The sequence below is a fragment of the Mustela lutreola genome, chromosome 1 (assembly GCF_030435805.1).
Source record: "Mustela lutreola isolate mMusLut2 chromosome 1, mMusLut2.pri, whole genome shotgun sequence".
In the NCBI taxonomy this organism is placed as follows: Eukaryota; Metazoa; Chordata; class Mammalia; order Carnivora; family Mustelidae; genus Mustela; species Mustela lutreola.
Window position 1 is genome coordinate 235,888,355 of NC_081290.1, and position 144,179 is coordinate 236,032,533.

The 144,179-nt window shown below is 39.0% G+C and overlaps 5 protein-coding genes and 4 pseudogenes across 5 annotated transcripts in view; 7 read left to right on the forward strand and 2 right to left on the reverse strand.

Annotated features, from left to right (window-relative positions):
• The window catches only part of LOC131836729 (olfactory receptor 52N4-like), a 966-nt gene extending 830 nt beyond the window's left edge, over window positions 1-136 (forward strand). The window contains exon 1 of the mRNA XM_059182469.1: window positions 1-136. This exon is cut by the window's left edge and continues 830 nt beyond it. Coding sequence (XP_059038452.1) covers window positions 1-136 — 136 coding nt within the window.
• Window positions 137-8,975: 8,839 nt separating this feature from the next.
• Window positions 8,976-9,959, forward strand: LOC131836782 (olfactory receptor 56B1-like). The gene has a single exon (XM_059182598.1). It carries the CDS (start codon window positions 8,976-8,978, stop codon window positions 9,957-9,959), a length of 984 nt encoding a protein of 327 aa, XP_059038581.1.
• A 12,671-nt stretch (window positions 9,960-22,630) lies between these two features.
• On the forward strand, window positions 22,631-23,599 carry LOC131821517 (olfactory receptor 52N4-like; annotated as a pseudogene).
• Window positions 23,600-32,989: 9,390 nt separating this feature from the next.
• On the forward strand, window positions 32,990-42,648 carry LOC131821526 (olfactory receptor 56B1-like). The gene is made up of 2 exons (XM_059157683.1): window positions 32,990-32,998; window positions 41,677-42,648. Exons 1-2 carry the CDS (start codon window positions 32,990-32,992, stop codon window positions 42,646-42,648), a joined length of 981 nt encoding a protein of 326 aa, XP_059013666.1.
• An 18,018-nt stretch (window positions 42,649-60,666) lies between these two features.
• LOC131821531 (olfactory receptor 52E8-like) lies at window positions 60,667-61,602 on the reverse strand (annotated as a pseudogene).
• A 3,155-nt stretch (window positions 61,603-64,757) lies between these two features.
• Window positions 64,758-65,707, forward strand: LOC131821536 (olfactory receptor 52E4-like). Its single transcript, XM_059157708.1, is given in 2 exon segments — window positions 64,758-65,580; window positions 65,583-65,707. Coding segments are annotated over 2 exon segments (933 nt in total). The 5' UTR covers window positions 64,758-64,772.
• Window positions 65,708-71,885: 6,178 nt separating this feature from the next.
• On the forward strand, window positions 71,886-72,836 carry LOC131821543 (olfactory receptor 52E8). Its single transcript, XM_059157722.1, has one exon. It carries the CDS (start codon window positions 71,892-71,894, stop codon window positions 72,834-72,836), a length of 945 nt encoding a protein of 314 aa, XP_059013705.1. The 5' UTR covers window positions 71,886-71,891.
• Window positions 72,837-102,420: 29,584 nt separating this feature from the next.
• On the reverse strand, window positions 102,421-109,415 carry LOC131836815 (histo-blood group ABO system transferase 2-like; annotated as a pseudogene).
• A 19,993-nt stretch (window positions 109,416-129,408) lies between these two features.
• On the forward strand, window positions 129,409-130,358 carry LOC131821548 (olfactory receptor 52N4-like; annotated as a pseudogene).
• Window positions 130,359-144,179: the final 13,821 nt, after the last annotated feature.

The window sequence follows — 144,179 nt, forward strand, 5'->3', positions numbered from 1 at the left end:
CATTGTGGCCAATATTTATCTGCTCTTGCCTCCCACTGTGAACCCTATTGTCTATGGGGTGAAAACCAAGCAGATACGAGACTGTGTCATAAGGATCACTTCAGGTTCTAAGGATGTCAAGTCCCAGAGCAAATGAAAGGGATTTTTGCCTGGGTTGGGATGTGAAGTAAAAGAATGCTTCTCGGGCGCCTGGGTGGCTCAGTGGGTTAAGCCGCTGCCTTTGGCTCAGGTCATGATCTCAGGGTCCTGGGATCGAGTCCCGCATCGGGCTCTCTGCTCGGCAGGGAGCCTGCTTCCCTCTCTCTCTCTCTCTGCCTGCCTCTCCATCTACTTGTGATTTCTCTCTGTCAAATAAATAAATAAAATCTTTAAAAAATAATAAATAAAAATAAAAAAAATAAATAAAAGAATGCTTCTCTTTGTCTGTTTAGGCAGAAAAATTTCCAAGAATAGGTATATGCTTTTTCCAGGTAAGCATGATGAGTAGTTCATTCCCATTAAATTTTCTGCAGAATACCAATGTAATTTTTCATGCCACATCTCCCTCCATATGAGTTTTTTACCTCCAGGTTTTCTGTGTAACTTTATCTCCAGGACTCAATAATATTAGGTTCCAAGAGAGAAAAATATTAATGAGAAGCTGGGATAATTATCTAGAAAATTGAATCAAGTGAAGCTAATTATTTGGGGTTAGATGACCCAAATCATTTTTTTTTTTTTACTGTAAGTGGAATTTCTAAATTGATAACTGTATTTAACTCTGGAAAAATTATATTACATATTCTCATTATTCATAAAAATCCTGTTTTCTTAGAAATTTTTAAAAGATGAAACTAGAAAGTCTTCTGTGTGTGAGGTGTAAGCCTCTGGGGTCTTATGAGAACTTTGGTGACCTTATACCTGACCAAGTCTGTCCTAGCATGAGACATTTAGGCAATTGCTTCCTTCCCAACTGGTGGGTTGCCTTTTGTCTTCAAGGTGGCTTTCAAAGAATGTGCAGTTTGGAAGGAGCTATGAATAGCAGTTATGAGACTTATGAAATATATTAATGACAATTATTAATGACTACTACAAAATACAATAAATGTATTTCTACAAGTACAGGGCTATGGAGAGCAATAGTTACTTTTCTTCTTTTGAACTGAGAATTGAACTAAGAATTGCTTGAGTATTTTCTGTATAATATCTTTCTAAATTAACATTAAGTAAGAAGCTACAAATAGTGATGGTTTTTACAGCATTGTCACAGATAGCATAATGAAGACTGCAAAGTTGATTTTTCCTGACCAACTTCTAAGAATAACTTTTCTCTCATGTTGGTAATTTATGCTCATTAATTTCTGTTTTGTTGAAATTTCTGTTTTGTTGAAATGTAACCTCAAGTGTTTTTTATTTTATAAAGGCATAAAACAAATAAGTGTTCATCACAAAATCACTCTCTTTTCACATTATATTTCTATGTATCTTGATAACAGAATTTCTTTAAAGGCTACCAGTATTCATTATCCCTACTTATACATCTTGAAATAATTCTTACCCATTTCTTGTTTTCTTCAGAATATATTTCATTGTTTCATCGAAATTGCTTTTGTCCCTTTCACAAATGACTTCATATTACTAAAGCCAATGGTCCTTCTCTATGCCTACCTTGGCCTATCTCTCAAAAATATTCAATATAATGGATTAGTCCCTTTGTATAGAAACCCTCTCTTTTCTTTCTTTCTTTTTTTTTTTTTTAAATTAACATATAATGCATGATTTGTCCCAGATGTACAGGTCTGTGAATCACCTGGCTTACAAGTTTCACAGCACTCACCATAGCACATACCCTCCCCAATGTCCATAACCCAGCCACCCTATCTCTACCCCACCCCTACCCCACCCCCCAGCAACCCTCAGTTTGTTTCACAAGATTAAGAGTATCTTATGGTTTGTCTCCCTTCTGATCCCATCTTGTTTCATTTTTTTCCTTACCTACCCCTTTACAACTCTGTGCCCTGCCTCTCAAATTCCTCACATCAGAGAGATCATATGATAATTGTCTTTCTCTGAGTAACTTATTTCACTCAGCTTAATACCCTCTAGTTCCATCCACATCATTGCAAATGGCAAGATTTTGTTTCTTTCGATGGCTGTGTAGTATTCCATTGTGTATATGTATGTATACACCCCACATCTTCTTTATCCATTCTTCTGTTGATGGACATCTAGGTTCTTTCCACAGTTTGGCTATTGTGGACATTGCTGCTATAAACATTCAGGTGCATGTGCCCCTTCAGATCAGTTCAGATCACTACATTTGTATTTTTAGGGTAAATACCCAGTAATGCGATTGCTGGGTAGTGAAACCCTCTCTTTTCTTGAATTCTGGAACACATCACACATTCTAAGTCATTCTTCATTCTCACTGAATGTTCCTTATAGTTCCATTTGCTTTCCCATTTCTTCTGAATTTCTTTATACAGGCATATCCCTGGGATCAACTCTCTTTTTGCACTCATTCTCTAGGCATTCCAGTACACATAGACATAAATGCCATTATATGCTAATAACTGCCAGGTTTATTAATTCAGCAATAGACTCATGGAAGCTCAGGTGCAAGTTCAAAGTGAAGAAAACTTCATGATACCTTTTTCTTAATGACATTCTCTCATTTCTAGGTCCTTTTCTTGTTTTGCCTTTTGTTTTCATCTTATTTCACTTTTGATCTTCAGGCCATTGACATTTCTCCATATGTCTGTCAAATATTCTTAAACATCTGACTATGAAGTCATTCACAAATGTTTATTTTAGAAACTTATATCCATTTTATTGCAGTAAAATAGTATGTTACTTACTTTTTACTCAATTATTTTTTTAAAAATGTATTTTTAAAAAATACATATGTTTCATTTCTTGCTTTTGATTATTTTATGAACTTTATAAACTTTCCTAGCATGCAATCAAGACTATTTTCTTAATCATTCCTTGATTGTAAATATCTAAGTTTTTTCACTCTCTGTCACCACAGATATATGATAAACATCTTTACTAACATGTACATATACACACATGCAGGCCTTTATGGAACTGGGGATATTTTATTCAGAATATATACTGTGGCATGAGTTTGCAGAGTCATAATCTCTGCACACTACATTTAATGAAGCAGCCTTAGACTGCTGGTCAACTTTCAATACAAATAATGGAAGCCAAAAGACAATGAAATGATATTTTTGAAGTGCTTAAAAAACACTTGCAACTTAGAATCTTGGTCTCATGAAGGAAGGGAAAACTGAAGGGAGGAAAATCAGAAGGGGAGACAAACCACAGGACTATGGACTCTGGGAAACAATCTGAGGGTTTCTGAGGGGAGCAGAGTGGGGGGATGGTTTAGCCCAGTGATGGATATAAAGGAGGGCACATGTTGCAATGAGCACTGTTATATGCAAATAAGGAATCATTGAACACTACATCAAAAACTAATGAAATACGGCATGGTGACTAACATAACATAGTAAAAAAAAAAAAAAAAGGAGATAAAATAAATACCTATTCACATAAACAAATGCTGAGAGGTAATACTCAAGTAAGTATGTTATTCAGAATATAGAATAATGATTACCTGATGGAAGCTCAGAATGAAATATAGGAATGCATAACAAAACTAACATTGAAGAAAAATACAGTGGTAATAATAACACCTATTTTATTGGTCAAAAATGGCAAGAGGAACAAAGGAAAGAACAGATGGGACATGGTAAAAAAGACAATACAAACATGGCAAACATGGCAAAACATGGCAAAAATTACATTAATGTAATTTGACTAAGCAATTCAGTGAAAGAAAATGACATGAAAAATAAAATATCCTTAGAAATTATATTATTTTACTGCCTGCCTCTCTACCTACTTGTGATCTGTCTGTTAAATAAATTAAAAAAAAATAAAAAAGAAACTATATTATTTTAGAAGATATTACATATATATTATGTATATATGAACATATACATTATATATAAATACATGAATATAAATGTGTGTTTATATATACACATCTATATATTATATATTATATATTATATATTATATACTATATATGTATACATATGTACATACGTATATATGTATATATACACACACTATAAGAAAAAGCTTGTGTGGCTGTAAACAGCAAAGTAGATTTTAACACAATAAATATTAGGAGTAATAAAATGTAAAATTTCATAATGATTACAATGGCAATCCATCAGGAAAAAATACCTAACTTTGTACATGGTTAATATCATTATAGAAGTATACACACATAAACATACTCACAAAAGATGTGGATAGAATTAGAAGGGGAAATTGATAAATCCACAATGAAATCATAGTTGGATATTTTAACACAACCTCTCAGCAACTAAAGAGCAGAGAATTAGCAAAATATAAATAGTATAGACTATCTGAACATAAGCAACTGACTGACATGCACAGTAAACAACATCCACCAGCTTTAAATATAGTTTTATTTCTTAGACTAATATGAAACATTTACCAAAGTGAACAAGAAGAGGATGTCAAGAGCAAATTTACCCATACATCTGAAAACGTAGATGACATAGGCCCCTATTAAAAACACTGCAAGCAATCTAAGAAGGAATGTAAAGTTATAGTGGTCATAGATCTATTAAGAAAATGAATTAGTTATCTAAAATCTCCAGAAAGGAACACTGCACTGTTGATGGAAATGCAAATTGGTAGAGTCACTGACAAGCAGTATGAAGGTTCCTTGAAGAATTAAAAATATAAGAATACCATATGATTCAATAATTATGCTATTGGGTATTCATGCAAAGAAAGTGAAAACACAAATTGTAAAAGATATGATGCACCACTATGTTTACTGCAGTATTATTTATAATAGTCAAGATAGGGAAGCAACCTCAGTATGCATCTATAGACAAATGAATAAGGAAATGAAGAAGGTGTCACACACACACACACACTAGAATATAACTCAGCCATAAAGAAAAATGAGATTTGCCATTTGTGACAACATGGATGGACTTAGAGGGTATCATGAAATAAATCAGAAAAAGAAAAACAAGTCAGAAAAAGAAAAACATATACCATACGATTTGTCTTATATGTGGAATCTAAAAAATGAAACAAATGAATAAACAAATAAAAAACAGAATCAGATCTATAAATACAAGGACAAACTGATAGTTGCCAGAGGGGAGGGGAGTGGGTGGCTGGGTGAAATAGATGAAGGGAAGTGGGAGGTACAGGCCTCCAGTTTCGGAATGAGTAAGTGATGGGGATAGAAGGTACAGCTTAAGGAACAGAGTCAAGGGTATTGTAGTGGCATTGTACAATGACACAGAGCAGCTACACTTGTCCTGAGCATAGCATAATGTATAGACTTGTTGAATCACTATATTGTATACCTGAAGCTAGTGTAACATTTTCTGTAAACTCTACTCAAAGGGGAAGAAAAAAAAATTAAAGAAAAAAAAATTAAAAATAATAAAAGAATTATTCTTTGGTCATAGAAATGATCAATTTTACCTCTACCACAGCTTCTAAATCTATTCGCTTTGCTTCATCTCCACGGCCCCATCCTAGTTCAACACCCAGTCATTGCTCCTTTGGATTACTGCTATTCACTTGATCTACTTATATTTATTTTTGCCATATATAATCTGGTCTTGTCATTGCTGCAAGGTCTTAATTCTCCTTAAAGCTTCAGTGGTCCTTTTTGATTTTAGCATAAATTTGCTTATAAGTCTCTGGCCTCTGTTATGAGCTCAACAGCTCTATATCACATCATATCTCATTTTCTAGCACAGTTTAGGGCTTCAGCCATACTTATCCTTCTCTATTACCTTGAATTTAACATGATCCTCTCATTTCAGAATCTTAAAGTTCTTGGAATCCTTCCCCTTCCCCTCATCCACATCAATCAAACAAACACCCTAGTTAAGACCTACTCTAAGTATCCTCAGTACAAACTGGTGCTTCTTCTGTAAATCCTTCTCTGACATCAAGACTAACTTAATTCCGTTTATTATGCTATCATAACTCTGGGTACTTTTGAATTAAAGCACTTCTCCCACTTCAAAGAAGTTGAAGTTAAAAGAAATGTTAGATTCTTTGTTTAGTATTTTATTCCCCTGTCCAAATTAGATCACAGTTTCCATGTAAACATGGACCATGACAGTTTATAGATCATTCTCTGCCTACCATATTTTGTAAACACAGAAGAACACCATACATAGTGAATAAATACTTTCTCCTCTAAGTTTTTTTTTAAAGCATGACATCATAACCATAGATTTTAGAATCCCTTGAAATGTTGTAGTCAAGAACAATCCAAACACTAATAAAGCTGCCCACTTTTTATAGGACCATTATGGTTTCATAAATGAATGTATTTTTCTGTTTATATGTGATTTCAGGTATTATTGATAGGAAACATATCTATGAATTAATCTCCTCCCCTAACCTATTGGGATTTAATATCCTAGGATTTCTCCTCTCTCTATGGGCTGTTCTCTCCTCATGTCTCTCAGGGAAGTCTGTTATCCTTAGATCCCTGAGCTATTTACTACTCCCCATAAATTCCAGAGCTCATAATTTTTATGCCATCTATCAGCTGAGAACACATCCTCAGCTCATGTGTAAAGCTTTTTTTTTCAGTGTTATGTCTTTTTTTCCAGATAGGAAACCCCTGCCATTGCCAGGACCTCAGACTGTGAGTCTCTGCTCATAACCACTTAAGTACTGAAACCTTGGCTTCATCACATTGATTAATCCCAGATGTGATGATTAATCAATGTGATGATTAATGGTTCATCCTTAATCTTTTCTTATGTTTTCTTGGCAGTATCCTGCATAAGGGATGGACTCTTTCCCCTATCCTGGCAGGAAATAGAGGCTTAGAGAAACTTTTCAAGGGGGTGAGGGCTAAAATGAGAGAATATAAGGTTATATGGTGCTCTAGAAGTGATTTCATCTATAAAACAGCTACTAGGTTATTTTCAGGGAGAATATATTAACTGTTTTCCATTGCAGGATCACATGCCATGTCCTGCTAATCTCTAACTGCTAAAAAAAAAAAAAAAAAAAAAAAAAAATTAAAACACAGTTTCCTTTCTGGGACTTAATTGGTTTGCACTAATATCAGTCAGGGGAAAACATCAAAGATACAAGGCTGTGTCTTTAATAGGAAGATGTGTAATTATAAATGAGTATTTGGCAAAAGTACCAGGCTTCATATAGTCCAGTGGGTCACACACTTCCAAGCTCTCAAGATGGAGCTAGGAAGCTGAAATCCTCAGAATTCTGACCTAATAGTCCAAAGTCAAACCAGCTTCATCTCCAAGCTTTTTGTATCTGTTTTGTCACAATTTGCTATGAATTCATTTAGATGACTTTAGTGTTCATCAAATTACATTACCATTGAAGAAGAATGATTTGCTCCATGATTAGGCAGTGCATGTTTATTCAAACATAGAGGTAGCAAGAAATTTCTGGAAAAAACATTTATCCAATTGTGAACAGGAATCATCTTTTGCTGATGATAACATGAGAGTATTTTGATCTTTTTTGGATACGTTTTCCTATATTTAAAAGTAATTATATCAAAAATAAATCCAGGGTGTGTGTGAGTTATATATATATATACATATATATATGTATATATATATAATGAATCACTAAATTCTACTTCTGAAGCCAAAATTACAGTTATGTTAACTAACTATAATTTAAATAAAACTTTAAAAGAAGGAATAAATCCAAACTGCTGCATGTGCTACAAAGGAATATAAACTTTATTTGAATGTAAGTGTGAGGGTATGGATTATTTTAAGAAACAGAATACCAATTTTAGGACAATCAGATTGCTGACAAGAGGAAAGAATCACAGAGAAAGGCAAATAAATATGACCATGTAAGGCTTCAGAAGCAGGGCTCAAGGAAGGGCTGCCTGAGTGAAGTAGAAGGGAGGAAGCAACAGGACAAGGAAACAGTTGTTTACCAATAGGAAAGGTTTGTTTGTTAGTTCCCAGTTTTGCTAATTGGCTCCTGAACAGAACAAAAAGTACACGAAAAACAATAAAAGAGTCTAACAAAAGATGAGGCTAGTTTTGAACGTGAATCAAAACATACAGTGACAGTGTCTTCAATATTAGGCACAAGTAATTCTTGTTCATTAATTAGAATCAAAATCATCTTATTACTTGTGCCTAAATCATATATTTATACGCCTTTATAGAGTCTCTAAGACTAAACCAAAAAAATTTTTTCTATGATTTTTTCTATCATGTGACTCCTGAAATCGACAAATTTGGCCCTGAACATTTTGCTTTCCAAGCTATTCTTTTGAAATCTTCTCCAAAGTCCATAGAAGGTAGGACATAAAAGAAGTTATTCCTCTTCCAATATGTACCATATGTATGTTTGTATATTATTAGAGTCTATGATATAGCATTTTTGGAGGCTATATAAAATATTAGTGGACATCTATAGCAACTGGGGATGGTGCAGCTATAAAATGTAATCTTCCATAATTCTACATTAAAAAAATCTCCTTGTTGTTAATAAAACCTTGAAGCACAATTGTGATAAAAAAGAAGAAGATCATCCACTTGATTCCACAATATTTCTGAAGAGATGATGAAAGTTTAAAAAACAAGAACGACAAAAATCACATATATGTGATGATCCCAAATTGAGCTGGCTGAGAACAATGCAAATAGGGATTTGAGATCCATGCTGAATCCTTCATGAATAGTCAACAATGATAATTGCTCCTTGGAATTTTAATGTCTACCAAAGTCCTAGAACATCATTGTCATTTACTTTAAAAGGCTATAGGGAATGGACTACAAAATGCATTTTGTTACAGCACCAAACTATGGAGACAGTTTAAAAACAATGTTTGATGATAATTCTGCTCAAAGAAAGCAACCTTGAAAACCATTTACTTTTTCTCTTAGGAAAAGATGTCTGCATCTCTGAAAGGCTCTAATAGCTCCAAATTCCAGGTCTCTGAGTTCATCCTGATGGGATTCCCAGGCATTCATAGCTGGCAACACTGGCTCTCCTTCCCATTGGCAATACTCTACCTCTCTGCAATCGGTGCTAACATCCTCATCCTCATCACCATTTGCCAGGACCCTGCCCTTCAGCAGCCTATGTACTATTTTCTAAGCATTCTGTCTGTGGTGGACATGGGCCTGGCCACCACCATCATGCCCAAGATCTTGGCCATCTTCTGGTTTGATGCCAAGGTCATCAGCCTCCCTGAGTGCTTTGCTCAGATTTATGCCATTCACTGCTTTGTTGGCATGGAGTCTGGTATCTTCCTCTGTATGGCTTTTGACAGATATGTAGCAATTTGTCATCCTCTTCGCTACCCATCAATTGTCACCAATGCCTTAATCTTAAAAGCTACGGTGTTCATGGTACTTAGAAATGGCTTGTTTGTCATTCCGGTGCCTGTGCTTGCAGCCCAGCGTAATTATTGCTCCAGGAATGAGATTGAGCATTGCCTGTGCTCTAACCTTGGGGTCACTAGCCTGGCTTGTGATGACAGGAGGCCAAACAGCATCTGCCAGTTGATTCTGGCATGGATTGGAATGGGGACTGACCTGGGTCTCATAATATTGTCATACACTTTGATTCTGCGCTCTGTACTTAGACTGAACTCGGCTGAAGCTGCATCCAAAGCTCTGAGCACTTGTAGCTCCCATCTGATCCTTATTCTCTTCTTCTACACAGTTGTTGTTGTGGTTTCAGTAACTCACCTGGCAGAACCCAAAGCTCCTTTGATTCCAGTTTTACTCAATGTGCTGCACAACATCATCCCCCCTTCCCTCAACCCTATAGTTTATGCACTTAGGACTAAAGAACTCAGGGCAAGCTTCCAAAAGGTGTTTTGTTTGAGCCTAGAAAAGAACACAAGGCACAAAAGACCTTCTGCATGATACACAGGAACCTTGACTTCTTCTAAAATGGATAGTAGAACTTCAAATATGATGGGGAAAGTAAATGCCTTTGGGATGTCTTTTTCACTTTGTAAAAGCACCTAAAAACATTATAAAACATTCTGAAAAAGAATAAATGAATGAAAATGAATAAATGAGTAAAATGAATAAATGAATAAAAACCATTCACGGGGCACTTGGGTGGCTCTGTTGGTTAAGCGTCTGCCTTCAGCTCCAGTCATGATCACAGGGTCCTCAGATTGAGCCCTGCATTGGGCTCCTTGCTCATCGGGAGCTTCCTTCTCCTTCTCCTCCCTGCTCTTGCTCTCTCTCACTATCTCTGTCTCTCAAATAAATAAAATCTTCAAAAAATAATTCACAGTAGATCCAAAATATTCTCAAGAGCTAAATATATATATGAGAAAATGAAGGACTTCCTACCAAACTAATCAAATGGAATAAAAAGTAGAATTTATGATTTGTATCTCCCATCTGAAATAAAAAGTATATAGTAATACACACATCCAAGGAAATAAGTGAGTGGGATGTGAGTTACAGATCATGGTTGTTTATTGATAGTTGTAACTTGGGACCAATGTCTATCTGCCTGAACAAGTGTCTTTCCAATAACGTGCATGCAGAGGCAGGAATAGAAAATATTTCAGATCAGCAAAGCCAAATCAACCTATGATGGAGCTCCGGATTGAATAAGGAAAGATGACCAAACTTGGATAAACAGAATGTGACAGGATCAAATACATAAGTAGGTAGGTAAGAGGGGAGAGAAGACAAAGAGAGGGAAAAGAGAATAAGACAGAGACTGAGATAGAAAGGAAGAAAGAGAGAGAAACAGAGGCACAGAAGGATTTATCTTCCACTCTATTTAGATCTCTAGGTCTGCTCTCTGCCCTTTCTGCACCATCTGCACCCTGGAGCTCATTCATATAATGTGCAACCCAGGATCCTTTGTTTTCTAACAGCTGGTGAGGTTGTGCCAAGAGTTTGGGTTTTTTATTCTTCTCCTAGCCTCTGAAGCACTTGCCAGGCTTCTCACCAGTGATAGCTACAGCTTGTATAGTTTATCAAAGAACATTTTTAAAGGTTGTTTTTTTTTCTTTAAAATTTTTTATTTTTTTCAAAATTTCATTTATTTATTTATTTATTTTTTGAGAGAGAGAGAGAGAGAAAGCATGTGAGCAGAGTGGAGAAGCAGAGGAAGAGGTAGAGAGAGTAGGGACACACCCAGTGGGTAGCCCATTGCTATCTCACATCCCTGGCATTATGTCCTGAGCCAATATCAAGAGTCAGACACATAACTGATTGAGAACCAAGTGGAATCCGAGAAAATTTTTAAAGAATATTCTCTCCCCTTCAGGACAAGGCAGTGATCAAGTCATTGCATTGGTCTCCAGGAATCAAACTGCTATTATTTTTTTCAACATCCATTTTTGTTTCCTTAACCTCCCCTACAACTCAGTTAATGGCAACTTCATGAAATTCTCCTCAGATTCACATTTGTGTGTGCCTTTGGTTTCTTACCAGGATCCTGACTGACTCACAAGCTTTACCTACAGAACCATTTCTCCTGTGGGGAGGGTGAGTGGGTGGGATGCAGATTCGTAATGGACAGAAATAAAGAAGTCTGTAGACCAGGATGCAGATGCAGGATATTTATCCCAGGGAAAATATTGCCCTGAAAATGTTCTTGTCTTTTCCAAGATGAAGAGCAGAAATAAGATCTACCCTAATAGCGTGAATTTCCTTATGATCTAGGCTAGTTTCCCCTGAGTTCATGATTAGAGAATTTCATTCAATAGTTGGCATATTCTCTTGATTATCTCTGGAAAAATGAGGATTAATTTGGGATATAGGCCTACCACATGCTAACAGCTCTATTGCACACTGTATGCTTTCATTCATCTTCCAGTTATATAAGGTATACAAGATGGTAAATTTTATCAGTTCTCAGGTATAATGAAAATAATGTGAAGGATCTCCCTTATTAATCTGGCTTCCTGCACAAACTTGAATTCATTTATTTTCATTTAAAGGCTGATAAAGAAAAAAATACCCAATGTCCTATGGACTCAAAACTATTTTCTTTAATGATGAGTATTTCAGGACAAGATAACAAGATATATAGATATATATATATATATATATATATATATACATACATATATATATGTATACATATATGAAATATATTATTTATTGTATATTCCATAGTGTATATATATGAAAGATATAAGAAGATGCTGTTTCTATTAAATAAAAATGACCATGATAAAGATGATGTTCAGTGAAACAAAACAGAAATGACATGTTATTTCAGCAGAGATCACCTGAATATTACAGTTGAACAGAATGGAAAATTCACAAATTTATTCAAGAACCACCAGTTGGAAGTTTCCAGACAGAAATGAAGAGAAAAAACTATGAGAAGAGGTAAGAAGGGAAGACCATGGATTTCCAAAATAAGCCATTCTGCTCTGTCACTGTAAGGAAAACCACAACAGATGCCAAGATTCGGAGGGCAGAAGTTCTCTGGGTCTACTGGTCACACTACGCTTGGGCCAGATCAGGTCCCCTGTGACAGTCCACGCTGAGCAGCTCTGAAAGCGGTGTTTAGCTGGCTTATCTTCAGAGAAGTTGTCCATGTCTGGTGGCATTTTAGCATCATAGATGTTCTTCAAATGGATGGTATGGCTCCCACTGGCATATCTCTTTTTTTTAATTTTTAAAATTTTTTTAAATTTCTTTTCAGTGTTCCAGAATTCATTGTTTATGCACCACACCCAGTGTTCCATGCACTATGTGCCCACCATTATACCCACCACCAGGCTCACCCAACCTCCCACCTCCCTTCCCTCCAAATCCTCAGTTTGTTTCTCAGAGTCCACAGTCTCTCATGGTTCATCTCCTCCTCCAGTTTCCCCCAACTCCCTTCTCTCCATCTCCACATGTCTTCTGTGTTATTCCTTATGCTCCAAAAATAAGTGAAACCATATGAGAATTTACTCTCTCTGCTTGACTTATTTCACTCAGCATAATCTCCTCCAGTCCCATCCATGCTGATACAAAAGTTGGGTATTCATCCTTTCTGATGGAGGCATAATACTTCATAGTATATATGGACCATATCTTCTTCTTCTTCTTCTTTTATTTCTTTTTACTGTTCCAGAATTAATTGTTTATGCACCACACCCAGTGCCCCATGCAATACATGCCCACCATAATACCCACCACCAGGCTCACCCAACCTCCCACCCCTCTCCCCCTCCAAAACCATCAGTTTCTCAGAGTCCACAGTCTCTTATGGTTCATCTCCCCTTCTGATTTCCCCCAAATTCACTTTTCTTTTACTTGTCCTAATGTCCTCCATGTTATTCCTCATGCTCCACAAGTAAGTGAAACCATATGATAATTGACTCTCTCTGCTTGACTTATTTTACTCAGCATAATCTCCTCCAGTCCCATCCATGCTGATACAAAAGTTGGGTATTCATCTTTTCTGATGGAGGCATAATATTCCATTGTATATATGGACCATATATTATTTATCTATCCATCTTTTGAAGGGCATCTTGGCTCTTTCCACAGTTTGGTGATTGTGGCCATTGCTGCTATGAACATTGGGGTACAGATGACCCTCCTTTTCACTACATCTGTACCTTTGGGGTAAATACCCAGTAGTGCAATTGCAGGGTCATAGGGAAGCTCTATTTTTAATTTCTTAAGGAATCTCCACACTGTTTTCCAAAATGGCTGCACCAACTTGCATTCCCACCAACAGTGTAAGAGGGTTCCCCTTTCTCCACATCCTCTCCAACTCTTGTTGTTTCCTGTCTTGTTGATTTTGGCCATTCTAACTGGTGGTATCCCAGTGTGGTTTTGATTTGAATCTCCCTGATGGCTAATGATGATGAACATTTTTTCATGTGTCTGCTAGCCATTTGCATGTCTTCTTTAGAGAATGGTCTGTTCATGTCTTCTCCCCTTCTTTGATGTGATTACCTGTCTTGTGGGTGTTGATTTTGAGGAGTTATTTACAGATTTATAGATCTTGGATATCAGCCCTTTGTCTGTTCTATCATTTGTGAATATCTTCTCCCGTTCCGTGGGTTGCCTCTTTGTTTTGTTGACTGTTTTCTTTGCTGTGCAGAAGCTTTTGATCTTGAAGAAGTCCCAAAAGTTCATTTTTGCTTTTGTTGCTTTGGAGACATATCTTGAAAGAAGTTGCTGTGGCCAGTGTCAAATAGGTTACTGCCTATGTTCTCCTCTAGGATTCTGATGGATTCCTTCCTCACCTTGAGGTCTTTTCCATTTAGAGTTTACCTTTGTGTATGGTGTACACATGGTCAAGTTTCATTCTTCTACACATAGGTGTCCAATTTTCCCAGCACCATTTATTAAAGAGACTGTCTTTTTCCCACTGTATATTTTTTTCCTGCTTTGTCAAAGATTATTTGACCATAAAGTTGATAGTCCATATCTATGCTCTCTACTATGTTCCACTGGTCTATGATCCATTTTTGTGCCAGTCCCATGCTGTCTTGGTGATCACAGCTTTGTCACAATTTTTTATGTAGCTGTAAGAAGCCTAAACTTTTCATGACTTTATTTTTTAGATTGCCATTAATAGTCACCATTTTCCTCCCTTAAACCTAATCTTTTTTTTTAATTAATTTCTTTTCAGCGTAACAAAATTTATTGTTTATGCACCACACCCAGTCCTCCATGGCAAACCTAAGCTTTTAAACCAAGGGCCATGCATCCATATTTATTACCGTAGCTTGGTGACTAGAAGGTTGTCCTTAAACAGTAATCAAATGAAGAGATGAAATAAAAGAAGAAACTAGAAAATGAATCAGTGTGTAAATCAAAGAAATTCTCTGCTGAAGAGCTTTTGATCTATTTCTCCCCAGGGCAGTGGGAAAAAAGGAAATATAAATCTCTGATAAATATTAATTTCTAGTTTTAATTAAAAATAACAGGTTTTCACTTTCATTCTCTACCTTCCTGTACATACATGTTAACACACAAACACTCACGTGAGATTTTTCACTTATTTATATATCCATATTTGGGCACTAAGAATGGAAATTTCTTGCTTTTTTTCCTCCTCCAAGTTGAGGTTATTGGAATCCCTACACCAACCCCTGTGGAGAGTTTCCAGTACTCTGGAATATTCTCTTGGGGCACATGACACAATTTTTCTTTTAAAGGCTCAGTGCAATAATACAGATATCAGGGAAGTTTTGGAGGTTGGCTCTGCACATACACATTTACTCTTGGATTGAGATTTTCCTTGAATGAGATCCTAAATACTTGGACCAGACTGCATTCAGCTTACTCTTTTGCTATCCAGGAAGTAAGGTATTAAAGATGTATAGAGATGTACAAAAGAGGGGATAGTGGCAGAATTTCCTTTTTCTTTCTCTTTTTGATAGACAGTAAGATAGAGTGGAGAGGAGCTTTGAGTATGTATCAATTACTTATTATTTTTTCCAGAAATAAAGCTTTGATTTAATTCACACAACTTGAAGGGAGAAGTATTCTGTGGGATTGGGTGTTCTCCTTAAATGTGAGTTTTCAAATATGGCATTAAAATTCAGCATTATGTTATTATGATTATGATCATCTGTATTATTTCTCTAACTGGGAATCCTTATTCAGTAGTGGAGGAAGTTAGAAATGAATCATTCCCATGACAAGGAAAAATGAGAGAATAGTTAGAAAATTGTTCTCCACCATTAGATCAATGACCAGATTCTTCTTGCTTCTTTTCTGTCCTCCCCGGTGGTCCTCCAAATCATTGTGTAATTGTCCTTGATTATTTTCCATAGATACTGAGCCGAGACTTTATTTCCTTGACTTTGGGTAGCAAAAACAACATGGAGAAAACAATACTCATATGAAAAGAAAAATATAGATGTAAAGAATTGAAGATGGTCTAATGCAAAAACATGTTTCCTTATATGTAACAGTGAAGAATGAGGAGAGAGCAGATAATATCAAAATTGTATTTTATTAGCCTGGTGCTTGTCATGTGTTAATATTACTATTCCAGTAACCTTGTCTACATCCTAGCATAGTATAAATCAAACTTATTTGTAAAAGAAATTGAATTCTGATGCATCAAAATTATTTTAAACCTGTTTTGAAAAAGAAAACTGCTTAAGTTTGTGGCTAACATGTTGATCTTTAACTTAGATCTTGGAGAGTTTTGCAAATACTTTTAAAAAAAAAAAACCTTCAAAAAAGTGCACTTGTAATCCCAGAAAAATATTTTCAGTTTTTAATTTGGAAGTACTTAATTTTTTTCTTAATTTCTCTCCCCGCTTCTTTACATGGATATAGTGTTAAAATGCAATAGAGCTAAGGAAACATACTTGGATAAAAAAAAAATACTATCTTTTTCTCAAAACCAAGTAGTTCTTTCCATGCAGAAATCAAGACACAGAACTAATACTGTCCACTCTGGTTATGAAACTCTAAGTCCCAATTTGTGATATTGTATTGTACACCTGCTATTTACAATACAAATGTATAAACCAGTGACTAAATACCACAGTTCAGAGAGACTGTTCAATGCATGAAAGAGAAAAGAAAAGAATAGTGATCCTTATTGACTAGCTTATGTTAAATTATAACAACTTATTAAATGTTATACAAAATTTTTATTACAACTGTAATTGTGTATGCATATATATTGTTTGAAATTTATATTTCTCTTAATGATATATATGTAATAAAGCTCAGAAAATATAATGTTAACTATAAATATAAATTGTGAATTCAACAAATCTAAAGATAAAAGCTTTTTGGCAATTCTGGCCTTCAAAAAGAAACCCATTTTTATATTGCAAAGGTCATGTCTTATACTTTTATACAAAAGAAAATTAACATGCTACTTGAAATTCCAAAGCTAAAAAATTTAAATTTCAAATAAACACTTCATTTAAATAAATAGAAAATTGCAAGACAATTTAACAAGCTGCCATATGGTTTAAATGTGAATCTGAGAAGTCCATTTCAATCCTCATTAATGCAGACTTTCCCTTTGTATTAATAAAGTGAGAAAGTGAATTTAATTGTTTTTATGGCTTGGAGTATAAAGAAAGCTTATGAAACCTGGAAACGAAACAATCTGATGCAAAATGGTTTACTTACACACTATCATGATTTTTATTTCCCCATAGTGATTTTGACCTAAGTGTTTTACTGTGAGTTCTCTTTTTCTGATATTAATATATTCTCCCTAATTCTTTGGTATCCTGTTTACCTTAAAAATGTATGGACATTGGGGAGGGTATGTGATTTGGTGAGTGCTGTGAAGTGTGTAAACCTGGTGATTCACAGACCTGGGGATAAAAATATATGTATATAAAAAATATATGTTTATAAAAAATAAAAAATAAAAAAAAAAAAAAAAATGTGTGTGTGTGTGTGTGCACATGCACACCTGTGTGTATGTACAGTTTTTAAACATTTGTGTATGTTTTTCATTCTGATATACTCTTTTGTACTGCATATATAATTTAAAAATAATTTGAATTATGTTTAAATTAATGGATATTTTATATAATTTATATTTACTGAAAAAAATATATTTGTTTCACCTTTGTCATCTTATTTTTTCTTTCCATTTTCATTGTATTTTCTTTGTTTTCCTCCTCTATCATGGTAACTCTTTATCTTTCCTAATAGTCTTAGAGTTGTCCTGTATTTTTCCTGTAGTAGTTTCTTTTATGTGTTCCGAGTAATAATATATAGGTTACAATTTACTAATTTATAAAATTCGTGTATAAAATATTATTTATTTGTTCATCAATTTATCCGTGTTATTTATTTAAAATATTACTATCTTTTATGTACCAGATGGTTTGCTAGACACTGGAGAGATAACTGTAAATATAAACTGCCCTTAATATCAATAGTTTCAATGAAATTGGAGAATTTCCACATTTAAATAGATTTTTATAGTATTGTGAAATAGATAAAATGACATAATAATTCTCCAAACAAAACAATTCTTTACCTCTAAACATGGTTATTTGTCACTATTATCATATCTAAGGGACATTTGGGTCTTCCCTTGAAGAATGAATAATGAGCTCTATTTGAGGGCGGCCTCAGAGAGGAACAATAAAAGGACAGAGGATTTTTTATTCCAGAACCAAGAATATCAGTCAGATGTGAGTAGGAAACAGAAATAACAGGAGAGAACACTGTCTCTTCCATTCTCATCCTTCAGAATCCTATTCATGCTTCAGGTCTAAGAGCCCTTGGTCTTTTCTCCTAGAAGGTTCTCCTGAGACTAGGCTGGACTCATAGGTATTTCTATGATACCCAATATAACTCTACCATTACAATGACACAAGAAGAGGTCCTTGAAAGGCATGCTTATGTCCATGTTCAACCCGTGTTTCCTTGCTATTCCAAATCAAGTTACCTTTTGACAAAGCTGATTGTCTTTTGGTATCATATGTGATACAGAATTACCATGTGACTATTTTCCCTATTTGATGATGATGATGTTAAGAGAGTCATTTTTTTTTTTTTTAATGGAGGAGAGAATTAATATTTCCTTTGAAGGAACACAGAAGAAAATTTACTTAGTGGAAAATTCAATTGCTTTTCGTGATGTTAACTTTTGTAAACTCCCAAATTGCTGTCAGTCTGAAAAGAACATACAAATATAGGTATAGAGCACTTAAAATGTGGTAGCATATTTTACCATGCTATCTCCTTCATTTTCTCAACAATATGTTTTCTTTTGTTCTTGATGCATTTTAATAGACAATTTTCACAATTGCATCTTGAGAAATTCTCAAACCTGAAACTTATATGCCTCATGACTGTATATAAAAAAAAGAATATTCACAGCACTTCAAAAGACCTCTCTACATATGCTTCCTTCCAGTTTCCACTCTCTCCCACCTAGGGAGAACACTCTCCTGTTGCTAACAGCACAGATTAGTTTGATCCATTTTTGTATTTTATATAAATGGTATCAAATATGACATACTATTTGGTGTCTGGTTTTTAAATTAAACAATGTGAGATTTATCCATATTGTGCATGCAGTTATAGATTGTATTCTCATTGTTATCTAGAATTTCATTGTGGGATGAAACCAGATTTTATTTACCAATTCTAATATTAATGGACATTTATGTATTTTATGGGGTTTGAAAACTAATATATTACAAGCATGTTGCAATAAACATTCTCGCTGATATGTTCTGGTAAAAATAGGTGCACGTTTTTGTTAGGAATGGAACTCATGGCCATGTACATATTCATCATTACAAGATAAGCCCCAAATAATTCAACTCTATAATCATACCAGCAGTTGTTCCATATTTTTGCCAATACTTGGTATTTCTAGTCTTTTTCATTTGAGTTATTTAGTTTGATTTACACTGCTATGTCATGAGAGATGTAATTTCCTTTTACTTTCCTAATGACTAGAAAAGTTGGTGCGTCCTTACATGTTTATTGGTATTTTTTTTTGTTCTTCTTTGGTGACATGTATAAGTAATCAGTCCCTTCCCACCTTTTTATTGTTATAGAGGGAGTATTTCATATATTTGATATGAAATTTTTGTTGACTATATGCTTTGCAAATATTCTCTCTTCATCTGTGGCTTGTCTTTTTACTTTTAGCAGTGTCTTTCAAATAAAACTTAACTGTAGCATTTATTCCTTTTTGTTTTTTTAATTTTTTTTAATAAACATGTATTTTTATCCCCAGGGGTACAGGTCTGTGAATCGCCAACATGCATTTATTCCTTTTTAATGAGTAGCAATTTTTGTGTTCTGTTTTCAAATCTTTGCCTACTCCAAATACCAAAGAAGATGTGTGTTTTGTATTGCATATTTAGCTCCAATATTTTTCTAAGACTGCTTTTGTGTTTTACACGATTTAGGGAACAAGGTGTTTCTTTTCTCTCCCCACATACATCTATTGAGTCAGGAATAATTATTGAAAGTGTCTTTTTTTTTTTTTTTTTTTAAGTGCGCTCTATCTTGATCTGGGGCTTGAACTCATTTCCCTGAGATCAAGAGTCACAAACTCTGCAAACTAAGCTAGCCAGGACCCCTGGAAATGCCATTTTTGTTCATAATCTGTTTCTTTTGTCATAAATTAAATGTCTTCATGTGTATTTCAGTATTTGGTTTCTGAACTCTATCTCTTGTGATAGTATTTTTATCTGTATTAAAAGGGATAAGTAATCTATTTTTTAAAGGGAGTTACATAAATTGTCTACATGTGTACATTTAGGAATTACAAAGATGAGGTTAAAATTCATATATTTCACCAACACACTACTTTTATTGTACTGACCTGATCTTGGAGACACTAAAAGAGCAAAGACACCTCAAGGATATTAAGTAAATTACAAAAATTAACTCTAGGGTCTGAATTCTCTGAATTCTCTCAATTTCTAATAAATTGAGGGAATTTCTAGCATATTAGTTGACAAATTTCTATGTAAAGTGATAGGCACTTTTCCTAGTTTCTGGTCATTGTAGGATAACTGGGAAGGTGGTTAATGGAAACCAACTGGGTTGTTTGGGAAACGTGGCCAGAGTTCCTTTCCTTTCAGGAAGCAGAAATCTTCCATAAATTACTTGTTGTTGAAGTTCACTAAATAAATGATTACCTGCCATTGTAATCAGCTTCCATCTCACATTGATTCCTATTTAGCTTACCTGTTGAGCTCACACTACAGTATCTCAAAGTTTTCCACATCCTTTTTCTGACCTCTCTTATGGGGATAGGCTGGGTGGTGGAGAGTCTTCTCACGAGGGGCAAGATGAGGCTTCTGACTTTCTCACAGCTTAGTAAGTCTTCCAAGCACCACAGAGTTTACTCCTGCACCTCCACATTCTTGTGAATTCTTTGTTATTTACTGTCCATTATCAAGGAATTCCCTATTTGATAACTACAGGAGTCTTTATGAGCTAGCTCCTGGGCAAATGTCCAGTTTATTGTTTGTTCCCTTCATACCGATGCATTCTCAGACACTTGATTGTTTCTATTTCTTTTTGTTTAATTGCTTGTTTTTGTTTTGATTCCTATACTTTAACATATTGACTTTTTCCCTCTGGAATTCCATTTATGAATATATCTCTCTTACACCTTGTCTTCTTTCAAACTGGATAGCAAATAACTTCTCTTCATCATGGTCCTTTCCGACAATCACTAATGCCTCCTCCAAACACTCTCAAGGTGCACATCCATTTTACTAATGTAGTGCTTATTTCAGACCTTGCACATACTTCTATTACACTTTTTCTTATGTTTCTTGTGATTATTTGTGTGCCCTTTGATCTCTCTATTAAACTCTGAATTCTCTAAAGGATGAAACTGGGTCTGTTTCCCCATATCATCCCATTGAAAGTGCTCAGTAAATAATTATGAGAAAGGAAGAGATTAATGAAAGCATGAGATGCCATTTATCTACCCTCAACATTTAGTTAATTTGAAAATTAAGTTTAGTTGTTAGTACAGAATTTGGGATTAATTAATTTTTCTCTTGAAAAAAAATGAATTTGGTGTGTGGCTAGAAATATTTTAATTTTCATTTATATTAGCTCCCACTAGAACCCAAGTAAAACGAGTCCATTGTTAATGTTAGGGAAAAATGTAAACCAAATGAAAAGAACAGATGAGTATAATAAAAAGCGGGGATGTCAACATCTTACTGAATCATAAATATTACTGGAGTAACTAGCATAACTGAGGAAAAATGTATCCTTGCCTTTAATAATAATATGAAGGTACGATTTGTTTCGTTTACTTGTTTTCTGTTTTGCCACAGATACCAGATAATCTCAGAGGGCAACGTGTGAAGGAAAACAGGAAGGCTGGTAGAAAGAAGGAGAGAAATGATTTGTTACCATTGGTAGATTCAGTATGTGAAGCAACATAGGTTTAATTGGAAGTTTATTCTGAATATAAATGTAACAAAGCAACATAGGTTTAATTGGAAGTTTATTCTGAATATAAATGTAAAGCATCCCTATAAATGCATATAGACCAGGTAAAGGAAAAAAATTAGGTGTCTTGAAAGAGAGGAGTGAATTAAACATTTTACTGACTTGAGAGACTCTAAGCTCCATCAGGGAATAAATGATTTTACATTTACAAATGCCTCAAAGAGTACCTTGGTAATATAAAATTATTATTGGCCATCAGTTAACAATAAGAATATAAAATAAACATATCTGTTGGGTCATTGGTGATGTAATCAAAAAAGTCTTTTTGAGACAACATCTAGGGAGACACATACAGTTATTAATAGGTAGGTAAGTAAGGTATTCTAACCAAAATCCCTAGGAGAAGTCATAACAGTGTTATACTTGATTAGAAATCTGTGAGGATCAGAATCTTAAAAATACGATCAGTATCTGTGGTGAGAACTTGGATTGCTTAATAAGAATTTGTTAGACAACTAGATACTTTAATTAACAAATGACAATATACAAAATAAAAAATACCCTAATCCCTGACTCAGAAAATTTGGTTGATCATTAAAATGCACTATGGAAATTTAAGACATGGGTGTGAGAGGAGGACAGTATCCATAAAGTATATTTTTTCTTCTCTTTTTCTTACTCTAGAAAACACACATGAATTCTAGGCCTAATTGATCATGCTAATAATATTGAATAAAACAAACTGGACCCCGGCCTCATTCATTCTTAGTGGAGTCCCAGGACTGGAAGATATACACATGTGAATTTCCTTCCCATTCTGCTCCATGTATATGGTGGCCATGGTAGGGAATTGTGGGCTGCTCTACCTCATCCACTATGAGGATACATTGCACAGACCCATGTATTACTTTTTAGCCTTGCTTTCCCTAACTGATATTGCCATGTGCTCTAGTACAATTCCTAAAGCTCTCTGCATCTTCTGGTTTCATCTCAAGGAAATCAGCTTTGGTGAATGTCTGGTCCAGATGTTCTTCATCCACACCTTCACAGGAATGGATTCTGGGGTGCTCATGCTTATGGCCCTAGACCGTTATGTGGCTATCTGCTACCCACTGCATTATTCTACTATCCTCACCAATCCTGTCATTGCAAAAGTCGGACTTGCTACTTTCCTGAGAGCAGTGTTGCTCATCATTCCCTTCACTGTCCTCACCAAGAAACTGCCCTACTGCAGAGGGAATATAATCCCCCACACTTACTGTGACCACATGTCTGTAGCCAAATTATCCTGTGGCAATGTCAAGGTCAATGCCATCTATGGTCTGACGGTTGCCCTCCTGATTGGGGGCTTTGACATCCTTTGCATCACAGTCTCCTACACCATGATCATCCGGGCAGTGCTCAGCCTCTCTTCAGCAGATGCTCGACAGAAGGCCTTCAGCACCTGCACTGCCCACATCTGTACAATTGTTTTCTCCTACAGTCTAGCCTTTTTCTCCTTCTTTTCCCACCGCTTTGGGGGCCACACAATCCCTCCATCTTGCCACATCATTGTGGCCAATATTTATCTGCTCTTGCCTCCCACTATGAACCCTATTGTGTATGGGGTGAAAACCAAACAGATACGAGACTGTGTCATAAGGATTCTTTCAGGTTCTAAGGACATCAAACCCCAAGGTGTATGAAGAAGACATTAAAAAAAAAAAAAAAAGGACATTTCCATTACAGAAAGGGGATTGTGTTTATGCAAGAGGTGTAAAATATTTCAGGAAACACTATTTTGGCATGAGTGATGCATTTCTAAATGCATGTCTTGAGAATCTCAACAGGCCTGCCAACCAATATTTCTATGAATTGTTTTCCTTCTCAGTCCTGTGAGAAGGAATATATATCTTTGAACAAACCCTAATTAGCCCACTTTCCCTAAAAAATAAAGTGAGAGTTTCCTGTTTCCAAATAGCTATTATAATTCCTACATTGAGAGCCAGTTGTTTCTTTCCTCTGGAAAATATGTGCTATATACTTTTAATCACTACTAAAATATGCTTTTTCAATGACTTCTTCCTAAAAGAGAAGCTATAAATTATTTTATGCATGAAGTCTTTAATGTAATGACTTTTAAGTCTCTGGGTATCTGAGAGAATTTGGCTGAATAGGTGTCTCCTAGCCATGATACACCCATGTTTTCACTACTGACTAATCTGATATCCAGTCTATTTCAAGAGGACCTTTGAATGCAGACAATCTGGGGGTTCAGGTAGGTAGATCTCTTAACATAATGTAGCACACAGTATAATGTTTTATAAGCAGTATGAGAGGGGATCAAAATCAGCTTGTTTCCTCTTATCTGCAATTGTGAATCTAATAAATAAAATTAAATATCTCTTTCTAATATTTAAAATTATTTTAAATTAAAGAATACATGAAAGACTGGAGGAAATAGTATCTTTATATTAATGTCTAACGACTGAAGCCAATTTTGTAAGGAATATCAAATAAATTAATTAAATTGTTATTCTTCTATTGTTCTATCCAACCTAAAAGATAGCTTTGTCCAGTTTAAACTACACCAAATTGCATTTAGTTATTTAATTCATAATTCTTTACAATCTCACATTTTAAAATTTTACAAAACAACACCATCCTCTAATATATATAACCACCTTCCACTTTTTACACTAGTTCTCTGTTCACCTTGACGTCAAAACTTCTAGACTAAGTGTTGGTTCATAAACTGACTTTTGTACATAGAGTGTAAGCAGAAAGAGAAGAGAGAATCAGTACACTCTGGTCTGGTAAGTGACAGTTTTAATAAGCAAGGAAACATACATACAAGACAGGTAGATGCAAGATAAAAAGCTCTTTGCACCAGCCTGCCAGAATCTTAAGAGTTTACATAGAGGTCTTAACTGAGTTCAGTCACACATATCATCCAGATGGTCTCAGCAGCATATTATTCTATAATAAGATCATATCCTTAAGGTAGATTGCAGTGTGAGGAAGATAAGTGGGATGCACAGTCCAAGGACAGGGGAGAGCATGAAGAGCCTACAATTGCTTGGGTCCAGTGCTCAGGTCAACCTAGGGTCATGCCCTCTTGAGGACCTATTTGAAGTCAAGTTGTCATCATCTTTCTCTTTACTTTCTCAACTTGAAATCGTCCTCCCCCAATGGGTCTTTTTGTCATCACATCCATCACATGAATTTGCTTTTGTCCATTTCACCAGTGGCTTCCATGTTAACAGATTAAATAGGCCTATTTCTTGGCTCATATAATTCTCTCAGGAATAGCAAATCCCGTTCTGTATCCCTGATAACTTGAAAAATTTTCATTATTTTACTTCAGAAGCATTACACATTTTATGATTTTCATCACTTCTGCTGAATAGGAAGACAGACAAATGGTCAAGAAGTATGAAAAGATGCTCAACATCACTAATCATTGGAGAATGCAAATGAAAACCACAATGAGATATCATTTCTCATCTTGATAGGATAGCAACCATAAGATCAGTTAAACAAAGAGTTTTTGGTGAGGATGTAGAAAACTTAGAACCCATGTCCACTACCAGTGGGAAGGAAAAAATGTGTAGCCACTATGAAAAATAGCATCGAGTTTCCTCAAGAAATTAAAAATAGAATTACCATCTAATCCAGAAATCCCATATCTGAGTGTTTACCTAAAAGAGCTGAAAATAAGATCTCAATGGCATATATGTACTCTCAGGTTTATTGCAGCACTATTCACAATATCCAAAATATAGAAGTAACCTAAAGGTCCATGGATGGATAGATAAAGAAATATAGTATATACACACAAGGCAATATTATTCAGGTATAAAAAAAGTAAACTGTCATATGCTACATTATGGATAGCCCTTGAGGATATTATGCATAGTGAAATAAGTCAGTCACACAAGAACAAATGTTGTTATGATCCCATTTAAATGAGGTATTTTAATGTACTTAGGCTCATAGAAGTAGAAGATGGAATGGTAATTCCCTTTAGATATTATAATAATATGTGTATTATTTTTAACAAAACTATACATTGCCAATTAAATTTTTTCTAAAATATCCAACTAAATGAAGGGACATACAATATTCATGGATGAAGAGATATGAGTTATCCCCCCCATTGGCACACAGGTGTGTTGCAATTCTTACAAAAATCCTGGCAAATTTTTTTTTTGATATAGACAAAATTATTCTAAAATTTATTTAGAACATCAAAGGAATGACAATAGCTGAAACATTTGAAAACACATACTGAAATGAGCAAGGAGTCTTTGCAATATCTAGACTTACATAGCTCCAATAATCAAGACTGTGGTATTGGTAGAGGACAGGTACATAGAACAATGGAAAAGAAATGAAAACCTAGGAATAAACCCCCACATAGATGTCCAAATTATTTTTGACACACAAACAAAAGAAATTCAATAAAGGAAACGCAGCCTTTCAACGAAGTCTGCTGGAAGAGTTGGATGTTGATAGGCAAAACTAAGAACACTGTAGACCTAAATCAAGATGGTTGATTGTACCTTACACACAAATGAACTCAAAAGAATCGAAAGTGGAAATGTAGTGATCCAAAGGGACACATGCACCCGAATGTTTATAGCAGCAATGTCCACAATAGCCAAACTATGGAAAGAACCTAGATGTCCATCAACAGATGAATGGATCAAGAAGATGTGGTATATATACACAATGGAGTACTATGCAGCCATCAAAAGAAATGAAATCTTGCCATTTGCAACAACATGGATGGAACTAGAGCGTATCATGCTTAGCGAAATAAGTCAAGCAGAGAAAGACAACTATCATATGATCTCCCTGATATGAGGAAGTGGTGATGCAACATGGAGGCTTAAGTGGGTAGAAGAAGAATAAATGAAACAAGATGGGATTGGGAGGGAGACAAACCATAAATGACTCTTAATCTCACAAAACAAACTGAGGGTTGCCGGGGGGAGGGGGTTTGGGAGAAGGGGGTGGGATTATGGACATTGGGGAGGGTATGTGATTTAGTGAGTGCTGTGAAGTGTGTAAACCTGGTGATTCACAGACCTGTACCCCTGGGGATAAAAATATATGTTTATAAAAAATAAAAAATTTAAAAAAAAAAAAAAAAAAAAGAATCGAAAGTGAAGGTAGATGAAAATTTGAAGCTGTAAAACATTTCAAAAAGCAATGGGATAAGTCTTCAAGATCCAGAATTAAGCAGAGTTCTTAGACTTGATGCCAAAGCATAATGCAAAAAGAAAAAAAAAAAGTGAAAATTATACTGTATCAATTTTTAAAAATTTTTTTCTGCTAAACACCTTATTAAGAGGATGAAAAGACAAGATACAGAATGGGAAAAATAATTTCAAGACCTAACCAACACACATATACAATTACTCACACATAAACACACACAAACACACACATACTCTCAAAGGTAAAAAAATCTAATTTGAAAATAGATAAAAATATAAGCAGACATGTCATTGATAAAGACATAGAAATGGCTAATAGAAAACATAAAAAAATACTATATGATATCCCTCATATGTGGAATTTAAGAATCAAAAGAGATGAACATAGCAAAAGTGAAGGGAAATTAAGGTAAAAAACAGAGGGTGGCAAACTATAAGAGATCCTCAACTATAGGGAACAAACTGTAGGTTGTTGCAGGGGAGGTGAGTGGAGGATGGGGTAACTGGGTGATGGTCATCAAGGAGTGCATTTGATGTAATTAGCACTGCATATTATATGCAACTGATGAATCACTAAATTCTACTATTGAAACTAATAATACACAATATGTTTACTATTTTAATTTAAATATATTTTTAAAAAACATTCAGCATCATTAGCCATACACAAATAAAAATTAAAACTGAGATAGAATGTCACTAAAAAACCATGACACAGGATAAAATAAAACCTACTAACAACATGAGATTCTGGCAAGAATATGGAGAAATTAAATCATTAATACATTACTGGTAGGACTATAAAATGGGATAGCCACTCTGGAAAATATTTTGGCAGTTGCTTAAAAAAACAGTACTGCAATTATCATGCAATTTAGCAGTTACACTTCTGGGCATTTCATCCAGAGAAATACTTGTGTTCACACAAAAACCAGTGAATTGTGAGTGACGTAAGTGAAAATGGCAAAATAACAATATTAAGAAGTTTGTCCCTAATAAAAGCAATGGATAAACTAAAAACAAAATAAAACAGACAAAAGCACAGTCAAAAACAATTTTCTTACCTTCCTGATACTAATTAAAAGTTGGCAGCAATTAGGAGAATGCTAAATCAGAAAAAAATATAGTTGAGCTACTGTATAAAACAGTATGAAGTTTCCTCAAAAATTAGAAACAAAAATTCCATATGATCCAATAATTCCATTTGTGGGTATTTACCCAGTGAAAACAAAAACACTGATTGGAATGCTGTATGCACCCTTCTATTTATTGCAGCATTGTTTTTTTTTAAGATTTTATTTATTTGACAGAGTTCACAAGTAGGCAGAGCCAGGCAGAGAGAGAGAGGGGGAAGCAGGCTTCCTGCTGAGCAGAGAGACTGATGTGGGGCTCGATCCCAGGACCCTGAGATCATGACCTGAGCTGAAGGCAGAGGCTTAACCCATCCAGGTGCCCCAATATTGCAGCATTATTTATGGCGCCAAACTATGGAAACAACCTAACTCTCAATTGACGGATAAATGGATATGGAAAATGTGGTGTGTTTGGGTGTGTGTGTGTGTGTATACACACATGAAAATATGCAGCCATAAAAAAGGATGAGATTGTGCCATTTGAGACAATATGGTTGGATTTAGAGGGAATTATTCTAAGTGAAATAAGTTAGATTGAGAAAAACGAATACATATGACTTCATTTAAGTGTGGAATTTTAGAAAAACAAAACAAAGAATTAACAAACAAAGAATTAACAAGCAGAATCAGACGCATACAGAAAACAAACTGATAGTTACCAGAGGGCAAGAAGGTGGCAGATGGGCTAAATGGGTGAAGGAGGGTGGGAGATATAGGCTTAAAGTTATTGAATGAAGAAGTTATGGGAATAAATGGTACAACATAAGGAATGCAGTTTATATACACTGCATATAAACTCTACTTCAATTACATATTTTTCATTAAGATCTGGGGCGCTTGGGTGGGTCCATGGTTGTGTGTCTGTCTCTTGATCTCAGCTTATCTCACGGTCGTGAGTTAAAGTCCCATGTTGGGCAAACAAACAAACAAACCAAGATCTTAGTGTGTGTAAGCATAGGTGTAGAAGCACAAGGTATTAGCCCTATTGTTAACTCAATGAACCTGCACTGAGTATGTGTCTTTCAAGTAACATCTCCATTGGTTGAGGTATGTTTCATAAACTTACGTGTAGAAGCCTGTGCGAACAGATGTATGCTAAACTCATTAAAACTGTACTGCCTGCACCCCAGTGTTCATAGCAGCAATGTCCACAATTGCCAAACTGTGGAAAGAGCTGAGATGTCCTTCAGCAGATGAATGTATAAAGAAGATGTGGTTCATATATATAAAGGAATATTACTCAGCCTTCAGAAAGGATGAATATCTACCATTTACATTGACATGGATGGAACTGCTAAGTGAAATAGTCGATCAGAGAAAGACAATTATCATACAGTTTCACTCATATGTAGACCATAAGAAATAGCTCAGAGGATCATATGGGAAAGCAGCAAAAAAAAAAAAAAAAAAAAAAAAAAGGGAAGAAAGCAGAGTGAGCCAAAGTATAGAGACTCTTGACTACAGGAAACAAACTGAAGGTTGTAGAAAGGGAGGTGGATACAGGGATAGTGTAACTAACTGGGTGATGGGCATTGAGGAGGAACTCTGATATGATGAGAACTGGGTGTTATACATAACTATTGAATCATTGAACACTAAACCAAAAACTAATGATACTGTATGTTGGCTACTTGAATTTAAAATTAAAAAGGAGGGGGGGAGGATGTTTTATTCTAAAAGCAAAAAGCAAAAACTGCACTGCACGGGGCACCTGGGTAGGTCGGTTAGCATCTGCCTTTGCCTCAGGTCATGATCCCAAGGTCCTGGGATCCAGTCCCCTTTTGGGGTATTCTGCTCAGGGGGGAGCCTACTATTCCCTCTCCCTCTGATGCCTGACTTTGTCCACTGCTCGTGCTCTTGCTCACTCTCATTCTCTCTCCAATGAATAAATTTTTAAAAATCTTAAGAAAGAAAAATAACCCTGCACAAAACAGTTAAATAAAGCAAAACAAAGAAAAGCAAGCAAAAGAAAACAAAACAAATAACCCCAGCTGAATCTCAGCAAGAGAACTTTGTAACTTTTAAAAAATTGTCATAAAAGTCAATTACTATGAAATTCACCATTTTATTTATTTATTTATTTAAATTTATTTAGTTATTTTCAGCATAACAGTATTCATTATTTTTTCACCACACCCAGTGCTCCATGCAATCCAGCCCTCTATAATACCCACCACCTGGTACCCCAACCTCCCATCCCCCCACCACTTTAAACCCCTCAGATTGTTTTTCAGGGTCCATAGTCTCTCATGATTCACCTCCCCTTCCAATTTCCCCCAACTCCCTTCTCCTAACTCCCCATGTCCTCCATGCTATTTGTTATGCTCCACAAATAAGTGAAACCATATGATAATTGACTCTTTCTGCTTGACTTATTTCACTCAGCATAATCTCTTCGAGTCCTGTCCATGTTGCTACAAAAGTTGGGTATTCATCCTTTCTGATGAAGGCATAATTCTCCATAATGTATATGGACCACATTTTCCTTATCCATTCGTCCGTTGAAGGGCATCTTGGTTCTTTCCACAGTTTGGTGACCGTGGCCATTGCTGCTATAAACATTGGGGTACAGATGGCCCTCCTTTTCACTACATCTGTATCTTTGGGGTAAGTACCCAGGAGTGCAATGGCAGGGTTAGAGGGAAGTTCTATTTTTAATTTCTTGACGAATCTCCACACTGTTCTCCAAAGAGGCTGTACCAACTTGCATTCCCACCAACAGTGGAAGAGGGTTCCCCTTTCTCCACATCCCCTCCAACATATGTTGTGTCCTGTCTTGTTAATTTTGGCCATTTTAACTGGTGTAAGGTGATATATCAATGTGGTTTTAATTTGAATCTCCCTGAGGGCTAGTGATGATGAACATTTTTTAATGTGCCTGATAGCCATTTGTATGTCTTCATTGGAGAAGTGTCTGTTCATATCTTCTGCCCATTTTTTGATAGGATTGTCTGTTTTGTGTGCATTGAGTTTGAGGAGTTCATTATAGATCCTGGATATCAACCTTTTGTCTGTATTGCCATTTGCAAATATCTTCTCCCATTCCATGGGTTGCCTCTTTGTTTTCTTGACTGTTTCCTTTGCTGTGCAGAAGCTTTTGATTTTGATGAAGTCCCAAAAGTTTATTTTCGCTTTTGTTTCCTTTGCCTTTGGAGACATATCTTGAAAGAAGTTGCTGTGGCTGATATCGAAGAGATTACTGCATATGTTCTCCTCTTGGATTCTGATGGATTCCTGTCTCACGTTGACGTCTTTTCTCCATTTTGAGTTTATCTTTGTGTACGGTGTAAGAGAATGGTCGAGTTTCATACTTCCACCATTTTAAAAGATTTACTTATATTAGAGAAAGAGAGAGAGAGAACACGAATGTAGGGAGGGGTAGAGGGAGGTAATCTTCAAGCGGACTCCCCACAAAGCACAGAGCCTGTGGCAGGACTTCATCTCAAGAACCATGAGGTCACAACGCATTTGCCCAAACCAACACTCAGATGTTTAAACAACTGAGCCACCCAGGAGCCCCCAGATTTACCATTTTAATGATGTTCAATGTACTATTTAGTGACTTTTAGTACCTTCACAGTACTGTGCAATCATCACCACTCTGTAATTCCAGAATATTTTAGTCATCTCCCCAAAAGACCCAATACATTTTAAGCAGTCACATCCTTCACCCTGTCCATGGAAGCCAAGAATTTACTTTATATTCTATGGATTTGCTTTTTCTTAATATTTCATATAAATGGAATAACACAATATGTAGCTATCTGCCTCTGAGTTGTTTTCAAAGTTCATCTTTTTAAATATCTTATTTATATTCACTACCCTGACTTGGAGATGACTAAGTGCTCAGTGATGTTATTAAATTAGAGACATTAGAAAATAAGTGAATGAAAGAAGAAATGGATGGATATGTGAGGGACTAAAACATTCTATATAAGTGCTTTTACCATGTGCCCTTCAAGGAATACTCACATGGAAAGGAAACTCAACAATACTAAAATCACTCACTTCTACTAAAAATATGTTCAATTCCTCTCCATTAAGTATGTCCTCACACATGTGCATGAACGTGCACACACACACACACACACACGTGCACACACACACACACGTGCATATGAAATAATTCAGTTAAGTATCATCATCTAGCAGTAAGACTGGAAAGCTTCCACTCTTCCTCCTCCCTTAAAGGTTAGCTTGATTGTTACACAAGCGTTTGTGTCTCTAATTTTTGTACTATCCCTTCAGGATATATAGGACATTTTTCTTAAACACCCAGTACACTAGTACAGGTATCATGGGACTTAGAAATTGAGGGTTGTGCATGTACATATAGCCTATGCTTTTGAACTAAGATCCTGAACACTGGACCAGATCGCATTCAGCTCACTGTCTGCTATCCAGAAACTAAGGTATTAAAGGAACACAAAAGGGACACTAGAGACAGGATTTTTTCTTTTCTTTTCTTTCTTCCTTTCTTTCTTTTTTTTAGACATAAAGATAAAGTAGAGGCTTTGAATGTGTATGAATTGTTTATGGCAGTCTCAGAAATACAGACTTGAGTCCATTCACCATGTTTGAAGACAGGAGTGTTGTGGGAGGCTTGGAGGATACAAAATGCTTGTTTCCCCAATTCTCAGATAGCGGTTCAGTGTAACTTTCCATCATGATTACGAGTATCTGTGTCATTTCCCTAACAAAGTGGGAATCACTGGTTCTGTTGTACTGGAAGTCAGGTATGAATCATGCCCAGGACAAGAAGAAAAGGGGGAGAACTAGGTGAATAGTTCTCAGTCATGGCCAGAACACTCTTGATTCTTACTTGCCCTACCCTTGTTCTCAGAAAGAGAGCCCAATTTTTCTTGGTTCATTTCTAGAGACATTTAGTTAAGACTGTATTTCATCCATTTTAGAGAACAGCCCTTGCCTGGAGGGACTCACTGCTATATAAGAGAAGACAGTGGGTTTCAGAGATTTAGGACAGTCTAAGGGAAAACAGGCTTGTTTTATGGGGTTCGGAAATGACTATAGACAAAAGATGATATCAAAGTTGTGCTTTACAAATAACACACATGGATTAATGTTACTACTCCAAAATACCTGTCTACACCCATGGCATAACATTAGTTAATTTTCTTTGCTAGAACAATTCAGTTATGATGTATTAAAATCATTTTAAATCTGTTTTGGAAATTTCCTTAAATATTTTCTGGTTAGTACTATATTACCTGTGTATAAGCATGGGCCTCAGAGAGTTTTGCAAATATATCAAAGATGGGACCTGAAATTATTGTGTAACATGAAAGTCAGTTTTAGTAGTTAAAGACATGTCTCCCCTGAAGCAAATAATACATTATATGTTAATAAAAAAGACATACCTATAAAAAGAAAGCACAAGAGATACATGTAGGATATTTATTTCATATTTAAGAATTATATTCTCTAGAAAAGAGCACAAAGAATCTCAGAAATACATTTTTTAAAAATTATGCAAATCCATATTTTTCCACAATCTCCATCGGTTGTACAGATACATAAATACCTGACTATTTTAACATTTTAAGGAGAACTGAGTGGTGATATTATCTTTTAGCAACTTATAACAATTTATTGTATAATAGTCAAATATTCATCAAAAGAATTTCAGTATCTATTTTATTTTATTGGAAAACATATATAGATGGAGAAACAGATATGCACTTATATAGATATATGTGATTTTTATAGTTTTTAAAAAATTTCCATTCATGATATATGTGAAATTCATAAAAAAATATTGTATTCAAACATAAAGCACACACTTACAAGCGTGACAGAAGGAAACTTGATGGTATAATTGTTCTTCATGGAAACACAACTCTTACTTTACAAAAGCCATAGTGTTCCTTTTTTAAAATACAAACTCTAATGGTTTTGTTAGCTTTGTATTACCAGTTGAAGGCCACACCAATGATTCTAAAATAAGAAACTAAGCAGCAACTGATAAGCTGTGATATAACTTAAGTGTCTGTCTGTCTGTTTGTTTGTTTGTTTTTAAGGGTCTCATTTTAAAACTTCTGTGTATCAAAAAGTAAGTCAGAGAATTATTTCAGCACTGTGTAATGTTTTGATTGTGGAGAAACTTTGCCAAAACTTGAAATGAAACAATTTTCACTGCTGTGTCAGGCTTTCTTTTATTTTTCTCAAAAGTGATCTTGATCCAGTCTTCTCTTGCCTTTGTTTCTGCATTATCTGAAAGTAATGTTTTCATCAATTTAAATATCACAATATATATTTAAGTAGGAAAAAATAATAAGATTATTATAATAGATTAGGACATAATTTGTTTTATTTAAACATCCATTCATGATAAAACACATAGTAAAAACTAAATTTAGAAAGAAATTTTCTTAACTTGGAAAGGTAATGCACAAAAAATGTACAGCCAATTTTCTACTTAATGATGAAATATTAAAATCTTTCTCCCTGAGAATGATGGTAAGACAAAGATGTCAACTGTTCCCACTTCTATCCAACATTGTACTAGAGGTGTGAACAGTGGAATAAAATTTAAAAAGGGGAATAAGGCATTAATTTTGGAATAATTTAAAAGAAATGACACCAGAATCCCAACCCAGCAGCACATAGAGGCTGCTGCAAAAGCAGTTTTTGGATGGAAACTTGTAACAATAAATGCAGATATTAAGAAATAGATCTCAGAAACAACTTCACTTTATACCTCAAAGACAACTATGACCAAAAGAAAACAGAAGGAAGGAAATCACAATGACAAAGTGGAGATAAATAAAATGGAGGTAAATAAAAACAATAGAAAAGCTCGATGAAAGTGAGACCCAGTTTTTTGAGAAGGTGAGCAAAGCTGGCAAACCTTTATTTTTTTAAATTACATTTATTTATTTTCAGCATAACAGTATTCATTATTTTTTTTTTTACCACACCCAGTGCTCCATGCAATCCAACCCTCTGTAATACCCACCACCTGGTACCCCAACCTCCCACCCCCCACCACTTCAAACCCCTCAGATTGTTTTTCAGAGTCCATAGTCTCTCATGGTTCACCTCCCCTTCCAATTTCCCCCAACTCCCTTCTCCTCTCTAACTCCCCATGTCCTCCATGCTATTTGTTATGCTCCACAAATAAGTGAAACTATATGATAATTGACTCTTTCTGCTTGACTTATTTCACTCAGCGTAATCTCTTCGAGTCCTGTCCATGTTGCTACAAAAGTTGGGTATTCATCCTTTAAGATGGAGGCATAATACTCCAAAATTGGCAAACCTTTAGCTAAACTTACTAAGAAAAAAAGTAAAAGGACGCAAATAAACAAAACCAGAAATGAAAGAGGAGATATTACAGTTGATACCATGGAAATACATAGGCTTGTTAGAGACTACTATGAAAACCATATGCCAACAAATAACCTAGGATAATATACTGTATATTATTACAAAAAGTAATATTTCGGTCATTCCAATTTTTTCCCTCAAATTTATATTTTGGGAACTGTGTACAGAATATATAAAGAATGCTTAGAACACAATCATAAAAACATAAACCAATTAAAAACTGGGCAAAGGATATTAATAGACCTTTCTCCAAATAAGATATAAATAAGCCAATAAACACATGAAGAGATGGTCAACATCATTAGTCCTTTAGGGCATGTAAAACAAAACCATAATGAGATACCACTTCACATCCACTAGAATTGTTATAATAAAAAAGGTAATAGTCTTGTTGACAAGAATATGGAAAAACTGGAACCCTCAGACACTGATAGAGAGAATGTAAAATGGTTAAAAGGAGAAGGGAGTTGAGGGAAATTGGAGGGGAGATGAACCATGAGAGACTATGGACTCTGAAAAACAATCTGAGGGTTTTGAAGGGGTGGGCGGAGAGGTTGGGTGAGCCTGGTGGTGGGTATTATGCAGGGCATGTATTGTATTGAGCACTGGGTGTGGTGCATAAACAATGAATTCTGGTACATTGAAAAGAAATTAAAAAAAAATACTCTTTTGTTCTCTGGGATGACTTTTCTGTATGCTGAATAAGTCATCTTTACATGGATGCTTCAAATGCATCTCCTGTTTGTTGTGACCTAATCTGAATACATTCTCTTCCCCTGTAACCTGGTCTTTCTCCATTCTTCCTTAAAAATGTGAATAGCATCACATGCCATCCTACTGCATATACCAGAAACTTAGAAATGTTGTTTGTTCAGATGAATGTGAAGCCTTAAGGCACCTAGTAGAGAAAATAAACAGTAATTTCTTTGACATCAGTCATAGCAACATTTTTCTAGATATGTCTTCTAAAGGAAGGGAAACCAAAGGAAAAATCAACTGTAATAATCCAAAATAAGAACCTCTGCAGAGTAAAACAACAAATCAAAACAACAAATCAAAAGGGCAAACTACTGAATAGGAGAATATCTTTGCAAAGGTATGCCAAATAATGAGTTAAAATCCATATTATTTAAATAACTTATATAACTCAACACCAAAAAAAAAAAAAAAAAAAAACCCACCAAATAAGCCAATTAAAAAATGGACAGAGGACCTGAAAAGACATTTTGGAAAGGAGACATGAAGATATCCAACAGGCACATGAAAAGATGCTTAACATCACTAATGAGGGAAATTCAAATTAAAACCATGAGATATACCTATGAGAATGGCTAGAATTAAAAAAAAGTAAGAAATAACAAGTATTGGGGAGAATGTGAAGAAAAAGGAATACTCGTGCCTTATAGGTGGGAATGCAAATTAGTATAGCCACTGTGGCAAACAGTATGGAGCTTCCTCAAAGAATTAAAAATAGGAATACCATGTGATCCAATAATTCTGTTACTGGATAGTCATGCAAAGAAAATGAAAACATGACCTAAAAGATATATATATCCCTATATTTATTGCAGCATTATTTATAATAGCCAAGATAAGGAAGTAACCTAAGTATCCATCATTATTGACAAATGAATAAAAAAGTAAAGAAGATGTGATATTGATACATATATTATCTTACTCCATCCTATTATATATAGTGGTATATATATATAAAATGGAATATTACTCAGCCATAAAGAAGAAGGAGATTTGCATTTGTGACAACATGAATGACCTAGAGGGTGTTAATCTAAGTGAAATAAATCAGACAAAGAAAAATAAATATCATATGATTTCACTTCTATGTAGAATCTATAAAAACAAAACAGATGAATAGACAGAATCAAACCTATAAATAAAATTAGACCTATAAATAGAGAGGACAAACTGATAGTTGCCAGAGGGGAGGGGAGTAAGGGGTTGTAAGGGTGAAATAGATAAAGAGGAGTGGGAGTTATAGGACTCCAGTTATGGAATGAGTAAGTGATGGGGATAGAAGGTACAGCTTAAGGAACAGAGTCAAAGGTAACGTAGTAGCATTTTACAGTGACACAAAGCAGCTACACTTGTTGTGAGCATAGCATAATGTATAGACTTGTTGAATCTATACAACCTGTTGTATAGCTGAAACTAGTGTATACCTGAAACTAGTGTAACATTTTCTATAAACTCTACTTAAAGAGGAAGAAAAAATTTTAAAGAAAAAAATTTTATTCTTTGGTCATAGAAATAATCAATTTTGCCTCCACCACAGCTTCTTAATCTATTCATTTTTCTTCATCCTCACTGCCCTCATCCTAGTTCAACACCCAGTCATTACTCCTTTGTGTTACTGCTATTCACCTGATCTACTTATATTTATTCTTGCCACTTGTAATCTGGTCTTGTCATTGCTGCAAGGTCTTAATTCTCCTTAAAAACTTCAGTGGTCCCTTGTGATTTTAGCATAAATTTGCTTATAAATCTCTGGCCTCTATTGTTTGATCAACAGCTCTATATCACATCATATCTCATTTTCTAGTACAGTTTAGGGCTTCAGCCATATTTATCCTTTTCTATTATCTTGAATTTAACATGATCCTCTCATTTCAGAATCTTAAAGTTCTTGGAATCCTTTCCCTTCCTCTCATCCCCATCAATCAAACAAACACCCTAGTTAAGACCTATTCTAAGTATCCTCAGTACAAACTGGTGTTTCTTCTGTAATCCTTCTCTAATACTAAAGCTGACTTAATTCTCATTAATATGCTATCATATCTCCGTGTGCTTTGCGTTAAAGCACTTCTCCCAGTCTATAGGTATATATATGTTAGATTCTTTATTTAATGTTTTATCCACCTGTCCAAATTAGACCACAGTTTCCATGTGAAAATGGACCATAACAGTTCCTTGATCATTCTATACCTACCATGTTTTGTAAACATACTAGAAGCACTAATATCTATCATCTATCCATATATATACATATATATAGCGAATAAATTTGCCTCTAAACATTTTTAAGCATGACATCATAACCGCAGAATTTAGAATCCCTTGAAATGTTGTAGTCAAGAACAATTCAAAGACTAATAAAGTTGCCCACTTTTTATAGGGCCATTTTGGTTTCATAAATGAATGTATTTTTCTGTTTACATATAATTTCAGGTATTATTGATAGGAAACATATCTTTGAATTAATCTCCTCCCCAACTTATTGGGATTTAATATCTTAGGATTTCTCCTCTCTCTATGGGCTACTCTCTCTTCATGTTTCCAAGGGAAGTCTATTATCCTTAGATCACTGAGTTGTTTACTACTTCCTATAAATTCCAGAGCTCATAATTTTTATGCCATCTGTCATCTGAGAACATACCCTCAGCTCATGTGTAAAGTCCCTTTCTCAGTGTTGTGTCTTTTTTTCCAGATAGAAAACCCCTGCCATTGCCACGACCTCAGACTGTGAGTCTCTGCTCATAACCACAGTTAAGTACTGAAACCTTGGCCTCATCACATTGATTAATCCCAGAGTATCCAATGGCATCCTTAACCTTTTCTTATGTTGTCTTGGAAATATCCTGCATAAGGGATGCACTCTTTCCCCTGTCCTGGCAGGAAATAGAGGCTTGGAGAAACTTTTCAAGGGCGTTAGGGCTAAAGTTAGGGAATATAGATTATCTACTGCTATAGAAGTGACTTCATCTATAAAACAGCTACCAGATTAACTTCAGGGGGAGTATATTAACTATTTTCCATAGCAGGATCACATGCCATGTCCTGCTAATCTCTAACTGCTAAATATATATATATATATATATATATATATATATATATATATATATATATTTAAAACACAATTTCCTTTCTGGGGACTCAAATCTGCTCCTTCTCTTAATTGGTTTGCACTACTATCAGTCAGGGGAAAACATCAAAGATACAAGGCTGTGTCTTTAATAGGAAGATGTGTAATTATAAATGAGTATTTGGCAAAAGTACCAGGCTTCCTACAGTCCAGTGGGTCACACACTTCCAAGCTCTCAAGATGGAGCTAGGAAGCTGAAATCCTTAGAATTTTGACCATAAAGTCCTAAGTCAAATCAACTTCATCTCCAAGCTTTTTTGTGTCTGTTTTGTCACAATTTGCTATGAATACATTTAGATGACTTTAGGGTTCATCAAATTACATTACCATTAAAGAAGGATGATTTGCCCCATGTTTAGGCAGAGCATGTCTATCTAAACATAAAGGTAGCAAGACATTTCTGGGAAAAAAAATGCATCTAGTTGTGAATACATATCTTCTTTTGTTGGTGATAATGCAAGGTAATTTTAATTTCTTTCAGGTCTGTTTTTCTACATTCAAAAGCAATTATATCAAAAAATAAATAAAATTAACTATATCAAGAATAAATCCAAAATTGTCTTATCTGCTGTAAAGGAATTTAAACTTTATTTGAAAGAAAGTGTGAGGGAATGGATTAGTGTAGGAAACAGAATACCAGTTTTATGATGATCAGATTGCTGATAAAAGGAAAGAAGCACAGAAAAAGGCAAATAAATTTGACCAGGTAAGGCTGAAGAAGCAGAGGTCCAGGGAAGGGCTACCTGAGTGAAATTAAGGGCAGGAAGCAATAGGACAAGGAAGCAGTTGTTTACCAATAGGAAAGGATTGTTACTTTCAGGCTCAGCTACTTGGTTCCTGAACAGATGTTCATTAAGTAAAATCAAAACCATCATGTTACCTGTGTCTAAATCCTTTATTTATATCACTTTGTAGATTCTCTAAGACTGAATTAGAAAAAAAAAAGTTTTTTTTTTTTTTTTAGATTTTATTTATTTATTTGAGAGAGAAAGAGAAAGAGAGAAAATGAGCATGGGAGAGGGACAGGAAGAGAGAGAGGGAGAGAGAAGCAGACTCCCTGCTGAGCAGGAAGCCCTATGTGGGGCTGGTTCCCAGGATTCAGAGATCATGACCTGAGCCCAAAATAGACACTTAAATGACTGAACCACCCCATACCTCTAGGGAAGAAAACTATTATTTTCTCCATGATATGACTCCTGAAATTGACAAATTCAGTCATGAACACTTCACTACTAAAGCTATTCTTCTGAGACATTCTCAGCAGTCCATAAAAATGGGATGTAGAAAAGAAAGTAATTCCTCTTGTAATAGGCCCACACTTATGTTTGCAAACTTCTAAGTCTACAATGTAAAATTTTTGGAAGCTATATACAACATTAGTGGACATCTATAGCAACAGGGAATGGTGTAGTTATAAAATTTAATCTCATAATTCTGCGTTTAAAAAAATTCTTGGCTGTTAGTTAATAAAAATTTGAAGCAAGATTGAGACAAATATGAAGAGAACCCACACATCTATTTGATTCCACAAAATTTCTGAAGAAATGATGGAAGTTAAAATAACAACAACAAACAACAACAACAACAACAAAAACAATTGTGTTCATGTGATGGTCCCAAATTGAGTTGGCATGGAAAATACAAAGAGAGATTTGAGATGCATGCTGAGTGCCCCCGGAAGAGACAGCAGTGACAATTGCTCCTTTGAAGTTTAACTTCAGTAGAAGCCAAAGCCCAGAATGCTGTAATTTATCTTAAATTTAAAATAATGAATACTGTTTTCTGAAAATAAATAAATCAATTTAATAAAAAAAATTATCTTAAATTTCTGTAAGGAATGACTTTAGAATTCATTTCCTTACAGCTCCAAACTGTATTCTGAGGAGACCTTATTTAAAATATTGTTCAACATAGGGCATCTGGGCAACTCAGAGGGTTAAACCTCTGCCTCTTGATCTCAAGGTCCTGGGATCCAGCCCCATATTGGGCTCTCTGCTCAGTAGGGAGCCTGCTTACCTCTTTCTCTGCCTGTCTCTCTGCCTACTTGTGATATCTCTCTCTCTGTGTCAAATAAATAAAATCTTAAAAAAATATATATTGTTTGACAATCGTGTGAGGACAGTTAAAAAATAGTGTTGATGATAATTTTTCACAAAATAGCAACTTTGAAAACCATTTACTTTTTCTCTTAGGAAAAGATGTCTGCATCTCTGAAAGGCTCTAATAGCTCCAAATTCCAGGTCTCTGAGTTCATCCTGATGGGATTCCCAGGCATTCATAGCTGGCAACACTGGCTCTCCTTTCCATTGGCAATACTCTACCTCTCTGCAATCGGTGCTAACATCCTCATCCTCATCACCATTTGCCAGGACCCTGCCCTTCAGCAGCCTATGTACTATTTTCTAAGCATTCTGTCTGTGGTGGACATGGGCCTGGCCACCACCATCATGCCCAAGATCTTGGCCATCTTCTGGTTTGATGCCAAGGTCATCAGCCTCCCTGAGTGCTTTGCTCAGATTTATGCCATTCACTGCTTTGTTGGCATGGAGTCTGGTATCTTCCTCTGTATGGCTTTTGACAGATATGTAGCAATTTGTCATCCTCTTCGCTACCCATCAATTGTCACCAATGCCTTAATCTTAAAAGCCACTGTTTTCATGGTACTTAGAAATGGCTTGGTTGTCATTCCAGTGCCTGTGCTTGCAGCCCAGCGTAATTATTGCTCCAGGAATGAGATTGAGCATTGCCTGTGCTCTAACCTTGGGGTCACTAGCCTGGCTTGTGATGACAGGAGGCCAAACAGCATCTGCCAGTTGATTCTCGCATGGATTGGAATGGGGAGTGACCTAGGTCTCATAATATTGTCATACACTTTGATTCTGCGCTCTGTACTTAGACTGAACTCAGCTGAAGCTGCATCCAAAGCTCTGAGCACTTGTAGCTCCCATCTGATCCTTATTCTCTTCTTCTACACAGTTGTTGTTGTGATTTCAGTAACTCACCTGGCAGAACCCAAAGCTCCTTTGATTCCAGTTTTACTCAACGTGCTGCACAACATCATCCCCCCTTCCCTCAACCCTATAGTTTATGCACTTAGGACTAAAGAACTCAGGGCAGGCTTCCAAAGGAAGTTTTGTTTGAGATTAGAAAAGAACACCAGTCTCCAGTGATCTTCTCCATAATGTTACATTATCTTCAGCTTCTTCTAGAATGGATAGTAAAACTTCAAATATGACAGGGAAAGTGAATGCCTTTGAGGTATATTTTTCACAGTTCAAAAGCACGTGAAAACAAAAACAAACATTCCTAGTAGCTCCAAAATATTTATAAGAGATGAATATATGTGGGGAAATGAAGGACTTTCTATTAAACTAATGAAATGGAATAAAAACTAGTGTTTATGAATTATATCTCTTCCCTAAAATAAAAATAAATATAATAATACACATACAACCAAAGTGAGTGGCATGTGAATTACAGATCATGATTGTTCATTCACAGCTGTAATGTAAGGCTAAAGTCTATCTGCCTGGACAAGTGGCTAAGGAAGATGTGGGCAGCATGAGTAGTGGGAAGCAGATCTATATATGGACAAAATTAGAAGCCCAAATTGCTGCACAATGCCAGCCAATTCTCACAAGCTTTCTGCCCAAATCCATATTAATTTGGGCAGAAAGCTCGTGAGAATTGGCCAGAAACCCGCTGTGATCCCCCTGTGGTAGGAGCCTTCAAGGGAGCCACCTGGGCCTGGCCCAGGGTCCCAACTGGCCAAAACCCTGCAAGAAAGAGCTCTAATGCCAGGTGTGTGTGAAGCACAAATCACCTCGGAACACTGGCCACCCCTGTCCTCTACTCAGCCCCCTGGGTACCCTGCCTTGGCACTGGCAGATCTGGCCTGCCATGCCCCTAGGCCCTCCCCTTAAGCCTACATTGGGTTTTCAGGCTGATGTCCCCATAGGCCTGGCCCCCATGCCCTCCAGACTGGGGACACCTGAGCCACATCTCAGGACTCCACCTGCCACCCAAGAGGAAACCACACATTTTGGAGCTGCACAAAACCCTCCAATTAGGAGAAACCTGCATGACACCCTGAGGCGACCCCCCTCATCCTCCCCACCAAATCTGAAGCCTAAGGCTCAGCAAGACCCCCACCCTCAACTCTTCCCCTGGGGAGCTTGCCTCAGGGGAGGGCCTTGGGGGAGCCCCAAGGACCCGACCTGTAATACTGGATGGTGGAACAGAAACCTAGTGAGAAAGCGGTTCAAACACTGGGTGAGTCCACAGCCCAAGCCACCAAAAAATGCTGGCCAATTCTCATGAGCTTTCTGTCCAAATTGATATCAATTTTGATATCAATGTTGAAACCCCGGCAAACTCACTTCCAATGACAGGAGTTTTCAGGGATGCCACCTGGGCCTGGCCCAGAGTCCTGAGTGGTCATGGCCTGAACCCTGCAAGAAAGTGCTCTAAAACCAGGTGCACCTACAGCCTGTAGAGCATTAGAACAGGGGCCACCCCCATTCTCTACTCAGACCCTTGGGGAGCCGCCCACACCACTGGCAGATTGGGTCTGCCATACCTCTATGTCCTAATCTTAACCCTAACCCTAGGTTGGGTTTTCAGGCTTGCATCCCCAGAGGCCTGGACCCCAAGCCCTCCAGAATGGAGACCCCTGAGTCACACCCCAGGACTCTGCCTGCTGCCCAGGGGGAAACCATGCCCTTTGGAGCTGTACAAAACCCTCAGGTGGGGGGAGGAGTCAAGATGGCGGAGAAGTGGCAGGCTGAGACTACTTCAGCTAGCAGGAGATCAGCTAGATAGCTTATCTAAAGATTGCAAACACCTACAAATCCATCAACAGATCGAAGAGAAGAACAGTAATTCTAGAAAGAGAAAATCAACCACTTTCTGAAAGGTAGGACTGGTGGAGAAGTGAATCCAAAGTGACGGGAAGATAGACCCCAGGGGGAGGGGCTGGCTCCCGGCAAGCGGCAGAGCAATGGAGCACAAAATCAAGACTTTTAAAGTCTGTTCCGCTGAGGGACGTCGCTCCAGAGGCTAAACTGGGGTGAAGCCCATGTGGGGTCAGCGTGGCCTCAGGTCCCACAAGATCACAGAAGGATCGGGGGTGTCTGAGTGTTGCAGAGCTTACAGGTATTAGAATGGGGAAGCCGGCTACAGACACAGAGCCGACAGTGAGCTCACAGCTCGGGGTTACCTTGAACCGATCTCAGGCTCAGTGAGCTCAGAGCACGGCCGTAGGTCAGGCAGATGGGAGTTACTGGCGCTGTTCTCTGAGGGTGCCCTGAGGAGTGGGGCCCTGGGCTCTCAGCTCCTCCGGGCCAGAGACAAGGAGGCCACCATTTTTATTCCCATCCTCTGGAACTCTAAGGAAAGCGCTCAGGGAATAAAAGCTCCTGAAAGCAAACCCGAGCTGATTACTCAGCCCAGCCCCTGGTAAGGGCGGTGCAATTCCACCTGGGGCAAAGGCACTTGAGAATCAATACAACAGACCCCTCCCCCAGAAGATCAACAAGAAATCCAGGCAAGGCCAAGTTCACCTACCAAGGAGTGCAGTTTCAATACCAAGGAGAGCAGCAGAATTCCAGAGGAGGAGAAAGCAAAGCACTGAACTCATGGCTTTCTACCCATGATGCTTTAGTCTTGCAGTTAATTTAATTTTTTTCTTTTTCAATTTATTTTCTCTCTTCTTCTGCTAAATTTTTTTTAACTTTTACCTATTTCTTTTTTTTTTAACAATTTTTAATTAGTTTATCTAATATATATTTTTTCTTTTTTATACTTTTTCTTTATTCGTTTTCTTTTTTTAGTTGTTTCTTTTCTTTTCTTTTTTTCTTTCGAACTTCTTTTTATCCCCTTTCTGCCCCCCTCACGATTTGGGATCTCTTCTGATTTGGTTAAAGCATATTTTCCTGAGGTTGTTGCCACCCTTTTAGTATTTTACTTGCTCCTTCATATACTCTTATCTGGACAAAATGACAAGGTGGAAAAACTCACCACAAAAAAAAAAAAAAAAAAAAAAAATGAACAAGAGGTAGTACCAAAGGCTAGGGACCTAATCAATACAGACATTTGTAATATGTCAGATCTAGAGTTCAGAATGACAATTCTCAAGGTTCTAGCCGGGCTTGAAAAAGGCATGGAAGATACTAGATAAACCATCTCAGGAGATATAAAAGCCCTTTCTGGAGAAATAAAAGAACTAAAATCTAACCAAGTTGAAATAAAAAAAGCCATTAATGAGGTGCAATAAAAAATGGAGGCTCTCACTGCTAGGATAAATGAGGCAGAAGAAAGAATTAGTGATATAGAAAACCAAATGACAGAGAATAAAGAAGCTGAGCAAAAGAGGGACAAACAGCTACTGGACCATGAGGGGAGAATTCGAGAGATAAGTGACACCATAAGATGAAACAACATTAGAATAATTGGGATTCCAGAAGAAGAAGAAAGAGAGAGGGGAGCAGACTGTATACTGGAGAGAATTATTGGAGAGAATTTCCCCAATATGGCAAAGGAAACAAGCATCAAAATTCAGGAGGTGCAGAGAACACCCCTCAGAATCAAGAATAGGTCCACACCCCGTCACCTAATAGTAAAATTTACAAGTCTTAGTGACAAAGAGAAAATCCTGAAAGCAGCCTGGGAAAAGAAGTCTGTAACATACAATGGTAAAAATATTAGATTGGCAGCAGACTTATCCACAGAGACCTGGCAGGCCAGAAAGAGTTGGCATGATATATTCAGAGCACTAAACAAGAAAAACATGCAGCCAAGAATACTATATCCTGCTAGGCTATCATTGAAAATAGAAGAAGAGATTAAAACCTTCCAGGACAAACAAAAACTGAAAGAATTTGTAAGCACCAAACCAGCTCTATAGGAAATATTGAAAGGGGTCCTCTAAGCAAAGAGAGAGCCTACAAATGATAGATCAGAAGGGAACAGAGACAATACACAGTAATAATCACCTTACAGGCAATACAATGGCACTAAATTCATATCTCTCAATAGTTACCCTGAATGTTAATGGGCTAAGTGCCCCAATCAAAAGACACAGGGTATCAGAATGGATGAAAAACAAAACCCATCTATATGTTGCCTACAAGAAACTCATTTTAAGCCTGAAGACACCTCCAGATTTAAAGTGAAGGGGTGGAAAAGAATTTACCATGCTAATGGACATCCGAAAAAAGTTGGGGTGGCAATCCTTATATCAGATCAATTAGATTTTAAGCCAAAGACTATAATAAGAGATGAGGAAGAACACTATATCATACTCAAAAGGGTCTGTCCAACAAGAAGATCTAACAATTTTAAATATCTATGCTCCCAACGTGGAGCAGCCAACTATATAAACAAATTAATAACAAAATCAAAGAAACACATCAACAATAATACAATACTAGTAGGGGACTTTAACACTCCTCTCACTGAAATGGACAGATCATCCGAGAAAAAGATAAACAAGGAAATAAAGGCCTTACATGACACACTAGACCAGATGGACATCACAGATATATTCAGAACATTTCATCCCAAAGCAACAAAATACACTTTCTTCTCTAGTGCACATGGAACATTCTCCAGAACAGATCACATCCTTGGTCTTAAATCATGTCTCAACCAGTATCAAAAGATTGGGATCATTCCCTGCATATTTTCAGACCACAATGCTCTGAAGCTAGAACTCAACCACAAGAAGAAATTTGGAAAGAACCCAAGTACGTGGAGACTAAACAGCATCCTTCTAAAGAATGAATGAGTCAACCAGGAATTTAAAGAAGAATTGAAAAAAATCATTGAAACAAATCATAATGAAAACACAAAGGTTCAAAATCTGTGTGACACAACAAAGGCAGTCCTGAGAGGAAAATATATAGCAGTACAAGCCATTCTCAAGAAACAAGAAAGGTCTCAGGTACACAACCTAACCCTACACCTAAAGGAGCTGGAGAAAGAACAAGAAAGAAACCCTAAACCCAGCAGGAGAAGAGAAATCATAAAGATCAGAGCAGAAATCAATGAAATAGAATCAAAAAAAAAAAAAAACAATAGAACAAATCAATGAAACCAGGAGCTGGTTCTTTGAAAAAATTAATAATATTGATAAAACCCTGGCCATCCTTTTCAAAAAGAAAAGAGAAAGGACCAAAATAAATAAAATCATGAATGAAAGAGGAGAGATCACAACTAACACCAAAGAAATACAAACAATTATAAGAACATACTATGAGCAACTCTACGCCAACAAATTTGACAATCTGGAAGAAATGGATGCATTCCTAGAAACATATAAACTACCACAACTGAACCAGGAAGAAATAGAAAGCCTGAACAGACCCATAACCAGAAAGGAGATTGAAACAGTCATCAAAAATCTCTAAACAAACAAAAACCCAGGGCCAGACAGCTTCCTGGGGGAATTCTACCAAACATTTAAAGAAGAAATAATTCCCATTCTCCTGAAACTGTTCCATAAATAGAAATGGAAGGAAAACTTCCAAACTCATTTTATGAGACCAGCATCACCTTGATCCCAAAACCAGACAAGGATCCCATCAAAAAAGAGAGCTATAGACCAATATCCTTGATGAACACAGATGCAAAAATTCGCACATTTCATTACATTTACATTAAATGTAATTTACATTACATTACATTTACATTAAAAGGATTATTCACCACGACCAAGTGGGATTTATTCTAGGGCTGCAAGTTTGGTTCAACATCCATAAATCAATCAATGTGATACAACACATCAATAAAAGAAAGAACAAGAACCATATGATACTCTCAATAGATGCTGAAAAAGCATTTGACAAAGTACAGCATCTGTTCCTGATCAAAACTCTTCAAAGTGTAGGGATAGAGAGAGGGCACATACTTCAATATTATCAAAGCCATCTATGAAAAACCCACCACAAATATCATTCTCAATGGAGAAAAACTTGAAGCTTTTCCGCTAAGGTCAGGAACACGGCAGGGATGTGGTATCACCACGGCAGGTGATAATGGTATCACCACTGCTATTCAACATAGTACTAGAAGTCCTAGCCTCAGCAATCAGACAACAAAAGGAAATTAAAGGCATCCAAATCGGCAAAGAAGAAGTCAAACTATCACTCTTCGTAGATGATATGATACTATATGTGGAAAACCCAAAAGACTCCACTCCAAAACTGTTAAAACTTGTACAGGAATTTAGTAAAGTGTCAGGATATAAAATAAATGCACAGAAATCAGTTGCATTTCTCTATTCCAACAACAAGACAGTAGAAAGAGAAATTAAGGAGTCAATCCCATTTACAATTGCATCCAAAACCACAAGATACCTAGGAATAAACCTAACCAAAGAGGCAAAGAATCTATACCCCCAAAACTATAGAGTATTCATGAAAGAAATTGAGGAAGCCACAAAGAAATGGAAAAATGTTCCATGCTCCTGGATTGTAAGAATAAACATTGTGAAAATGTCTATGCTACCTAAAGCAATCTACACATTTAATGCAATTCCTATCAAAGTACCATCCATCTTTTTCAAAGAAATGGAACAAATAATCCCAAAATTTATATGGAACCAGAAAAGACCTCGAATAGCCAAAGGAATATTGGAAAAGAAAGCCAAAGTTGGTGGCAGCACAATTCCAGACTTCAAGCTCTATTACAAAGCTGTCATCATCAAGACAGCATGGTACTGGCACGAAAACAGACACATAGATCAATGGAACAGAATAGAAAGCCCAGAAGTAGACCCTCCAGTGCCTTGGCTGGAACCCAGGGGGAGGAATATCGTGTGACATTGGCCTTGCAAGCATCTGGCTCACAGGTTTCAGGTCTCGACCACTTGGGACCCTGGCTAAGCCCAGATGGTGGTCCTTTGGACACGCACCACCAGTAGCAAGTTCGCAGGGTGTTTTCTGGCCAATTCTAACGAACTTTCTGCTCAAATCATTATTGTTCTGGGCAGAAAGCTCATGAGAACTGGACAGCATTGGGCAGTGATTTGGGCTGTGCTGGCATTCGTAGTCTGGAGCATTTTTTTGCTAGGTGCATGTCACGGCCATCCGGGAACATGGGCTGGGTCCATGCAGCTCCTCCAAGGGTCCCCATGCATGGGAGCTTTACGGGGGCAGAATTAGGAAGGAGGTACAGCTGGGCGTCAGCCTCTGTGTTTGTGGCCCTGTGGGGTGCCAAAATTGGGCGATGGCCTCAGGGGGGACATGCAGGTTTCTCCTCTTCTGAGGGTTTTGCACAGCTCCTAATGGCACAGTTTCCTCCTGGGTAGGAGGCAGATTCCTGGGCTGTGCCTCAGGAGTCCCCAAACTGGAGGACTTCAGACACAGGCCCCTGGAGATGGAAGCCTGAAAACCCAACTAAGGATTCAAGCCAAGGCCTAGGGGCATGTCAGGCCTGAAAAGCCAGTGCCGGTAGTGCACTCCAGAGGGATGAGTAGCGGGAAGCATTGGCCACGTGTGCGCTGGCTTGAAGAGGGCTTTCTCACAGGGTTCAGGCCTTGACCACTCAGGAAGCCAGGCCAGGCCCAGGTGGTGGCCCTCCAGACATGTGCTAAAGGAAGCGAGTTTGCCAGGTTTTCCGGGCGATTCTCACAAGCAATTTCAACTTGGTTAGATTTTAGTTCTTTTATTTCTCCAGAAAAGGCTTTTATATCTCCTGAGACGGTTTCTCTAATATCTTCCATGCCTTTTTTGAGCCCAGCTAGTACCTTGAGAATCGTCATTCTGAACTCTATATCTGACACATTACCAGTGTCTGTATTGATTAGGTCCCTAGTTTTCGGTATGCCTCTTGTTCTTTTTTTGGTAGTGAATTTTTCTGCCTTTTCATTTTGTCCAGATAAGAGTATATGAAGGACTATGGACTCTGAAAAACAATCTGAGGGGTTTGAAGTGGCGGGGTGGTGGGAGGTCGGGGTACCAGGTGGTGAGTATTATAGAGGGCACGGATTGTATGGAGTACTGGGTGTGGTGAAAAAAGAATGATACTGTTATGCTGAAAATAAATAAATGAAAATAAAAAAGAGTATATGAAGGAACAAGTAAAATACTAAAAGGGTGGCAAAGACCCCAGGAAAATATGCTTTAACCAAATCATAAGAGACCCCAAATCATGGGCGGGGGATGGAGAAAGGGGATAAAAAGAGGTTCAGATTTTGTTAACTGTTTCCTTTGCTGTGCAAAAGCTTTTGATCTTGATGAAATCCCAATAGTTCATTTTTGCCCTTGCTTCCCTTGCCTTTTGCGTTGTTCCTAGGAAGATGTTGCTGCGGCAGAGGTCGAAGAGGTTGCTGCCTGTGTTCTCCTCAAGGATTTTGATGGATTCCTTTCGCACATTGAGGTCCTTCATCCATTTTGAGTCTATTTTTGTGTGTGGTGTAAGGAAATGGTCCAATTTCATTTTTCTGCATGTGGCTGTCCAATTATCCCAGCACCATTTATTGAAGAGGCTGTCTTTTTTCCATTGGACATTCTTTCCTGCTTTGTCGAAGATTAGTTGACCATAGAGTTGAGGGTCTATTTCTGGGCTCTCTACTGACAGAATGGGAGAAGATATTTGCAAACGACATATCAGATAAAGGACTAGTGTCCAGAATCTATAAAGAACTTAGCAAACTCAACACCAAAAGAACAAATAATCCAATCAAGAAATGGGCAGAGGACATAAACAGACATTTCTGCAAAGAAGACATCCAGATGGCCAACAGACACATGAAAAAGTGCTCCATATCACTCGGCATCAGGGAAATACAAATCAAAACCACAATGAGATATCACCTCACACCAGTCAGAATGGCTAATATCAACGAGTCAGGAAATGACAGATGCTGGCGAGGATGCAGAGAAAGGGGAACCCTCCTGCAATGTTGGTGGGAATGCAAGCTGGTGCAGCCACTCTGGAAAACAGCATGGAGGTTCCTCAAAATGTTGAAAATAGAACTGCCCTATGACCCAGCAATTGCACTATTGGGTATTTACCCTAAAGATACAAACGTAGTGATCCAAAGGGGCATGTGCATCCGAATGTTTATAGCAGCAATGTCCACAATAGCCAAACTATGGAAAGAACCTAGATGTCCATCAACAGATGAATGGATCAAGAAGATGTGGTATATATACACAATGGAATACTATGCAGCCATCAAAAGAAATGAAATCTTGCCATTTGCGACAACATGGATGGAACTAGAGCGTATCATGCTTAGTGAAATAAGTCAAGCAGGGAAAGACAACTATCATATGATCTCCCTGATATGAGGAAGTGGTGATGCAACATGGGGGCTTAAGTGGTTAGGAGAAGAATAAATGAAACAAGATGGGATTGGGAGGGAGACAAACCATAAGTGACTCTTAATCTCACAAAACAAACTGAGGGTTGCTGGGGGGGGGGGTTTGGGCGAAGGGGGTAGGATTATGGACATTGAGGAGGGTATGTGCTTTGGTGAGTGCTGTGAAGTGTGTAAACCTGGTGATTCACAGACCTGTACCCCGGGGATAAAAATATATGTTTATAAAAAATAAAAAAATTTAAAAAAAGAGGTTCAGAAAAAAAAGAAACAATTAAAAAAAGAAAACTTATAAAGAAAAAAATATAAAAAAGAAAAAATATAGATATATATTAGGTAAACTAGTTAAAAAAACGTTAAAAAATAAAAGGATAAAAGTTAAAAAAAAGACTTTTCAGAAGAAGGAAAAACATTGAATGAAATTAAATTAACTGCAAGACTAAGGAGTCATGGGGAGAAAGCCATGAGTTCCATGCTGTGCTTTCTCCTCCTCTGGGATTCTGCTGCTCTCTTTGGATTGAACCTGCACTCCTTGGTAGGTGACCTTGGTCCTGGCTGGATTTCTTGTTGATCTTCTGGGGGAGGGGCCTGTTGTTGTTATTCTCAAGTGTCTTTGCCCCAGGTGGAATTGCACTGCCCTTACCAGGGGCTGGGCTGAGTAATCAGCTTGGGTTTGCTTTCAGGAGCTTTTGTTCCCTGAATGCTTTCCGTAGAGTTCTGGAGGATGGGAATGAAAATGGCAGCCTCCCAGTCTCCAGCCTGGAGGAGCTGAGGGCAGGGGCCCCACTTCTCAGTGTGCCCTCAGAGAATAGCGCCCAATCACTCCCGTCTCCCTGGCCTCTGACCGTGCTCCGAGCTCACCCAGTCTGTGACCGGTTCAGGGTAACCCTGAGCTGAGAGCTCACTCTTCAGCTCTGTCTCTGTAGCCGACTTCCCTGTTCTAATACCTGCAAGCTCTGCTACACTCTGACATCCCCGATCCTTCTGTGAACCTGCTGGCCCTGGGGCCATGCTGACCGTGTATGGGCTTCACCCTGGTTTGGACTCTGGAGGGATGTCCCTCAGTGGAACAGACTTTTAAAAGTCCTGATTTAGTGCTCCGTTACTCTGACACTTGTTGGGAGCTGGACCCTCCTCCTGTGATCTACCTTCCTGTTGCTTTGGATTCACTTCTCCACCAGTCCTACCTTTCAGAAAGTGGTTGATTTTCTGTTTCTAGAATTTCTGTTCTTCTTCTCTTTGATCTCCTGTTGGATTTTAGGGGTTTGCAATGTTCAGATAAGCTATCTAGCTGATCTCCTGCTATCTGATGTTGTCTCAGCCTGCTACTTCTCCACCATCTTGACTCCTCCTGCTAGAATCCACACTTTTAATAAAAATAAATTCACTTTAATAAACCTACCATGAAAAGGAAACATAGATATCCATCATCACAACTGAGAACATCACAAAAGAAGACAGTCAGACACAATCTGGTATCTGATGGAAGAATACTACTGCTTAGGTACTACTGCCCAAATGTTCAACCTATTGAAAGCTACAGATCCAGCTACTCATTTACAAAAACACAGATGTCAGATTAATGTCCTAACAAAGAGTATGCAGACATCATCAATGAAGTCCACATTGCATATATTCCAACAAGAAAAATATTTTTCCAACAAATAAACTGTAAGACCAGAAAGAAGGCAAGAAGGGAAGGAAGGAAGGAAGGAAGGAAGGAAGGAAGGAAGGAAGGAAGGAAGGAAAAGAAAATAGAAAGAAAACAAAAGATAAGAAAAGGAAAAGGAAAGGAAAAAAAGAGAGAGAAACCTCAGAAATTAACCCATACATGTACGGTCTCAACTTATGACACAGCAGCAGAAAATATACAATGGGGAAAGGACTGTCTCTTCAATGAATGATACTGGGAAAACTGGACACTAGATGCAGGAGAATGTGACTGGATCGCTTTCTTATACCTCACATACAAATTATGAATGGATGAATGACTTGAACATATTAAATGAATCCATTAATCAGGTAGTCAGTTTCTCGATATTTGTATTGGTGAAGAGTCTCTTACATCAGACACCAAAGGCAAAGGCAAAAAATTTAAAAAAATAAACAAATGGTAGGACATCAAGCTGAAATTTCTGCATGACAAAGAAACCATCAAACCCTTAAAAGGCAATCTCCCCAATGAGAAAAATATCTCCACACTCTATGTGTGAGAAGAAGCTAATATCCAAAATACAAAAAACAGTCCTTCAAATTCAAACAAAAACTGAATAGATCAAATAACTAACAAATTTCAATAACTCAGAAATGAAGGTGTTGTGAACGATTCTTCCCTGATCCCTAAAATGAATAAAGAAAAATTATTTTAAGTTTTGTGTTGCGAGTATATTTTACAATTCTGATGCATCCAGTATAACATGACTTTATGTATTTACCTATTCTCTACCAATAGTAATGTTACTGCTTTGGGGCAAAGAAGCAGGGGATATTCATTTTAATATTCCTAACACTACCTTAGGAAGGTATGGTTCCCAGTTTACAGTTTAGCTGTTGAATAGAATTGGAATATTGTGTGTGTGTATGTGTGTGTGTGTGCCCGTGTGCAAGTGAGAGAGAGAGAGAGAGTTAGTTATTAAAACTAATTCTTCTCATGTATGTGGCTGCATATATATTTGCTGGCTAGTTATTGCAGAGTAGTAACACCCAGGCAAGCAAGTTAATAGTCTCCCATTCTATGTGAGAAAGAGGAGCCTTTCTGGTCCCCAAAGAAGCTGGAGATAAAATTGATCATGTATAGGGTGAAAACAATGTTTACCAGTGTTGAGGGATCGATACTGAGAACCAGAAAGCAATGGTTGCTGGAGCTTAGAAGAGTCTGAGGAACCTGCTAAGGAGGACACAACAGACTTACAGTTTGCAGTCAGCCCCATCTTCAAGGCAGCTGCTTTATAAGGACTTCCAGCTGAGGAGGAGTTTTCCAGGGGCATGGCAGAGGGAACTCTTTCTGACATCAGAGTTCAAATTCAAGAGGACATCTACCCTCTCACAGTTTTGATCAGAAAACTTGACTTCCTTCCGCTGCAGCTGTGTGCCACAAATAATGGCAAATAGTTTGGGGCCAATAAGCTCGAGGATTATTCCTGGAGGGCAAGACAGTAAGTTCATCTTTTTCTAGATGTGCACATTGACAAAGAGCCCAGACCCAGAGTCCACTTTAAAAGCTTAATTAATACTGTTTAGAGATCTTTCTGTTTTAGTGCTCACCAACTCTCAATTTATTGAAGTTGTGATGTTTATTTAACCTGCTGGCTCCTTTTCCATTGCTTCAATACTATAATATTATAGATGATTTATATGGGCTTCAGATTCATTCAAATATATCTTGAAATCTTGCTATGTCATCTACTAACTGAGGCTCCTTGGACAAGTTACTTTTTAGTCAGTTTTATTTTATGTAAAATTGGGTGAATAAATTCTGTCTAATGTGATTTGTTTTAAACACAAATAAGACTAATGCATGTAAAGGACTAGCTATTAGGTATATTCAGTAAATTGTAGTTATTTAAATTATTAGTCTTTCCCCAAATTTTATTTTTCTTTTAACTCTAAACAGCTAAAAATGTTACCTATTAAATGTTAAACATTAAAAATGTTACCTATTACCTATTTTACTTGATCATAAAAAGTTTATTATTTATAAATAACTCATGGTGTCTATAAGGTAAAATGAAGGAAGTATGGAGGGAGGGATGACACAGAATATCCCAAAGTGAATGAGTAGGATGGGGCTTCAAATTTAGACATATTTTCTAGAACTCTAGAGAAGCACACATAAACCAATACAGTTCAGTTTGAAAGCAAACTGTTTTCTTTCTCATTCTTACAGAGTTGTCAAACTGGGTGGAATTAAGAGTTGATGGGTGTGGGTACATTCTTTCAGGCACTGTCATGAATGGGCCACTTGGCAGAAAACATTGGATATGGCTGAGCTAGCAGATGTATTGTGCTCTAATAAAAAAAAGGCTTGGATATGTTGCCATAAAGTAGTGGGCCTACGAGGTGGCCACATTAGAACTGACAATCTCTAAAGCAGGATTATGTGGGAGAAAAAAAATAAGATAATAATGCAGAGAAAATATATAATGCCTACATCATTTCATTTGGATGTGACATCAGTCACACTTCCACATCTAACCTCAAACATAAGATAGCGGCCTGCAGTAGCTTCCTTCTGCTTCGGATGAACCACAGCAAGCCTAGTTGCTTTGTCTGCTTCCCTACCAACAATTGGTCAATCAGAGCAGTCTTCATTTCTTTGGTGATAGCAGATGAGGTCATGCTACTGTAAAACTATCTGTGACTTTCTAGCTGTAAGGAGTATTCTATGTGAGATGTATGTGTGTGAGTGAGAGAGAGACAGAGACAGAGAAAGAGAGAGAGAGATAGGGAGACAGAGACAAGAGAGAGATTCTGCATATTACCTGTTGGCATATCTCTGTGCTCAACCTCTGATGTCTGTTCCAATCCCATGTGCTCTATTGTGTTTTTTTTGTGAAGAGAATAAACAATGAGGCTTTGGAGAACTCCTAAGCAGAGGAGAGGCCATTGTCCTCTCTGTCCTCATTAACCTTTTCTCCTCCTCACTGTAGGATCTCATCTCCCCTGTCCATGTATCCTTACCTTTCTAATATTTCCTCTCCCGGCCTTTGCTTGGAGCAGTAGCACAGCATGAGCCCTGTGCTTACACATGGTGATGGGAGCCCCTTCATGTCTCCGGGTCCAAAGACCATCCTATCACATGGAGAGAATCTTTATAATGAAGAGGACATCCCTAATTCTAGGCATGATACAGAATCCCCGAGAGTCCTCTGGGCATAAACTTGGGCTCATGGGTCATTAAGCCCATCTCTTTGTTCCTCCCTACTGCTTTTGCAGAGACAGATCACCAGATCAGATATAACTCCTAGCTCAGGGGAGATTATGTCTCCTGAGTTGTTAGGAAGGGAAATAACCTGAAGGGGGTCTGTATAGGGAATGATATTGATTCTTCTCCCTTCAGAAGCCATGAAAATCCTAAGTTTTACACCATTAAGTCTTCAAAGTGTGTATTCTTAGGAAACTGCCACTAGTGACACTTCTGCTTTGTTTAATATAATAAATGTGTGAATCCTGCTGAAGTTTGGGGTTCTGACTGTGGTTTCAAAAGATGAGGACCCCTAAAATAAATATATTAGACTGTGGCAGCAACTCTATTTTATTTAAACAGTGTTTGTGCCTGTCGATAATAGTATCAACTCTCTTCCAAGTCAACAAGAGTTCCTTCACAACCTCTAACTAATTGTAAACAGTCCTTGGAGAGGGGATTTCATGTGTTTTAGCTCTTTTGGCAGAAGGTGAAGGACACTCTACATTCTCCTGAGAAAACAGAATCTAGCTAGAGCTCAAAGTCTTGTTTGCTTGGAGTCTCCTGCCCTGGATGATGATGGAGTAGGCCTGCTAGTACCATAGGCCATAATGCAGAATTCTCCTGAGTACAGACAGGAAGACCGGAGGACAAGTGAATACATTAGAAAGCCAGTTTCTTATCTTATAAGTTCAGATAATTTTCAGTGGTTAAGAAAGAGAAGAAAATCTGTGGTCCAAAAGAATTCTGGTTAGATCTGCTGCTATGTTCTCTTTTGCATTTCCTCTCTTTTTGATGAATGAAAACCTTACTCCCTAGCCTCTCTCTGGTCACTCCTTCATGGTATCCATCCTCCCTACTGTATCAACATTTATCTTTCCAAATCAAATTTAATTTGTACTTAATGTTTCTTTTTATGCCCTCTGTGGATCCATTATATACTCTTGGCTTTAAATGATAAATTATGAACACCACTGTTGGGAAAGTCCTTCAGTGAATGTCCACACACCCTTTAATTCTACTTCATGACTCTCCAAACCATTACACCATCTTTGGTGATCAAAAGTCCTACTTAGGAAATAGGCTGCTGCTCATTTCCACTTTCCTTTGGCTTTCTCCCCAATTCCCATGCCCTCTATGATGACCTTCTTTAAAAATCATCCAGATACCATCTCTAGGTCTCTTCTTTTTATATCGTTGTGTACTGCTATTATAAATACTCATTTTTTCCTTGGGTTTTAGTGTTTCCTACCTTTCCTAATTTTTTCCAATTTTTTATTGTAGTAGAATATAAGTAACATAAAATTTACTATCTCAACCATTTTTAAGTGTACAGTTCAGTATTATTAAGTATATTTATATCATTGCACATTCATAACCACCATTTATCTCCAGAACTTTTTCATTTGCAAAGATTAAAATTCTGTATTCATTTAACAATGACTCCCCCATAGCCCTTTCACCCTTTCCCCTGGCAACTACCATTCTACTTTTAATTTTTTTTATCTCTCCTTTTACCCCAACCCCATTCTACTTTCTGTTACTGTGAGTTTGATCTTTTTTAAAAAATTCCATATAAAACTGAGATCATGCAGCATTTGTCTTTATATGACTGTCATAGTACACTTTAGCATGATGTCCTCAGGTTCATCCATGCTCTTTCAATGGCAGGATTACCTTCTTTTTTTAAATTTCTTTTTTTAATTTAAATTTTAATTAATAAACAGTGCAATATTTGTTTCAGGAGTAGAATTAAGAGGTCCTTCTTTTTTAAGGCTGGGTAAGATTCCATGTATGATTTAGTTTCATACTAGGGACTGACCAGAGAGATTCCATGGTTAAGTCAAGGGGTATTTGGTACCTCATTACTTTAAGGGATAAAGAATATGAAACTAACTCCTACATGTAAAATTAATTGGATGATTACAAAAACTTGTGAACATGTTAGTTCTTATTGTTTCTCTTCTACTGTTACCTCAATAGTAACTCATTTCTCTTAGATTGAATCATCATTAGTAATATACTTTAAAAACATTTGTTTTGTATATTAAATTAACAAAAATCACTGGGAATAACATAGAATTGGGTGAAGTGATTATTATGGTAACTCCTGGAGTAAAATTTCACTGTATTTGATCTTATGTATCATTTTTTTCTTTTCTGTTGCTGTTTTTGAAAACCAAGATTATATTTTTTTATACTGCCTTCATCCATTTCAGAAACCTCTGTTATACTCACTTTTAAACATTCCAAATTTTCTAAGGTTCTTTACAGTCCAGTTTATTTTTCCATCCCATTTCTTATGTTTGCATTTTTGGTGTTCATGAATAATTTTCTTTTTTCTTCTTATATATTTCAACGCCCAGCAAAAGCCATCCTGTTAAAAATGGGTAAATAAGGGGCACCTGGGTGGCTCAGAGGGTTAAGCCTCTGCCTTTGGCCCAGCCTCTCTGCCTCTCTTCCTACTTGTGATCTCTGTCAAATAAATAAAATCTTTTTTAAAAAAAGGGTAAATAAGTATTTATCCTTGCTGTCTCCAACTACTTTGTAGCTAAAGGATATGCTATGACTCCTATTTCACAACAGATACCTCATCTTACATTACCACTATCCAAATTCTAGTTCTTTCTGAATCATAAAGATACCTGAAAATTAACTTTGTGCTTCACTAATTGTTGATATCTTATCCTTCCCAAATCTAATGCGAGATAAAACTTTCTAAAATTCCACACAATCATTTTACTCACCACTTCATAAACTTCAGTACTATTCAATCTTCTATACAATAAACTTCAGACCACTGTATGCTTTTTTTTCATATGCAATATTTTTTAAAAATTTCTTTTCAGTGTGACAGAATTCATCGTTTTTGCTCCATACCCAGTGCTCCATGCAACACATGCCCTCCTTAATACCCACCACCTAGCTCCCCCAACCTCCCACCTCCCTGCCCCTCCAAAACCCTGAGATTGTTTTTCAGAGTTCATAGTCTCTCATGGCTCACCTTCCCTTCCAATTTCACTCAACTCCCATGACTTGACTCTTTGCTCTGGTTTTCTTGGGTCTTATTGCTAATGATATTTTCCTATATCCAGAAGGATAGATTTATTGTGTTTATTAATTTTCTGGAGTCTGTCGTTTCCAATAATTCTATTTCAAATGATATGTAACATTCATTCCATTGCATTACTGTATGCTTTTCATCCAAAATATGACTCTAATTTTTAAGTAATATTATCTATTTTCGTTGTCTGTGTTTTAAACTAAATTAAGTTATTAGTTGTTGACAAATATTCCCTTTTACAATTTTCATTTGTTCCATAAGTATTTGTTAACTCCAAGAAGGGTTATCCATATGACACATATTAAATTTGCCAGTTCAAGAATGAGAGTGTATGATATAGGGATTAAGCTAATAAGGAACTTCATAGAATCAGGAACCTGAAAGCACAGAAAGGGAAAAAATAAATACCAAAAGGTCTAGTCTAATTTCCATCTTTTGATTCCAAAGTCTTTAGTAAAAATTATACTACTTATTTTTAAGCAGTACTTTATTACTTATAGAACATTTCTGCATTTCACTCAATACCTGTCATTGACTATGTGATCTCTAGTTGAACACCTGTATGAAAGAAGTTTTATTACTTGTAAGATATCTAGAACACCACACAGTTTTAACAGAAAGTTATTTCACTGAATCAAAGTTCTCCCCCTTCAAATTTACTCTTGTATGTAATATTCTATGCCAGGGGTCAATAGAGGATATCATTGCAGGTACACAGTTAGACAGACACATACATGCTTCCTACAACTACAAACGATATGCTTTTCTGATTATACATACACACACACACACACACAATTAACTTTGGTGAAATAAATTTATATTAATTTTATCATAAATGTTTGTCTTTTAAGACTCTATGCCTTCATAAACTGAATGAATTACCCCTCATTCAATCATTTTTCAACAAACAGACTCTGTACCCACTGCTGGATCTGCTTGGTTCTGATGCCATAAATGACTGGGTTGAGGGCAGGGGGTATGACTACATAGAGATTAGCCAGAAGGATATGGATATACTGGGGGATGCCATGACCAAAGCGGTGAGTGAGAAAGGAGAAGAGAGCTGGACCAAAGAAGGCAAAGATGACACAAATATGGGAGCTACAGGTACTCAGAGCCTTCAGGCAGGCATCTTGGGAGGGGAGGTGGAAGACAGCATATAAAATCTTAGCATAAGAGATAATAATGATGAGAATCACATCCAGGAACAAGATAGAAATATTCCCAAGACCATAGTAGACATTGGCATTAATGCTGGCACAAGCTAGACGTGCCACTCCCACATGCTCACAATAGGTATGAGGGATGATTCTATGTCCGCAGTAAGGCAGCCTCAGAAAGAGAAAAATGATGGGCGCAACCATGCGTAAGCTTCTTAGAACCACCACAACAGCAATCACACCAATGACTCTGTCAGTGAGGACCATACTGTACCTGAGGAGCTTGCAAATAGCCACATAGTGATCAAAACCCATGGCAAGAAGTACAATGCTCTCCATGACTGTAAAAAGTGGATAAAAAAGACTTGAGCGACACAGCACCCAAAGCACAGCTCCTGAAGGTTGAACCAGAAGATACCCAGCGTCTTGGGGATAATGGTAGTAGAGAGACAGGTCAATCACTGACAGCATGGCCAGAAAGTAGAACATGGGTTGGTGAAGGCTACGTTCAATCCAGATAACAACTAGAATGATAACATTTCCAACAAAAGCAATTAGCTACACAACACAGAAGGGAAATCCAAGCCAGATTTGTGCAATTTCCAACCCTGGAATCCCCAGCAATAGGAATGAAGAAGGGTGAGAGTCAGTGACGTTGAAAGAAGACATTCTTCTGTGGGCTGACGATAGCATGATTTTCAAAAGTTATTACTGTTTCCCATTGGACAATGCATTCACATTGAACTGAGATCTACCAAAATTAAAAATAAAAATATTTCCTAACAAAAGATTGGTTTTGGAAATAAGTTTTTCTAAAAACCTCTGATTCTTTTGCCTTTTTCAGCTCTCCATAAGTAATTCCAGTATCACTCCCGATGTGCACCACAAGTGTGAGAAGCTAATGAGCCAGGTAGAGGCTAACACTGTGTCTTTTTTGAAATTATGGGTTCAGAGGAATTAAACGAACTAAATAAACAATATTAAGAGATAATAAAATTGAGAATAATAAACAGTGCCACAATAGTCATGGCTATCATTAATTTGACATGGTTGTCATTATTTCCAATATTATCTCATTTAGTTCTCCCTCACAGTTCCATAGCACAAGTTCTGCTGGTGTCTCATTTATGGAAGAGTGAGATTTTGACAGGTTCATTAACTTCCCATTACTTACTACACTAATACACAGCAGAATCAAGTTGTGAAATTTGGTGAAACTAAGCTTCACCAAACTAATTTGGTGAAATTTTGTGACACTGATGTGGATCTGTCTTTGCAAACTTGTTCATTGAAATAGTGAAAGGAGGGAGAAGGAAAAATAAGGAGTAGGGAAACAAAGGACCTAGTATAACCAAACTACCTCAGAGCTAAGAATTGGGAAGATTTGCCATATCATCTATTGAAATTTTCTACAAAACTGTGATGATTATGGCAGTGTTACTGTTAAAAGAAGAAAAAGAAAAAGAGACAATGGAACAGAACTGAGAAAATAGCAGCAGACCCACAAAATTCTTAGGGTTCAGATATCCAAAATTAAGATATTCCCAAGTAGGAAGTTAAGATAAATTGTCAAGGAGGAATAATAATCTTTCCCAGATGAAGTTCCTTCTGAAGAACCTGTTGACTTCTATAGCTGTTGAGAGGAAAATGTGATAATTAAATCTGATCTGCGCTCTGGAGCTGGCTACACAGCAAATTTTGAAGGCATAGTTCTTGATACTGTCTTCACTTCTGACATCAACTGCCAGTTCACGAAGTTTCCCAAACTACCCCCAAGTTTAGTAATCTACTAGAAGGGCTCCCAGAAATCCCTTAATTGCCTACTATGACTTTTTTTTTCTTTGTATCTCACTCACTATGAAGGTAATATGTATAGGAAAAAGAAGCAAAAGTAATAGCATTTAATATCACTGGCATTGTGGTATGGAATGGATTCTGATTCTATTCTTGCTGGATGAGGTTTTATGTGTCTGAAAGTGTCGGTGCCTAGCAGATATTTCCTTTCCAAATTTTTCCCAACTTAGTCTTCTTCCTACATCTCCCCAGACCAGTGATTTGTGCCATTTCATTCCCTGCCCCAATATTCACGGTCTTAACTCAATTTCTATGAAACCAGTTGCAATCTTAAGCATATATTGCAGACTCACTGATCAGAAAAACTTACCAAGTTCCCTATCTTCTGTCTTAGGGAGTCATTTAACAACTCTGAATTCAGATGCTGAAATTTACATATATCTATCTATCTATCTATCTATATATAGAGAGCTATCTATCTATATATATATATATATATATATATATATATATACACATACATACATATATATCTATGACCTCAATACACACTAAGAAGTAATAACAAAATGTTGTTGTGTGTGTTGAGGTGATTTTTAATGAAGTCTTCAGGTGCCAGGTACTCTGAGACATTGAAATGAAAATGAATATGGATTCCCTTTGGTCATTACACCAGCCAAAGAGAAAACTCTAGGGATATTTCAGTGAACCTTGCTGTCCGCTACTCAGTCAATTGCCAGTTTTTGTTATTTCACATAATATTTATGATCATTAATATTTTATCTTTTTCTCTCCTTCCTTCTTCCTTATTCTGTTTTCAGTCTATGAAATGCTTGGACTAATTCTTTGGAATATATCTATCTATATTTATATCTATATTTATATCATCTCCAGCAACACTTGTTCTGTTTTCAGTCTATGAAATGTTTGTACTAATTCTTTGGAAGATAGGGATATTTAGATATATCTATATATATCTCCAGCAACTCTTTTTTTATTGTGAAATATACATAAAAGTTAGTATTTCAGTCATTTTAAAGTTTACAACTCAGCAGCACTTAGTACATTTACAATACTGTGCAACTGTTACCACTATCTAGTTGTATAAAATGACATCACTTCAGAATGAAATCCTGTGTGCATTAAATAATTACTTCCCATTCTTCCAGCTCCAGGCATCAGATCAGATTTGCTGTCTCATTTCTCTCATTGGTTGCAGAAGTCAACAGCTATGGGGAAGAAATTTCACAGCTTAACATTTACTTTTGCCCACTTAAATTCCTATTTGGGGATAGAAATTTTAAAAATGTACTCTATCCAGCCTTAAAAAAGAAGGAAATCCTGCCATTTCAACAACATGGATGAAACTAAGGAACATCATACTAAAGTAAAATAAGCCAGTCACATAGATAAATATTGCATGATTTCAGTTTTATGTGGAATCTCAAAAAAAAAAAAAAAAAAGGCAAAACTAACAGTAACAAAGTAGAATGGTGGTTACCAGACCTTGGCACATGTGTGAAAACTTAGACTTAAAAATGAAAAGACTGAAACTTAGACTTAAAAATGGTAAATATAGTAAATCTTATGTGTAGTCTATCATAATAAAAATTGAAAAAAAATGGGAAAAATGGAAAGGAAAAATATGTATGTTATATGAAACTACAAGAGATGTAGAGATCATATCTGAATGTTTCATACAGAAGACTATCATGGAGGACCTGGTATTGAAGGAGAGTAGATATGTACTGCAGTGTGAAGTATTTTCAGTTCCTACAAATATCTCATATTATGATTAATTTAAGCACAGATAATATTGCCAATAAAAAATCTCAGAACAACAATGTGTATGAAGAGTGCTACTTTATTCAGTTACCCTCTGGAAAGAAGAGACTGTCTAATGTTTGTAACCAACCTCTTCTGCCCTTACCTCTAGCATATGAATTAAAGTTCTTTTCATTTCTTAGGACCTTGATAAGAAAAAGACCATAAAGAGAATAAGATCCCTACACTTTGACAGGAATTCAGTGACTCTTGCTCAGAGCATGGCTTCCACCAATGACACCCAGTTCCATCCCCCCTTCTTTCACCTGCTAGGAATCCCAGGACTGGAAACTGTCCACATCTGGATTGCTTTCCCATTCTGTATCGTGTACCTGATTGCCTTCGTGGGGAACATCCCCATTCTTTTTGTGATCAAGACCGAACACAGTCTCCACCAGCCCATGTTCTACTTCCTGGCCGTGTTGTCTATGATTGATCTGGGTCTGTCCACATCCACCATCCCCCAAATGCTGGGCATCTTCTGGTTCAAGATCCAAGAGATCAGCTTTGGGGGCTGCCTTGCTCAAATGTTCTTTATCCACATGTTCACAGGCATGGAGACTGTTCTCCTGGTGGTCATGGCTTATGACCGCTTTGTCTCCATCTGCAACCCCCTCCAGTACACCATGATCCTCACACATAAAACCATTGGCATTCTGGCCTCTGTTGTTGTTGGAAGAAACTTAATTCTGGTGACTCCGTTTGTGTTTCTCACCCCGAGGCTGCCCTTCTGTGGGCATCATATCATCCCTCATACATACTGTGAGCACATGGGTCTTGCCCGGTTGGCCTGTGCACCCATCAAGGTCAACATTATCTATGGGCTCATGGTGATTTCCAACATCATTGTGGATGTGATCCTGATTGCCTCCTCCTATGTGCTTATCCTTCAAGCTGTTTTCCGCCTTCCTTCTCGGGACGCCCGCCTAAAGGCTCTCAATACCTGTGGTTCTCATGTCTGTGTCATGCTGTGCTTTTACACATCAGCATTTTTTTCTTTTATGATGCATCGTTTTGGTTGAAACATCCCCGCTATATCCACATCCTTTTGGCTAATCTCTATGTAGTTGTCCCACCTGCCCTGAACCCAGTCATCTATGGAGTCAGGACCAAGCAGATCCAAGAGAGGGTTGTGAAGATATTTGTACAGAAATAAGAGTTCTGTGACAACACTTGGAAAACATAGGCACATACCACCCACATTTTAATAATCTTACCTCTGTTTTAGATTTCCTTTAGAGTAGGTAGTAGTAGCCAGACTTTTATTTGTTACTGGAATTCCTTTAGAGTTGGCAGATAAGGCAAAGTCACCTTTGCTGCCCACTCTGCTCACCCACCCCATGTAACTGGACAAAGGGAAAGCACTGATGGAAAAGGAAGGTGATCTGGAGGCAGCAGTGGTTTGGGAGTAGAATGCCTGATAGGAAAGGGTGAGAACTCTCCCCATTGCTCTGTGTCTTCTCTTTAGCTAAGCTTAGACCCTGAAGGGACACTGATCCAACAATGTCATTCTGTAGATGAAGAAAATAAAGTGCAAGCCATGGCTGAGTGACAATTTTTGAATAAGAACATCTGACATTGGGGAGGGTATGTGCTTTGGTGAGTGCTGTGAAGTGTGTAAACCTGGTGATTCACAGACCTGTACCCCTGGGGATAAAAATATATGTTTATAAGAACATCTGTTCCATAGATGTATATTCTGCATATTAATCCTCAAGCTTTGTCTTCCTTCTCCAGAGTCATTACTCATTTGCATTTTAATGCTCCCTTTCTTGTTCTTGCTGTCATTCTTGCTCCCTTTCTTCTTTCTAATCTGATTCCTTCCATCTCCATCCCTTCCTCCCTCTCTCCCTTACTCTTTCTCCCTCCCTCTTCCTCCTGCCTTCTCTCCCTCTCTCTTTATCTCTTTCTATCTCATCATCACTGTTTCTCCAGTAAACTAAGTAACTGTGACTTGGAGAATGTGCGAGACTACAGCTTAGGATCAAGGATACATGATATTTTCTCACTTGACAGTAAGTCATGTTAGATGTCAATAATTGTATATGTTCTGTGTCTAATTCCAGTTGAATTCTACCTAAAATTTACCTCATTTGCTATACTGTTTGCATTCATGATTTTAGAAAATTTCTAGAAAGAAATTAGGATCATTATATGATAAAGACAAAAGCAGTATTGATATCAAGGTCAGAACAGTCTCAGTATAATTTATTAATCCTGTGGATTTCCAATATGTATTCCCATTTCTAAACTCCAGATATAGCAAGGGGATAGAGTTTGCTCTCCTTTAGCAGTATGTCATAGCTTTTAATATAAAAATATCATACTTCCTTGGTTAAATTTATTCCTTTGTATATGTTATTATTTTTGATGGTGTTATAAATGGAATTTTGTTCTCAATTTCTTTTTTATATTATTCATTGCTAGTATATGGAAATACATCTGATTTCTGTATGTTAAAACTGTATTGTGTAACTTTGTTGAATTTATTTATTACCTCTAATAAATTTTTTGGGTGTATTCTTTACAATATTCTTCACATAAGATTATATCATTTATAAATAGACATAGTTTATTCCTTCCTTTCTTATTTGAATGAGCTTTTCTTGCCTAATTTCTCTAGCTAGAACTCCCATTACAATGTTAGATAGTAATGTTGAAAGCGGGCATTCTTGTCTTGGTATGATCTTAGGGAGAATGTTTTCAGTCTTTCATCATTGAGTATGATACAAACTGTAGTTTGTTGTTTTCACCCCCAATGAATGCCCTTTATCATTTGAGGAAATTTTCTTTTATTCTTATTTTATTGAGTATTTGAAAGGTTTCTAGGTTTTGTCATTTGTTTTTCTGCATCAATTGAGAGGTTTATGTGCCTTTTCCCTTTATTTCATTAATGTTAGGTAATACATTTATTGATTATCCTGAACCACCTTGCATTTCTAGGTAAACTACAATTAGTCATGGTATATAATCCTTTTACTATGCTGTTGCCTTTCGTTTGCTAGTAGCTTGTTGATTTTTAAAAAATCTATATTCTTAGGGATATTTTTCTGTTTTTTTTTGTGAAAAAAATTACATTACATTCTGCAATGTAACGACAACCCCACACAACCCTTATGTGTGTGTGTGTGTGTGTGTGTGTGTGTGCGCGCGCGCATGTGCACGCGCCTGAGAGAGAGAGAGACAGAGAAGGAGAGAGATTGGGGGGGATGGAAATGGCTTCTTGAATGCACCAGATATTTTCTAGTATAATGAGCTGTATTCTGTACTTTAAATATTATTTCTTCAAGGTCAGGCAGAGATGACAGATTAGGGATTTCTCAGGTCCTTCCTGGACATGTACATGGTCATTGCATGTATGTGGCTTTATAGTTTAGGAGTATTTGAGAACTTCGAAAAACTCTGTATGGTCAATGCATTCCCCAATTTTTCCTTTTATGTCAGTCTCTCTTTAGGTCCAACTAATATTCCTGCTTCAGGAAGCTGCAATGTTAAGTAATTTCTACTTGTTTTTGAGTAATAGCCCAGGGAAAAGGCTGCTCATAGTAAATGAAATTTGAGTCAGGTCATATAAAGATACACCCCATTGAGAGGTATTTCCTGGCAGCTGTTAGACAGGTTCAATAGTTACAGGTCCATGGGAATGGATCTCCAGGATATTATTTATCCCCATCCCAGGGGAAGTGGGGCTGTAAGAAAATATAAACTTCATCTATTCAGCATAATAAGAGACATGTCCCAAGAAAATACCACAGTATGTTTCTTGGAGATTTAGAGAATAACGTAAGTCATATCATGATTAAATTGTAAAAAAACAGCAAAAGGGATGGGGAAAGAGCTTATGGCAAGGTAGTATGGAAAGATAGTATGGAGAGATGGAGGAAAGATGAAAACGAAAACAAGATAGAGAGAGAGTGTACACTCCTATTCCTAACTTCCTGAGGCTACACTTTGTCTGTGTGTGTTTATACTTATGATCATGCAAAATCTCACATGTAAAACTAAAAGGTGAGATGTGGAAAGAGATGCACAAATGCATCGTGTATCAATTTACCCATTGTTTCTGACTCTTCATATGTCTGCATAAATGTGAGTATCAAAATGGTGAGGACTTGCTTTCTCTATTTCTAGAACTGTGTCAGGAATAGTAAAAGATGAATGACTAATCTGTGTTTCTGAATTAATGAATTTGTGAATAAATTAATCTTGATGGATGGCCCTGAAGGATATACTTCTTTTGGAAATGAGACCTAGATTGGTGAAGCATCTGAGAAAATTAATAAGGGTCATGAAAGCAGGATAGCCATGAGACTGCAAGATTAGGCGAGTATGGGAAAGTAGGTGTCCGCCATCTCTCTTTGTTCTGCCAGCAGTTTCAGGAATGGGAAAGTGGATACAGTGGGAATAGTGGAGGTTGGTGGAGTAACATAGAATAAAGGGATGACACATGAAGGAAATGGCTGCTGGATTGGTGTTTATAATTCCATGTAGCACCTTAGAGTTAAGAGGTTAAATGAGAGGCTGAGATCCACTTTTATTTCTAAATCCAGGAGAGATTGGAAGAGATATGAATAGATGTTGGTGTAATTACAGAATGGTAAGTGATTGGTTGTTTTGACCCATATTTACAGACTGAAAATGAGGCTTTTTCAGAGGCACCAATTTTCAAGCCTTCCTAAAAATTCTACAGAAATACGTAGGATAAGTTGATTTTCTAGAAGATGTAGCCCTATTTTATTCTCTTAGTTTCTGTTGTATGGAGCCCCAAGAGTGACCAAGATACCAGACAATTATGAATCTGGTCACCAATGTACTGAATTTCTGGATACGGTCATCAGGATGACATCAGAGTCCTTTTTTGTGCCCCCACTGGCCACTCTGCTTGTATTTTCAATTTCTCCTTGCTCTTCACTCCATATAGAATAAAATCTATTGCCTTCTTGAGCTGAAGAATTGTTCTGTGAGTTCTTAGCTTCAGAAATAATCTCCTTCATGGAATTTTTCTTGCTCCACCTCCAAACTCACAACATTTTGTGCATACTCCTAACACACACTTACAATGCAATTTTTAAATTTCATCTTTGGAATTTTATCTCTCTTAACACTTAGTAGTGGCCTCCTTGAGGCTTTATGACAAGTTTTATTCAAACTTGTAATCATATTTCCTAATCAATGCTGGCGCATTGAGGACCTCCTAAATATTTGATGGAATAAATTGTGAAGAGTTCTCCACTAATCAAAGGCAGAACACTGTCTCTGATAGTTTCACATCACAAAATGGAGAATGTCAACTGTCTCCTCCTTAACCCTAGCAGACCAAGTTTACTTACACATGCATACACATAAAGAGATCTATTTCTCGAACTTCCCAATTATGAAATTATCTCTCATTTTCTGCTATTCTTCATAGGTTTCAAATGGCATAGTTAGCAAGGCATTTATCTTGGGCATGCGTTTAAAATAGAGTGTACTGACCTTCATATGCATTTCTCTCTACTGGAGGCTTGCCAGTTTTGACTTACACCAAAACCCAAGTATTCCTAAGGTTGAATCAAACCTTTCTGCACAATTGCACGCATCACATTCAATCAGCTCTACATTTTCTGTGGGACCAGTTTTTCCCAAATAAACTGTGAAGTAATGAACTTCTTCCTTTTTTGTTTTAAATTTTTAATTTATTATAAATAAGTTCAGAGTTCCCACATATTCTGAACAAGTGCTATAAAACTAAATCATTTGATACTTCCTCTTTCAATGTAACTTTAAGGGAGACATCAGTAAAGACATTAGAGCTAGGATAGACTCTTGGTAGGAGCTGAATTTGACGATGTCTAAGATGTTCCTGCCTTCTCCCCATGGGTATAAAGCAGAGATATATTTGAAACTTTGCCCAGAATATTTAGTTTCCCCTACCCCAGGTGGCCTACATCTGGACATTTTGTTTACTGGGTATATTTACTCTCCTGATGATAAATTTACCTAGTTTAAAATAATCTCTCAAGTCATGTTTAACCATAACTGTAAAATATTTTTGTCAACTATCTCCCTCTCCTAGTCATTATTTTTCAAATCTGGTAAGTAATTTTTTTTTTCAAGAACAAATTTTGATGGGAACTGAGTTGTTTATTTTCTGAAATATGACACTGAAATTGTTTGCTCTTCTGTCTCTTCTTCTTTAAGATTTTATTTATTTATTTATTTATTTATTTGAGAGAGACAGGTAGAGTGCATGTGCATGTGTGGACATACAAGCGCAGGGGATGGGCAGAGGGACAGAGAGAGAGGAAGAAGCATACTCCCAATTGAGCAGGGAGCCCAATGTCGGGCTTGATCCCAAGACCCTAAGATCATGACCTGAACCAAAAGCAGCTGCTTAACCAACTGAGTCACCCAGGTGCCTCTTGGCCTGTCTCGTTTTAATTAGTTCCTCTATTTCAGAATTTCTTAAATTGACAACTTTTATGTGGTGGAGTTTTTTTCATGCATATGAATAAACAAAGATAAATTGTTTCTTCTGCTCTAAGAACAAGACCACTTAGTATTCACAAGTGCCCATAGAAATGTATAAACACAAATATACACACAACATGGTGTCAACATGCATATGAACACAGAGGATTTATGTACACTACATTTTGGGGTTTTTAGATTCCCTAATAGGGGAATGACTGGGATTACAAACACCAAACAAAGCACTATACACATTAAGTAAAAATATGTGGAACATGATCAGATACACAGACTATGGAATTTAATCTTTCTCATTTATTTCTGGTTACACTCCAGAGTTTGAATTTAAACTGTACCTCTTGTCTTTATGTCAGTTTTCTTATTAGGGACAGTGGCAGCAGATTAAGGCTGGTTCTGCTTCTGGTACCATTCGATTTTCAGGAGAGGATTACACAAAGCGAGGAGTGTCTTTAATCTTCTTTCCTTTTTCAAAAAATGTAGTTATAACTGACATAAAAAACTCTGTAAATTCAAGGTATATGGTGTGTTGATTTGATGCATTTATATATTACAGTATGATTGCCACCATAATTTATTCCTATCACATTACAAATTATCAATTTCTTTTTTAGTTTTTTTTTAAAAGACTAAAAGAAATAGTCTTTTAGCAATTTCAAAGTATATAATATTGTACTGTTGACTAAAATAATTACTTCTTTCTGAGTTAGAATGAAGGAATCAAAATTGAACATAATAACAGAAAGTTTAAAAAAATGTTCTTTTGCATTTTATCAGAAATCTGGACTTAGGGAGAAGAGGAGAAAAATTCACTAATGTGAAGTTAATAATTGCATCCACAACAGAAGTGTGCAAAAATTGTGGCAGAAAGAATGGCTATACTTAATGACACCCAGTTCCATCCTTCTTCATTCCTCCTCTTGGGTATCCCAGGTTTGGAAGGTGTGCACATTTGGATTGGATTTCCCTTTTTCTTTGTATATCTTGTTGCACTCCTGGGGAATGCTGCTGTCCTGTTTGTGATCCAGACTGAACAGAGTCTCCATGAGCCCATGTACTACTTTCTGGCCATGTTGGACTCCATCGACCTGGGTTTGTCCACAGCCACCATCCCCAAAATGCTGGGCATCTTCTGGTTCAGGATCAGGGATATATCTTTTGAAGGCTGCCTTTCCCAGATGTTCTTCATCCATTTCTTCACTGTCATGGAGAGCATTGTGTTGGTGGCCATGGCCTTTGACCGCTACATAGCCATTTGTAAACCCCTTCAGTATACCATGATCCTCACCAGCAAAATTATCTGTATTATTGGAGCCATTGCTATTCTGCGGAGCCTGTACATGGTGGCCCCACTGGTGGTTCTCCTCCTGAGGCTGCCCTTCTGTGGCCACCGTATCATCCCTCATACCTACTGTGAACACATGGGCATTGCCCGTCTGGCCTGTGCCAGCATCAAAGTGAACATTCTGTTTGGCCTTGGCAACATTTCTCTCTTATTATTGGATGTGCTGCTTATAATTCTCTCCTATGTCAGGATTCTCCATGCTGTGTTCTGCCTGCCTTCCAGGGAGGCTCGACTCAAAGCTCTCAACACCTGTGGCTCCCACATTGGTGTTATCTTAGCTTTTTTCACACCAGCATTTTTCTCTTTCTTGACACACCGATTTGGCCACAATATTCCTCAATATATCCACATTTTTTTGGCCAATCTATATGTGGTTGTTCCACCGGCCCTGAATCCTGTAATCTATGGGGTCCGGACCAAGCAGATTAGGGAGCAAGTCCTGAGGTTTTTCCTCAACAAGACAGAGAGCTAACCAGTCAGAGATCTTGAAAGGTCTGTGTTAGATTTCATGTTTCCTGCATTATAAAAAGTAGAGTTACCTTATGTCTAACCCAGTAGTAAAGAGGAAAAAATGAGTAGGGGTGTTGAGAGCAATATCATTATCATTGAATGGCAGGTTTTATATTTAAAGTTAATAATATGTAGGTTGATAATATCAGATTGGGATAATTGGATATCCACATGCAAAAAGATTACTTTAGATCCTTACTTTGCACCATAGAAAAATTAACCTATAATGGACCAGAGAGCTAAAGTACAAAAACCAAAATTAAAATTATTTGTAATATTGCTCTCATAAAATTTTAGATCTTACAACAAAAGTAAGAAATATTTTTAAATGATTGATTGGATCTCACTAAAATTAAAATAATATGTATATATATTTTTTTTCTTTGAAAGATACTAGCAATAGAATGAAAAAGGAAGCCATAAGATGGGAGAAAATATTTACACCTCTTGTGGATGGTAAAGGGCTTGTAAAAAAATATACTAATAACTTTTGTAATTCAATTATAAGTGTCAAATTACTTGCTTTAAATAAAAAATACATAAATTTATTAAAAACATAAATAACGAGTCATTAAGTACCTTAAAATGCTCTATAATTCATCACTATGGATATGAATATTAAAACCATAGTGTTGAACATCAGCCTCTCTCTCTGTCCTATACAAACTTACTTAAAGGTGTATTTCCTGAGAGTACTTCTCAGTGTATCTTCTGTATGAAACTCTCCATCTCAGAAGCTGTTTGAAACAAGTTGACAAAGATATTTATTTTTTTAATGTATTTTCAACATTTTTATTTCATGCTTCATATTTTCACTTTGTGGTTTTTTTTTTTGTTTTGTTTTATTTTGTTTTGTTTTTGTTTTTTACTGGTTTCTGTTTGTTTTATATTTCTGTCTGGACTTTTTAAAAATTTCCACTGCAGTTTTAATGAGTTAAGCATAAAGCTACTCCCACATGCTACTAGACATAGTTTACAAATGCTTATGGGCCCAGCATGCTAGTTTGCTTATATCTTTTCTTGATAATTTTATTTTTAATTTTAAAGTTTTTACTTAAATTCCAATTATTTAATATACATTGTAATATTTGTTTCAGGTGTACAATATAGTGATTTAACATGTCCATAAAACAAACTGTGCCCTGCTACTTACTCCCCATAACCTATTTAGCCCATTCCCCTACCCATCTACCTTTTGGTAACCATTAGTTTGTTCTCTATAGATAAGAGTCTATTTCTGTGATACAGGCACCTTGATGTTTATAGCAGCATTATCTACAGTAACCAAATTATGGAAAGAGCCCAAATGTCCATAAATTTATTAATGGATAAAGAAGTTGTGGTACCTATTGTTTCCTGTGTTGTTGATTCTAACCATTCCAGAGGTTGTGAGGTGATATCTCATTCTGCTTTTCATTTGCATGTCTCTAATGATTAGTGATGGTGAGTATCTTTTCATGTGGTTATTGTCCATTTGTATGTGTTCTTCTTTGGATAAATGTCTGTATTTTCTGCCCATTTTTAAATTGAATTTTTGTGTGTGTATGTGTTGAGTTGTATAGCTTTTTTATATATTTTGGATATTAAACTCTTATGGGATATGTCATTTGCATCCCATCCAGTAGGTTGCCTTTTTGTTTTATTGATGGTTTCTTTTGCTTGCTTAAATAAATGGTGCTGGGAAGTTTGAAAAAATAATACAAAAGAATGCGACTGGACCACTTTCTGACACCATACACAAAAATAAACTCAAAGTGGATGAACACCTAAATGTGAAAATTAAAGCCCAAAAACTCTTAGACAAGATCATAGGTAGTAATTTCTTTGACATTGGCTATAACAATAATTTTCTATATATGTCTCCTAAGAGAAGGGAAACAAAACCAGAAAATAAATCAAATAAAAAAAAATTTGCATAGTAAAGGAAACCATGTAGTTTGAATGAGATTATGTTTTTTTTAAATGAAATTAGTCTTTCTATAATTTTATAAAAATAAATATGTAGCAGAAATCCTTTAAAATACTGCTTTTATATCATTTTCCATTTCCTTGTCTCACATGAGACAAAGGGGCTTGGTTACTTATTACTGTTTAATCAACTTTCTGTTTAGAGGCGTGAAGGCATGAAATAAGCTAACTCTTGTTTCACTTATTCTTCTCTTACCCCCTTAACCCCCCATGTTGCTGGGGAGAGGGTGGTTGGGAGAAGGGGGGTGGGGTTATGGACATTGGGGAGGGTATGTGCTATGGTGAGTGCTGTGAAGTGTGTAAACCTGGCGATTCACAGACCTGTACCTCTGGGGGTAAAAATATATTATATGTTTATAAAAAATAAAAAAAAAAGAAATAAGCTAACTCATCTCATAAGTTTTATTGACTGGGAACTCAGAAAGGTTAAGCTCGGGCTGTTCCCTGCTTCATACTGTTTAGGACCTCAGATGTAATCATTCAGATTTCTGAAAGTGACCCATATGACTGGTAGCTGGAACTAGTGGGTTTTCAAGTAATTTCAACTCTCATGTCTGTCTGGCTTCTAGGCCAGGATAGTTGGAGGGCTCATCTAGGACTCTTGTCCAGAGAACCTATATGTGGTTTCTTCAGTATGGTGGTCTAAGGATCAACTTCCTTTCAAAGGCCCAAACAAGTAGTTTTCCCAGTAGTATAAGATGGAAGTTGCATGGTCTATTAAAACCAATTCTGACAAATTACATAGCACTGCCTTCACCATATTGTATTGTTTTAAACAGCCATCTGCCTCCTCAAACTCAGAGAGAGAAGAATCAGACACTTTTTAATGAGTGTAGTGTCAGTATTTTTTAAAGAGCACAGGGCACCCTTTCATAATAAAATGCTCAGCAAACTAGGACCATAAAGGACATTTATGAAAATTCCACAGCTAATGTATTCAGCTGAATAGTTTTCCCCTAAGATTAGGAACAGGACAAGAATGCTTGTTCTCATTCTTGGTATTCAACATAGTACTGAAAGTTCTAGCCAGAGCAATTACCAATATGTACAAAAAACCCATTAGAATGAATGGCCACATTAACATATTCATATTTATCTATAATAAAATATTCAGCAAAATTGCAAGAAATAAGGAAACACACAAAACCAATAAATATATTTCTTTTCTTTTTCTTTTTAAGATTTTATTTATTTATTTGGTAGAAAGAGCTCGCAAGCAGGCAGAGAGGCAGGCAGAGAGAGAGAGGCGGAAACAGGCTCCCTGCTGAGCAGAGAGCCTAATGTGGGGCTCGATCCCAGTACCCTGAGATCATGACCTGAGCTGAAGGCAGAGGCTTAACGCACTGAGCCACCCAGGTGCCCCATATTTCTATACACTCTCAATGGGAAATACAAAAAGTAAAAAACAATTCCCTTTATACTAACATTAAAAGAATAATATACTCAGAAACACATTTAACCAAAATTTGTGCAATGAAAATGATAAATCCTTGATAAAGAAATGATAGAACTAGACAAGCAGTGAGCAAGGAGCCTGATCCAGGGCTCCAACACAGGAGCCAGAGATCACAACATGAGCTGAAGTCAGATGCTTAACCAACTAAACCAACCAGGTACTCCACTAGGACCTTCTCTTGACTCTCCCAAGCACACAGACAGCCTTCTAGACTACCAGAAATGTTTGGATTATTATCAAAACTTCTCATGCCCTGGGGACAAGATGGCAGGGAAGTAGGAGGAGGCGCCTTTTCAACCTGTACCCTAAAGTGAGCTGATTATTTACCAAAGAACTCTGATCACCTATGAAATTAGCCTGAAATCAGAATTATACACATCTGGATCTCTACAGGGGCAGAAGACGCCAGTGGGCAGGTAAAGCAGAGCGGGAATGGCAGAATGATATTGGAAGATAAACAAAAGGGGGAGGGAGCCACCAGAGGTGACTGGTTGGAAAGTAATACCCCTAATACAAGCGAGAGTGCCCTGCATCTGGGGACCAGCATTAACTTGGAGACTGGTTGAAAGCACTCCAAAAGAACAAAGGATCGCGGGGGGGGGGGGATTGTGGGAATTGGGGCAGCTAGGGACAGGGGCTTAAGTCCCCGGTCCCAGGACAGCGTCCCCTGGTGCTGAGCCAGAGAGAGTGCGGCGGAGAAACCAGGTCTTGGTCCCTAAGCCACCAGCATGCACGAGATTGCGTGGCATCTGGCTCCTGTGAGGGGCTGGGAGCCATGCCAGACAGCAGAACGTGTGAGCCATGCTACAGAGCCTGAGATGCACATGTCCCTCATCCTCCCCTGAGAGAGGTACAAAGGCCCAGCTGGCGCTCTTTGACCCATGCCATTGTTTCAAAGCCTAAGACGCAGGCCCCAAACTCTCCCCCTGAGAGAGGTGCATGAAGGCCCAGCCTGGTGCTTTCAAACCTGAGCCCATTCTCAGAGCCTGGGATGCGCCCGCGACCCACAGCCTCCCCTGAAAGAGATGAGCTCAAGCCGGGTGCTCGTAGACCCAGAAAGACCAGGCCAGCGGGAAAATCTCAGTGTGCAATCACTGCTTGGAACCTCTCTGGCAGTCTGGAGCTGCCCAGACAGCTGCCGCTGCCCTGGTTTTGGGTACAAGCAGAAGATCCTGCATCCCCAGGGACCACGACTCAGAACCTGTTCTACCAGAGGCCAAGGGGAAATTTATATGGGGTCTGCAACACCCAAAGAAGAACAGACTAAGGCTTCTCTCTGAGAGGGAGGTCAGGGTGCAGTTTGCTTCCTCTAAACCTACAAAAACCATCAAAAGCGGTCAAGGTGAGAGGAAAAAAAAAAAAAAAGTGAGCAAACATAAAAACCTCCAGAGAACAAAAGCCTGAAAAAAACAGTTTCCTCAGAGCCCACTCCCTTGAGGGGGACTGGAGGACTTAACTCAGGGAACATCATTGATGTGCCACCCATGTGGCAGGCCCCTCCCCCAGAAAACCAACCAGGAAAGAAAAAAAAAAAAAGACTATGAGAGAACCACCACCACTACTTCATAGGACAACTTTTATTTTTAATTTGTTCCCACTATTCTCGCTCATTTTTTTAATATAGATAATTTTTTAACCTATTTACCATCACAGTAAGCTGTCCAGTACATCAAATTCCATAATAGTTTTCTAACTTGAACTTTTTGATACATACACCTGTGTTTTTCTTTTGCATTTCTATTTTTTGAATTTCTTTTTTTTTTAATTTTAGTTTAGTTTAGTGTAGTTTATTCCTTTTTTATTTTTATTTTCTAATATTCATATAGAGTTAAACTTCAAAGTAATCCCCTTTCCCCAATCAATACTACCCCTATAGGTAAACCAATTTTTAATCCCCCTTTATCTTAGGAAAGTTGAGTCATTTAACAAAGATATCAAGATACATCCAGGAAGAATCAAAATAACCTTCCTCACCCACCCTGAGAATTTATAACCACTTTCCCATCTTTTTCTTCTACCATTGTTTCTGTGTTTTTGTGTTTGTCTTGAGAGTATATAAATCTTACACTGGGGTTCTTTTTGATGATGTTCTTCCTTTATTTGCATATATTTATATTTCTCTTGTCATATACTTTTATCAGTCTTTGTGTTTGTCTGTTTTTGTGTGTATACTTCATAAATCTTAACTTGGGGCACATTTGGGCTGAACCTTCTCTTTCATCTTCCCTTTCTTTCCTGTCTCTCTCTCTCTCTCTTTTTTTTTTTTCTTTTCTTTTGTCTCTCATATGGGTGGAGAATCCTGATTACTCAGAAGTGTTCCAGGGTGCACCTTGCCTGCACCATGGTTGATACACCCAGCTACATCTGTTCAGTAATCTCCCACCAAAATGACTAGGAGAAGAAATGCCCAACAGAAGAAAAATACAGAGGATGGACCTTCAGCAACAGAGCTAAAGGCTATCAATATAGACAATATGTTGGAAAGAGAATTCAGGCTAACAATTATCCAGGCAATAGGTAGGTTGGAGAAAGCCATGGATGACCAAACGGAATTGATTAATGCTGAGCTGAAAGCAGCCAGAGAGGATATTCACAATGTTAGGGCAGAGTTAAAAGCTACCAGGGCTGAGGTTCCCAATGCTCTCAATGAGTTCCAATCTAATCTGAATTCTCTCAAAGCTAGGGTAACTGAGACAGAAGATAGAATTAGTGATCTGGAAGACAAACAGATAGAGAGAAAGGATCAGGAGGAAACCTGGAACAAACAGCTTATAAACCACAAAAACAGAATCAGAGAAATAAATGATGCCATGAAACGTTCCAACATCAGAATTATTGGAATTCCTGAAGAGAGGAGAAAGAAAGAAGTCTAAAAGGTATAGTGGAACAAGTTCTTCATGAAAATTTTCCCAATCTTGCGAATGGAACCAGCGTTCATGTACTAGAGGCTGAAAGGTCTCCACCCAATATTCTACATTCCAGAAAAAAAAAAAAAAATCAAGGCACCTGGTAGTCAAATTGAGGAATCATAATTGTAGGTATAATCTCTTAAAAGCCGCTAGGACAAAGAGGCTCCTTACCTACAGAGGGAAGCTCATCAGAGTAACATCAGACCTGTCCACAGAGACCTGGCAAGCCAGAAAGGGCTGGCAAGATATATTCAGGGCACTAAATGAGAAGAACATGCAGCCATGAATACTTTATCCAGCAAGACTGACATTCAAAATGGATGGAGAGATAAAGAGTTTCCAAGACTGGCAAGGCTTAAAAGACTATGCAACCACCAAGCTGACACTGCAGGAAATATTAAGGGGGGTTCTATAAAAGAGGAAAAATACTAAGAATAGCATTGAACAGAAATAAAAAGACAATCTACAGAAAGAAAAGACTTCAAAGGTAACACGATGTCAGTAAAAACATATCTATCAATGTGAATGGCCTAAATGCGCCCATAAAATCGCACAGGGTTGGAGATTGGATAAAACGACAGGACCCATCCATATGTTGTCTACAAGAGACTCATTTTGAACCTAAAGATACACCCAGACTGAAAATGAAGGGATGGAGAAGCATCTTTCATGCCAATGTGCCTCAAAAGAAGGCTGCGGTAGCGATTTTCATATCAGATAAATTAGATTTTAAACTAAAGATTTGTAGTCAGAGATACAGAAGGACACTACATCATTCTTAAAGGGCCTATCCACAAAGATGATCTAACAATTGTAAATATCTATGCCCCCAATTTGGGAGCAGCCAATTACATAAGAAAACTGTTAATCAAGATAAAGAGGTGAATAATCCTTTTAATGTACTGTTGAATCCTATTGGCTAGTATTTTGGTAAGAATTTTCACATCTGTGTTCATCAAGGATAATGGTCTGTAGTTCTCTTTTTTGATGGGATCCTTGTCTGGTTTTGGGATCAAGGTGATGCTGGCCTCATAAAATGAGTTTGGAAGTTTTCCTTCCATTTCTATTTTTTTGAACAGTTTCTGGAGAATAGGAATTAGTTCTTCTTTAAATGTTTGGTAGAATTCCCCTGGGAAGCCATCTGGCCCTGGGCTTTTGTTTGTTTGGAGATTTTTAATAACTGTTTCAATCTCCTTACTGGTTATGGGTCCATTCAGGTTTTCTATTTCTTCCTGGTTCAGTTGTGGTAGTTTATATGTCTCTAGGAATGCATCCATTTCTTCCACATTGTCAAGTTTGTTGGCATTGAGTTGCTCATAGTACGTTCTTATAATTGTCTGTATTTCTTTGGTGCTCATAGTATGTTCTTATAATTGTCGGTATTTCTTTGGTGTTAGTTGTGATCTCTCCTCTTTTATTCATGATTTCATTTATTTGGGTCCTTTCTCCTTTCTTTTTGATAAGTCTGGCCAGGGGTTTGTCAATCTTATTAATTCTTTCATAGAACCAGCTCCTAGTTACATTGATTTGTTCTATTTTTTGTTTGTTTGTTTGTTTCTATTTCATTGATTTCTGCTCTGATCTTTATGATTTCTCTTCTCCTGTTGGGTTTAGGCTTTCTTTCTTGTTCTTTCTCCAGCTCCTTTAGGTGTAGGGTTAGGTTGTGTATTTGAGACCTTTCTTGTTTCTTGAAAAAGGCTTATATCACTATATATTTTCCTCTCAGAACTGCCTTTGCCTTGTCCCACAGATATTGAACTGTTGTGTTTTCATTATCATCTGTTCCCATGAATTTTTTCAATTCTTTAATTTCCTGGTTGACCTATTCATTCTTTAGAAGGATGCTGTTTAGTCTCCATGTATTTGCGTTCTTTCCAAATTTCCTCTTGTGGTTGAGTTCTAGCTTCAGAGCGTTGTGGTCTGAAAATATGCAGGGAATTATCCCAATATTTTGATACCAGTTGAGACCTGATTTAGGACCCAGGATGTGATCTTTTTTGGAGAATGTTCCATGTGCACTAGAGAAGAATGTGTATTCTCTTGCTTTGGGATGAAATGTTCTGAATATATCTGTTGTCAAGTTTGTTGGCACTTTAAATCTGGATGTCCATCTGGTCCAGTGTGTCATTTAGGGCCTTTATTTCCTTTTTGATCTTTTGCTTGGATGATCTGTCCATTTCAGTGAGGGGAGTGTTAAAGTCCCCTACTATTATTGTATTATTGTTGATGTGTTTCTTTGATTTTGTTACTAATTTGTTTATATAGTTGGCTGCTCCCACATTAGGGGCACAGATATTTAAAATTGTTAGATCTTCTTGTTGGACAGATCCCTTGAGTATGATATAGTGTCCTTCCTCATCTCTTATTATAGTCTCTGGCTTAAAATCTAATTGATCTTATATAAGGATTGCCTTCCCTGCTCTCTTCTGATGTCCATTAGCATGGTAAATTGTTTCCACACCTTCACTTTAAATCTGGAGGTGTCTTTGGGTCTGAAATGAGTTTATTGTAGGCAACACATAGTTGGGTTTTGTTTTTTTATCCATTCTGATACCCTGTGTCCTCTGACTAGGGCATTTAGCCCATTAACATTCAGGGTAACTATTGAGAGACATGAATTTAGTGCCATTGTACTGCCTATAAGGTGAGTGTTACTGTATATTGTCTCTGTTCCTTTCTGATCTACCACTTGTAGGCTCTCTCTTTGCTTAGAGGACCCCTTTCAATATTTCCTGTAGAGCTGGTCTGGTGTTCACAAATTCTTTCAGTTTTTGTTTGTCCTGGAAGCCTTTTATCTCTCCCTCTATTTTCAATTATAGCCCAGCTGAATACAGTATTCTTGGCTGCATGTTTTTCTTGTTTAGTCTTCTGAGTATATCATGCCAGTTATTTCTGGCCTGCCAGGTCTCTGTGGATAAGTCTGCTGCCAACCTAATATTTTTACCATTGTATGTTACAGACTTCTTTTTCTGGGCTGCTTTCAGGATTTTCTCTGTCACTAAGACTTGTAAATTTTACTGTTAGGTGATGGGGTGTAGACCTATTCTTGATGATTTTGGGGGGGGGGGGTTCTCTGCGCCTCCTGGATCTTGATGCTTGTTCCCTTTGCCATACCAGGGAAATTCTTTCCAATAATTCTCTCCAATATATCCTCTGCTCCCCTCTCTCTTCCCTTCTCTTCTGGAATCCCAACTATTCCAATGTTGTTTTGTCCTATGGTGTCACCCATCTCTCAAATTCTCCCCTCATGGTTCAGTAGCTATTTGCACCTCTTTTGCTTAGCTTCTTTATTCCCTTTCATTTGGTCTTCTATTATCACTAATTCTTTCTTCTGCCTCATTTATCCTACTAGTTAGAGCCTCCATCCCTGACTGCACCTCATTAATAGCTCCCTTGATTTCAACTTGGTCAGATTTTAGTTCTTTTATTTCTCCAGAAAGGGCTTTTATATCTCCCGAGAGGGTTTCTCTAATATCTTCCATGCCTTTTTCAAGCCCATCTAGTACCTTGAGAATCGTCATTCTGAACTCTATATCTGACATATTACCAATATCTGTATTGATTAGGTCCCCAGCCTCTGGTACTGCCTCTTGTTCTTTTTTTTTTTTTTTTTTTTTTTTTTGTCGTAAATTTTTCTGCCTTGTCATTTTGTCCAGATAAGAGTATATGAAGGAGCAAGTAAAATACTAAAAGGGTGGCAAAGACTCCAGGAAAATATGCTTTAACCAAATCAGAAGAGAGCCCAAATCATGGGGGGGTGAAGGGGATAAAAAGAGGTTCAGAAAAAAAAAGGAAACAATTAAAAAAAGAAGATGAATAAGGAAAAAATATAAAAAAGAAAAAAATGTATATATATATTAGATAAACTAGCTAATAAACGTTAAAAAATAAAAGGGTAAAAGTTAAAAAAAAAATTAGCAGAAGAAGGAAAAAAAGAGAAAAAAGAAAGAACCCCACAAAATTAAATTAACTGCAACACTAATGAATCATGGGGAGAAAGCCATGAGTTCAGTGCTTTGCTTTCTCCTCCTCTGGAATTCTGTTGCTCTCCTTGGTGTTGAACCTGCACTCCTTGGTAGGTGAACTTGGTCCTGGCTGGATTTCTTGTTGATCTTCTGGGGGAGGGGCCTGTTGTAGTGATTCACAAATGTCTTTGCCCCAGGCGGAATTGCACCGCCCTTACCAGGAGCTGGGTGAGTAATCCACTTGGGTTCACTTTCAGGAGCTTTTGTTACCTGAACACTTTTGTAGAGTTCTGGAGGGTGGGAATGAAAATGGCAGCCTCCCATTCCCCCCCCCCCCCAGAGGAGCTGAGAGCCGGTTGCCCCACCCCCAGTGCGTCCCCAGAGAATAGCAACCAACAACTCCCGCCTCCCCAGTCCTGGCCCCACCCTGAGCCCACCCAAACTGCAACTGGCCCAAGGCAACCCCAAGAGCCCACCCCTCAGCCTGGTCTCCGCAGACGGTTCCCCAGCTCCAATACACGCAAGCTCTGCGACAGCCAGACACCCCCGACCCCCCTGTGACCCTGTGGGACCCGGGGCCACCCCGACCCCCATGCAGACCCCACCCTGGTCCAGCCCCCAGAGAGATGTCCCCCAGTAGAACAGACCCTCAAAAGTCCCAACCCTGTGCTCTGTTGCCCTGCGGCCTGTGGGGAGCCGCCCCTCCCACCCCGGACCCACCCCTCCACCAGTTCCACCCCCCAGAAAGTGGCTGACCCCCTGCCCCTTGAATCGCTGCCCCCCTCCTCGACCCCCGCTGGACCTGCGGGCGCCGGCAACTTTCAGACAAGCCACCCAGCAGATCCCCTGACACCCAACACAGCCCCAGTCTGCTACCTCTCCACCATCCTGAACACTGTCCCAAACTGAGGGTTTTGAAGGGGAGAAGGCTGGGGTGTTGGGTGAGCCTGGTAATGGGTATTAAGGAGGGCATTGAATCTTGGAACACTGAAAAAAGTGAAATAAAAAAATACTACTAAGAAATCAAAATGATGCTTACAGAAGGTTACCTGTTCCATGGTCAACACAGGTAACAGAGGTGTGCACAGAAGCTGGGATCTCCCCTTTCTTCTGCCCAAATCTCTGAAGCACACAGATAATTTAAAGTCAGAATTTTAGAACCTCCTGACGTCTTAACAGATGTCTAGTACCATTCCCTTAATCTACAGAATAAAGCTGGATAGCTCATTGTTACAACACTAATTTAAATATGGAGTCCCACTAAAGCTTGGGTACACTATCTTAGTTCTTTCCCTGCAGATTTTGACTAATATAAGTCATAGTCATACTACATAAACACTATGATGGTTCGGAAGTAAGTAATTGTGGGTAAAGGAACAGTTTAGTAATGTTTACAAGCATTGTCTCACTTTTTAGAAGAGGCTGAGCTGAGTGTCTTTAAATACTATTTCATACCTGTCTTATAGCACACTCTGAACGTAGCAGAACCTGTATTAATTTAAAAAAAAAGATAGTTCTTTCAGTAACTTTAATATCAGAAAAATATTATGTATTTATTCTTAGGGATCGTTGAGTATCTTACTCAGAGTTTCTCTACTTTTTTTTTTTTTTTTTTAGATTTTATTTATTTGACAGAGAGATCACAAGCAGGCAGAGAGGCAGACAGAGAGAGAGTGAGAAGCAGGCTCCCCGCTGAGCAGAGAGCCCGATGCCGGGCTTGATCCCAGGACCCTGAGATCATGACCCGAGCCGAAGGCAGCGGCTTAACCCACTGAGCCACCCAGGCGCCCCTCTACTCTTTTTTTTTTAAAGATTTATTTATTTATTTATTTGACAGAGAGAGATCACAAGCAGGCAGAGAGGCAGGCAGAGCGAGAGGAGGAAGCAAGCTCCCCGTTGAGCAGAGAGCCTGATTCGGGGCTTGATCCCAGGACCCTGAGACCATGACTTAAGCTGAAGGCAGTGGCTCAACCCACTGAGCCACTCAGGCGCTCCCGAGTTTCTCTACTCTTAATGATCATGATGGAGAGAGGTAAAAAGGCCAGCTGAATTCATTTCAGTTGATAACAGAACAAGAAAATCCCAAGACTCGAGATGTTTCCAGATCGCAAAGACCAGATATAAGAGGGAAACAGTACTGTGTATCGAATAACAAGGGATTTGGAGTCAGTTTGGGGATCCATTTAGGTTTCTGACACTAAAATCCTCTGTGACTCAAATCATCTCTGAGCCCCTGTCTACCCATCTAGAAAATGTGACTAATAATATCTACTTCATAGTTTGGAAGTTTAAGAGGGAGAACTCCACAAAGAGCCGATGTGATGGCTCTCAAGATCAGGTGCTCTTTTCCAGAATAAAGAGCACATGTTGAATCCATATTTCTGATAGATGACTCACAAGATTATTTTCAAACCTTAAGGAAGGTCAAGAACCTGTTTTGTGTCATATTTCACTCAGAAAGCATGCTGTAGGACTGGTAAGGACAATACAATAGCACTGTCATCACTATGGGTGTGGAGCTTCCCATTTCCATCAGCCCATGTTGTCCCCCTTAGCTCAGGCCACCAGAAAGGGCATCTTGGGTGGGGGGCACAATCATCACTAGGAGTGGGGAGCTCTCCATTTCTATATGGCCATGTTGTCCCTCTTAGCTCAGGGCTACGAAAAAAGGCTGCTGTGGGGGGACCACAGGCCAAGGCTGCCATGTGTAGCTGAGGTAGGCAGAACTCTGACTTAAGGTTCAACTCCTGTCTAGCTAATTATATTGCTCTTCACAGATTGAGTGACATTGTCTGGAAGCTTTGATGTAGGAAAGCTTGAATTTCCCTTGTGATACCCTCTCTGACCCTTAGGATATGTACCAAAGTTTTATTTGATTTTTAAACATTGAGAGACTCCCTGTTGTTTTTTTGTTTGTTTGTTTTAGTTTTTTTTTTTTTTTTTTTTTAGTGTTGTGTTTTGTTTTGGTTTGTTTTTCTGTTATGACTATGGCTCAATTCCCCTGTGGTCTGAGAATATAATCTAGTTAATTTTGGGCTTTAAAATGTGTAGACTTGCTTCATGGCCCAAAATTTTGTCTACTTTGGTACATATCCTAGAACCACCTGAAAATAATGTATTCTGTACTTCATGTGTAATGTTCTGTATATGTCAATTAGGCCACTTTGTTACCAATGTTTCATCTGATTTTTCTACAGATATTGAGAAAGATGTATTAAAATCAACAACACTACTCTAGTCAACATTGCATCAGAGAATCTACCACGTGTTATAAGGCAAGAGAAAAAAAAAAAGAATAAGAAGTGAGGCGATAACTGTGACTATTCACAGATAATATAAGGGTGTACATAGAAAATATAAAATAGTCTATAAATACACTATTAGAATTAAAAATGGAAAACTTGCAAATCTTAGAACTTAATCTTAGAACCAAGAAAGGAATCTAGAAAGCAGCCCGGGAGAAAAGAACTCTTATGTATGGAGGGAGGAACATCAGAATAATGTCAGACCTGTTCACAGAGACCTGACAAGCCAGAAAGGGCTGGCAAGACATATTCAGGATATTCAATGAGAAGAACATGCAGCCAAGGATATCTTATCCAGCAAGACTGTCATTCAAAGAAGAAATAATACCTATTCTTCTGAAGCTGTTTCAGAAAATAGAAATAGGAGGAAAACTTCCAATTTCATTATTTGAGGCCAACATTACCTTGATTCCAAAACCAGGCAAAGACCCCATAAGAAAGAAGAATTACAGACCAATATCCCTGATGAATGAGGATGCCAAAATACTCAAGAAGATCCTAGCCAATAGGATTCAACAGTACATTAAAAGGATTATCCACCATGAGAAGCTGGAATTTATTCCTGGGATGCAAGCCTGGCTCAATATTTGCAAATCAATCAGCATGGTAGAGCACATTAATAAAAGAAAACACAAGAACAATAGGATCTTCTCAATTAATGCAGAAAAACCATTTGACAAAATACAGCACCCTTTCCTGATTAAAGCTCTTCAGAGTGCAGGGATAGAAGGGACATTCCTGAGTTTCATAAAAACCAGCTATGAAAAGTCCACAGTGAATACCATTATCAATGGGGAAAAGCTGAAGGCTTTTTCTTTAAGAGTAGGAACAGAACAGGGATAACCACTCTCACCACTATTGTTCAACATAATACTAGAAGTCCTAGCCTCAGCAATCAGACTACAAAAAGAAGTAAAAGGCATTCAAATTGGCAATTTAGTCAAAGTCTCTCTTCACAGATGACATGATACTTTACGTGGAAAACCCAAAAGGCTCACTCCCAAATTACTAGAATTCAGTATTCAGTAGAATTCAGCAATTCAGTAATGTGGCAGGATAAAAAAATAATGCACAGAAATCTGTTGCTTTCCTATACACTAACAATGTAATGGTAGAAAGAGAAATTAAGGAGTTGATTCCATTTCTAATAGCACCCAAAACTGTAAGACACCTTGGAATAAATCTAACCAAAGAGGCAAAGAAACTAAACTAAATAACACTTAGGAAAGAAATGGAGGAAGACACAAAAAGATGGAAAACCATTTCATGCTCATGGATTGAAAGAATAAATATGGCTAAAATGTCTATGTTGCCCAGAGCAATTTACACTTTCAACACCATCCCTATTAAAATAACATTGGCATTTTTCATGGAGCTGGAACAAACAATCCTAAAACTTGTATGGAACCAGAAAAGAACCCACAGAGCCAGGGAAATGTTGAAAAAGAAAACCAAAGCTGCGGGCATCACAATGCCTGACTTTAAGTTATGTTATAAAGCTGTGACAGCCTGGTATTCACACAAAAACAGATGTATAGATCAATGGAACAGAATAGATACCCCAGAAATGGACCCTCAACTCTATGGTCAACTCATCTTTGACAAAGCATGAATGAATATCCAATGGAAAAAAAAGTCTCTCCAATTAATGATGCTGGGAAAATTGGACAGCCACATCCAGAAGATTGAAACTCAACCATTCTCTTACATCACACACAAAAATAAACTCAAAATGGATGGAAGACCTCAATATGAGACAGGAATTATTCAAAATCCTAGAGGAGAATATAGGCAGTCACCTCTTCGACATCAGCCACAGCAATTTCTTCCAAGACACATCACCAAAGGCAAGGGAAAAAAAAAGCAAAAATGAACTATTGGGACTTCATCAAGATAAAATGCCTCTGCACATCAAAAGAAGCAGTGAACAAATCAAAGTGGCAACAGATGGAATGGGAGATGTTTGGAAATGACAGGTCATATAAAGGGCTGATATCCAAGATCCATAAAGAACTTCTCAAACTTAACACCCAAAAAAGAAATAATCCAATCAAGAAAAGGGAAGACATGAACAGATATTTCTCCAAAGACATGCAAATGACTAGCAGACACATGGCAACATGTTCAACATCACTTGCCATTAGGGAAATACAAATCAAAAACACAATGAGATACCATCTTTTACCAGTTAGGATGGCCAGAATTAACAAGTCAGGAAATAACAGATGCTGGCAAGGATGTGGAGAAAGGGGAACCCTCCTACACTCTTGGTGAGGAAGAAAGCTGGTGAAACCATTCTGAAAAATAATATGGAGGTTCCTCAAGATGTTAAAAATAGAACTACCCTACCACCTAGAAATTTCACAACAGGTTATTTACACCACAGATACAGATATAGTGAAAAGAAGGGACACCTGTGCCCCAATGTTCATAGCAGCAATGTCCACAATTGCCAAACTGTAGAAGGAACGAAGATGACCTTCAACAGATGAATGGATAAAGAAGATGTGGTTCATATATACAATGGAATATTTCTCAGCCATTAGAAAGGATGATTACCTATCATTTCCATCGGCATGGATGGGCCTGGAGGGGATTATGCTGAATGAAATGAGTCAGGCAGAGGACAATTACCATACAGTTTTACTCTTATGTAAAATGTAAGGAATAGTGTGGAAGACCATAGGGGAAGAAAGGGAAAAACTAATGGGAAGAAATTAGAGAGGGAGACAAACCATGAGAGACTTGGGACTCTGGGAACCAAACTGAGGGTTACAGAGGAGAGGGAGTGGGTAACAGGGTGTTAAGGTAGAGCATGTGTTGTGATGAGTACTGGATGTTACACACAACTAATGAATCCTTGAACACTACATAAAAAATGTAATGTACTATATGCTGGCTAACTGAACATAAAAGAATAAATGAATGAATAAATGAATGAATGAATGAATGAATGAATATGGTTTCTACGTGAAAAACAATAATGGGAACATAATTTCAGATCTGTATGATGAAATATTTTCAAGATGTTTCATAGCAGTGTAAATACACTTAATACTACTGGACTTTATACTAAAAATGTTTAAAATGGCAAAATCAATGTTAGGATTTTTTACAATTTTTTAAAATTCATTCTGTATGATTCCATTTTTATAAAGATTTTATTAATTTATTTTAGGGAGAGAGAGAGAGAGGCACTTGAGTGGTGGGAGAGGCAGGAGGCGGAAGAGCAAATTGTGAACCCACACTGCACTGAACACAGACCCTACATGGGGCTTGATCCCACACCATGAGATCACATTCTGAGCCAAAATCGAGTTGGTGGCTTAACCGACTGACCCACTATCCATTTCCTTGGGCATTAGTATTGGGCATTCCTTGCTATCTCCACCACCGCTGTTCTGAACACTCTTGAAAATACCTCTATGAAAAATCATGCCTGAGTTTCCTGGGGTGAGTCTGAGTATGAGCACTGCTAGGTGATGGATGCATCTGTGGCATGGGAGGGGTGCTGCTCACTGTTTTCTCAGACAGGTCTGCCCGTCATCCATCTCTCCAGGGTATCTTCATGTCCTCAGGCACCTGAAGACCCCCTGTCTCAGGAATTCACCTTCTCTAGCAGAGGATAGATGGGACTTCTTTCTCTGGCCAGGACTATGAACCCGGATCCTGGGAAAGGAGAGCCCCCTGGGACTCCTGGCTCAGCCAGGCAGCCATGGCCACTGTGTATGTGACAGAGCCAGAGCGGCTGGGCCTTGGAGGGAATGAATGCCTTAAACCAGCCTTACATGGGGCATATAGGAGCAGCAGCCTCTGCTTCTTGGGGAGCAGTGGTGTGTGCAGAAGGAGGGAGGCTGGGTGGAGCCTTTGATGTCATACTAAAGTCTCTCCCTTGGTACAGAAACCAGCAGGGAGGAAGCTCCAAGGACAGAGACTCCAAGAGGATTCCCATCCAGGGAAAGGGGGCCTGCTGGAGGGTACTGAAGCTGCCAGCCCCACCGGCCACAGGCTATTTGCACAGGATCTCTTCTGGTGCTTCCTTAGTACATTGTCCTTGTTCATGTGTGGACAGTGATTGACCCACTCAGTGCTGGTGCACTTTCAGGGGTGGACTAGAACCCTTCCAGGGCCTGCTTGTGGATCAGAGGACGCCCACCCAGAGGATGTTCCTCTTCCTCCAGAGCTGGGGAAGGCATCCACCATCCTGGGACAGAACCTGTGCTACCTGTGTGTTCTTTCTGAAGTCCCTGTGTTCATGGGGCATTGCTGTGCCTGAGAAAGGCCCTCTCAGCCCCAGGGTCAGGAGCTGTGAGGGGCTGTCTCCCATCCTGGCCCAGGACCATGACCTGAAATGATCATGTCTTTGGGAGGACAGAACTCCTTCAGGACCCAGGGAGGGGACAGGCCCCTCTCCCCTCCCCAGGTCCAGGATGCCCAAGAGCCTGCAAGAGCTCTTCATTCAAGGAGGACTCATGGAGAGCTTGTGTGTCTCATCAGCCCAGCAAGTGAAAGAACAAAACCCCAATGCTCAGTTTCTTTTTTTTTTTTTTTAAAGATTTTATTTATTTATTCGACAGAGAGAGATCACAAGTAGGCAGAGAGACAGGCAGAGAGAGAGAGAGAGAGGAGGAAGCAGGCTCTCTGAGCAGGGAGCCTGATGCGGGACTCGATCCCAGGACCCTGAGATCATGACCTGAGCCGAAGGCAGCGGCTTAACCCACTGAGCCACCCAGGCGCCCGCAATGCTCAGTTTCTAACAGAAGCAGAATTTCAATGTCCTGTTTGGGGGCATCCACCTCCCCTTTTATGTGGCCTTGGGGGACCCCAGGGAATGTCTTCCTTGTTCTCGTGCCCTCAGAGGCAGGCACAGGTCCCATGTCCTGGGGTCTCCACCCTGTCCCACTGCTGAGGAAGAGCCACATACCCTGACCTGGTGTCAGGAGTGTGGTCTCCCAGGTGCCAGGTGGCTGCATGGGAAGATTGAATTGCTTTTGAGGGAAGGGGTGCTTCCCCTTGGGATGACACATTCACCATCCCCACTGCACTCTGCAATCCAGGCTCTGTGCCCAGCTTAGGTCAACCACCAGCACCCCACATGCTCCTGCCATGGAAGCAATCATTCAGCATCACTGTACTGCACAGAAGTGGAGAGCGAGGCCCAGAGAAGGGAGGCAAATGGCTCCAGTCACAGGATGGGTCAGCAGAGGGGCTGGAAGGCCAGCCCTCCCAAGCCCCCATTAGCCCAGCCAGAGTCTCCCTGAATCCAGAGTGAGCCCTCCCCTGCCTTCCCAGTCACACCCTGAGCTGGATGATGGACTGTTCTTTTTGGCCCTGAGGATATTGCTGGCCAGCTAGGAGGGAGAGTGCAGCTGGTGGGATAGTCTGTAGCTACAGGACGGAGTGACATGTCTGAGCTAGCAGGAGCCACACTCTGGTCTCCCTCCCAGAGCCTGCCTGGGAGCTGGAGTCTGGGTGCCCTAGGGGCCAGCACACAACAGGGTCTGCGCTGACCAGGGACCCATGGTCTCCAGGGAGAGTCCACTCTGCCTTCTCCTAGTTCTTGTGCCGCATCACCTCTCCTCACTGTGGGGCTCCAGGACCCAGAACCAGGCTCCACAGCGCTGACATTACTCCAGCTTGTTATGAGTTTGTAGCCCCTGGAGCAGCTGGATTTCCTGGGGCTGGAGGGAGGGCTAGCTACAGACAATGAACGGGCTGCAGGAGTGTGGGGCCTCATGGAGGGTGAAGGATGGGGCAGGGGTGGAATCCTGGGGCCACTGCTCATGTCTAAAAAGGGCTGAAATCCCTGAATGCCCATGGGTCCCTCATTACAGTAACAACTGTGCATTACAGTAACTCTCACACTCGGCCATCCTCGTGGAGGGCCCCTCCTCCCCGGCTTCCTTTCCACACCTCTGACTCCAGCCAGGGCTGCAGCCAGGGACAGACTGGACCTCTGTCCCAGCATCCTACCTGGAAGACAAGGAAGAAGGAGAAGAGAAGGGGAATGGAGTGGACTGCTCTTCTCCCTGCTCTGAGTCAGCCTCCACTGCTGCCTCCAGGTCCTCTGGCCCAGGCTTGCACTTAGCTGGATCCTGGAGGCATTCTGCATTCCTGGCCAGCTGGGAGTGGGGGGTATTCAGTGACCTTTGTGTCTCCAGATGTCCAACCTACATGGCCTTGCACCCCGAGGCTTGCTGCTTAGGATGGGTATGGTTTCGGAACCAAGCAGACTTTGGGGCCACAGAGCTCTTGGTGGTGGTGAAGAAACACAGGGGACAGGTCAGGTGCAGAGCCATGGGTCTTGTGCAGTGGGACTGGGTGATGGTACAAGTGTTGTGTGCAGGTCCCCTGTGCACACCTGGCCCTCTCAGGAGGGAGGCCTGTGTGCTTGGTGCACCTGTCCTCCATCTATCCCTGGAGGAGTGGCCAAGTTCAAGCATTTCCATGTTCAGCCCTCAGGGACAGTTGGGAACCTGGGGTCAAGAGAAACAGGGACTGGCCCAGGAAAAATAAAGGGTACAGAGTCCAAGGAATGGGGCTGTTCTCCAGACCTAGTTCAGCCCTAACCCTCCCATGAGGTTCACTTTGGGGATGAGAGCCCTTCAGATTCTCAGGGATAGCTATTCACACTGTCCCATGTGGGGACATGACCTTGGGCATCCCCAGACAAGTAGAGGCATGTGCGCCTGGGCACACATGCGCGTGCGTGCGCACACACACACACACATACACGCCATTCTGACTGTCCAGTTCAGGGTCAGAAGAGGCGGACACCCTGGGAGCAAGGTGGGTTACAAGGGGGAAAGAAGAAAGAGATTGGAGATAGCTGGATCATGGGGCAGTGACATCAGAATCTCTGGCAAGAACACAGATCCATAGCATGGGGATGGGAGACAGGCCAGGATGATGGTCAAGGGTCCCCAAGGGGCCCCGGGGCTTGCCAGGACACTGAGAGAGGACAGGATCTGGGATCACCATCCTGGGCTACTGGAAGTAGGAAGAGAACCCCCCCCCCCCACCGCCCAAGTCCAGAGGGGGCTATAGCACAAAAGGCCTCAACTTACTCTTCTGTCAATTCGGCTATAGAGATGTGGGGTCCCTCGGATCTCACAGGCTTGTAGAAAATTCTGTTGGCCTTGGATCTTCATCCCTGACCCACTGTGCTCCCAGTCCTGGGAAAATGCTTTGTACTCCCTCGAGGTCCTTCTGAGCAGAGGACAGCCTGTGGGCTTGGGGCCCTGATGACTTGGGTTTCCAGAACACGACAGAGCACTGCACCACTGGTCTGGGGACCAAGATCAGGACCCCCCCCCCCCTTTTTGAAGCCTCAGGGACCCCATTTGGAAGAGGTTCCAGAGTCAGTGCTCTGGTCAGGGTGAGAAGGCCTTAGGAATGAACCAACCACCAGGACAGGAGAGAGAAATGGGGAGAAGGTAGGCTTCTGAGGTTTCTCACATTGCCTGCAGAGCCCCTAGGACTTGCTCGTGGAAGAGACACAGAGACACACAGAGAAAACAGAGACAGAGAGTGAACACAAGAGATGGAACCAGGAGAAGAACAGACTTTCTTCTTTCAGGTTGGAAACAACATCCTATCATTTTGCTCCATTCTATTCGTTAGAGCGCAATCACACAGGCCATCCACCCTAGAGGGGAGAGAATTCTACAGGGGTGTGTGCAAGGATTCAGGAATGCCAGGAACCACTGTGGGGACTGACCAGCACATGGGTTCAGATGAGGCCCTGGGGCCTGGGCCTAAACCTAATGGGATCCCCTGGAAGTCTGTGTCATGAGAGGACAAGGTCAGAATCAGTTCACTGCAACCTTCCCACGGGGTCTTGGAGACAGGCAGGAGGAGGGTGGCTTTGCCTGGACCCCAGAGCATACCCAGGCCCCTCTGAGCTGTGTTCTATGCCCCAACCAGACCCCACTCATTCTTGCATTGCTACATGCATGCCCCAGCCTCCTGTGATAGCAGGAATGTATGTAGAGGTCCTATCCCTGATCGTGTCCCTAGGAGTAAAAGGCAGAAGAGCTAACTGTGCAGATGGGGAGCATAGGGAGGCCCTGACAGGCAGGGGGTCTGTTGAGGGTCACAGTCCTGGGAATAAGCAGGAGCCTGGTCTGAACCCAACTCTGTGTCCTCACAGCAGGGACACTGTCCTCACAGCTGGGACATCGCCCCAGCTCTGTCCTCACAGCAGGGATACCGCACCCAGGCCTTACAGGGTCTGTGGGTAGCTGTGTGGGTGTCAGGTAAGGGGTCCCTAGAAAGTGGTGACCTAAATTCCCTGACAACAGAACCCAACAGAATTTGAAACCGAGGTAACCTGGCACCCACATTCCAGAGATAGCCCCCTGCCCAGCTCATTTTGTTGGCGATCTTCGAAAGAAGAACATGTCTGCATGTTGCATCCCAAAGTCCAGAGGCCACAGGCAGAGGAAAGCACACCCTGCAAACACTTTTCCTAGCTGGGGATGTCACATCAGGGTTCCCTGACATCTCTGATCATTTGGCAGGAAGTACAGAAGGTGACACCATGAGGCCCAGAACCAGCCTCTAGCTGTATATGCTCTGATCCGATCTGTGCAGCTCCAGGTCCCCTTCTCATGCATGCATGTGTGTGTGCTTGTGTGTGTATTTGTAAAGAAGGCTCATATATGGTGTGCTCACCCCATTCAAGAGCAGGATGATGAGGGGTCAGATGCCCAGTGGGCAGGTCATGTTCACACCCCAGGTCAGGGCTGGCTGGGTGGGATGGGGTATAGGGGGCTATAAGCTTCTCCCCAGGGTTTATCCCATGTCCTGCAGGTATAGGTTCCTGTCCCAGGTATGGGGCTGTGCATGCACAGGTCTGTGTCTGATCTGGGAGCAGCAGGGCCTCTGAGAATGCCTGGGCAGGGCTACTGGTCCCTGTCTTTGCAGAACACCAGAGGTGATGAAACAGGGAGGAGGCTGGCGGACATACGTTCCATCTCCCTGACACAGGGAGTGATCACGGGGGGCTCTCCAGGAACAGGGACGGGGGACTGCCTGGAAGGGCCTCTGACACTGCCCACATCACTGTCCCTGGTGGTACAACACCAGACTGTGGTCCCGGACCTGGAGCCCACAAAGGCTGAGTCCAAGGGTGAGAAGGCCAGAGCTGGGTGTATGTGGGTGTCTGGGGATGGGTCAGTGCTAGGCCCCACAGAGCAGAGACCTCAAAGGCTGGTGTGAAGCCAGGAGCAAGGACTGGGCTTACACAATCCAGTGGGTGGACTGCTGTTGGGGAGATGTCCGGTGAGGGTTCCTTCCTGGCTGTAGCTTCTCTGGGAGGCCCTGGGCTGAGCTCTATCTCTGCAAAGGCATACAAACATGTTCTCCATTCCAGGATCTCCAACAAAATGAGGTGGGCAGGGGGCTATCTCTGAAGTGTGGGTGCCTGGATACCTGGGTCTTGCTTTGAAGAGCTAGAGCCAACCCCAACTTCCTCCACCGCTCCGGGGGTTGGGGGATGGTGACTGGAGAGACTTCAGCAGGAGACTAGGAGCCAGCAGGTGACCAGCCATCTGCCCATAGAGAGCCTGACACTCTCCCAGAAAAGCTGGCACCTGTCCCTGCCCCAGCCTCTGCTCTTGCTACAGTTCCTGCTCCTGTCCCTGCCCCTTCCTCTGCCCCAGCCCCTGCCCCAGTTCCTGCCCTGCCCTTGCCCCTGCCAGAGCCGCTCACCTTTCCCCTATGCCAGCCTGTGCTCCTGCTCTTGCATCTGTCCTGGCTCCTGTCCCTGCCCCTGTCTCAACCCCTACCCCTACTCCTGCTCCTTTGGGGCTCCCAGAGCCACATCCAGAGCCCACAGCCCTGCTCATTGTACAATTATTCCTTGTTCTATCCCCCGACCATAATGGCCCACAGGAATGTTTTGTCCTCTACTTGTGTATTATTTCTCTATGGTACACATTAACTTATTTTGTCTTTCCATGTTCTGCATGCTGTTTATTATTTGTTTTAAATAAAATTACTTGTTTTCACTAGAACAAGTCACGAGTGTTAAGTACATTCCCAACGCTGTGCCACCACACCACAGAACATCACTGCAGGGTATCTCCTTCCCCAAAGGAGACCCTGAACCCAAAGCCCTCCCTGCCCATTTCTCCTTTAGCCTGGCCTCTCGCAACCCCTAAACTGCCTTCTCTGTTCCTTTACCTGTTCTGGATGGTTCTGTATGTAGGATCACACAATATGTGCCTTTGCATCTACCCACCTATTTTCAAAGGGGACTCATTTTTTTCTGTGTTTGTGTGACATACAATTTCCCTTATTCGATATTGAACCCCCTGATGGATATTACAGATGAGATGTAATCATAGAAGCCCCTTTAGGAATTATGGGCACAATCTCGGGGTTAAGACCTTTATTCCTGCTGGGACACCACAGACTGACCCAAGACAGGACACAGCTGGTTCCTCCTGTGGCCCACACAGAAACCAGGGAAATGCAGAAAGCTGGAAGATACACCACAGAGAGCAAATGCTTTGCTCACAACCCAAGGCCAGAGAAAAGTTTCACCTGACTCTGCTCCCTCCCTCCTTCTCATCCTCCCTCCCTCCTTTCTCCCTAATTTCCATCCTCCTGCCTTCCCTCCCACCCCCCACTCTCATCCTCCCTCATCCCACACTGCCATTCTCCCTCTCTCTCCTCCCTCTCTCCCTGCCTCCCCTATCCCTCCCTCCCTCCCTCCCACCTTTCCTTCCTTCCCTCCCTCCTTACCCTTCCTCCACTTCCCTCCTCCTTCATTCAGCAGAAGAGCTGGGGGCCCTGCTCTGCACTGAGCACTGTGGCTTCATCAGTGAGCAACCCCCTGAACCCATTTGGTCATATCCACTGTGGCAGGTGACGGGATTAGCAGTGGTGATGAGCACCAGGATCTGCTCCTGAAAACAGAGGCCAGTTGCACAAAGAAAAGAATGGAGAGGCCCATGCTTAGCAGTTCCTCTAGAAAAATCTAGTCCTGAAAAGTGATGAAAAGTAAATATATCCTAGACTTCATGCAATGTGAGTGCTAATGGCCCATATGCCCTGATTCTTAGAAACAACAAAGAGTAAATCAGCCAGTGTTGATTGGGGGTTTGTGGCACAACTTTTCTGACCAAATGACAGAGTTTCAACCAACATCTCCAGGGCCTCCGAGTTTTCCCAAGGGTCTCTGGGATCCTCTCACTCTTCCATCAACCTCTTGGGAAGCTCTTTCCTGTCATCTTTCTTGTCTCCTGCCTTTTCTGCGACCCTTCTGTGGTCTCCCCTCCCCCAACCAGGGCCACTCTCACCAGGATTCGCCATGCCCCTTGGATGGGTGCCCACATCCCACACTGGGCTCCATGAGCCCCGTGTTTTGTGGAAGACCTGTGAATTCCTTCTGGGGTCACCTGGAATCTCCCTTGAAGTGACCTGCATCTTTTTGCACTGGTTTTTCTTTGACGAGTCTGTGAGGCCAGGCTGTGCCCATGTCATGGGCAAGGAAGTGCAAGTCCATAAGGTCCAGATGACCTGCCCCCAGTCCCAGTGTGTGGATCCTGGGCCAAGAGTGATCCCTGAGCAGGAGAGGAGTTGGGTCCAGGGAGCCTAAGGGAGGATGTGGCACAGTGAACCCCCAGGAGGAGAGTGAGCACCATGGGGGTTTTGGTGCTCAGGCCTGCTGGGAGACCATGTCCCACCCGATTGGATCTGTCCCCAGGTCTGAAGATCGTTGGGATATCCACCCTCCAAGGCTGCAGGCTGACAGTGACTGGCAGGGGAATAGCATGATTGGTGCAGAAGAGAGCCAGATAGAGAGGAGGGGCAGGTGCTTCCCTAGCAGCAGGTATACTGGAGCAGACTGAAGGGGCATCAGCAGAGAGCAGTGTCTAGGGCTGGGGTCTCCATACAGGCCCCCTCCTGAGCTCAGCACAAGCTTGGCTGGAAGGCCTGTGTCCCCAAACACAAAGTCTGGCCCAGGACCTCCCCTCAAGCCCCTACTCCTAATCCTTTGTACTCAGCTCAAGTGCAAGAAATGGCCAATAGTTTAGGTGGTGTTGGGCACAGAGAGACATGTGATTCTATGATCCCACTACTGCATAGAGATATGCAGGAAATGAAGTTAGTTTCTTGAAGTAAGATCTGCACACTCTCACCCAATCTCCCCAAGGAGAGGTGACCACCCTTAGCAACAGGGCAACCATGTGGGAAGTCATAGGCAACACTGCCCCAAATATGGCACGTTGGCAAATTAAATATAGAAACTGAAAGAATTTTGCATAGAGCAGAATCAAGAAGGTCCCTCTGATTCCCAGCCATCAGCCCTTCTTCCATGAAGCAGGTCAGACTACTCCCACATGGTACGGTTCTCTCCCCAGACTGCAGGGACGACATGCTTATCACCAGAGTCAAGGAATTTAGGGCCACAAAGGGTAAAGGAACAAACCTGGTTAACTAGCCTTTATCTTCCTGGTTATTTGTTTACTGTTTACCAGCCCTACCTCAAACCCCTGTGTCTCTCAATTCTTCACACGTTTATTGTTTCTTTGCCTAAAATGTAGAACTGTCTGTTCCAATTGCCTCTGTTGGTCTCTATGTTTTTGTGAGGCTCCCACCAAAAAAACAATACACTTTGCCAGCTTTTCTCCTGTTCATCTGTCTTTGTCAATTTCCATACCCAGCCAGGGACCTTAAGAGGAGTTGCAGAAAACTATTCTCTCTTGCAGCCCTTGGGGAGGGGTGGTGGCAGGGGGAGTCAGGAAAACCCATCCTTTCTTCCTGACATTGTTTAAAACCATCCTCTGCTGAGAAGCAGCAAAGAGCTGTGCATGGCTGGGAGAGCCAGGGAGAGGGAGGTGGAAGATGTAAGAAGCTACCTGACCCCCAGCTGGGGGACTTGGACCCATTGACAACTTCGGGATGTGATGATGAATATTATAATGGAAGCATCCGAATATCAGATGCTCTCCACCCCAGGCTTCATTATTGCTGCTCATTGTGGTTGCTACTGTTAGCTTAGTGATTTTTCTGAATTAACTTTGTCAAGCTTGTGTTCTTTGCCACGTGTGGCCACTGACTCCCTGTGTTGTTAACATAGCAGTCAGCCAGTTGCTGGGCAGAGAGATCACCCATGTTTCTGAGCTATGGCTACAGATTGGAGGGCCCCACAACCTCCTCCTCAGGTTTGAATAGTCTGCTCAAGTGGCTCATGGAACTCAGAGAAACATGTTACTTACTAGATGACCATTTCATTAAAAGGGCAGAACTCAGGACCAGGCAGCTGGAAGCGATGTGCAGGGCAAGATGTATAGCAAAGGCTTGAAGCTCCCTTGCTCTTGGAGTGAAAGAGGTCTTTTCAACACCTTGAGACCGTTCCAGGCATCAGTCGTCCAATGTCAGCGGCACTGAAATACATTCCTTTCCTGTGTCACCACCACTTGTCTCTCTCCTTTGGATCTGGGACACTGAATAGTGTAATGCAGCAAATCAAATACCAGTTCTTCCCCTCCCCAGGGTTCACTGATGCTGCTCCTCTCACTGCAGTTCTGCTGTTGGCTTAGTGGCATTTCTGAACTGATTTTGTCAAATCTGTATCCCTTGTCATGTGTGGCCATAGAAGTGTCTGGTTTGTGAATGTGGTGGTCAGCTGTCAACTGGGTGAGATTTCCTTAAACATCTGGAAACTTCCCTCCTTCTGGAAACAAACAAAATGAAACAAAACAAAATAACTTCCAGTCTTTGCAGATGCCTTCACTTCTTAGTTGCCACATCTGACAATCACCAGAGAGCAGAGCCTAGGGCCTTCTCGGGTCGGCCCTGAGCAGGCACCCAGCCCATGAATGCAGTGTCCCAGGGGTTTGGGAATAGGTCAGAGCTTCCAGGCCCTTCTTCCCTCAAGCTCCTCATCACTCAGCCTTTCTTTCAGTGATTCTGCTTGGTTTCCATTTGCCCCAACTCTTACATTTCATGACACACATTAGGCGGTAGAGATTCACGTATGCCTTTATGGTTTAGACATCACATGTCCTCCATTAGCCACCTCACTACTGGAAGAGTTGGTGGAAATCAACAAGTCACAGAAGAATCCATGGGTCTGGACATAGTGTTTCCCTCCCCTGAGATGGGGACATCTGTGAGAGGAGTAGATGTCCAGCTGTTGGGGGTTGGGAGGGTGGTGTAGGCACCTGACGTGGACAGGACAGATTGGGTAGGTTAGGCTGAGATCTCCAAGGTATGTTTCTGACATCTGGGCTGAACTTGTCTTCAAAGCTGCAGACTGGTTGAGATTATCTTTAGGCTGAGGAGGAAAATGAGAGGAGCAGAGGAGACTGAGAAGCCTCATAACAGACACATTAAAAAAATTGCTCAACATCCCTCAACATGAGGGAAATACAAATCAAAACTATAATGAGATACCACCTTACAGCAGTTAGAATGGCTAAAATTAACAAGCCAGGAAACAACAAGTCTTGACGAGGTTGTGGAGAAAAGGGAAAATTTTACACTGTTTTTGGGAATGCAAGCTGGTGCAGTCACTCTGGAAAACAGTATGGAGGTTCCTCCAGAAGTTGAAAATAGAGCTACCCTATGACCCAGCAATTGAACTCCTGAGTATTTACCCTGATGATACAGATGTAGAGAAAAGAAAGGTCACCGGCACCCCAATATTCATAGCAGCAATGTCCACAAAAGCCAAATTGTGGAAAGAGCCTAGATGTCCTTCAGCAGGTGAGTGGATAAGAAGCTATGGTCCATATATACAAGGGAATATTCATCAGCCATCAGAAAGGATGAATACCCACCATTTGCATCAACATGGATGGAACTGGAGGGGATTATGCTGAATGAAATAAGTCAAGCAAAGAAAGATAAGAATCATATGGTTTCACTCATATGTGGAACATAAGGAATAGAGATGAAGACCCCAGGGGAAGGGAAGGAAAACTAAATGGGAAGAAATCAGAGAAGGAGACAAACCATGAGACATTCTGGACTCTGGGAATAAAACTGAGGGTTATAGAAGGCAGGGGACAGTGGAGGGATAGGGTAGCTGGGTGACAGGTATTAAGGAGGGCACAAGTTGTGATGAGCACTGAGTGTTACAGGCAGCTAATGAATTACTGAACACTATATTAAAATCTACTGATATGCTATCAGTACATCAGTACAGATAACGAATTTAAAATTTAAAAAATTAAATTAAAAATAAAAAAAAATAAAACGAAGGCAGAAACCATGAATAATTCAGAGGGCTCCATGCTCCTCTGGAGTCTGAGCTAGGAGCCACAGCCAAGGCCTCTGGCAGTCAGGGGACTGAACGTCTGAGAGGTGGCTCAGTGCACTACCCTATCCCTCTACCCGCCCCCCCTTCTGTAACCCTGAAGCCCCATGGCTGTGGCTACATGCAGGCATTGGGAAGGAAGACCTGACCAGAGGCCATCCTTTCTCCAAGGCCACTGCTGGACCACTTCCATCCCCACCAGGTGGTGTCTTTCTAGAACCAGGAAGAAAGCCTTTTCCTTGATTGTTCTTTTTAAAGATGGTTGCTCAGCATTGACACAGAAAAAACATCTGGCATAAAACTGGAACCATTCATGTCTGTGAATGACTCAGAAGTTATAAAAATATAATGACCACAAAGAGAGGACCCTGTGTCCCTAGACAGGCCTTCTGTGTGTGGGTGTAGCTGCGGGCTATGGACATGCCTGTGTGGGCAGGGATTGGTTCCATGGTCTCCCTCAAGGGGACAGAAGTAGGAACCTGCTCTCACAGCTTTGCTCAGGACAGCACCCCCTGATGGAGATGGGGACAGACCCTCATGAGACGTCCTGGTGATTCTGGAGCATGGCCTGAATCTCAGCTTCTTCATGAAGAGGGGGGAGGGCATCCCAGCCACCATGGGTCCCACAGGTCCTCCTGGAATAGCCATTCATGAGTCCCAGATGCCCTAGTGATTCTTGGGCACAGCCTGAATCTCAGCTTCTTCATGAAGGGCGGGGAGGGCAGCCCAGCCCTTGTGGGTCCCATAAGTCCCCTGGGGATAGCACCTTGGTGGGCTTGTGGTCCAGCAGGTACCTGTTCAAGTGGCTCTCGCCATTCCACACAACCTCAATCCCATTGGCCACGTCATGCCCCATCACGTGGTGACAGGCCAAGGTCAGTCAATGAACCTCCACCAATCCCCCCAGAAAGGACCTCATGTAGTAGACATCACCCTGATCCCTGGGGATGTGGGCCTGGGACTGTGGCCAGTGCTGGTAGCTGAAGTGCTCATAGGACACCCAGTAGAAACTGTGGTGTGGGGTGCCAAAAAGGGGGACAGGAGTTCCATGCCCACATGGTCACAGAACTTCAAGTTCATATCTGCACATATCAGGTCTTCCACCTCATGGAGGAAGCACTGCTCACAGAAGTGGCTGACTATCACCATGTGCTGCATGGACACATCCTGTCAGTGTGGGGTGCTGGGGGCCTCGAGGACCACCACCCTCCAGACCTCCCAGGGGGGCACACAGGCCTGTCAGCCTGCTGGTCGGTGATAACCTAGTAGGTAACCCTGTGTCACACCACAATGGGCTTCTCTGCCCTCTTCAGGAACAGCTCCAGGAAGACCACCAATCTACAGGGATAAGGGACAAGGTGGGAGGAGGGTCAGTGTCAGAGGCTGGCAGCAGAACCCCAGACCTAGGAGCCATGAACTTGTGCACCTTCTACAAGGGGACAGGCCTGGGGCTGCTTTAAGCAACAGCCACTCCCCCAGCCTGTCCTGAGCAAGACTGCTTGTAGGGCCTTCCTACTTTCTGGTTCCCAGAGATGGGGACCATCAGCACCCCATCATACAAAGGGGAGCCTGAGGCTTCAGAGTCGGGAAACCAACCCCACAGTCAGCATGCTGGAGCCAGGAACACTCCCTCTGTGCCAAGGTCCCAGGAAAAACCTGAAGGTGCCCTCCCCTGGCTGACCCCCTGCAGATCCTGTCCCCACCTGCCAGGAGTGGAGCACCTTTGGGCACAGCCCTCCTTTCTATGGCCTACAGACTGGCTAGAATCAGCAGGGCTGGCTTCTTGCCCCACTTTGCTTTGAGAGGGTTGTCGCTGGCCCCCACAGCTGTCTCCACCCCCGTAGGGTCCTCCCTTGAAGGCTACTGGGCTTCTTGCTGACAAGGTCCATCAGTCAACCACTGCTATTCCTAAGAGCCATCACCCTTGAACACCCCCAGATCAGGAATCAGGTCCAGCTCATGGGCATGGACGGGGAAAGAGGACCACTGGAAGAAGGGGAGGCTTACTTAGGCCCCAGCCATGAATCCAAGAGTGTAAGCTTCCAGGTCTAAGTCCACATTTCCTGGGCCCCAAGAAGTTGGAAGTCTTGTCTCTCTAAGGGACTACCTGCAGGGATAACAACTTCCCCATTGTCAGCAAGGGTGGTGAGCCCCTCTGACACTGATTTTTTTTTTTTAAGGTTTTACTTATTTGACAGAGAGAGAGATAGCCAGAGAGGAAACACAAGCAGGGAGAGTGGGAGAGGAAGAAGCATGCTCCCCGCTGAGCAGGGAGCCCAACATGGTGGGGTTTGATCTCAGGACCCCAGGATCACAACCTGAGCTGAAGGCAGATGCTTAATGACTGAGCCACCCAGGTGCCATGAGACTGATTTTTTTCACTCAGGCACTAAGGTTACTTCCCTGTGCTTGCCCAACACCTGGTCACTTAGTAAATCACTCACAAAGGGAAAGCAGGCACTACATTTAAATGGGGGACAAGGCCACACGTAGCTGGCAGACATGAGTCAGGTCAAGGGGGGCAGGTCCAGGTCCAGTCAACAGGGGAACAAGCCAGACATGGAGGCAAAGGGAGAGAAGAGTACTCCTGGCAGAGGGCAGAGGGAAGGCAAAGGCCTGGGGTCTGGCCCAAGGCAGATGTGAGACAACCACACCCTGGGAGGCCCATGGGGATTGGGGGGATACGGTGGGAGAGGGAAGGCTGGAGAGGACAGGCAGCCAGGGAGTGGATCACAGAGAGGCTCAAAGGTTATGTTCTGAAAAGATCACTCTGCTGGTTACTGGAGAAGAAAGGGTTCTGTACAGTGGAAGATGGGGAGACCCTAACCCTAAGCCCTAACCCTAACTTCACCCTAACCCTAATCAAACATCGTGCTCAATTTTAAGGATTGATAGCTCTACTCTGAAATTACAAACAAGTCCATCATGCTGGCTTTCACTCCTTGCTCAGTATTGTATTGAAAGTTCTACCCAGAACAATAAGGCAAGTAATAAGGAATCCACATGAGAAAGGAAACAGTAGAACCAGGTGTATTCAGAGGCCAGAGATGGCATCATCTTATACAGAGTGCTTCCTAAAGAATCAACAACAACAACAAAAAAGATTACAGCCAGTTCCCTAATTCTGCAAAGCTACAGGACAAAATGTCAATACAAAAAAATCTCTCTTATTTATATACACTAGCAATTAATCATCCGAAAAGGAATTCAAGAAAACAATTCTTTTTTAGGGAACATCAACATTGAGGAAATACTTAGGAATAGATGTAGTGGAGTTTATATCTTGTACACTAAAAATTACAAAACATTGTTGAAAGGAAGTAAAGGAAACTTAAATAAATCTGAGGATACCCCATGGTGATGAAAAGACATATTTTTGATAAGATGGCAACAGTACACAAAGCAATGTGGAAATTCAATGTGTTCTCAAGAAATTTCACAAAAGTCTTTGGGAATAAATGTACAAGCTAATCATAACTGTCATATGTAATTTTAAGGGACCACAAGATAGCTAAAACCATCTTGAAAAAGAAAATTGAAGGTGGAAGTTCATACTTCCAAAATTCAATCTTAGTACAAAGCAACAGTGAACAAAACATTGTGACACTGTTGTACCCTGAAACAAATAATACATTTAAATTTAAAAATATTTTAAATAGGGGCGCCTGGTGGCTCAGTGGGTTAAAGCCTCTGCCTTCAGCTCAGGTCATGATCCCAGAGTCCTGGGATGGAGCCCCTAATAGGGCTCTCTGCTCAGCAGGGAGCCTGCTTCCTCCTCTCTCTCTCTCTCTGCCTGCTTCTCTGCCTACATGTGATCTCTGTCTGTCAAATAAATAAATAAAATCTTTAAAAAAATATTTCAAATAAATAAAATAATTTTTTTATTAATTTTTTATTTTTTATAAACATATATTTTTATCCCCAGGGGTACAGGTCTGTGAATCACCAGGTTTACACACTTCACAGCACTCACCAAACTCAACACCCAATTTCTTTAATTTTTAATTTTTTTAGAAGTATGTGTACATATATGTTAATTTAAAAAAAAAGTGCATACAGATCAGTGGGATTTAACCAAGACCCCAGAAATAAATCTATCTATGTCCACTATCTATGGACATGCTCAGCGGGGAGCATGCTTCTTCCTCTCCCACTCTCTCTGCTTATGTTTCTTCTCTGGCTGTCTCTCTCTCTGTCAAATCTATCTATGGTCCACTGAATTTTAACAAGTGTGGACATTACCCTGGAGGGACAGAATGGTCTTTTCAACAAAGGGTGCTAGACAATCAGCTATCTATGTACAGAGGAATGGAATTGGACCCTTACCTCACACCACATATAAACATTAACTCAAAATAAGTTAAAAGCTTAAATGTAAGAGGTAAAATTATAAACTCTAGAAGAAATGAATGGGGATAAGTCTTCATAACCTTGGATTTAGCAGTGCTTTTAGAGCTGATAGCAAAGCATGAGAAGAAAAGAAAAACATGGACAAAATAATATCCTCAAAATTAAAAATCTGTCCTGGGCGTCTGGGTGACTCAGTTGGTTAACCATCTGACTCTCAATTTGGGCTCAGATCATGATCTCAGGGTGATGAGACTGAGCACCAGGTCAGGCTCGACACTGAGTGTGGGATCTGCTTAAGATTCTCTTTCCTTCTCCCTCTGCCCCTGTCCACTCATACACTCTATATCACTCACTCTTAAAAAAGAAATGTAAATTATTTTTCTAATAAGAGTTTGTTGCCCAGAATATGTAAAGAGCTTTTACAACTCAACAAAAAGACAACCCCATTTTTAAAATGGATGAAAGACTTGGATAAACCCTTCTCCAGAGAAACAATACAAATGGTGAATAGCACATGAGCAGATGTTAAACATCATTATTCTTTTTTTATTTAAGATTTTATTTATTTATTTGACAGATAGAGATCACAGAAAGGCAGAGAGAGAGAGAAAAGGAAGCAGGCTCCCTGCTGAGCAGAGAGCCCAATGCAGGGCTCGATGCCAGGACCCTGGGATCATGACCTGAGCCGAAGGCAGAGGCTTTAACCCACTGAGCCACCCAGGTGCCCCAAACATCATTATTATTTATGGAAATGAAGATTTAAACCAGTTAGATGTCCTTTTACATAAGTAGAATCACTATGATCAAGAAAACTAAAAATAACAAAAGGATGTTGAGAAACCAACCCTTAAACCTTATTTGTGAAAATGGTGCTTTCTACATGTAAAACATTTGTCATTTACTTAAATAGATCAAAGCAGAATTATCATATGATTCAACAATTATACTCCTAGATATATACCCCCCAAATTGAAAACACTGGTTCAAACAAACAAGCAAAAGTGTACAGGAATATTCATAGCAGTAGTGTTCATAATAGGCAAAACCAGAAACTATGCAAACGTCCATCCATGGGGAAAAGGATAAACAAAGTGAGGTAGATCCATACATGGCTATCTTGTTCTGCTCTATGAAGGAACGAAGTAAAATGGTTCATTTGTAGGGAAAAAAATATGGAAATATGGTGGTTCCTTAAAAATGTTAAACACAGAATTCCACTGCTGCCTATATGCCCCCCAAAATTGAAAGTAAAAGTATCCATATTCAGAGCAGCACTTCTCTCAACAGCCAAAATGTGGAAGCACCCGAGTGTCCACTGACAGATGAATGGATAAATAAAATGTTATTAATACACCATGTAACATGATTCAGCCTTAAAAAGGAAATGAGTTCTGACACACATTATAACACAGATTGAAGCTGGAAGTCATTATGCTGGGTGAAATCAGCCAGTCACAGAAGGACAGATACTGTATGATTTGACTTGGATGAGGTGCCTGGGACACAAAACTGTATGTGGCTGGAGGGCACTGGAGAAAGGACAATGGGGAGTTGGTGTTTCTTACATACAGGCTGTGGGAACTCAGTTAAGGTCAGAGAACTGTGTACCTGAAATGTTTTAAGGGGTCAATGTTCTTATGTTTAGTCACTGTGAAAGAATGAAGGACCTATGCATAACACAACGTGGATGACACTGAAAGTAGCCCGTGACATAAGCCATATGGAAATACCACTCACATTGGAGCTGTCTGTGCTCCTTAAGTCCACCATGGTTACCCAAATAAGGTAACTGGAATAAATAAAGTCCTAGAGGAAGTTCCAGAAGAATAAAACTGGATCCAAATGGAGAATGCATTTCAGATTGTCAGGGAGGTGGTGACAGCTGAAGTGGGTGTGTGGTCTGGGTTCAAATGTGGAAACCATCATGATTTCCTCACTTGGGGTTACATGGTGGTTCTGAGAGACAGTGTCTCTGTTTGGGGTAAAATGCACCAAAGTAGCCCATATGAACTGGCAAATGTGGTAAAGAAATGACAGCTGGGGAGTCTGAATGTGGAGATAAAGCACATTTGTGCTACTGTCACAAGTTACTATAGATTTAAAATCACCACAGAGTAAATGATTCTTCCAGACATTCACATTAGCACCTCTTCACAGAAACAGAGAGGACATCAGACTTCAGGATGGAGGCCAAGCCTTCCCAGATCCAGTTCACCTACCGTGGAGAGGTCACTCACCCTTGGAGAAGGCCGCATGTTAGCAAGAGACTCCTGAGAGGATTAAATTGGGCACCCGGTGTCTTGGGTGCAGTAGAGCAGTGGGGTTTGGAATTCCAATTCTCCACAGTGCCCCACCACAACCTCGTTAGAACTGTGAAAAAGCATGAAGGGAAGCCTCAGTAAAGTGGTCTCAGGATGCCAGAAGGGGAGGCTGGAAGGGGGCGTCTGGTGCTCAGTGTCCATTACAGACCCCACATTAGAATCCCCCACAGGAGAGATTCATCCATTCCAGGCCCCACAGGGGAAGCTAGAGGGTTCATCTCCTACAAGAAACCCACCATCCCTGCAGCTCAGCCAGTGAGAATCCTCCATCACTCCAAACCCCTGCCTTTCTTTAGTGGACTTTCCTTCCAAGTAACACTCCCACCTTCTTCCTCCTTCTCTGTGAAATAGTGTTCCTCTCTTTTGTTTCTTGCACTTGCCAGGATGTGAACGTAGCTTGCTTATCCCAGATTGCCATTCTCTGCTATTCCCAAATAAACACATTTTGTTGCTCAAATAACTGGCAGTTTGAGTTTAAAGCAAACAGAATTAATAAATTCAAGAAACTTTCAAGGAACAAAATCAATACACAAATCAATTGAATTTCTATGTGCTCCGAAGGAACCATCAGAAAGATACTACGGAGAACAATCTCATTTACTACTGCATCCAAAAGAACAAGATACCTGGGAGTGCCCTGAACCAAGTAGGTGACACACCTGTCCTCTGACAACTGTGAGACACTGAAGACAGACATGAAGGGAGACACACGGAGATGGGAAGATACTCTGTGCTCAGGGAAGAACCGACACTTGTATAATACCTACTCTCCCCAAAGCCATCCTCAGAGTCCGTGCTGTTGCTCCCAAACTTCCATACTCCAGACCAATCCTGAAGCGGGTGTGGACATGGGAAGGACCCTGCAAGGCCAAGGTAGGGGGAGCACGAGCACCGCGGCAGCATCTGCTCTCTGACTGCAGACCATCTGAGGGGCCCCAGGAACTGAATCCACCTGTGCACAAACACAGACATGTAACCAGGGTTGTGCATCCCAGACCAGAAAGGAGAGAACCCACAGCCTCATGCACGGTACTGCAGGATGCCACATCACCACGCAATACCACATAAAACCATGGAAGCCCCAGTGTCTACACAGCTTGCCCTTCCTCCGTGGGGTCCTGAGACCATGCACCCCCTCCCCATTCCCTCCTCAGGCGGCTTCTCCTCACCTTCTCCTCCAGTGGCTGGTCCTGAGGGCACTGGACTACTGTCAGTGTGAACACGGCCCCACGTCCTCCACAGTGCATCCTGTCCGTGTGGATGTGTACCCACATTCTCCCCTAGCTTGTTTTGTTGGTGTGGGAGTGGGCCCACGTCTCCACAGTAGGTTCTGAGGAAGCCAGGCTCCTGTCCCAGCTGTGACTGTGCAGGCCAGGCTCAGAGCTGGATCCAGGGTCCTGCACCCTCCGCAGGTGGTGGAGGCAGTACAGGACTAGGGAAGCTCACCCTTCAATGAAAACACCTGCTCCCTCCCTGGGTCCAGCTGAAGTCTTTTCATTCTGGAAATTCAAGCTGCATGGAGCCCAATATTCCCCAACTTCTCCAAAAATAGCTAAGGAAAAATTAATTGGAAACAATATGGATTGACAACAGTCCCTGACCCAAACTGTGGCAACCAAACATGACCCTAACTCTGACACAGACCCACACTCTGACCTCCACTTGCACTCAAGCCTGGCTCTGACCCCAATCCAAGACCCTAACCCTAGCCCCCAACCCAAACAGTGTTCACAAGAATCAAAAGGTAGAAACTGCAAATACCCATCAATGGTGAATGCATAAACAAAGTATGGTGAAGGATTTGAATTTGGGTTCAGGTTCAGGTTTCAGAGTTCTACATCATTAAGGGTCAGGGTGAGGATTAGAGTGAGGGGCAAGGGAACAGTTAGAGTTTAGGGCTTTAGGTTTATGATTTAGGGTTTAAGACTTAAGGCTTATGGGATAAAGTTCAAGGTCAAATTTGGGGTTAGGGTTCATGCTGGGATTTGGGTTCAGGGTTCATGGCTCAGAGTACTGGTTTAGGGTATGGGTTCATGGTTCAGGACTTGGATCAGGGCTAGGGTTCACAGTCCAGGCTTTGGGTACAATTTCAGGTTTGGGATTCAGGGTTCCAGGTTGGGCTATTAGGTCAGGTTAGGTTTTAGCGTTAAAGTTAGGGATTAAGGTTAGGTTTAGGGATAACACATTTTCTTCAGTTGTCATCATGGACACAAAATTTCTATTGGAAGTTTCTTATCCTAAATCTGAAATGTATTTTATCTGGATGTCAGGAGCTGGTTTAGAATTTAAGATCTCAGTAACTCCCTACCAATAGCATTATGATCCTAGGGTCTCACAGTCACCCCAGAATTCACTTTTGTCTTGGCTGAAACATACCCTTGGCAGAGAAGAGAGAGCTGCTGCTGAAGTTGGGATTACTTCACAATGGTAGAGGTATGAAACCAAATATTGTGGAACTGTTCATGGAAAATAAAACAAGAGACAAATAACTGGTTGACTTCTTATTCTTCCACAATAACAAAGACCAAGTTTCCAATAGAATTTGATAATGTTCCCTAGGAAGGTCTATGGTACTCATTACCAGAACTGAAAGAGGGCCCCTTTCCTGATTTAAACTAAGAATTGAAGCAGAATACTTCCTATTAAAAATAAAAATTTATTATTTGACTGTTCCAGTGTATAATTTGTGGAAGCACTGACAACATTTTCCTTTTTCAAATCCTCATCAACACACAAGTAAAACGCAGACAGTGTCGTAATGCACTGCTAATTGGAATACCAAGCACAGGGAAAGAAAGGACCGTCCCTTCTGTGAAAGGTATTGGGAAAACTAGATACTAAATGCAGAAGAATGTGACTAGGTCACTAGCTTATACCACTCATAAAAAGTGGCGGTGGGGGGTGGGAGGTTGGGGTACCAGGTGGTGGGTATTAGAGAGGGCACGGATTGCATGGAGCACTGGGTGTGTTGAAAAAATAATGAATACTGTTATGCTGAAAATAAATAAAAAATAAATTCAAAAAAATTATGAATGGATGAATGACTTGGATATAAGGAATGAATCCATAAACCTCCAGAAAGAAAACACAGGTAGTAAGTTTCTGGATATTATGTTGGGGAAGAGGTTTTTACACCAGACACCAAAGGCAAAGGCAACAAAAACAAAAAAATAAACAAGTGGAAGGACAGCAAACTGAAATTTCTGCATGACAAAAGAAACCATCAGACCCTTAAAAGGCAATCTCCCCAATGAGAAAAAATATCTCCACATCCTATGTGTGAGAAGAGGTTAATATCCAAAATACACAAAACACTCCTGAAATCCAAACAAAAACTGAATACAAACTGTGGAGAATATGTGAAGAGACACTTTCCAAAGATGACATACAGGTGGCCAACAGACACAAAAAAAAGCTGTTCAACATCATTAATTGTCATCAGGGAAGCATAGGTCAAAGCTGCAATCAACCATCACCTCACAACTGTGAGAATGGCTATCTTCCCAGAGACAGACAACAGGTGTGGTCAAGGGTGGGTACACAAGGGGACCCTATGCACTGTTGGTGGGAATGGAAGTTAGTGTAACCACTGTGACAAATGCTGTGGAGGTTCTGGAAAAAATTAATACAAGTACCACATGACCTGGTAATTGATCTACTGAGTATTACTTTGGAGAACACAAAAACGCTCTCTTCAAAAGAGAGATTCACTCCCATATTCATGGCAGCATTATTCACAATAACCAGACATGGAAACATTGACCTTGGGAGCATTATGCCAAGTAATTCAGACACAGAAAGACAAACACCAGAGGTTCTCATGGACATTCCACATGCAAAAAAATACTGAGTGCATAGATAATGAGAACAGGTTGGTGGTGGCCAGATTCAGGGATGGTGGCAGAAAATGGGTGAAGGTAGTCAAAGGTGCCATGTTTGAGTGATAAAATCCGCAAGTCATTGAATGTTCTGTGCAGCATGGAAATGAAAGATAACCCTGCAGGATGGGGTACAGGCTCCCCCACTACTTGGAAATACAGTGTTCCTAAGAAACCTTTTACAGCAGAAATGATGTAAATGGAAAAAGCAATTATCACTCACTTCTACAGAAAAATGAGTGAGCATGCTCAGACACCAAAAGTTCCTTCTCTTTGGCTCTTCTTGGGCCTCAGGACAAAACATCCTAATGGATGCCCAAAATAAATGGAGATAAAGCACAGCAGATGTTCACAGATGCAATTCAAAGTGCCTGTGGCTGGACCTGGAGAGCAGTGTTCAGGAAGGAGCTGGTTGGGTTGCACACTGCCTCTGTAGTGGTTCCCCAAAAAAGAGATGCTAAACACAATGCCAGATTCAGGGAGCTGCATGGCCTGGTCCATGGTCCTGAGCAGTCGTGGCCTGAATGATGCAAGAAAGCGCTCTAAATGCCAGGCAATCCTGTGGCCTGAATTGCTCCATAATGTGGGCAAACCATGTCCTCTACTCAGTCCCCTGGGGAGCCCACAACAGCACTGGCAGATCAGGATTCTGCCTGCCACCTTAGAGGAAGCCAAGCCTTCTCGACCTGTGTAAAACCCTCAGAGTGGGAGAAACCTGATGCCCCCCGAGGCCACCCACACCTTCAGCTTCCCTCTCCCCAAACCACAAACCCAGAGCCTGATGCTTAGGCTGACCCCCAACCTCAACTCTGTCCCTGGGGAGCCTGGCTCAGGAGGCCCTCAGGGGAGCCCCATGGGCCCTGCCCTTGATCCTGGTTGGTTCCAACACAAACCTAGTGAGAAAGCACTCCAACACTGGCATGAGCACGGCCCGAATTGCCACACAACACCAGCCAATTCTCATGAGCTTTCTGCCCAAATCAATGCGATTTGGGCAGAAAGCTCATGAGAATTGGCCAGAAAACCCCAGAAAACTTGCTTCCAGCGATGGGGACTGAAAGGGAGCCACCTGGCCCTGGTCTGTGGTCGCAGCCAGAACCTCATGAAAAAGGGCTCTAAATATCAGGTACCTGTATGGCCAGAATTGCCACAGAATACCAGCAACACCTGGCTCTACTCAATCCCCTGGTAGCCATCTAAGTGTTGTCAGTTTGGGCCTGCCATGACCCTAGGCTCTAATCCTAACAATAGGTGGTATTTATAGGCTTCTATCCCCAGAGGCCTGGCCCCCAAGCCCTGAGCGACAACCCAGCTTTGCCTGCCACCCAGGAGGAAACTGTGCTGTTTGGAGTTGTGTAAAACCCTCAGAGTGGGAAAAATCTGCAGGACCCCCTGAGGCTACTCTTACAGTCAGTACCCCTCAGGCCAGAAATCCGGAGCCTGATGTTCAGCCTGACCCCCGCCCTCAACACTAGCCCTGGGGAGCTGACCTCACCCGGGGCCCTCAGGGGAGCCAGGTGGGCCCGGCCCATGAGCATGGATGGTCATAACACAAACCTAGTGAGAAATTGCACCAAATGTTGGGTGGATGCATGGCCCGAATCACCCCACAATGCTGGCCTTTGGGCAGAAACTTTGTGGTAATTGGCTAGAAATCCCCAGCCAATTCGTTTCCAGCAACAGGGTCCCTCAGGGGATTTGCTTGGGTCTGGCCTGTGGTCCCAAGTGTTCACAGCCCAAACCCTGTGAGAAAGTTCTCTAAATGCTAGATGTGTGGGGGCCTGAATTGCTTCAGAAAGCCAGCCACCTGCCCTCTACTCAGCCCCCTGGGAAGCCCACCTCAGTGCTGGCAGAATCGGCCTGCCATGCCTATAGACTCTAACCCTAACCCTAGGTTAGGAGGATGCAGGATATTTATTCCATTGAAAAATCTTGCCCTGAACGTGTTACTGTCTTTTCCACAATGCTAAAACCAATGAATAGCAGAAATAAGGCTTACCCTAATAGTGTCGTGAATTTCATTATGATCTTGCTGGTTTCCACTGAACCCATGATTAGAGTATTTCATTAAGTATTTGCCATAATCTACAGATTATCTTTCGAAAAAGAGAATTACTTTGGAGTATAGGCCTACCACATTCTAACAGCTCTATTGCACACTGTATGCTGTCACTCACCTTCCAGTTAGATATAGAAGGTAAATTCTATCAGTTTTCAGGTATAATAAAAATAATGTGAAGAATCTTCCTTATTAGTCTGGCTTCCCACACAAAAAGCAGAAGAAAAAAAAAAATATATATATATATATATATGTCCTGAAATATGTCATGATTAAAGCAAGTAGTTTTATGAGTCCATAGGACATTCTGTATTTTTTCTTTATCATCCTTTAAATGAAAATAAATTCATTAATTAATTTAAGTTTCTGTTGTAGACCACAGATTTTCAAAACAAGCCATTCTGCTTTGTCACTGTAAAGAAAACCACAACAAATGCCAAGGTTCTTAGGGCAGAATTTGTCTGGGTCCACTGCACACACTACTCTTGGGCCAGATTATGTCCCCTGTGACATTTCATCCTGAGAAGCTCTGAAAGTGGTGTTTAGCCAGCTTATCTTCAGAGAAGTTGTCCATGTCTCCTGGCATTTTAGTTCTTTCAATGGATGGCATGGTTCCCACTGAGATTTCTGAAGAGGAATCTAATTAACTCAAAGAGACCTTGGCAAAAGTTGATCCCAACAACAATGGATTAATGTGTGACTGAATGTCCTAAGTTTCTCAAAAAAGCTAACATGTCATTAGCCAGATATAAAGTGAGAGAGATTACTCAAAAACCAATGGTGGATGGTGACAGGAATAAATACAGGAAGATCAAATTTAACAAATTTGTTTATAATTTCCAAGAGGTAAAAAGCAGTGGTATTGCTAAAACCTCCCACAAAGCAGTCAGCAGGAAAGAAGGGAATTCCACTCTGCAATGTGTTGGGAGGGGGCTTCAGAGCTGTCAAGTGAAGTAACCATTGTCTTCTCTGTGCCTGTATGTTCTATGTATCTCGTTTCTGTGCTAAATGCCCACCACCTGGAACTTACTTAGAAAATTGGAATATGAATGTTATGAGACAATAACTATACTTTCCATTCAGTGTGCTAGTTTTTCTTTGAGAATCAGAGGGCAATTGGTTATGAATGTCCTTGCTTATCTTTATAGTACTAGGAATTCATGAAAGTCATTATGTGGAATATATTAAAAGCTTTTCATGTTCTTTAATTCTTACAATCAGTAAATTTTTACACTAGTCTTTCTACCTGATCCTTTTTGTGCATGTAACAGTATTTTGATTACATTAAACAAGACTACAGAGATTTTAACACTTTTTAAAAGGGGTGAGTAAAAATATGTAAAAACATATAAGAGTTACGTAAAAAGTAAGTAAAAAACATGTATTACAGGGAGAGTGGAAAAAATACCTTATCTTTGAATTTCTTTCTCACACCAAAGATGTAAACAATTGATACAAGTTGTCTTAAATACTAGTTTTAATGTCTTGTCAGGTAAAGGACTAGTATCCAAAATCTACTAAGAACTTATCACACTCAACACCCAAAGAACAAGAAATGGGCAGAAGACATGAACAGACATGTCTCCAAAGAAGACATACAAATGGCCAACAGACACATGAAAAATTGCCCAACATCACTCAGCATCAGGGAAATACAAATCAAAGCCACAATGAGATACCTCATCGAACCAGTCAAAATGGCCAAAATTAAGAAATCAGGAAACAATAAATACGGACAAGGTTTTGGAGAAAGGAGAACATTCTTACACTGCTGGTGGGAACACAACCTGATATAGCCACTCTGTAAAACAGTATAGAGATTCCTCAAACCGTTAAAAATAGTGCCACCACATGACCCAGCAATTGCATTGTTAGGTATTAACCCCAAAGATACAAAAGTAGTGATCCGTAGGGGCATCTGTACCCCAATATTTATAGCAGCAATATCCACAATAGCTAAACTGTAGAAGGAGCCCAGGTGTCCATCAATGGATGAATGGATAAAGAAGATGTAGTTTATATATGCAATGGAACATTACTCAGACTTCAAAGGGGATGAAATCTTACCATTTACATTGACATGGATGGAACTAAGGGTATTAGCCTGAGTGCAATAAGTCAATCAGAGAAAGACAATTATCATACAATTTAACCCATTTGTTGAATTTAAGAAAGAAAACAAAAGTGCATAGGAGAAGTGAGGGTAATATAAAACCAGACTAAATCAGAGAGGGAGACAAACCAAAGAGACTCTTAATCATAGGAAACAAACTGAAGGTTGATGGAGGGGAGGGGGCTTGGGGCATGGACTAATTGGCTGACAGGAAATGTGATGTAATGAACAGTGGGTGTTACATGCAGCTGATGAATCACTAAACTCTACTTCTGAAATTAAAAATAAATTATGTTAACTAATTGAATTAAAATGATAAAAAACAATAAAAACAAAACCCACTTGATTTGATACATGTGTGTTTATTTTAAAACTTGTATCATCAAAACCTCTCAAAATTAAAATGATGTTGAATTTTACACTCATTAGTAGACAGTGTGCTTAGAACTCAAAAAGCATACAGGAGACAAATATGACACATGTACAATACAAATATATTTTTAATTTTACACTTAAGAAAGGAGATTTGAGCCCTAAATATATATATTTATAGCATATATATATATATATATATATACATATATATATATGTATATATATATATATATATATATATATATATATATACATATATATATATATATATATATATATATAGCAAGAGAAATAGAAGAATGTATAAAGATATAAATGAAGGAGTATTTATTTGACAGGATTGCCACATGGCCCAGTCTGTTTTGTCTGACTCCTGGTTTCAGCCCAGGTTATTATCAGAGTCTTAAGATCAGTCCCCAAGGTATGTGGAGTCTGCATCTGATTTCCTCTCCCTCTCTCTCTGCCCCATCCACTCATCTTCTCTCTCTCTCTCTCTCAAAGCAATAAATGAATCTTTAAAAAAAAAATAAAAGTACTTGTTCTGTACAAATATAATCTTGAGTGTGGGAATCAAGAGGGCTTCTCCTGGTTTTAAGAAGCATAATATCCATTTAAAAAAAAAAAAAAAAAGAAGAAGAAGCATAATATCCGTTAAACGAGTATCAACCAAAAGTATGTGATTTAATACAAGGACAAAGGCTTATAAAAGCTAAGGAGAATGTGAAACTGGCCTTCCTGATTCAGAAATTTGAATTTCATAATGAACTAAGTATTCCCTGTTCCTCTTGGCTACGTGGTTTCTTGTCTCCTATGTGTATCTGTGAGTGTGTGCATGTGTGTGAGCATGTGAGAGAGAGATAGAGAGAACAAAACAGAGAGAGACAGGGATGGAGGGGATTAACATAACTTTTCTCTTTATGTAGGTCAGTGTTCTCTACTTCTCAATGCGTGTGGTCAGGTGTGCATTCAAGTTTTCTAGAACCTGAAACAACATGCAAATTTAAGAGTTCACTTAAAACATAATATTACCTACAAAATACTTATTTGGAATGAATGAAGAATTAATAACATAATTTTAAATGCTGACAAATTACATATGTATTACAAAATCCTAAATAAATAACTTTTCAAATAATATACTTCTTGGTAAATACCTCTAACAAAATTTAAAGAAGCTTTTATTCTGATATAATTTGAAGCTGATAGAATAGTTGTGAGACAGCAACAAGAAATTTTGTATACTCTTTACACAGATCCACCAGTAGTTTAATTTTGCTCCATTTACTTTATCGTTTTTCTTTCTTTACTTTTGTAGGTATGTATCTTTGCATACTATTTTTTTCTGAACAATTTGAAGAGAATTTCGCTGTTTACTCTTAAACATTTCAGAGTATATTTTCTAAAAATGAAAACATTGATTTATATAACCATAAAACAGACAAAAAATATTTCATTGATATCTTACTATAATCTCACCTATAGTCCATATTCAAATTTTGTCAAAGATCTTTATAAGGTCCTCTGTAGCAATTATTTTCAGGTTTGGGATCCAGTCCAAGATCAGACATTTCATTTCATTGCCATGATTTCATTTTATATGAAGCATTTCCTCATACTTCTTTGACCTTCACGTTTTTTAAGAGTACAAGGCAGGTATTTTTCAAAATATCTCTCAATCTGGAATTGTCTCGGATTTCATTATAATTAGTGTGGAGGTCATGGGTTTGTCCCTTTCACACAATACTTCCAGAGAAGCTGACATGGAGCTCCACTGACTGATGGCCTCACTTGCTGGGCCTTTGGGTGTGCCATGATACTCACACGTAGATCATGCTTCCCTTGGATGTTCCCAGATAATCACTGAACACAGCGGGGGAACTTGAGCTGGGCCTTTCCTGACCAAAAAATGGGATGCCTTTAATAGTCCAGCTTTGCTCAAAGATTCTTTACCAGCCTGGCTGAGGCATTCTCAGAGTTGCACTAGGGGCTTGTGCAATCCTTCCTTACTGCTCTCTTTCCATAAGTGTCAGAACTGTATTTAAGGCTAAAAACCTCTCTTCATCTTCTCTTGCTTCCCTGAGCTTCATACCTCATAGCTGTTTTCCCTAATACATCTATTCAATGTCTAATCTTATCTTATAGTCTCTTTCTGAGAAGTATATAGCCATTGAATGATTCAAGAAAACTGGTGGTTAGAAATATTCTGAAATTGATCTCCCTCTTCACAGTGGCAAGAAGATCTCCCTTCTGAGAAAAGGATGGGGCACAGTTATTTCTTAGCACAAGGTGATGGTGTACTTGCTGAAGAGTTCACCAGTGGTGCAGTGGGAGAATGTCTCTATGGAGATACATGCCCTCTCTAGTATTTGAAAGAAATGGTGGGGGTTGGGAGAGGAGAACAATGGCTAGAACCAGGGAGTTTACTGGTTATTACTATGTTGTACTGAGACCATGCTAAGTAATAATGAGAAAACAAAGGCTACTAACCAACATTAAATTTAAGTGTGATAGATTTCAAAGAGATTGCAGAGACTCATAGCCTGATTTAAAAAGAACACAGCTGAAGAGTAAATTTAACCTTGAAAATTGAGTTGCAAAACCCATTTGTCATTCAATATGGTATTGGCACAGAAACAGACACATAGATCAATGGAACAGAATAGAAAGCCCAGAAATAGACCTTCAACTCTATGGTCAACTACTCTTCAACAAAGCAGGAAAGAATGTCCAATGGAAAAAAGACAGCCTCTTCAACAAATGGTGTTGGGAAAATTGGACAGCCATATGCCAAAAAATGAAACTGGACCATTTCCTTACACCATACACAAAAATAGACTCCATATGGATGAAAAACTTCAATGTGAGAAAGGAATCCATGAAAATCCTTAAGGAGAACACAGACAACAACCTCTTTGACCTCAGCCACAGCAACTTTTTTCTAGAAACATCACCATTGGCAATGAAAGTAAGGGCAAAAATGAACTATTGAGACTTCATTAAGATCAAGAGCTTTTGCACAACAAAAGAAACAGTTAGCAAAACAAAAGACAACTGACAGAATGGGAGAAGATATTTGCAAATAACATATCAGATAAGGGCTAGTATCCAAAATCTATAAAGAACTTATCAAGCTCAACACCCCAAAACCAAATAATCCAATCAAGAAATGGGCAGAGAACATGAACAGACATTTCTGCAAAGAAGACATTTAGATGGCCAACAGACACATGAAAAAGTGCTCCACATCACTCGGCATCAGGGAAATACAAATGAAAAGCACAATGAGATACTACCTCACACCAGTCAGAATGGCTGACTTGGCCAGTAAGAGGAACCCTCCTACCCTGTTCGTGGAAATGCAAGCTGGTGTAACCACTCTGGAAAACAGCATAGAGGTTTCTCAAAAAGTTGATAATACAGCTACCCTACAACCCAGCAATCACACTACTGGGTATTTACCCTAAAGATGCAAATGTAGTGATCAGAAGGGGCTCGTGCACCTGAATATTTATAGCAGCAATGTCCATAATAGCCGAATTATGGAAAGAACCTAGATGTCCATCAACAGATGAATGGATAAAGAAGAGGTTGTATATATATACTAATGGAATACTATGCAGTCATCAAATAAATGAAATCTTACCATTTGTGATGACGTAGATGGAATAGAGGATATTATGCTGAGCGAAATAGGTCAATCAGAAAAAGGCAATTATCATATGATCTCCCTGATATGAGGAAGTTGAGAGGCAATGTGGGGGGCTTGAGGGGTAGGAAAGGATGAAATGAAACAAGATGGGATCGGGAGGGAGACAAACCATAAGAAACTTTTAATCTCACAAAACAAACTGAGGGTTGCCAGGAGGAGGGGGCTAGGGAGAGGGTGGTGGGGTTATGGACATAGGGGAGCACCATCTGTGCTATGCTGAGTGCTGTGAAGTGTGTAAACATGGCAATTCACAGACCTGTACTCCAGGGGGCAATAATATATTATATGTTAATAAAAAAAATAAAAAAATTAAAAAACACACAAAAATACCCAATTGTCATTTAAAACTTAGCAAGACAGATCTGTTATATTAAGGGCTTCTTCCTGGTTCAGAAAACGTAGGATCCTAAACCATTGCATGTGGATATCTGGATGGATGCCTTCCAAGGATTTGGCTCTGCATAACTCTGAACCCTCAGAGTATGGTCTACCCTTTACTTGTAAGAGTTAATGGTTCCTAATGGAGGAAGTCAATGAAGAGGTCTCGCTCATACAAGAATATGGTCATCGTACTCTCCAGGTTAACACTCTGGTAACTAAGGTTAAATCTCAATATGATTACATTATGAATGAGTTGCAAGAGAAAGATAGTGTGTATTTACAGGAAACAGGGCATTGGAATTTAAGGGTAATTGATCAAGGAGACCAGAAGGTAAGAGAGAAGAACATAGAGGATAAACAAGAATCATTGACTAGGGGGGCTTTCTGTAGGCACTATTAGGAATTCTGATAGATAAAACAAACTCACACACAAAGTGCATTTTTGAAACCTGGAGAATGTGGAAATGCCTGAGATGCCCTGGCAGCAGGCAAAGAAAACGATGACAAGGTAAAGGAGGTGGGCATGCTGTAGTTGATCTATTATGTAAAGCCTGTTGTAACCAGGGAATTGTGTTCTATGGGCAAGCCTATAAGGCACAACATTTACCAAGGAACACCCTGGTGAGGGGGCACCAGAATCACTAAAATGTTGAGATATATATTGATCTAATTTGTTATGTAGCTATAATAAGCCTAAACGTTTCATGACTTTTTTTTTTTTTTTTTTTTTTTTTTTTTAGATTGCCATTAATAGTCACCATTTTCCTCCCTTAAACCTAAGCTTTTAAACCAAGGGTCATGCCTTCATATTTCCTTGCATAGCTTGGTGACTAGAAGGTTGTCCATAAACAGTAATCGAATGAAGAGATGAGACAATACCTGAATTAAAGAAGAAATTAGAAAATTAATCAGTGTGTGAATCAAAGAAATTCTCTGCTGAAGAGCTTTTGATCTTTTTCTCCCCAGTGCAGTGGGAAAAAAGGAAATATAAATTTGTGATAAATATTAATTCCTAGTTTTAATTAAAAACAACAGGTGTTCAATTTCATTCTCTAACCTCCCGTACACACATTAACACACAAACACACACGTGAGATTTTTCACTTATTCATATATCCATATTTGGGCACTAAGAATGGAGATTTCTTGCCTTTTTCCTCCTCCCAGTTGAGGTTATCAGGATCCCTACACCAACCCCTGTGGAGAGTCTCCAGTACTCTGGAATGTTCCCTTGGGGCACATGACACAAATTTTCCCTTAAAGGCTCAGTGCAATAATACAAATATCAGGGAAGTTTTGGAGGTTGGCTCTGCACCTACACATTTATTCTTGGATTGAGATTTTCCTTGAACGAGATCCTAAATACCTGGACCAGACTGCATTCAGCTTACGCTCGCTATCCAGGAAGCAAGGTATTAAAGGTGTATAAAGATGTGCAAAAGAGGGGATAGTGGCAGGATTTCCCTTTTCTTTCTCTTTTTGGTAGGCAGTAAGATACAGTGGAGAGGAGCTTTGGGTATGTATCAATCACTTATTATTTTTTTTCCAGAATTAAAGCTTTAATTTCATTCACACAACCTGAAGGCAGAAGTATTGTGTGGCACTGGGTGTTCTCCTTAAACGTGTGCATCCAAATATGGCATTAAACTTCAGTATAACGTTATTATGATTATGATCATCTGTATTATTTCTCTGTCTAACTGGGAATCCTTATTCAGTAGTGGTGGAAGTTGGAAATGAATCACTCCCATGACAAGGAAGAAAGAGAGTATAGTTAGAAAATTGTTCTCCACCATTAGATCAATGACCAGATTCCTCTTGCTTCTTTCCTGTCCTTCCCTGGTGGTCCTCCAAATCATTGTGTAATTGTCTTGATTATTTTCCATAGATACTGAGCTGTGACTTTATTTCCTTGACTTTGGGTAGCTAAAACAACATGGAGAAAACAATACTCATATGAAAAGAAAAACATGGGTGTAAAGAATTGAAGACGGTCTAAAGCAAAAACATGTTTTCTTATCTATAGCAGTGAGGAATGAGGATAGAGAGCAGGTAATATTAAAATTGTATTTTATTAGCTTGGTGCTAGTCATGTGTTAATATTACTATTTCAGTAACCCTTTCTACATGTTAGCATAATATAAATCAAACTTCTTTGTAGAAGAAATTGAATTCTGATGCCTCAAAATTATTTTAAATTTGTTCTGAAGAAGAAAACTGCTAAAGTTTGTGGCTAACATGTTGATCTTTAACTTAGATCTTGGAGAGTTTTGCAAATACATTGAAGATGAGACCTAAATTATTGTGTAAGCATAAAGCCAGTTTTCGTGATAACAGCTATGCAGATAAAAAGGAAATTGAGGAGTATAAAGAGAATGTTTATCTAGTGTCTTTTTAAAAAATAATCCTTCAAAAAAGTGCATTTCTAATCCAAGAAAAATATTTTCAGTTTTTAATTTAGTGGTACTTAGTTTTTTCTTAATTTCTCTCCCTGCTTCTTATACATGGATGTAGTGTTAAAATGCAATAGAGCTAAGGAAACATACCTGGATTAAAACAAAAACAAACAAACAAACAAACAAAAAAAAACTATCTTTTTCTCCAAACCAAGTAGTTCTTTCCATGCAGAAATCAAGACACAAAACTAATACTGTCCACTCTGGTTATGAGCCTCTAAGTCCCAATCTGTGATATTGTATTGTACACCTGCTATTTACAGTACAAATGTATAAACCAATGACTGAACACCACAGCTCAGAGAGACTGTTCAATGCATGAAAGAGAAAGGAAAAGAATAGTGATCCTTATTGACTAGCTTATGTTAAATTATAACAACTTATTAAATGTTTTACAAAATTTTTATTGCAACTATAATTGTGTATGCATATATATTGTTTGAAATTTATATTTCTCTTAATGATATTATATGTAATAAAACTCAGAAAATATAATGTTAACTATAAATATAAATTGTGAATTCAACAAGTCTAAAGATAAAAGCTTTTTGGCAATTCTGGCCTTCAAAAAGAAACCATTTTTATATTGCAAAGGTCATATCTTATACTTTTATACAAGACAATGAACACAGTACTTGAAATTCCAAAGCAAAAATTTAAATTTCAAATAAACCTTTTATATTAAATAAGTAGAAAATTGCAGGTCCAATTAATAAGCTACCATATGATTTAAATGTGAATCTGAGAAGTCCATTTTGACCCTCATTAATACAAACTTTCCCTTTGTATTAATAAAGTGAGAAAGTGAATTTAATTTTTTTTTATGGCTTGGAGTATAAAGAAAGGTTATAAAACCTGGAAATGAAACAATCTGATGCAATATGGTTTACTTACACACTATCAAGATTTTTATTTCCCCAAAGTGATTTTTTAAAATTTCTTTTCAGGGTAAAGTATTCATTGTTTTTGCAGCACACCCAGTGCTCCATGCAATCCTTGCCCTCCATAATACCCACCACCTGGCTCCACCAACCTCCCACCCCCTGCCCCTTCAAAACCCTCAGATTGTTTTTCAGAGTCCATAGTCTCTCATGGTTCACCTCCTCTTCCAATTTCCCCCAACTCCTTTTTCCTCTCCTTCTCCCCATGTCCTCCATGTTATTTGTTATGCTCCACAAATAAGTGAAACCATATGATAATTGGCACTCTCTGCTTGACTTATTTCACTCAGCATTATCTCTTCCAGTCCCGTCAATGTTGCTACAAAGTCGGGTATTCATCCTTTCTGATGGAGGCATAATACTCCATAGTGTATATGGACCATATCTTCCTTATCCATTCGTCCATTGAAGGGCATCTTGGTTCTTTCCACAGTGTGGCGACCGTGGCCATTGCTGCTATAAACATTGGGGTACAGACAGCCCTTCTTTTCACGACATCTGTATCTCTGGGGGTAAATACCCAGGAGTGTAATGGCAGGGTCATAGGGAAGCTCTCTTTTTAATTTCCTGAGGAATCTCCACACTGTTCTCCAAAGTGGCTGCACCAACTTGCATTCCCACCAATAGTGTAAGAGGGTTCCCCTTTCTCCACATCCTCTCCAACACACATAGTTTCCTGTCTTACTAATTTTGGCCATTCTAACTGGTGTAAGGTGGTATCTCAATGTGGTTTTAATTTGAAATACTTAGGTCAAAATCCCCAAAGTGATTTTGACCTAAGTGTTTTACTATGACTTCTATTTTTCTGATATTAATATATTCTCCCCAATTCTTTGGTATCCTGCTTACCTAAAATAAAGTGTGTGTGTGTGTGTGTGTGTGAGTGTGTGTCTGTGCATGACCTATGTGTATGTACAGTTTTTAAAACATTTGTGTATGTTTTTCATTCTGATATACTCTTTGTACTGCATATATAATTTAAAAAATTAATTTGAATGATGTTTAAATTAATGGATAGTTTATATAATTTATATTTACTGAAAAAAAATCTGTTTCACCTTTGTCATCTTATTTTTTTCCCATTTTCATTGAATTTTCTTTGTTTTCCTTCTCTATCATGGTAATTATTTATCTTTCCTAATAGTCTTAGAGATGTCCTGTATTTTTCCTGTAGTATTTTCTTTTATGTGTTCCGAGTAATACTATATAGGTTACAATTTACTAATTTATAAAATTTACGTATAAAATATTATTTATTTGTTTGTCTATTTATCCATGTTGTTTATTTAAAACATTATTATCTTTTATGTACTAGATGTTTTGCTAGACACTGGAGACATAACTGTAAATATAAACTGCCTTTAATATCAATAGTTTCAATGAAATTGGAGAATTTCCACATTTAAATAGATTTTTATAGTATTGTGAAATAGATAAAATGAAATAATTCTTCTTCAAACAAAACAACTCTTTACCTCTAAACATGGCTATTTGTAACTACATTATTTTTATTCTCATTGTTATCTAGAATTTCATTGTGGGAAGGTACCAGATTTTATTTACCCAATTTTAATATTAATGGACATTTAAGTATTTTACGGGTTTTGTAAACTAATATATTACAAGCATGTTGCAATAAACATTCTTTTTTTTTTTAAGATTTTATTTATTTATTTGACAGAGAGAGATCACAAGTAGGCAGAGAGGCAGGCAGAGAGAGAGAGGGGGAAGGAGGCTTCCTGCTGAGCAGAGAGCCTGATGTGGGACTCAATCCCAGGACCCTGAGATCATGACCTGAGCTGAAGGCAGTGGTTTAACCCACTGAGCCACCCAGCCGCCCTGCAATAAACATTCTTGTTGATATGTTCTGGTAAAAATAGGTGCATGTTTTTGTTAGGAATGGAACTCATGGCCATGTACATATTCATCATTACAAGATAAGCCCAAAATAATTCAACTCTATAATCATACCAGCAGTTGTTCCATATTTTTGCCAATACTTGGTATTTCTAGTCTTTTTCATTTGAGTTATTTAGTTTGATTTACACTGCTATGTCATGAGAGATGCAATTTCCATTTATTTTCCTAATGACTAGAAAAGTTGGTGCCTCCTTACATGTTTATTGGTATTTTTTTATTCTTCTTTGGTGACATGTATAAGTAATCAGTCCCTTCACACCCTTTTATTGTTATAGTGGGAGTATTTCATATATTTGATAAGAATTTTTTATTGACTTTATGCTTTGCAAATATTATCTCTTCTTCTGTGGCTTGTCTTTTCACTTTTAGCAGTGTCTTTCAAATAAAACTTAACTGTAACATTTAATCCTTTTTTTTTAATGAGTAGCATTTTTGTGTCCTGTTTTCAAATTTTGCCTACACCAAATACCAAAGAAGATGTGTGTTTTGTATTGCATATTTAGCTCTAGTATTTTTCTAAGACTGTTTTTGTGTGTTACATGATTTAGGGAACAAGGTGTGTTTCTCTTCTATCCCCACATACATCTATTGAGTCAGGAATTTTTATTGAAAATATCTTTTTTTTTTTTTTTAAAGTGCACTCTATCTTGATCTGGGGCTTGAACTCATGTCGCCAAGATCAAAAGTCACAAACTCTGCAAACTAAGCTAGCCAAGATCCCTGGAAATTGCCATTTTTGTTCATAATCTGTTTCTTTTATCATAAAATTGAATGGCTTCATGTGTATTTCAGTATTTGGTTTCTGAACTCTATCTCTTGTGATAGTACTTTTATCTGTATTAAAAAGAATAAGTCATCTATTTTTTAAAGGGAGTTACATAAGTTTTCTACATGTATACGTTTAGGAATTACAAAGATGGGGTTAAAATTCATATATTTCACCAACACACTACTTTTATTGTACTGACCTGTCTAATAAATTGAGGGAATTTTTAGCATATTAGTTGACAAATTTCTATGTAAAGTGATGGGCACTTTTTCTAATGTCTGGTCATTGTAGGATAACTGGGAAGGTGGTTAATGGAATCCAACTGGGTTGTTTGGGAAACATGGCCAGAGTTCCTTTCCTTTGAGGAAGCAGAAATCTTCCATAAATTACTTGTTGTTGAAGTCCACTAACTAAATGAATACCTGCCTTTGTAACCAGCTTCCATCTCTCATTAATTTCTATTTCACTTACCTGTGGAGCTGACACTACAATATCTCAAAGTTTTCCACATCCTTCTTCTGACCTCTCTTATGGGGATAGGCTGGGTGGTGGAGAGTATTTTCACGAGGGGCAAGATGAGGCTTCTGACTTTCTCACAGCTTAGTAAGTCTTCCAAGCACCACAGAGTTCACTCCTGCGCCTCCGTATTCTTGTGAATTCTTTGTTGTTTACTCTCCGTTATCAAGGAATTCCCTATTTGATAACTCCAGGAGTCTTTATGAGCTAGCTCCTGGGCAAATGTCCAGTTTATTGTTTGTTTCCCTCATACTGGTGCATTCTCACACACTTGATTGTTTCTATTTCTTTTTGTTTGCTTGCTTGCTTGTTTTTGTTTTGATTCCTGTACTTTAACATATTGACTTTTTTCCTCTGGAATTCCTCTTATGCATATATCTCCCTTATGCTTTGTCTTCCTTAAACTGGATAGCAAATACCGTCTCTTCATCATGGTCCTTTCTGACAATCACTAATGCCTCCTCCAAACACTCCCAAAGTGCACATCCATTTTACTAATGTAGTGCTTATTTCAGACCTTGCACATACTTCTATTACACTTTTTCTTATGTTTCTTATGATTATTTGTGTGCCCTTTGATCTCTCTATTAAACTCTGAATTCTCTAAAGGATGAAACTGGGTCTGGTTTCCCACATCATCGCATTGAAAGTGCTCAGTAAATAATTATGAAAAAGGAAAATATTAATGAAAGAATGAGATGCCATTTATCTACCCCTAACATTTAGTTAATTTGAAAATTAAGTTTAGTTGTTAGTAAACAACTAAAAAAAATTATTTTTTTCTTGAAAAAAAAATGAGTTTGGTGTGTGGCCAGAAATATTTTAATTTTCATTTATATTAGCTCCCACTAGAACCCAAGTAAAACGAGTCCATTGTTAATGTTAGGGAAAAATGTAAACCAAGTGAAAAGAACAGATGAGTATAATAAAAAGTGGGGATGTCAACATCTTACTGAATCATAAATATTGCTGGAGTAACTAGCATAACTGAGGAAAAATGTATCCTTGCCTTTAATAATAATATGAAGGTACGATTTGTTTCGCTCACTTGTTTTCTGTTTTGCCACAGATACCAGATAATCTCAGAGGGCAAGTTGTGAAGGAAAACAGGAAGACTGGTAGAAAGAAGGAGAGAAATGATTTGTTACCATTGATAGATTCAGTATGTGAAGCAACATTAACTGCTCTCTAGGTTTAATTGGAAGTTTATTCTGAATATAAATGTAAAGCATCCCTATAAATGCATATAGACCAGGTAAAGGACAAAAATTAGGTGTCTTGAAAGAGAGGAGTGAATTAAACATTTTAGTGAGTCGAGAGACTCTAAGCTCCATCAGGGAATAAATGATTTTACATTTACAAATGCCTCAAAGAGTACCTTGGTAATATAAAATTATTATTGGCTATCAGTTAATAAGAATATAAAATAATCATATCTGTTGGGTCATTGGTGATATAATCAAAGAAGTCCTTTTGAGACAACATCTAGGGAGACACATACAGTTATTAATAGGTAGGTAAGTGAGGTATTCTAACCAAAATCCCTAATAGAAGTCATAACAGAGTTATACTTGATTAGAAATCTGTGAGGATCAGAATCTTAAAAATAGGATCAGTATCTGTGGTGAGAACTTAGATTGCTTAATAAGAATTTGTTAGACGACTAGATACTTTAATTAACAAACGACAATATACAAAATAAAAAATACCCTAATCCCTGACTCTCAGAAAATTTGGTTGATCATTAAAATGCACTATGGAAATTTAAGACATGGGTGTGAGAGGAGGACAGTAGCCATAAAGTATATTTTTTCTTCTCTTTTTCTTACTCTAGAAAACACACATGAATTCTAGGCCTAATAGATCATGCTAATAATATTGAATAAAACAAACTGGACCCAAGCCTCATTCATTCTTAGTGGAGTCCCGGGACTAGAAGATAAACACATGTGGATTTCCTTCCCATTCTGCTCCATGTATGTGGTGGCCATGGTAGGGAATTGTGGGCTGCTCTACCTCATCCGCTATGAGGATTCATTGCACAGACCCATGTATTACTTTCTAGCCATGCTTTCCCTAACTGATATCATGTGCTCTAGTACAATTCCTAAAGCTCTCTGCATCTTCTGGTTTCATCTTAAGGAAATCAGCTTTAGTGAATGAGGTCCAGAAGTTCTTCATCCACAACTTCACAGGGATGGATTCTGGGGTGCTCATGCTTATGGCTCTGGACCGTTATGTGGCTATCTGCTACCCACTGCATTACTCTACTATCCTCACCAATCTCATCATTGCAAAAGTCGGGCTTGCTACTTTCCTGAGAGCAGTGTTATTCATCATTCACCAAGAACCTGCCCTACTGCAGAGGGAATATAATGCCCCACACCTACTGTGACCACATGTCTGTAGCCAAATTATCCTGTGGAAATATCAAGGTCAATGTCATTTATGGTCTGACATTTGCTCTCCTGATCAGGGGCTTTGACATCCTGTGCATCACAGTCTCCTACACCATGATCATCCGGGCAGTGCTCAGCCTCTCTTCAGCAGATGCTCAACAGAAGACCATCAGCACCTGCACTGCTCACATCTGTGCCATTGTTTTCTCCTACAGTCCAGCCTGCTTCTCCTTATTTTCCCACTGCTTTGGGGGCCACACAATCCCTCCATCTTGCCACATCATTGTGGCCAATATTTATCTGCTCTTGCCTCCCACTATGAACCCTATTGTGTATAGGGTGAAAACCAAGCAGATACAAGACTGTGTCATAAGGATCCTTTCTGGTTCTAAAGACATCAAACCCCAAGGTGTATGAAGAAGACATTAAAAAGAAGACATTTCTATGACAGAGAGGAGATTGTGTTTATGCAAGAGGTGTAAAATATTTCAGGAAACACTATTTTGGCATGAGTGATGCATTTCTAAATACATGTCTTGAGAATCTCAACAGGCCTGCCAACCAATATTCCTATGAATGTTTTTCCTTCTCAGTCCTTTGAGAAGGAATATATATCTTTGATCAAACCCTAATTAGCCCACTTTCCCTAAAAAATAAAGTGAGAGTTTCCTGTTTCCAAATAGCTATTATAATTCCTACATTGAGAGCCAGATGCTTCTTTCCTCTGGAAAATATATGCTATATACTTTTAATCACTACTAAAATATGTTTTTTCAATGACTTCTCCCTAAAAGAGAAGCTATAAATTATCCTATGCATGAAGTATTTAATGTAATGACTTTTAAGTCTCTGGGTATCTGAGAGAATTTGGCTGAATAGGTGTCTCCTAGCCATGATACACACATTTTTTCACTACTGACTAATCTGATATCCAGTCTATTTCAAGAGGACCTTTGAATGCAGACAATCTGGGGGTTCAGGTAGGTAGATCTCTTAACCTAATGTAGCACACAGTATAATGTTTTATAAGCAGTATGAAAGTGAATCAAAATCAGCTTGTTTCCTCTTATCTGCAATTGTAAATCTAATAAATAAAATTTAATATCTCTTTCTCATATTTAAAATTTTTTGTTTTTTAGATTTTATTTATTTATTTGACAGACAGAGATCACAGGTAGGCAGAGACGCAGGCAGAGAGAGGAGAAAGCAGGCTACCCGCAGAGCAGAGCACCCAATGTGGGGTTCGATCCCAAGACCCTGGGATCATGACCTGTGTTGAAGGCAGAGGCTTGAATCCACTGAGCCACCCAGGCGCCCCTCTAATATTTAAAATTCTTATAAGTTAATAAAAAATGAAAGACTGGAGGAAATAGTACCTTTGTATTAATGTCTTACGACTGAAGCCAATTTTGTAAGGAACATCAAATAAATTAAATTGTTATTCTTCTATTGTTTTGTCCAACCTAAAAGAGAGATTTGCCCAGTTTAAATTACACCAAATTGCATTTAGTTATTAATTCATAACTCTTTGCAATCTCACATTTTACAAAACAACACCTTACAACATCTTACAAAACAACATCTTACAAAACAACACCATCCTCTAATATATATAACCGTCTTCCACTTTTTATACTGGTTTTCTGCTCATCTTGACGTCAAAACTTCTAGACTAAGTGTTGGTTCATAAACTGACTTTTGTACATAGAGGGCAAACAGAAACAGAAGAGAGAACCAGACCACTCCAGTCTGGTAGGTGACAGTGTTAATAAGCAAGGGAACATGTATACAAGACAGGTAGCTGAAAGATGATGAGTTCTTTGCACCTGCCTGCCAGAATCTTAAGGGTTTATATAGAGGCCTTAACTGGGTTCAGTCACATATATCATCCAGATGGTCTCAGCAGCACATTACTGTCTTAATGTCATGTCCTTAAGGTAGCTTGTAATGTGAGGAAGGTAAGTGGGATGCACAGTCCAAGGACAGGGAGATCATGAGGACCCTACAATTGCTTGGGTCCAGTGCTCAGGTCAACCTAGGGTCATGCCCTCTTGAGGACCTATTTGAAGTCAAGTTGTCATCATCATTCTCTTTACTTTCTCAACTTGACATCATCCTCCCTCTAATGGGTCTTTTTGTCTTCACATCCATCACATGAATTTGCTTTTGTCCATTCACCAGTGCCTTACATGTTAACAAATTTAATAGGCCTCTTTCTTGGCTCATATAATTCTCTCAGGAATAGCAAATCCAGTTCTGTATCCCTGATAACTTGAAAAATTTTCATTATTTTACTTCAGAAGCATTACACATTTTATGATTTTTATCACTTCTGCTTAATAGGAAGACAGACACATGGCCAAGAGGTATGAAAAGATGCTCAACAATACTAATCATTGGAGAATGCAAAGCAAAACCACAATGAGATATCATTCCTCATCTTGTTAGGATGGCAACTATAAAATCAATTAAACAAAGAGTTTTTGGGGAGGATGTAGAAAACTTAGAACCCATGTCCACTGTCAGTGGGAAGGAAAAAAAGTGTAGCCACTATGAAAAATAGCATCGAGTTTCCTCAAGAAATTAAAAATAGAATTACCATCTAATTCAGAAATCCCGCATCTGAGTATTTACCCTAAAGAGCTGAAAATAAGATGTCAATTGCAGCACTATTCAAAATACCCAAAATACAGAAATAACCTAAAGGTCCATGGATAGATGGATAGATAAAGAAATATAGTATATACATACAAGGCAATATAATTCAGGTATATATATATAAAAGTAAACTGTCTGGGGCACCTGGATGGCTCAGTGGGTTAAAGCCTCTGCCTTTGTCTCAGGTCAAGATCCCAGGGTCCTGGGACTGAGCCCCACATCAGGCTCTCTGCTCACAGGGAGCTTGCTTCCTCCTCTCTCTCTGCCTGCCTCTTTGCCTACTTGTGATCCCTATCTGTCAAATAAATAAATAAAATCTTTAAAAAAAAAGTAAACTGTCATGGGCTACATTATGCATAACCCTTGAGGATATTATGCATAGTGAAATAAGTCAGTCACACAAGAAAAAATGTTGTTATGATCCCATTTAAATGAAGTATTTTAAGGTACTTAGGCTCATAGAAGTAGGAGATGGAATGGTAATTCCCTTTAGATATTATAATAATATGTGTATTTTTTTTAACAAAACTATACATTGCCAATTAAAGAAATGAAAAAACAACACAACTAAATGAAGGGACATACAATATTCATGGATGAGGAGATATGTTACCCCCAAATTGGTACACAGGTGTGTTGCAATTCTTACAAAAATCCAGGCAAGATTTTTTTTTTGATATAGACAAAATTATCTAAAATTTATTTAGAACATCAAAGGAATGAAAATAGCTGAAACATTTGAAAACACATACTGAAATGAGCAAAGAATCTTTGCAATCTCTAGACTTACATAGCTCCAATAATCAAGACTGTGGTATTGGTAGAGGGCATGTACGTAGAATAATGGAACAGAAATGAAAACCTAGGAATAGACCCTCATATGTATGTCCAAATGATATTTGACACACAAACAAAAAAAAATTCAATAAAGGAAATGCAGCCTTTCAACGAAGTCTGCTGGAAGAGTTGGGTGTTGATAGGCAAAACTAACACTGTAGACTTAAATCAAGATGGTCGATTGTACCTTACACACAAATTAACTCAAAAGAATCAAAAGTGAATGTAGATGAAAATTTGAAGCTTATTTAAAAATTTAAAACATTTAAAATTTAAAACATTTCAAAAAACAATGGAATAAATCTTCAAGATCTAGAATTAAGCAGAGTTCTTAGACTTGATGCCAAATCATAATGCAAAAAGAAAAAAAGGGAAAAATTAAACCATACCAATTTTTAAAAATTTTATTCTGCTAAACACCCTATTAAGAGGATGAAAAGACAAGGTACAGAATGAGAAAAATAATTTCAAGACCTAACCAACACACATTATATAATTACTCACAAACACACACACACACACACACTCTCAAAGGTAAAAAAAATCCAATTTGAAAATAAATAAAAATATAAGCAGACATGTCATTGATAAAGACATAGAAATGGAAAATAGATAAGATAAAAAAATACCATATGATCTCCCTCATATGTGGAATTTAAGAAACAAAAGAGAGGAACATAGCAGTCATGAAGGAAAAATAAGGAAAAACAAAATGGAGGGAGGCAAGCTAAAAGAGACCCTCAACTATAGGGAGCAAACTGTAGGTTGTTGCAGGGGACGTGAGTGGGGGGATGGGGTAACTGGGTGATGGTCATCAAGGAGTGCACTTGATGTAATGAGCACTGCATGTTATATGCAACTGATGAATCAATAAATTCTACTATTGAAACTAATAATACACAATATGTTTACTATTTTAATTTAAATAAAATTTTTTAAAACGTTCAGCATCATTTGCCATACACAAATAAAAATTAAAACTGAGATAGAATGTCACTACACAACCATGACCATGTCACTAACAACATGAGATTCTGGTAAGAATATGGAGAAACGGAATCATTAATACATTACTGGTAGGACTATAAAATGGGACAGCCACTCTGGAAAATATTTTGGCAGTTGCTTAAAAATAACAGTACTGCAACTATCATGCAATTTAGCAGTTACACTCCTGGTCATTTCATCCAGAGAAATACTTGTGTTCAACAAGAACGAGTGAACTGTGAGTGACATAAGCAAAAATGGCAAAATAACAATATTAAGAAGTTCTCCCTAATAAAAGCAATGGATAAACTAAAAACAAAACAAAACACACAAAAAAAGTCAAAATCAACTTTCCCACATTCCTGATACTAATTAAAAGTTGGCAGCAATTAGCAGAATGCTTATTCAAAAAAAAAAAAAAAAAGCGCTGAGCTACTGTATAAAACAGTAAGGAAGGTTCCTCAAAAATTAGAAACAGAAATTCCATATGATCCAATAATTCCATTTCTGGGTATTTACACAATGAATACAAAAACACTGATTTGGAATGGTACATGCACCCCTCTATTTATTGCAGCATTATTTTTTTTAAAGATTTTATTTATTTGGCGGACAGAAGTCACGAGTAGGCAGAGGCAGGCAGAGAGAGAGAGGGGGAAACAGGCTCACTGCTGAGTAGAGAGCCTGATGTGGGGCTTGATCCCAAGACCCTGAGATCATGACCTGAGCCAAAGGCAGAGGCTTAACCCATCCAAGAGTCCCAATATTGCAGCATTATTTATAGGCACCAAACTATGGAAACAACCTAACTCTCCATTGATAGATAAATGGATATGGAAGATGTGGTGTGTGTGTGTGTGTGTGTATACACACATGAAAATATGCAGCAATAAAAAAGGATGAGATTGTGCCATTTGAGACAAAATGGATGGATTCAGAGGGAATTATTCTAAGTGAAATAAGTTAGACTGAGAAAAATGAATACATAGGACTACAACTATGTGTGGAATCTTAGAAAAACAAAACAAAGAGCTAATAAACAAATAGCAGAATCAGACCCATAAATACAAAAAACAAACTGATAGTTGCCAGAGGGCAAGAAGGTGGCAGATGGGCCAAATGGGTGAAGGAGGGTAGGAGCTATAGGCTTAAAGTTATGGAATGAAGAAGTTATGGGAATAAATGGTACACCATAAGGAATGCAGTTTATATACACTGCATATAAACTCGATTTCAGTTACATATTTTTCATTAAGATCTGGGGCGCTTGGGTGGGTCCATGGTTGTGTGTCTGTCTCTTATCTCAGCTTATCTCACAGTCATGAGTTAAAGTGCCATGTTGGGCAAACAAACAAACAAGCCAAGATCTTAGTGTATGTAAGCATAGGAGTAGAAGCTTAAGGTATTAGCCCTATTGTTAACTCAATGAACCTGCACTGGGTATGTGTCTTTCAAGTAACATCTTCATTGGTCGAGGTATGTTTCATAAACTTACGTGTAGAAGCCTGTGGGAACAGATGTATGGTAAACCCATTAAAACTGTACTGCCTGTACCCTGGTGTTCCTAGCACCAAAGTCCACAATTGCCAAACTGTGGAAGGAGCTGAGATGTCCTTCAATGGTTGAATGCATAAAGAAGATGTGGTTTATATATACAAGGGAATATTACTCAGCCTTCATAAAGGATGCACACCTACCATTTACATTGACATGGATGGAACTGGAGGGGATTATTCTAAGTAAAATAAGTCAATCAGAGAAAGACAATTATCATACAGTTTCACTCATATGTAGATTATAAGAAATCACTCAGAGGATCATATGGGAAGGCAGCAAAAAAAAAAAAAAAATGAATGGGAAGAAAGCAGAGAGGGAGCCAAAGTATAGAGACTCTTGACTATAGGAAACAAACTGAAGGTTGTGGAAAGGGAGATGGATGGGGGAAAGGGTAACTAACTGGGTGATGGGCATTGAGGAGGAACTCTGATGTGATGAGCACTGGGTGTTAACGCTAACTAATGAATCATTGTACACTAAACCAAAAACTAATGATACTGTATGTTGCCTACTTGAATTTAAAATTAAAAAAGGGTTGTGCATGTACATATAGCCTATGCTTTTAGTCTAAAAACCAAACCAAACAAAAAAAAACACAAAAACCGCAATGCACAGGGGCACCTGGGTAGGGAGGTTAAGCATCTGCCTTTGCCTCAGGTCATGATCCTGAGGTCCTGGGATCCAGTCCCCTGTTGGGGTATCCTCTCAGGGGGGAGTCTGCTAGTCCCTCTCCCTCTGATGCCTGACTTTGTCCACTGCTCGTGCTCTTGCTCACTCTCATTCTCTCTCCAATGAATAAATTTGTAAAAATCTAAAAAAAGAAAAGCTACTCTGCAATAAAACAGTTAAAGCAAAACAAAACAAAACAAAAACACCCAGCTGAATCTCAGCAAGAGAGGTTTGTAACTTTTTAAAAAAATTGTCATAAAAGTCAATTAATATGAAATTCACCATTTAAAAAGATTTACTTATATTAGAGAAAGAAAGAACATGAATGGAGGGAGGAGAAGAGGGAGGTAACCTTCAAGCGGACTCCCCATAGAACACAGAGCCTGTGGCAGGACTTCATCTCAAGAACCATGAGGTCACAAGCCACTTGCTCAAACCAACAGTCAGATGCTTAAACAACTGAGCCACCCAGGAGTCCCCAAATTTACCATTTTAATGATGTTCAATGTACTATTCAGTGACTTTTAGTACCTCCAGAGTACTGTGCAATCATCACCACTATGTAATTCCAGAATATTTTAGTCATCTCCCCAAAAGACCCAATACATTTTAAGCAGTCACATTCTTCACCCTGTCCATGGAAGCCAAGAATTTACTTTATATTCTATGGATTTGCTTTTTCTTAATATTTCATATATAATGGAATAACACAATATGTAGCTATCTGCCTCTGAGTTGTTTTCAAAGTTCATCTTTTTAAATATCTTATTTATATTCACTACCCTGACTTGGAGATGACTAAGTGCTCAGTGATGTTATTAAATTAGAGACATTAAAAAATAAGTGAAAGAAAGAAGAAATGGATGGATGTGTGAGGGACTAAAACATTCTATAGAAGTGCTTTTACCATGTGCCCTTCAAGGAATACTAACATGGAAAGAAAACTCAACAAGTGCCCTTCAAGGAATACTCACATGGAAAGAAAACTCAACAATACTAGAATCACTCACTTCTACTAAAATTTGTGTTCAATTCCTCTCCATTAAGTATGTTCTCACACATATGCGCATGCACACACACACACACACGTGCATATGAAATAATTCACTTAAGTATCATCTTATAGCAGTAAGACTGGAAAGCTTCCACTTTTCCTCCTCCCATAAAGTTTAGTTTGATTGTTACACAAGCGTCTGTGTCTCTAATTTTTGTACTATCCCTTTAGGATATATAGGACATTTTTCTTAAACACCCAATACACTAGTACAGGTATCATGGGACTTAGAAATTGAGGGTTGTGCATGTACATATAGCCTATGCTTTTGAACTAAGATCCTGAACACCTGGACCAGATCGCATTCAGCTCACTGTCTGCTCTCCAGAAACCCAGGTATTAAAGGAACACAAAAGGGACACTAGACACAGGACTTTTTTCTTTTCTTTTCTTTTCTTTCTTTCTTTTTTTTTTTTTTTTTAGACATAAAGATAAAGTAGAGGCTTTGAATATGTATGAATTGTTTATGGCATTCTCAGAAATACAGACTTGAGTCCACTCACCATGTTTGAAGACAGGAGTGTTATGGGAGGCTTTGAGGATACAAAATGCTTGTTTCCCCAATTCTCAGATTGCGGTTCAGTGTAACTTTCCATCATGATTACGAGTATCTGTGTCATTTCCCTAACAAAGTGGGAATCACTGGTTCTGTTGTACTGGAAGTCAGGTATGAATCATGCCCAGGACAAGAAGAAAAGGGGGAGAACTAGGTGAATAGTTCTCAGTCATGGCCAGAACACTCTTGATTCTTGCCTGCCCTCCCCTTGTTCTCAGAAAGAGAGCCCAATTTTTCTTGGTTCATTTCTAGAGAGATTTAGTTAAAACTGTATTTCATCCATTTTAGAGAACAGCGCTTGCCTGGAAGGACTCACTGCTGTGTAAGAGAAGACTGTGGGTTTTAGAGATTTGGGACAGTTTAAGGAGAAACAGGCTTGTTTTATGGGGTTTGGAAATGACAATAGACAAAAGATGATATCAAAGTTGTGCTTTACAAATAACACACATGGATTAATGTTACTATTCCAAAATGTCTGTTACACCTATGGCATAACATTAGTTAATTTTCCTTGCTAGAAAAATTCAGTTATGGTGTATTAAAATCCTTTTAAATCTGCTTTGGAAAATTCATTAGTTATTTTCTGGTCAGTACTCTATTACCTGTTTCTAAGAATGGGCCTCTGAGAATTTTGCAAATGTATTAAAAATGGGCCCTGAAATTATTGTGTAACATGACAGTCTGTTTTAGTTAAAGGCATATCTCCCCTGAAGCAAATAATACATTATATGTTAATAAAAAAGACATACCTATAAAAAGATAGCACAAGAGATATAGGTAGGATATTTATTTCATATTTAGGAAAGATATTCTCTAGAACAGAGCACAAAGAATCTCAGAAAGATAGTTCTTATTTTAAAATTATGCATACCTATATTTTTCCACAATTAATCTCCTTCTGTTGTAAGGATACAAAAATATCTGACTATTTTAACATTTTAAGGAGAATTGAGTAGTGATATTATCTTTTCAACAACTTATAACAATTTATTATATACTAGTCAAGTATTTATCAAAAGAATTTCAACATCTATTTTATTTTAATGGAAAACTTATATAGATGGGTAAACATATATGCACCTATATAGATATGTGATTTTTATAGTTTTTAAAATTTCCTTTCATGATATATGTGAAATTCATAAAACACTTATTGTATTCAAACATAAAGCATACACTCAGAAGCCTGACAGAAGGAATCTTGGTGGCATAATTGTTCTTCATGGAAACACAGCTCTTACTTTACAAAACCCATAGTATTCTTTTTTGAAAATGCAAACTGTAATGGTTTTGTTAGCCTTGTATTACCAGTTGAAGGCCACACCAATGACTCTAAAATAAGAAACTAAGGAGCAACTGATAAGCTGTGATATAACTTAAGTGTCTTGTTTGTTTGTTTAATTTATTTATTTTTAAGGTTCTCATTTTAAAACTTCTATGTATCAGAAAGTGATTCAGAGAATGATTTCAGCACTGTGTAATGTTTTGATTGTGGAGAAACTTTGCCAAAACTAGAGATGAAATGATTTTGTATATCAGCTTTAATTGTGCTGTGTCAGGCTTTCTTTTACTTTTCCCCAAAGTGCTCTTGATCCAGTATTCTCTTGCTTTTGTTTCTGCATTATCTGAAAGTAATGTTTTTATCAACTTAAATACCACAAAATATATTTAGATAGGAAAAAAATCATCATAAGATTATTATAATAGATTAGGACAAAATTCGTTTTATTTAAACATCTATTCATGATAAAAACACATAGTAAAAACTAAATTAAGAAGGAGATTTTTCTTAACTTAGAAAGGTAATGCACAAAAAACATACAGCCAATTTCCTACTTAATGAAGAAATATTAAAATCTTTCTCCCTGAGGATGATGGTAAGACAAAAATGTCAACTGTTCTCACTTCTATCCAACATTGTACTAGAGGTGCAAACAGTGGAATAAAATTTAAAAAGGGGAATAAGGCATTAATTTTGGAATAATTTAAAAGAAATGGAGCACTGTGTGTGGTGAAAAAATAATGACTACTATTTTTCTGAAAATAAATAAATTGAAAAATTTAAAAAAAATAAATAAAAGAAATGACACCAGAATCCCAACACAGCAGCACATAGAGGCTGCTGCAAAAGCAGTTTTTGGATGGAAACTTGTAACAATAAATATAGATATTAAGAAGTAGATCTCAGAAACAACTTCACTTTATACCTCAAAGACAACTATGACCAAAAGAAAACAGAAGTAAGGAAATCACAAAGTGGAGAAAATAAAATGTAGATAAATAAAGACAATAGAAAAGCTCAGTGAACGTGAGACCTTGTTTTTTGAGAAGGTGAGCAAAATTTGCAAAACTTTAGCTAAACTTACTAAGAAAAAAAGTAAAAGGACACAAATAAACAGAACCAGAAATGAAAGAGGAGATATACAGCTGATACCATGGAAATACATAAGCTTGTTAGAGACTACTATGAAAATCATATGCCAACAAATAACTGGGGATAATATACTGTACACTGCTATAAAAAATAATATTTCAATCATTCCAATATTTTCCTTCAAATTGATATTTTGGGAACTGTGTACAGAATATATAAAGAATGCTTAGAACACAATCATAAATACATAAACCAATTAAAAACTGGGCAAAGGATATGAATAGACCTTTCTCTAAATAAGATATAAATAAGCCAATAAGCAACCATCAACATGAAGAGATGGTCAACATCATCAGTCCTTTAGGATATGTAAAACAAAACCATAATGAGATACCACTTCGCATCCACTAGAATTGTTATAATAAAATAGGTAATAGTCTTGTTGGCAAGAATATGGAAAAGGGTTCCTCTCAGACACTGCTAGTGAGAATGCAAAATGGTTAAAAGGAGAAGGGAGTTGAGGGAATTTGGAGGGGAGATGAACCATCAGAGACTATGGACTCTGAAAAACAATCTGAGGGTTTTGAAGGGGAGGGAGGCAGGGAGGTTGGGTGAGCCTGGTGGTGGGTATTATGCAGGGCACGTATTGCATGGAGCACTGGGTATGGTGTATAAACAATGACTTCCAGTACACTGAAAAGAAATTAAAAATAGTAATAATAATAAAAATTACTCTCTTGTTCTCCGGGATGACTTTTCTGTGTGCTGAATAAGTCATCTTTACATGGATGCTTCAAATGTATCTCATGTTTGTTGTGACCTAATCTGAATACATTCTCTTCCCCTGTAACCTGGTCTTTCTCCATTCTTCCTTAAAAATGTGAATAGCATCACATGCCATCCTACTGCATATACCAGAAACTTAGAAATGTTGTTTGCTCAGATGAATGTGAAGCCTTAAGGCACCTAGAAGAGAAAATAAACAGTAATTTCTTTGATATCAGTCATAGCAACATTTTTCTAGATATGTCTTCTAAAGGAAGGGAAACCAAGGGAAAAATCAACTGTAAATAAACCAAAATAAGAACCTCTGCAGAGAAAAGGAAGTCATCAACAAATCAAAAGGGCAAGCTACTGAATAGGAGAAGATCTTTGCAATGGTATATCAAATAATGAGTAAAAATCCATATTATATAAATAACGTATATAACTGAACACCGAAAAAACCAAATAAGCCAATTAAAAAATGGACAGGGGACCTGAAAAGACATTTTGGAAAGGAGACATGCAGATATCCAACAGACGCATGAAAAGATGCTTAACATCACTAATGAGGGAAATTCAAATAAAAACCATGAGATATCCCTATCATAATGGCTAGAATTTAAAAAAATAAGAAATAACAAGTATTGGGGAGAATGTGGAGAAAAAGGCATTCATGCCTTGGAGGTGGGAATGCAAATTAGTATAGACACTGTGGCAAACAGTATGGAGCTTCCTTAAAGAATTAAAAATAGGAATACCATGTGATCCAATAATTCTGTTACAGGGTAATCATGCAAAGAAAATGAAAACATGATCTAAAAGATATATATACCCCTATATTTATTGCAGCATTATTTACAATAGCCAAGATAAGGAAGTAACTTAAGTATCCATCATTATTGACAAATGAATAAAGAAATAAAGATGTGATATTGATACATGTATTATCCTACTCCGTCCTATTATATATAATGGTATATATATATGAATATTACTCAGCCATAAAGAAGAATGATATTTGTATTTGTGACAACATGAATGAACCTAGAGGGTATTAAGCTAAATGAAATAGATCAAAGAAAAACAAATATCATATGATTTCACTTCTATGTGGAATCTAAAAAAACAAAACAGATGAATAGACAGAATCAGACCTATAAATAAAATCAGACCTAAAAATAGAGAGGACAAACTAATAGTGGCCAGAGGGGAGGGGAGTGGGCGGCTGGGTGAAATAGATGAAGGGAAGTGGGAGGTACAGGCTTCCAGTTATGGAATGAGTAAGTGATGGGGATAGAAGGTACAGCATAAGGAAGCGTCAAGGGTATTGTAATCGCATTGTACAGTGACACAGAGCAGCTATACTTGTCGTGAGCATAGCATAATGTATAGACTTGTTGAATCACTATGATGTGTACCTGAAACTAGTGTAACATTTTCTGTAAACTCTACTCAAAGAGGGAGAAAAATTTTGAAGAAAAAAAGTTTTATTCTTTGGTCATAGAAATAATCAATTTCACCTTCACCACAGCTTCTTAATCTATTCATTTTTCTTCCTCTTCATGGCCCCATCCTATTTCAACACCCACTCATTGCTTCTTTGTATTACTGCTATTCACCTGATCTGCTTAGATTTATTCTTGCCACATGTAATCTGGTCTTGTCATTGTTGCGAGGTCTTAATTCTCCTTAAAAACTTCAGTGGTTCCTTGTGATTTTAGCATAAATTTGCTTATAAGTCTCTGGCCTCAGGTGTTAGCTCAACAGCTCTATATCACATAGTGTATCATTTTCCAGCACAGGTTAGGGCTCCAGCCATATTTATCCTTTTCTATTACCTTGAATTTAACATGATCCTCTCATTTCAGAATCTTAAAGTTCTTGGAATCCTTCCCCTCCCCTCATCTCCATCAGTCAAACAAACACCATAATTAAGACGTACTCCAAGTGTCCTCAGTAAAAACTGGTGTTTTTTCTGTAATCCTTCTCTGAAAACCAAAACTAACTGAATCTCATGGGCTAAAGCACTATCCCAGTCTATAATATCCATACTATCTTTTCCAACCTGAAAGCACTTCTCCCAGTCTATAGGTAAGACAATAATACATATAAAACCTGCTATGATCCTTAAAGGCATTTAGGTCAATAACAATCAAACAGCTATTTTTCTGTTTTATAATTTGGGTTTCAGTATATGGATTTTGTTTTCTGTATTAGGAAACATATCTCTGAACCAAACACCACCCCCCACCCACACCACCCCCACATTCTTCCCCACACCATTGATTACAGTCTTCTCTTCATGTCCTCCTAGGAAGTCTGTTTATCCTTAGATCACTGAGTTGTTTACTACACCCCAATCCAGAGCACCCCATATCCAACACATAATTATGACCATCTCCAGAGAACACATCCTCAGCTCATATGTAACCACCCACTACCCCCCACACACCAACATTTTTTTTTTTTTTTTCTAGATAGGAAACCCCTGCCATTGCCAAGACATCAGACTGTGAATCTCTGATCATTACCACAGTTAAGTACTGAAACCTTGGCTTCATCACATTGCACATTAATGTGCAATGCATGCACATTAATCCCAGAGCATCCAATGGCATCCTTAACCTTTTCTTATTCTGTCTTGGCAACATCCTGCATAAGGGATGGACTCTTTCCCCTGTCCTGGCTGGAAATAGAGGCTCAGAGAAACTTTTCAAGGGGGTTAGGGCTAAAATTAGGGAATATAGATTACTGCTATAGAAGTGACTTCATCTATAAAAC

Coding starts and splice junctions, on each gene's coding strand:
- LOC131836782 (XM_059182598.1), top strand. CDS start 8,976: ATGTCTGCATCTCTGAAAGGCTCTAATAGCTCCAAATTCCAGGTCTCT.
- LOC131821543 (XM_059157722.1), top strand. CDS start 71,892: ATGGCTATACTTAATGACACCCAGTTCCATCCTTCTTCATTCCTCCTC.